General features: G+C 37.5%; 1 pseudogene; it reads left to right on the forward strand.

Moving 5' to 3' along the window:
• The first annotated feature begins 61,338 nt into the window (after positions 1-61,338).
• Positions 61,339-117,620, forward strand: LOC141570791 (PH-interacting protein pseudogene; annotated as a pseudogene).
• Positions 117,621-123,300: the final 5,680 nt, after the last annotated feature.

The raw sequence follows: 123,300 nt of genomic DNA on the forward strand, positions 1-123,300 counted from the left end.
ACAATTTCCTATCCATGAAACAGTATTACCACCTACTGCAATGACAGAGAATGGGAAGAGGGTCATCGTCCTTCGATTACATCTTCTGTAGCCATGTTCTCTTCGTTTTGCCTCCGGATTGTACAAATCCTACTAATTACAAGGCAGGTGCTCAACACATCAGATGGCTGCTTTTACAAAGTATACACTCTATTTTAACTAGCTCTCATAACTTGTATCCTAAATAATTATTTGTATTGTTTTTAACATATTCTAAAAGAAAAGGCATTGACACACTATCATATCTCCTGAGAGCATATTGGGAACAAAAATTTGCTTTTGAGTGTTCCACTCTCTTTTGGTGGAAAATGTGTAATGCTTTAACAAGGAAGATATTGGCACAGATATTATATTAATTTTCTTGAAGTTATCCTACATTAAGTATTCTAATTTCCAAGACACAGAATACTTGCTCTATTAGCAATTGTCCAAAGTCCAATTTGTCACTTCAAGTATATGTTGCATCTAGAAATCTTAATAAAGTTTTACATTAGAGATAAAAATAAAGTTACTTTTCCAGATTTCACTTCAGTACAGAGGCCCAAATATCTCCCTCACTTCTGAGTCTATTAAAACTTATCAAATGTAGGGTATTTATTGCTTTAGGCTTGCCTGATAACTGAAATGGAAACTTTTGTCAACTATTTGTTTTTAGGAAAGTTTACAATATGCACTACCTGTTCGGTTTAGGCTCTTAGTTAAAGAACATTTCTACCCAGAATGTTTTTCTCCTTTATCCCATTCGAAAACAGACATCTTGAAATGTGGTGTCTTTATAATATCACATTCAACTGAATTTAGTAGTTCTTTGGGTAAAACTAAATCCAGTTATGAGAAAACAGAAGTTTTACGAAAATAAACAAACAAACAAACAAAAACACCTATCAGGTTAAAATCTATAGAAGTGTATCATAGTTCTGTCCCAGTTCAAGGGGACTTTGAGGGTGTCTAGATACCTCACCAGGTGAGAAACAATTAGAGAAAAGACCAGCATGTCTAATGATGTTCAGATCTAGCAGGGTAGTACAGTTTCTCCAACTTTTTGGATTATTAAATTTAGTTCATCCAAAAGTGTGGTCACTGAAGAAGTAGTAAGAACCAAAAGAAAGGATGGATTTCAGTACACTGTAGGAAGAACTTACTACCCTTAGAAATGTACAACCTTAAAATTAAATAGTGAATTCCTTTCCATTTGAAGCGATTAAACACTTGAAAACCAACTTAACAATGGTTGGTTAATGATCCTCCAGAGGAGAGCCTCCTCTTTGCACAGCCTGTGGGGTGCCGTTCATATTTTTATCTACGTGAATAACACTTACTGGCCCAGCTCTATAAAATAGTTTAAAAACTCATGTCTTCATTGGGTAAGAAGATAAAAGTAATATAAGTCACAGGAATGCAAATGATGGGGTTAAACAAGATAGTGAGTGTTAAGGAGGAAGAGATACCACATGATGACCTACCAGACGCTTGGTTTAAAAGTAAAGACATTAGCCCGATAGAATTCCAAGATTTCAAAACTATGTAACCACACAAATAGTGGACTTCTTATGGAGAGGGGATTTGGAGCAAGGAATCAGCTTTGGGGGAAAAAAAGTCAAGAATAAATCATGCTATTGGATGATGGCATGAAGTCCCATGGAAATGTTTGTAAGTTGTATCACCATAATAAGACTGCTGCCTTATACTGAACATTCTGACTCTCTCATACCTTTTATTTTATCCCCCACTAGTACTGGCAAGAAGAGTTGTCACAGAGTATAATTCAAAACACAGTTGCTGAATTGAACTCATGATGTTCTATATCATGCGTTGGTTTACATCCACATATATCCAGACAGAATCTCAGTGCGCAAATCGTACCACGGGCATAAGGAAGGAACTGGGAACCTGCATTTTGCCAGCCACTAGGAAACCATTCAAGAACTTACAGCTTCTGTGATTGAAATGAGTTAATACACTGCCAAATAGAAAGGAGTATGTTCTCTCCATGTTGCCAATAGATTAACTTAAATGCTTGTGGCAAAGACTACTAAGCCTATTCAATTAGAATTATATTTAACCAAAGTTGCAATTTCATAAAAGGATATTATAAACAAGACCACAAGCAAGCTTTCTATTAGACATAATTAGAGATGTGCATAGAAATGAAACTTAGATTATGTAAGAGAGAAAAAACTGTTACAGAATATAAACGAGCCGAGTGTGTAATAATAGATGCCTCAGTTTTAACCATAGAACTGTCTTCATTGTAGCTATATTGACAGATAAGCAGATACTATCACATTAATTACTGAAGTCAAGTTTGAGTTTCAATATGTACCATAGTATTTAAGAAGTGTTTATTGAAAGGACATGATGAATTCATTCATTCCACAAATACATACTGCAAATCATGAAGCTTACTGCTTAGTGAGAGAGATAAAAACCAATTCCATAAATGCATAAACATGTATATTTACAAATTGTGAAAGGGTTAATAGGGATAGAAAGAGTTCGTACTGGGAGCTAAGTGAGTTTGTATCAGGTTTCCATTCTAGACTAAAAGGTAATAGAGTCTTGTCTTTTCAGATCACATTATATTTTAGTGCCAGACACACAGTATATTGAACTTTGGACTAAAATTTGAGGAGTAAGGAGGAATTAACCAGGTAAAAATCTAGAGCTGGGAGTGGGTGCAATGGAAGAAACTTCCTGGCCAAAGGAACATATGAAATATTCCTAGGTGGGAAGGAAAATGGCATTTGAGAAACTTTCAGAACACTGGAGTAGTGGAAAAAAAGAGAGCAAGGGGGAAAGCAGTAAGACAGAAGAAGATCACAGTCAGCTTTATAGTTCATGTTAAAATTTTTGATCATTATCTTTAGAATAATGAGAAACTCTTGAAATGTTTTTAAGGAGTAAAGCCTTATTCTGATTTGCTTTTACAAAAAATGCCACCATAGTTGCAAGGTGGAAAACATGCAAATTAAAGGTAACTAAATGGATGTATAGCTAGAAAACCATTGCAGGCAAGAGATGCTGGAAGCTCAGACTAAGGGAGCAGCAATGGAGATAAAGAGAAAGGAATGAATTTGGGGACTAATTAGTAAAATTGAATCGCAGTATGTAGCGGACACTGTTTTTGACAGTTATAAACAACACAAAAAGGCAACTTCCCTTGAGGAGCTTAGACTCTAGTTTGGGGAAAATGTAATAAATATATATTTAAAATAATGCTAATAGATATTTATATAATTACAATAGATATTTATAAGCATAAACAAACAAACAAACAAACAAACAAAAAACCCAGCAATATGTAGAGAATAGTAGGGATGGGTGAGCCACTCCTTTAGATGTAGAGCTCAAGGGAAAGGTTCTTGCAGGAGGTAATGTTTGAGATAAGAAGTGAATAGAGAATAAGATACAGCCATGGAAAAATATAGAGGCAAAAGGGAAAATATAGAGACAAGTGAGAGGTCTTCTGATAGAAATTATTTTGGTTTATTCAAAGAATAGCAGGCAGGCCAGCGTAACTTGCACACAGCACAGAAGAAGGCTGAATGAGAGTTATAGCCTTCACTGTGATAGGAAACAAAGGAGGATAATTGAGTTCGGGTCAGAAGGCCACGGGTGCAGTTTCAGACATGTTGAATTTAAGACACCTTTAAAACACTTTTTTAAAAAGTTTTAAGAAGGAACAATATGTATATGCAAAATTGAAACTAAAAGAAGTCTGAGATCAACATATAAATTTCAAAGTCCTGATCATACAGATGGTAAGTTAAACTATGGATGTGAAGAAGATACCCTAGGGAAAAATACACATAAAACAGAAGAGAGCAAAGGATGAAGTCTTGAGGAATTTCCACACTTAACAGCCAGGTAGAGGGAAGTGAACCTGTAAAGGAAGGGTGAAACCTACATAACTGAAGTCAAAGAAAGTGAGTGTTTCAAGGAGAGTGGCTAAGAGTGTCAGCTGCTGCTGAGAAGCAAAGCACACAGAAGCAGATTTAGACATAAGGATTTCACTGATGGTCTTAAAAAGAACCATTTTGGTGAGGGGAAGAGAGAAAAGTCTAGACTATCGTGGACTGAGGGGTGAATGGAAAGTGACGAAATGTTGCAACTTGGGTAGACAAGTCTTTTGAGAATTTTGGATCTGAGGATAAAATTGAGTAAGTTAGAAGCTAGATGAAAAACTGATTCTGAGACAGGTATTTTGGTTTGGTTTGGTTTTGTGTTTTACTTTATCTTTGAAGAGGAAGAGATTTAAGCATGTTTAGATGCTGAGAAGAACATCAGAATATACGACTAGACAAATTAAGGCAAATGTCTTACTCATGTTGAGTACAGATATATTTTCTCAGTTCTTCTCATTAATTAATAGTTTTACTGATTGCTTATACTGAGTATATACAAAATCTCGGTGAAACTAATACACATATCACAAATTTCTATTGTTTTCTTAATTGTCATGAATTATTTATTTTTTCATTTTTTCAAATATTCTAACAAAAATAAGTGGAAAATATTCACATTAATATGTACTATAATTACACATGCATACATACATGATAATTTTATATATATTTCACATATATTTCTTAAATTTGGCTATACTAATTAATTTCATCATAACATTTCACATTGTGTATTCATTTTATATGATATTTTATTTAAAGTTGCATTCATTTTGACTTCTTCTTTTGTTTTAAACAATTAAAGATTTATAGAAGAAGAATTTAAAAAAAAACACAGGGAAAAAATTCTAAATGCATTTCAGCCAAATTTTCACCAAAGAAATTTGAACTAAAAAAAATCAATTCATAGATATATTCACTAAATCTTCATAATGGTTTCTGGTTAATATGACTAAAAATGAATGAATAGGAAAATCAATGAGAAAGAAAATCCTATCCAGATGGTTCTCAACATTAATGTTGCAGTCTGAAGAAAGATAATATTCAAATACCTAAACCATCATTTAAAATAAAACAAAGAATGTACTATATATATGCTATTCTTATATGCAATTATATGACTTAGTATTAGCATTAATGATTTTTTAAATTTCATCTCTTAAAAGGACATAATGCAAGATCAAGTTGAAAATATATATGATGCAAATTATTTTGAAACTTGACTGACAAAAGAAGGAGTTTGAATTTCAGACCCTATCATAGGGAAAAACCTCTGAAATGTTTGACCAGCAAATGGAAGGTGCATGATAAGGTTTAAGGTTGGTTGGCACCATTTCAGATTAATTCAATGTTCAATCATTCATTTAAGAAATATTTATTGAGTGTCTTCTACATACCAGACAAGGCTCAAAAAGGTGAATCATTGGCCAAAAGCTATTGCAAATCTTGACGATCAAGTCAACCCTTTGAATCCTGATTTCTCTATCCAAAAAGGAATGCTGTAGGTATGTCCTGTACATGTTGTATGAGACTTTGGAATTTAACACAGGCGGAACTAGCAAGAAGTAAATATGTGTACTGGCAAAGTCACACACACGGCTATTGCTTGCATATGACAGCCAGATCTGTCCAACATGGAATTTCGTTCAGGTATTCTCCATTGCTTGGCTAATGCCAAATGCTAGAGATGCAACTGAATAATTGACCAGAGACATAATAGGGATTGTCAGGAGCCGTGGCTTATGGGCCTCATATTCTAAGAAGTAAAGAATTTATCCTTGAAAAGATAATCAAGTAATGATAAATTCATAGAAAGGGACAAACCTCAGATTCACCAAATCATAAGGTGACTGAGCAACTAACTGCCTGCTGAGACTACTATAGGGGTGGCATCTGGCATCAAGGCCAGAGCAAACCCCAGAAAATCTAGTGTCTAGTGCCAGAAAGTATAGAAAGAACTCACCTTTTTCAGGTTTGAGAAAAATCCTTGAAACACAACTGAGATCAATCTGAATTTGAGAGAATACAGTTGGCCTTAGAGATGGAATCTAAATAATTTGAAAACTGTGGAAATAATCAGGGAGAAACTTAACTAGGACCCTGAAATAAGCCACACATAAAATATTCTTCACTTGGTGTGGTGTACTCTTCCAACTCTGAACCTAAGCATATACACACACAGAGCAATAGAGAGAGATTATCATTATATGCCACCGTGAACATTTTTCATGGCTTCAAAGTATTTTGTGGCTATTTCTGAAGGACTGAACTGCCTGTCACCGTGTTGACATGAAGTCATTCAAATGTTCTGTAATAATGAATACTGGCAAAAGTTAAGCACAAAACAATGAACTGACAGCACCGATATTTCTCCACACACTTTCTGTTAATCATTATCCACCAGTTATATATATATATATATATAACTCACCAGTCCAAAAAAAAATGCAAGCAGACCCACAGACACCGATGATTAATGATAAGTTCCGATATATGTAAGGCTAAAGAACAAATGATTAACTACTTCATCATTGCCCCACTGATTTTAAGAACCAAGTCAGTGTGTAGGACTTGCGAAAACAAACAGACTTACGTACGGTATTAGGCAAGCTGTGGTCCTGATTATTGATTTTTTAAAAGGTATCAACTTTAACAAGTAACCTCAGAGGTCTCAGTTACTGTGAGCTACAGCCTAATTCCCAGAGTGACCAGAATCAGGGAATTGTCTAAACTTTGAGTAATCTCCAGTAATGAGAGTTGATTCTAAAGTCTATACAAAGTGCCTGACCTCGGGCAATGATTCTTGTTTATATCTAAGTGATGCAGACATGACAGCCTTTGATGTAGGTATGTAAGCAGAAGAGAAAATGGAGCTCATCTTAAATGTATTGAGGTCTAAGAAAAAAAGTACGTTTTATGTTTATGGGATTTTAATAGTTCAATTGCGTTCTATAGGAAGTTCATCATTTTTCCATATCCAATGTGCATCTGTCTTTGAAATAATCCCATATGTTCACGATATCTTCTCACACACAACACTTTTGTGCTATATGCTGTATATTTTGTTTTCAACTGATTTCCTATTCTTGCATTTTGCATTGAAGATTAATACAAATTTAAAAAATAATTGCTACAGACACAAATCCCAGCCATTTTCATCACAGTTATTCAAACTTCATCAAAAAAATTATAGTTAATCATATTCCTTGGCTAAGATTCTAATCTAGACTTTAAAAACACTTTACATTTTAAAGTGACTCCTTACTTAGTTAGACCAAATTAGTAATCTTCTTGGTTAAGACATGGCTGGATATTTATTAAAAAGTTCCCCCAAAATATATAACATTTACATAATAATTTTTCCCAATCTTCCAAGGTTCTTTGTGTCCAAAAAGTCAGAGTTCATACATCTCTTAGTCGTTTTTAAACTTTAAAGCTTCCCACCTTACAAATACTTCACCCTGATAGCTGCTGTCCTCCAAGGTTGAAGGATCTTATAGAACTTTACTCAAAATACTTGTGAAAGTCTTAGGATTGACCACGATTGCTTCAGACAATGGGCAGAGTGAAGAGGCATAAGAAATACTTTCATTTATGTTTTTAATTTCTGTATGTACTGCCACCCGGGAGCTCTAGCAGAACAAAGGTGTTACAGAAATATGATTTATTAATAATCATTTGTTTCATCACTGTTTATAGAAAAAGAGAAGTGGAAAGGACCTGCGAAAAGCCATAAAACTCCGTGAGAAGGTGTCTCATTGATAGTGTTAAGTATTCACAACAAGAATAAAAGAATGGCTCTTATCATTGTTCTTACCACCAAAGAACGGCACTGGTAACACAGCCAGGGCTGACAACTCCTTCAGAGCAAACTACATAATTTTCCACAGCACAAATGTACTACACCACGTTTCTGCCTCACCCAACAAACTATTGCAGATTACCACAGCCCCTTATCTCCTAAATGCCTTACTAGCCTTCCCACCCCTTACTCACATAATTCCTTTGGGGGAAAAAAGGCAATCTGATACTAGGACGACATAGAAATAGTAACTTGAACTTCAGCAACTCATTTATTTGAATAAGCCACGCAAGGACTAGGACGTATTTATTTTTACCAATTCAGAAATAAATCAGACATTTGTTAATATAGGGTATCCAGACTAAAAGGGATGTGAGGAAACTCTCATTGGTCCATAGATGAATAGCGAAAATGTGGGGGAAAAAAGATTTCTTGTGAGAAAAATTTAAGGGAAGTGTGGTTGTTTAGCTGAGAAAAGGAAATGTTAAGACATGTAAATATAGAAATCATTTTAATTTCTGGGAGAGGAAAGGGGCATTGTTGATTAATTGTGCTAAATTTGTCATATTGGAGACACGATCCTCAACCACAGCTGTACATCAGATTACCTAGGGAGATTTAGAAAACACTAACGCCTAAAGCCCGTTCCCACAGATTTACAGTAAGTCTACAGCAGTCATGGGTGCCCAGGCATCTACAGTTTGTAAAAGCTCTCTAGATGTTTCCAATGTGTACCTAGGGTTGAGAACCAATGTAGAGAACATTTACATACTTGAAACCAGCTGAGATTTTCAAGGAATTAAGGAAGATATTTTAGGCGCGTTTTTCTGAATTCAGGGCATCTCTCAGCATCAAGCTTATTTGAAGAGCTGTTCTGAAAGACAAAAGACAGTCCTACTTTTCCCACACCTCTCATCCAAATCCAAAACAACATTCTGAGGAACACTCTCTGCTTGTCCAAAAGTTAGTCAGGCTCCTCAGAGCTCTCTTCATGACTTGGCCTTGACCTCAACCCTTGCTAGGCCTGCATAGCCCCCTTTTAGCAAGAATCCTATTAAGCCAGTTTAAAGAGAATCTTCCCATCCTGGATATCTGGTCACCCTTGATACCTGATCAAATTGCTCACCCCCTACTGTCTCACCCATGTTCTCTGATCACCCTGGCCTGCCTTCAGCAAGAATTCTGTCAGTTTAGCAAGAATTCTCACCCCCACCCCCCACACCTTTGATTTCTCCTCTTGGTAAATTTCCATCCACCAACTGCCCCCCACCATACTCCTTAGCTAAAAGTTTCCACTTGCTCTTGTATTTGGGGTTAAGCTCCCTCTCTCTCTCCCCTATTGCAATTGTTTTGACTCACAGTAACAGTAGAATAGGTGTCAAGCAGTGAACATGGTCAGCATGATTTTTTTCCTTAACTCATGACCTTGTAAGGAGATGATATTGGTAGCCTTCCTCCTTCTCTCCCCAAATTGGGAACCGCTCCCATAGGTCACCCAGGCGACACTACTCCAAAATGCACTACCATGTCAGTATTAGGAACTTTAGCTTTGTCAGAGTCCCAACAGAAAAGTGCAGTAGAAAACAGTATATATAAAGAAAGAAAGAAAAAAAAGAAAAGAAAAAAAAAATATATATATATATATATAAAAATACATATAAAGATATGTGTGTGTGTGTGTGTGTGTGTGTGTGTGTGTGTGATTTTCCCCCCAAAAGATAAGATGAATAAATGTAGCCCAGCAGTAAATATTGTAGGAATGAAATCCCTTTGGGATAACAGAAATGCAAAACTGTAAAAATGTACAATGGGTTTTGATTGATGGTTTTGTTAGTAACAAGGTATGTATTAAAAAGAGAGAGAGAGAGGGAAAAAAAAGAGACAACAAAATAAGAAAAAGAAAGATAAGCCAGCACTTTTAAGAGAATGTGACTTCAGAAAGGAAAAGGAATATTACAGCTCAGTTCCTAATCCACAGTGGGATCAGTAGAGAGCAGGCTAGGTGACAGATCAATGAATCAGGACCTGCAGGTACTAAGAGCTTTAATGAAAGTAGATTACCTTACTTTAAATACGTTAATGATTGACCTGGAAACTTAAGACGCAACCAAGCTGCAGCTGGTAAATATATTCACCTCTGTAGCAGACATTAACTAGAGGTTCACTTCCCAAATGGTACACACTTATATACCGCATGGAAACCACTTTGTAATCTTTTCATGTCATTGTATACAAAATAACATTACAACATATGAATGTTTTAAATTTTTCAAGAATAAAATAGAGAATGTGACTATCTATCCTTATGAAGTTAATGTACCCAAAAGTTGGGGACTTAACCAGATAATTGCAAAGTCTCTTCCATTTCTAAACCATCTTTCTTTAGTTCATCAGCAAGTTAATGCAGAATCTATTTTTACACTTATTTTGCAGATGGGAAAATAGAGGAAGTAATGGTATATGGACTTCCTAAGGTGCTCAAGAGGGTGTCTATCTGAGTTAAAATTATAATTTATGATCCCTTAATTGCCCAACTAATTACCAAGCCTGTTGTTAAAAGCACTAAGTTATACTTTATGAATGTAAAGTTTGATGTACATTTTCTCTGATATCAAGAGAATTGCATCAAGTAGAAAATCAGCTCTACTTTTTATGGGTATTTAAAATTGAATGTTGCATCAATTACATGTGGTTTTGAGAAATACGCTGCCCACAACATGTAAGCTAACTGGTGCAGCGCTAATGGACATAGTTGTCAATTCTTTCATCTTCGACCTTTCTGTGCCTTTCAAATTCTCTTTAGGATGCCTTAAACATACAGAATACACTTGCATCAAGGTAAACCAAGAGCTTGGGACATCAAAACACATGGTTATTATATTCACCGTGTTTCCCCAAAAATAAGACCTAGCTGGACAATCAGCTCTAATGCGACGTTTGGAACAAAAATTAATATAAGATCCAGTCTTATTACTATAAGACTGGGTATAATATAATATAATATAATATAATATAATATAATATAATATAATATAATATAATACCGGGTCTTATTTTACTATAAGACCGGGTCTTATATTAATTTTTGTTCCAAATGACATATTAGAGCTGATTGTCCAGCTAGGTCTTATTTTCTGGGAAACATGGCATTATATGGAAAAAGTGGACAGAGCTGCATTTTATTAACAGGTGTTGCACCAATTTGAAGTTTTAAAAAGCACATTTAAAACACATTCATTCAAGAAATGTGAATTGAGTGCTCCCTCAATGCCAGGAACCAGATGGAAAGGTCCAAAAATGCAACTGGGAGCTGAGAGGTGACCCAATCAGACTTGTGTTCAGCAAGAATCACTCTGGTTGCTTGCTTGTGAATAGATTTTAGGAGGTAATATGAGAAGAACTGTGTCCCCCTGAAATTCGTGTTGAAGTCCCAACCCCTTCAAGGGAAGCAGAATGTACTACCTCAAAATATGTCTCTTTGGCGTATTGATTATTTGGGGCTGATTATTTTTAAGTAGCCACAGGAGAAGCTCTGGAAATTCAGTAGAAGTTACCCTTTTATAAGAGAAATTTGAATTTATCAGGAAATCTCTATTTGTAAGGGTATCTCCCTCTCTGTACGTGAAAGAGAAGGCTGAATAAATCTCTATTCTTATCAATGGAGCAGGCAGTGACTTAAATCTGGATAAAAACCATATTCATGTACTTGTTTTTCATGCTTTTCCTGGTAACCACTCATAAGTGGCCTTACCCCGACCCCACCTCCAGCATCTTTCTTTTGTCTTTAGCTAAAGATGTGTTAAAGAGAAAACCACAGGCCCAAAACGGAGTCCCTTGTGCTAAAGCTCCAGACACCAAACCTAGACGTAGGAACTGACTTAACCGCAGTTTCAACCTTCTCCAGAAATGTAATGTTAATAGGTCAGTCTGGAATTTGCTAGTGAGTATCAACGAGGTTTTCTGTCCTGTGTACCCTCTTCATCCCCGAAAGGCAACTGAGGCAATCTGACTGATAAGACCCTTGACTTCCCCTAAGGGAAGGTAACCTTGCCTGAAACAATCTTTTCTTTTGCTAATAACTTCTTGTCCCACCCGGTGTCTGCCTATGAAAGCCTTCCATATTGTACAGCTTCTCAGAGAGCCTGTTTATTTGTGAGATTCAGGATGCTTCCAAGATTCATGAATCACTCAAAAAATTCAATTATATCTTCAACTTTACTCAGCTGAGTATTTGTTCTTTGACAGATGGTATTTAAGGTGATGATTTGGGCCATTTTGGGGAGTTACTCAGTTTTCCTGGGTATCTCCCATGTGTACAGGAGGTGTACATGTTATTAAACTTCTGTTTGTTTTTCTCCTGTTAACCGGTGGTTTTTTTTTTTTTATTACAGGGAATGGTCTCAGCCAAGAACCTAGAAAAGTAAAGGGAAAATTATTTTTTCTCCCCTACACTCCAGTATCTGAGACTGTGACTGTATTTGGAGACAGAATCATTAAAGAGGTAATTAAGGTAAAATGAAGTCACATGGGTGGTCCTAGTACAATGACTGGTGTCATTACGAAGAGGAAATTAGGACACAGACACGCACAAAGGAAAGACCATGTGAAGATACAGGAAGAAGGCTGGGCACCTGCATGCCAAGGAGAAAGGCCTCAGAAGAAAACAACCCTACTGACAACTTGCTCTTAGATTTCTAACCTCCATAATTGTAAAAAATAAATTTATTTTGTTTAAATCATCCAGTCTATTGTACTTTGTTACGGCAGCCCTAAAGTAATTCAGGGAGAAGCCCAGTGAAGGCCCAGAAAAAAGCAAAACTGTCCAGGTAACCATTTTAATTATTCTAAGACTTAAAGGGTGAATTGGAAATCAGAAGATGGCTTTCTTTCCATCATTTTCTTTAGTTACAATTCTCTAAATGAAACCAGTGATTTTACTACAGAGCTGCTGCATACTGCCCACATATACAAAGGAGTAGCAAAGGACTTTTTCATGATTATTTTCTTGCTTTTGATGTGTTTCGTTCGTTCATGGGAATAAATTTTTCTACATAATAAACACGGCATAAATGTTTTGAGTAAAATTTTAAAACCAGGAGAAAAATGAGCGGAAATAAAAAGTCCTGGGATAGAGGACTGCAAGAAGTTTCAAAGAAAAGTCTGGAAAGGTAATTGCTGAGTAGGCTTTAAAGGACCATGCCCCAAACACTGTCTGTACAGTTCTAGTGGGCAGTGTTAGGTTAGCAATACTCTGATCTTGCTACTTCTGAGTCTAGGGCCATGTAGCTTATTAATTCATGAGGTCAGTGGAATACTACAAAGAATGACTGTCCCAGCAGTGGACACGGCTCACAATTTTCTCTCTCACCTTGATTTTGGCTCAGCTTTTATCCATGATCTTCTAAATTAGGAGTATAAAAATTGGGGTCATGAGGGGCAGGATTGTGATAGTTGGCCCCAGAATGACTCTTCTCTTTGAAGAACCAAAACCTCAAAATGCGTGTCTCCTTTCTCATTACTCACATTCCTCCCAAATCAACTAACTAACAAGGAAGAAAGAGGGATGGGGGAAGATATCTCCCACACAGCTGGTTATATATTGATAAATAAATGCAATTTTTCTCACATGCCAGAATGTGACCACAGGGGATCTTCCCAGTAAAACATTAACCAACTCTGTCCTTATTGAAACAAAGCAATGAATAACAAGGGAGGACTTTAACTCTAATCTGAAGCCATAAAACAAAGTGTATGAGGCATGATAATTCAGCAGGAAGGAGATTACTGACCCTTCCTAGACTGGCAGCTCTTTAAATTAAGATGGTTCCTAAGAGAAAAGGTGAGGTTTTTACAGGTCAGGCAGCAGGCTGTCTCGTTAAAATTGAAGTTGAATATTAGTCCACTGAGTTTCCAAGGAAAATGAAGCAAATATAACTCAGAAAGAACAGAATTCTCAGAGTAGTGTAGTGGAGTATCACAAAATCAGACAGATTTATGCATGAGGCTGAGCTCTCCACTCTTCAATTGTCCAACTGTAGAAAATTAATGTGTTTGAGGCTCTGTTCCCTTTTATATAAATGGGGTAATACTATCTACCTCCCAGAGAAATTGTGAAGACCAAATAATATGACACATTAGAGTTTAGTATAACACCGGGCACCAAGAGGATACAGTCAATATTACACTTTGATTTCTTCCTTTCTACCTTTACTAATAATCTATATCATTGCCTGCTATCGAGTCATATTTAGTAAAGAATATGAAAGCCAGACACACTTTTAAGTTTGTCGAAGTGCTCTCCACACTGTCTTAGCAGGCCAGCGTGGACCGCCAAAGATTTTTAATACCCTTTCGCCTTCCTACTTCATCTTCATCACGTTGCTATCTTTCTATTTGCTATTGCAGTTTTCTAGATAAGCAATCTGGGCCATTCGTGAGAAAGTACAAAAGAAAAAAAAGAAATACTAATGGCAATATTTGAAATATTGATATTAATTTCACAAGAAATATGACTAATAGTCAACTGAACATCACAATGAAATAGAAACTGGATGAAAACAATTTGTAGTGTATATATTTCCCTTCTATTTCAAATAGAAGCCACCCTCCTGAAAATTCTAAGGAGTTTTATGTGCAAGTTTCTAGCCCCTAGTACTGGGCTTTATAGACTATAGGTACGCAGAAATTATTTCAATAAAACCGAAATGAAGATCAGCAGTAATAAAGGTAATGAAAAGCATAGATGTACTCCCAAATTTCAGGGGACCGATATTTTGATTTAGACAAAGCATCCAGTATAAGCTCAAAGAACAAATAATGACATGTTGAAAAAAGCCATTTCCGAAATGAAAAATGGCTTGGGAAAAGATAAATACTAGCAAGAATGTAAAGCCTACCTATTTTTAGGTCGTGCAGGAGATACTTTAAATCTTACCACTGGATTAGGAACAAGGAAGAAAAGACCATGCAAGTATAAAGAATAGAGTAATGGAACTGGGAGACAGAAAAGTACAAATGAGGGCACCCAACAGCAGAAGGCAAAACGCATGGAAATAAAGTGTCAAAAAAGATGAGTTAAGTAGGAACAAATCCACTGCATAATTTGAAATGGGCACTGGCAACAAAGAAAGTGGGAGACTTTTTGAAGCTTGCAGCAGCGTTGGTCACTATTCCAAGAGAAGAAAATATTACTGAGAATGAAGAGGCATTCATCTCAGGAAGGGGCTGTGGTTGTGCCAGGGATACAGATGTGAAGATCAACAAAAGTCCCTGACCTACATCATCTCCTGGCAATAGGGAGACAAAATGCTGATCCTAATCGAAACAGCAGGATAGTACCCAACGATGTCTTGGCCCTCGTTTTACATGCAGTTGATTCCTGGAGATGTTTACATAATTTGCAGGGCTTACTGCAAAACGAAAATTCGTGGTCCTGGCTGGGAGCAGTGATGTCCATCTTTCCTTCCCACAGCCAGCGTGCCAACCCTACAGCAGATACGTATACTCCATGTCTATGTTCAATGAGCTTTGTACCTGGATGGGGAATGGGAAAGGCTCTTTCTTAGTTCAGGCTTCTATAACAAATACCACAGACTTATAAACAACAGACATTTATTTCTCACAGTTCTGGAGGCTGGGAGTCTGAGATCAGGGTGCTGTGTGGTCAAGTTCTCGGTGAGAGCCTTCTTCCTGGTCTGCAGAAGGATGCCTTCTTGCTGCATGCTCCAATGGTAGAAAAAGAACTAGCTTTCTGGTTTCTTCTTATAAAGGCACTAATCCCATTCATGAAGGCTCTATCCTCATGACCTAATTACCTCCCAAAAGCCCCACCTCCAAATATCATCCCATTCAGGTTTCAGTGCATGAATACTGAGAGACACAAACAGTAAGTCTGTTGCAGGGCCCCTGCCGAGTTGCCTGCACAATGCACCATAGAACTGACAGACTGAGGTGAAGATGGTCCCAGCTTTCTCCCACTCTGAGACACCACGAGGCATTTGACTCATCCCTAACTTCTCTGTGCTGATGCCCAATTCCTTGCAAAAGCAGAGGACAGTGGCAGAATGCAGACAACTCCCACCAACCTGACCTGAAGGGTAGCAGCCATGGGGAGAAGGGGATGGAGAAGCCAAGCAGAGTCCAGAGCACCCACGGGCAGCCAGCACGAGACTGAGAACGGATTTCAGGGAGGTGGGGAGTTAGAGAAGCAGGACCAGGCCTGAGTCAAGACTCTAAGGCTCCATGGCTCAGTGCCCCCAGCTCACGCTCTAGCATGGCATTGGACTTCACTTACAAAATACAACTTCAAAGATAAAATAATTAAGAATTTTAAGATTGCAGCCGTAGATAGAGCGTTAAACCCCAAGCAAGGGATAGATGCTCCTGAGCATGGAGCCCTGCGCAACTGCACTGGTCACATGCCATCAAGCCCACCCTGCCTGTTGTGTTTTCCTGGGTGCAGGAGCTGAATGCCTGATCATAATCCATCTGTTTCTAATTTCTGCTAACCTACAGTGATCGTTTCAATCTCCAGCCTTCCTTGCATTCATCCATTTCCATTCTCTAGTAATGCCTCTTCTTACCATTTGCCTTGATCCCTTTCAATTGTTTAAGAATCTGAAATATCTATACAATTTTAAGAAGAGCGAACTCTTAAAATTGTTTTATGTGCTTTCTTTGACCCTTTGTCAAAGAACACAAGACTTATCCCTTTCTAAATGAGTTACTTGTATCATTATTATCAAATCATATATTTATAGTAAAATACATTTCAAGAAATACAGACAGATAGAAAAGTGAAAATCTCTCAAAATTCCCATCCCTAGAATCACTTCCAAGGGTAAGATTACTTCTTTTTAGTTCCACTGGTGTGGTTTTTGATGCGACTTCAAATAAAATGCTCATCCCTTTAATTTCTGCTTTGTCTACAATAACAAGAGTCCCAACTCCCATTAAACAATCTTCCAGTCACGTTGCACTGTCACTCTATCTTAGGTGTCAATTCATCCTCTTTCCTTTTTCTTTTATCCTGAGGAAACTGCTGGGTAATTTTTTCATATAAAGTGCTATATATAATGTTCTGGGTTTCTGCATGTTAAAAATGTAAACGTTAGGTATTTTACAGACAGTTTGCATTACTATTAAGAATTACAAGTTGACTGTCATCTTCGCTATAATTTTAAGGCCACTACATCATTACTTTCTAGTATCCAGATTGCCAATATTATTGCTTTCTTGTTGTAAACAAATTACCTCCGAGAAGCTTTTAAGAAATTTTCTTTTCTCTTAGAATTTTGAAATTGAAACAAGATATTGCTAAACTCTCTTTACTTTTTTTTATTAATTCCTCTTAGTATCAGTTCACCCTCAAGGTCTCCTGAGACCTGAACTTTCTACTATTTGGGGAAATCTTCTCTTATTAATGTTTGTAATTATTTCCTCTTCTTATAAAAATTATATTAAGACTTGTTCAACTTATTTTTATATTTTTCATCTCTAAATTTTATCCTACATTCTGGAGGTTTTGTCAACTTTATCTTCCATATAACAAACATTGCTTTCAGCTATGCTTTTTCCACTCTTCATCCTGCACAAAAAATTTTGGGTTTTGGCACTCATATTGTTTAATTCCCAAAAGTGTTTCCCGTTCTATGTTTGCTTTTTTGGGGGGTGGGGGGGTGGGGGGAGTAGTATCTTCTGAAATCTCTTTGAGATTAACAACTAGCATTTTTTTCAAAACTTTGTGTTCAGCATTATCTCTGTTTCCACTGAGATCGTATGTTACAGTTTTCATCTTAGTTCTTTTCTTCGTACTATTTATTTTCCTTAAACACCTAGTGCTCTCGATGTTTATGCATTTATCAATGAAGTTCTAATTGATTAAGTTAAATAACTGGCACGAGTTACCTCTGGATTTATGTAAGTTCTCCCCACCTTCACCTCCCCAGAACTTTTTAAAAACAAGTCTTGGTTGCGTGTTCTGTGGAAGTGGGTAGTGTGTATCCAGAAGCAGGCCTGCTGATGGGAAATGAGGGCAATTAACAAGCAACCAGGTGGAGGATTTCCACCACTGTAGGTACAACAGCTAAAAAGTTAGCAATTTTCAGTACACTGGCGTGTGTGTGTGTGTGTGTGTGTGTGTGTGTGTGTGTGTGTAGGAGTGTGGCTGTGTGTGTTCATCTATGTCAGCTGAGGAGGTTCCAAAGTTACCTGGATCTTGACCATGCTTCTCTCTGTTCCCCGCATCAGGAAGTCATGCCAGGCCAGATTGGGAGGTGCCACATCTTTAGAGAAAGCAGCAAAATCATGAATGGGAGTCTCCTTCAACATGCAGGAGGAATAATTATTTCCAAAGCAGTTGCTAACTGATTTCCCTGATAATTGTCCTTAGCCAGGCCTATTTGCACAGGCCACTCTTTTTCTTGGGGATCTCTGTTCTTAAAGATTCTCTAGGCTCCTCTGGGAAAAATGAGACTTGTCCTTGGTCTCTCTGGCTGTGATTCTCTCCTTTCTGATTTTTCCATCACTCCTATCCACTTTATATTTTCATAGAATTCCTCAAAATGAGGTTTTGTTTTCCAATACAGTTTTGATTTCATTTTTTTAATGATGTAATTTCTATCATTGCAATGAGATCTTTGGCAGGAAGGAAGATGGAAGGACATCTCAAATTATAGTCTTGAACCTCCGACTTCTTGATTAATTTTAACGGTAATTGGCATAGCACCTTGCCTTAAATTCATGCCTATTTAACATTTGAGTATTGTAATTGCTACAAAATCCCTATCAAAACATTACCCATTACAGTCAGGAAATGGGATTCAGTTATGGCTGTAATTGAAATAACAGATTTATTATCACGGTGAATAAAGTTTAAAGTGAGTATAGACAAACTCAAAGAACAATTGGGATGTCTCATTTTTAGAAACAGGCAAAGATGAAATGTGGCCAATAGAACTCAATGACATAAGTTAAACTAACTTGGGGGAGAAAGTAAACTATATCTTCCCTAAGGGTAAAAACATAAGAATAAACTAGTTGTTGTAAGGGATAGAAAACTCTTGACTGACTTTAGATCTAGGGAGAACTAAACAGAGAGGGTGGATTAAGAACAAACTATGAGGAGATGGTGGTTAAAACTCAGTATATTACCTCATTATCTCATATAATGTGAGGGTACATTAACATCTGATTACTGTTCAAAATGCCAGACAGTGGTATAAAGCAGCTACAATTAGCCATAGCCTTATTAATTAACAGCTTACATTTTAAAGGTGCCTCATTACTATAATTACTCACAACAGATGAGGGGAAAAAAAAGTTTCTCACATCTTACATTAGAAACAAAGATTTGAATTCTCAAGTCTGTATTTAGTGCCTTGAACCATTGGATTTCATTTTACTTTAACATATTTCCGAATAAGAAAGAAACTCTATATACTTTAGCCACAAAGTTCCTATTAATTTTGAACATGGTTTGTATAGTACAACTTAGCATTATAGTTTATAATGAATGGACTAATACAATATATGTGAAAGAACATCAATTAATAGCTAACAGGTTAAAAATCAGCAAAATTTTTAAGCAGTCTGTCAAATGTTCAGACTGAGGTATTGTAAATTCCCTGAGGTATTGTAAATCAATGAAAAGGCAAATATCAACCTATTAACTTAAGAAACTTAATACCTTCTATTACCATCATGGAAACTGAGTCAGTCAAGGGTCATGTCTGTGGATTCAAAAGATTGGTGGAGTTTTTTGTTTGTTGTTTGTTGTTTTTAATTTACAACGCTTCAGAGTTTTTTTTTAAAGACAGTACTCCTTAATAATGAGTACAGACTCTAGTCAGCATGTGATTTCTGACAAGAGATACCATAACTGGTAGAAAATGAACTAAAGAGTACTTTCCAGTACCTTCTACCCAAGAGAGTTTGATCTTATTATTTTGTTTAAATTGCTAAGGCCATACTTTCATCTTTCTTTGGTCACATTCCCAGAAAATTCTGATGTATTTAAGCAAATAAACAATGTGTATCTGTTGTTCCTGAGGAGTGAGGAAATGACAAAATTAGTCTTTTCTCTGGGTCAACATGTGCTGCATGAAAATGGGATAAACAGATGAGTGCCCTGAATAAAACTGGAGGCTGACCAATGGGGGGGGGGGAGGTGAAAGGGTGGGGGAGTCTTCTCTTTGATATTATTATACCTAAACACCACTAAAGAGAAAACAATGACTAAAAAACAACTCAGTCTACTTCTATAATACCATGTTTCACGAGGAAGAGATGATGAAATTGACGATCCTTCCCATACCAAAACCATGGAATCTCTAAGAGAGTCAAGATGTTCAGAAAACCCATTCTAATTTAATACTAAAATGTTCCTTGCCTCATCCATATGCACACGTTATTTAATTGTGTTCACGTCTCACAAAGACTGACTAAATAAAGGTTGTTATTTTTTGGAGCTTCCTATAGAATAAGTTTATACTTCTATTGGTCTAAACTCCATTATGATAGTATAATTTAAATTTTCTTTGTCTTTTTTTCTAGCTTGTTCCATGCTATATGTATGGTGAAAATGGTAAAAGTTGTTTTACTGGTATTTGCTTATTACCTTTAACATGGTAAAATAGAAATTATGCTTCCAAAAATAGAGGTCAAATTATTGTAAAGTGTTCTTGTCAGTAATTAGAATTATTTACTTTGATCTAGCTACTATAATTTATTTTACAAGAACTTTCATGTGCTAAGGAAGAGGGGAAAATTCAGTAACAGTACATAGTCCAAGTAATCTCTACATACCCACCACTAAGAATAAATCTAGATGATGTACCAGAATTTAATCTTTTTACTTTAGGCATGAAGAAAACTGAGGACCAGAGAATTAAGAAATGCAGCTTAATGTCATGCAGCTATCTTATTTAACTGTATAACAGAAACTAAAACTCAAGCCTCTGACGTTGGTTGTTTAGCCTTTCCTCAGTATCATATTGCATCCCCTTAATTTACAAAGATTAAAAAACATATTAAATGAGATAGGAAAGAAATTCAAAGTAACTAAGACCTTCTAAAGAAGAGGTAGATGAGCTTTGAAATAAAGATTTTTTTCCCACTATATTTCTTATGAAATCATGTTTTAGATTTTAGGTTGGATAATTGTGTTTCTGTTTATAAAGGGTCATGATCAGATTGCTAGTTATGTGAGGTATAGCCCTGAAGGTCAAAATCCTTTGTTCACAGAATGGCTGCTCATAGGCTATTTTTTTGTGGTGTAACCCACTTTCCAAATGGATGTTACTGCCACAAATAGATCAATGAAGTCATCGTAATAAATCATTACCAGGTTTTCGAAAACTAAATCCTAAAAACGCTACAGATAAAATGTGGTTCTTAAAGAACTAGACCTAAGAGCAGCAATGAAAAGACAAGCCCTTCTTTGGAGACACTAAAGAGGCACTGGAACAGGCAGAGCTTCTAGTTGATAAGTGACAACACATCTTTAAGATACAGAAAGATTCTGATGGAAAAAAAATATATTATCAGAATCCAAATAAGTCTGTCAGTTACAGTCAGAAGGAGGGAGCTTATTAGGATTCTGGGCAAAGGAAGTTCTTTGGATAAACAGTGCAACTCTGGAAGGCAGGAGAACTCAAAGCAGAAGGAGGCAAGGATTAGGCTATGGCTTGCGACAACTGGTACACCTGCTTTCCTCTCCAGAACCTGTTTTACAGTTCACACTCTAGCATCCTTGTTTCAGTTATTTACCCTACACCATGAGGTTTTTGGAGAATGGAGCTGCAGTAACTAAATAAATAATACAATGACTCTAACAGAGTCAAAGATCAACGTGGAGCATAGGAAGCCACAGATTCATTGGAGGAAATGCTAAGAAGGTTAGAGACCCTTTCCAGCTCAGAAAGTCTATTAATTCAACTGCTGAAGTCAATTGGAGATTTTATGAAATCCAGCAGGATTTAAACCATGAAGAAAAAGAGAATAATGGTAGCAAAGGTACTTTATAGTTTGCCCTTATTGAAATATCTGAAATTAAAGACACATTAGAAATATAATAATGAATTTAATTCAGTAAGTCTGACTAATAAGGCCTATGACAAAAACGAAGATAATATCATAGAGAATTAAGTCCTGAAATAAGAATTTTCTCTCATGTACCTACGAGCTGATGAAAGAAGTGTAATTTATAAACATCTACCAAGTTTTTTTGTTTTGTTTTGTTTCACTTTTAGCCATTGATTCATAGTAGAAATAAGTATTGAAAAGGAATCTCAAACAGTAGCTTTGTTTTCCAGGTTTCATTTGAGTGGAGAACAGTGACTCGAATTCCTACCCCCCCGCCATGTCTTTAATATGCAAGTCAATAAAGCTAAAATCAAAATGGCTTTACATAACTGTCTGAACCATCTAAAGCAGTATTCACATACAAAGTGTTTAGCCACAATGTAAATTAAGTCCATTTAATATTACCGTTATTTGAAATATCTTTCTTTTTTTTTTTTTTAACTTACTAGATTACCAGTTCATTACAAAGGATATTAAAGGATACAAACAGACAGCCAGATGAAGAGCTACACGGAAGTTGGCCCAGACAGCTCCAAAACACAGCAGAGTTCCATCCCAGCAGAGTTTGGGGCACACCACTCTCCCGGTACACAGATACATTCTGGTTCACCAGCCTGTAAGCTCTCTTAACCCCATAGATCAGAGATTTTTATGGAGGCTTCATTATGTAGGTATGATTGATTAAATCTTATGGGTAGTTACCCAAAAAAATCTAAAACACTAATTCAAAAAGATATATGCACCCAATGTGCATTGCAACATTATTTACAATAGCCAAGAAATGAAAGCAACCTAAGTTTCCATCAATAAACAAATGCATCAAGAAGATGTGTTACATATATACAATGGAATATTACTCTGCCATCAAAAAAGAATGAAATCTTGCCATTTGCAACAAGGATAGTCCTAGGGTGTATTTTGCTAAGTGAAATAAATCAGACAATGACAAATACCGTATGATTTCACTTACATGTAAACCTAAAAGAAAAACAAAATAAGTGAACAAATAAAACAAACAAACTCATAGATACAGAGAACAAATTGATGGTCATCAGACTGGAGGGGGTTGAGGGATGGGTAAAAAAAGTGAAAGAGATTAACAAGCCAGTTGTATAATTGCCAGTTATAAAACCAGTCACAGCAATATAAAGTATAGTATAATGGACAAAGTATAATCAATATTGTAATAACTGCATATGGTGTCAGGTGGGTACTAGACATATCAGGGTGATTACTTCACAAGGTATATAAATGTCTAATCACTATGTTGAACACCTGAAACTAACATAACATTGTATGTCAACTGTACTTGAAAAATAATTTTAAAAAAAATTTTTAATAAAAATTTTTAAAAACATCAATGAAATAGTTTTCTTATAAGACACAGTAACAGATAGAAAAGCATTTGAAAAATAAAAATAAACACAGGAAATAAAGAGTTTTTTTAAAAAGATTATTTTCCCTGAAATAAATTTATTTTATAACATTAAAAAAATAGAAAGTAGTAGTTTTCAACACAAAAAATAAATTACATTACATAAGAATATAAATAAAATAGTGTTCAATATTATAAAAATAGACATAAGGAATAGCTTATAAAAACAAAGTAAATATTAAACATCAAAAAAAATATTAAATTAACAGTTCGAGAAAAACAAACCAAGGACTAGTAGGAGAAAACTAAATGGAGTGAAAGAATGAAAAGGGAGCTACCAGGCATGAAGAGAAGAGAACACAGAGATGCAAACTGAAAATAATATACTTTCTTGGAGAAGTTACACGAGTAAATAATTCAGAAGTGATAGTCAAATATACAGGCAGAAACATTCTAGAACAGAACAAAATTTAAAAATCTGAAATTTTGCCTAGGTAAATTTAAAAACTGAAGTCAACAACAAGAAATATCCTAATAAAAAGTGATTTTTCAAAGTCAGCTAAGTAATCCAAGAAATATCCTAGAAGGAAAATAATCAAAGCAATGCCAGCCTCAGCCTACTCCTCTACACAAATAAATACTAGAATGTAATTATAGGTACAAAATTTTTCATTTCAAAACAAATATTTCACTTGGGATTTAGTCTCTTTGATTAATCCTCCAAAAGCAACCAGCTCAGGCAGCTTTATTTGTGAAACAAGGAAATGAAGGCTTACTTAGCTTAATTTTTTTTTCCACTGATTAATTTTATGATAGCTAAACTACTCTTTATGTCAAAAGGCAACAGGGAGATATTCTGAAATCTGAAAGATTTTTAATATGTATCACCCTATTATGTTTCTGAAGCAATCATAATTTTTAGTATATTTGGGACATACTTATCCTAAAATAAAATTCATTGTTTATCTGAAATACAAATTTGACAGGCTGCTCTGTATTTAGACTGGCAACCCAAATTATGCATACGTGAATTGGGCTGGGGAAAAAGGAAGCAAACTGGTAATACTAAAGATTATTTAAAACAGCTATTTATACTACCATGTAGAAACTACCATGTTGAAGCCACCCTCTGGTATCATAGTGACCTCCTCTCAAATAACCCTAAAATGTCTAGATTCCCTCTATGGTTTCATCCTGTCTGGAACTTCTCTACATTTAGGGTGTTTTCAACATGTCCAGGGATTTGTTGAGACATATGGGAGAGCCTTACCCTACGTCATAGTCAGTTATTTAGAGTCATGTTTGTAATTTGGTTTACTATCTAGGGGTCTCTCAGGCTGGGTCATGGTTTCATTTCAGACAAAATTCCTGAAAGAACCTGCTTCTTCATTTAACACACAAGTCATCCTTATTCTAGCAGTCCAAAATAGAAGCCTATATGTCTTCTTTTCAAATCAAATATTCCTGAGGTGTTCATTCCTAGCTTACACCTGAACTCCATCTGCATCACCTGGTTGCTTTATCATTCTCAACTCCTTCCCCAAGGGACTGAAGATTTTGGCATCATTCTGTTTCCTGATAATTCCCTCTCCCTAATCTTAAACTCCCTCTGTTCCCAGAACGTACTGCAACACATTATCCCTGCTTTGTAGAACAAGCGCCAAACTATAGAAATAAATAAAAGTTCCAACCAGCAACTATGACAAAGCTCACTATCGAATCCATTTCGTAACAAAACAGCATCAAGCATAATGAACACTATGAGTGTGTACTAAGCTAAGAAAGTAAACCAAAATATTCCAAGAATATAATTTAATGAATGTAAAATTAGCTTTTACATCCATGTCATGTTGTACCATAGGGGAAATAAGTTCTATGACTTGCTATTTGTTCCAAGATTGTGTTAAAATGATAACTTGTGGCTTTTTGAATGTATAACTCTAATTTAACAAGATTAAAAAACTCAAGAAAATCAAATATTTTCTGTAATATTGTACACTGCTAATTGATTAGATAATGATGATCCAGAAACTCTAAAATTTTGAAGTTTAATTCACACGATATACTATATTGATCACCTGTTTTGTAGATAGGACTATGCTGAACTCTTTGAAGACATCAAATACATGGCAATACAATACAATCTTCCTTTGGATTACAATCTATTGTCAGAAGAGAACTGTATTATGATATGAATAAAAATGTCAAATGGAAAGTATCTTCAATGACAATGCAACATTTTCTATATTTTTCAATTCCAGCTCTTAATGTATCCTACACGTTTTTTTTAAGGTATTATATGAGACAAATTAATTAAGGATGGAATTAAGAATCCAGCAGCAGTTGCACCCTGCCATGCTTTGTGAGATGAGCTCTTTGTAATCCTGCACATGCTTTTCTTCCCCCCCTTTTGCTCACCAGGTTTGCTCAAGCCGTAATTACTACCAAGTTTGCTCCATAGCTACTGTATCTGTATATGTTGTTTTCACAACATCTTTCACCTTTTTACAGCTGAAGAGTGTGTTTTCAAGTGCCTACATTCTCAGTTCTATTCTGTTATTTTCCATTAACTATAGCAGGTGACAATATTGGATCGCATGACCTAGTTGTTTCTCCATCTCTTTAGTGACAGCCAAATGGAACAAATGCACATAATCAGAAAATAAAGACAAAAGAAGCTATTTGAGCAGAAGATAAATTAAGGTAAAATAAATGAATCTACTACCTGACAGAGTAAGGAAAGCATCAGCATGCAGAGAATGCAATAATCCCTGATTAGAACTCCCTTAACCTTTTCTGCAGCTCACATGCCCTCTATGTGCCTATAAGGACCTCTAACATTTTCATGCTTAAAAAGCTGCTTTGGGTCTCTTAAAATTGGGTGATTCCATTGCTTCTATCATATCATCTTCCAGCCTGTGCTATGCACTCAGAGGTCTACATACAAATTTTAAATTGAAAAGCCTTCTAGAGAAAAAGGACTATTGTCAACTGAGTAATTTAATTCTTTGATTCTGGAAAAGTTTTAATTTTAAGGACAAATGGAAATGTGCATATAATGTTTTATGGTGTGATAAGGGACATTTGTATATGCCCTTCAAAAATATACGTCTCACAATGCAAAAAAGGAGAAAAGATTTTAATAGGTAATTTTTGTTGCACTATCTTACTATGCTCGAATTATACATCGGGCTGTCCTTATGTAAGTATTCATAGCCAGAAACCCACCTGTCAAAGTTACTATCCCAAATCAATTCATCTGTGAGGAAAACTAAGGCTAAACCTTACTGTGAAGAAAACATAATAATTAAATGCAATAAAAACTTTGTACTTAGATATAAATTGCACAATTTTAAAATGCTCTAGTTTTTAACATAACTCAGGACCAAACTTCTTCCTTTCACTCAACAGTACGATCTTTATCTAATTGCAGCATGACTGTCTCAGGTCTTCATTTCAAAAGGCTGCCACAGAGCTGGACTTAGAAAGCCAGTTATCATAGTGAGAAAATTTCTAAACTCCATTTCCATTGACCATATTTCAAAGCAAAAAAAGGCAAATCTTTAAGAATAACAACTCCTTTTTTAAATTTCACACCATTCAAATAGGTATAGAATCAATTAATTTACGGATACTCATGATATACCGACTTAAAGAAATCCAGACATTTGGCAAAAGCAAACAGCAAAATAAACCAAATAATTTGCATATTTAAAAATTCTTTTTATCAGGAAATTTTGGGATTATCGACAGAGTCTAATCCTGGTGTCCAAACTGACATAAAACATTATTTCATCAGGACCTGTATAGTGTCAGTAAATACAAAATTTTCTTCATGGGCCTTATATTTATTATAGTGAAACCCAAAGTGGTTTTAAAAGAAGCAAATTCAGAACTCTCAATCAATGAAATATTTCTGTTTGTAAATTTGATCTGTCGTTATTTTAAAAAGATGCAACATCGAAAAGTTCACAAGAAAGAGCAAATGGTATTTGAAACCCTAGACCTCTTTGAAAGTCTCCCCAGGAGTGGGGCAGATAGGCGCCTGCTAGTATCAGTCAGGGATCCCATCCCACTGTGATGTTAATAAGATGAAGGATGCTAGTACAAAAAACCACAGTAATTATAGGGGGAGGTAAATACTTTTTTCATTTCATGGACTGTCTCTCCATGCAGCCTGCACTTTAAGAAAAGAGCTTTGTTATACTAAATGCACATGTTAATTGAACATTTCTTTAGAATTTTGCCCTTCACTGATAGGTCAGAGAAGAGTCATGATAGGGACAAATCACTGTCAATTGTGTAAGATATTAAAAGACACCTGACTTCAAAAGCTCCTGATATTTTTGTTCTGCCTTTCAAGAAAGTTGTTTCGTCACCAATTTTTCAAATCACAAATGTCAATGTCATTTGGTTACCACAAACAGCATGTACATTAAAGGGACTGAAAACTAATTGGACCATTTTATGTGCACCTGAAAGTAAAATAAGGAATAGAGAAATAGACTATAGCCAAAGAATTCCTATAAACCTTATTTGGCTCTTCACTGATTCTCTTCTGCAGGAAATTCATGTCAGAAAAGAGATGGAGACAACCTTGGCAAACAGCCAAGTGTGAAATTCTCTACTTAGCCATTATAAATCATGATTATTTATCTTAATATGGTATCCTGAATACAGAACTGAAAAGGAAAGAACTGGATTCTGATTTGCTGAGTCCAAGAATGCCTGAAATTCTAAAGTGAAGTTCTTTTGCAGAAGCTCGGCATGCAAGAGTATATTTCCCTAAATGTAAATAAGCTTGGGGATTGTCAGAAGTAGGGATTTCTTTTTATTTTTTTATTTTTTTTGTTGTTGTTATTATTATTATTATTATTATTTTTTTTTTTTTTGCAAAAAGAGCAAGCCTGTATTTAGATCCCTAGTTGATTTAACTAATTGGTGTGAAGTGAAGTAAATTAGTGGCCCTAATGCAGACAGTTCAAAGCCTGACAATAAGGGAGCACAGTAGGTTATGATCTGATGCTACGTAATAGTAGCTGTGCCCTCGCCACACATTCTGGAAAGAAGTTAGATAAAACAAGCACGTGTCCCTGACCTTAAGAAAAATCACTTCTAGGGCACTGTTTCAGCCCTCTGCATATATGATTTACTTAACATTTGACTGCTTTCCAGAGCTTAAAAAATTGGATGTTTTTCCTTCAGTGATAGAGAATGGTTGAGCCATAGAGATATAATCTGCTACAGATAATAAGTGAAAAGAAGTGCTCAATATGCCATGGAGTCTTTCCCACAATTCTTCAGGGATGTGTGCTCTCTGATTTATAATTGCTTCATAGAGTGAGACTCATGGAGAAAAAGCGTAGGGGGCACACTCAGTTAGGCACAAAAAGGTCAAAGGGAACACCATTCTTATGGCAAGTTTCTTATTTCACGCTTATCTCAAGGAAAGCACACTCGGACTGTACAGATATAGAAAATGTCCCTAGAATAGAAAATACTAGAATTGCTAAACAAAGCCGTGATCACCTAATCCAATCACTCCCCATGAGCAGATAAACACCCTAAAACAGGCAGGATTTTATAGCACTTAGTCTCCAGTGATGCAGCACTCTCTGTCATTAACAGGACCAAACCATTTTGGGACAATTGTGATGTGAGAAAGTGCTACCTTTTACAGAATCAATATCGGCCTCCCTGTGGCTTCTCTGCGTTGGTGTATCCCCTAGGACTTCATCCAAATTGCTGACGAAAGTATTGAACAGGGCAGGGTTGGAGGCCTCCCTGCAGATGGGCAGTTATCACCTGGTCATCACCTAAGGCTCACCTAATGGTGCTGTCCTCTGGGAGAACACTGCCCCCTGACATTCCTGAGTTATAGTGTAACAACTCTATCTCACGCAAGCGGGCTTTAGCGAGATCATTCTGAGCAATTTCACTTTGGCTGCCAGTTATTAGCACTTTCTTTTTTAAGGGCCATCAGACCATCTTGTCCAGAATTTGGCTTGGGATAAAGGAAGTGTGCCAAACCTGATTCATACACTTCTCCATGTAGTCAAGGTTAACCCTAGGTCTAAAAAACATTAAATAAATAAATTCAAGTCTCAGCATCCTTATAAAGTTATAATTATGCCACGACTTCAACATTTGAAAGGGACAACTGATTTGACCCTCAGCATTTCCACATGGGACAAAATTGCTTACATTTACCATTTACATTTTTAGTGGTGCCTTCAAACATCTAAAAACAGTAACAACAATAAATACATAAAAATACTGGAGAACAAGTTTTTTGGTTTGTTTTTATACAATTTTTTTTTTTAATTTTATTGGGTAACAGTGTGTTTCTCCAGGGCCCATCAGCTCCAAGTCGTTGTCCTTCAATCTAGTTGTGGGGGGTGCAGCTCATTGGTCCATGTGGGAATGGAACCGGCAACCTTCTAATTAAGAGCACGCGCCCTAACCAACTGAGCTAACCGGCCACCCCTGGAGAACCAATGTTTAAGATACTGTTTTAGATCTATTTCCCAGCTTCAGCATCTCTACTCTTGCTTTTCTCCAAACTTCTCTGACTTCTCTTTATTAGTTCCATATATTATCTTCTCTTCCTTCAACTACCCGTTATTATCGGGGGTTTCCTCATTTTCTCTCCATTCTTTCCTTCAGTGATGTCTTCCCATGGCTTCAGCAACCCAGATTCATGAGTCTAAACTCACATGCTCTCTCACCCCTGCCTCCGGATCCATGCTGATCTCTTTATAGGTGGCCCTTTCCTCCCTCTTCTCCCATTGACATCCTTTACTCAGAGTTCATAGTGCGGCATAGATGCCCACCCTCATAGATGTATTAATTCGCTAATACTTGTCTCACATTATTATATCTGCTGTACGGATGGCTTTCCTCATTCCTACACCATGAATATTTCTAGGACTTACCCCAATGAATGCATTATGCCAGGGGTAAATAAAATATTACTTGAATGAAATAAAATAGGAAATGAGTTTCCCATCAGGCGGTGGAGATGCAGATGCTTACAACCCAATCACTGAATATATAAAGCAAGCGCGTTTTCATATGAGTATTTGGTGTGCATGCCTACAAAGCATGCACGGTTTATCCCACCAATGGCCTGTGCTTAATGCTTCCTAGGTCCCCGGAGGCACGATAATCTGTAAAAGCACCAAAGTTGAAATCCGAGCAAGCAGGCACAGATAATGGCATTTCAAACTAGACCTTCACCTTCTTCCTCGAATAACCTTACTACCACAGTCTCACAGTACAACAGAAAATTTGTTAAGTTCATATGATTTCTTAGGGAAATATTCTGCGAGCTATGGAATGTAGCTGCCTCTAAATAAACAAATTGTTGCATAGCATCTCAAAGTAACAGTGAGAGAGAACCCTAGTTTTTAATGGAAATTAACACTGGGAATCTTATATCCCGCAGTACTTCTTGTGTTTTCTAAGTTCTCGAGATTAAACGCTGTGTTTATGTTGTAGATGTTAGTGACAGCGTTACAGTGAGAACCATGATAGCTCACAGACGATTCCAGGTCCTGAAGGGGCCACAAAGAAATGTGTGATGAGAGGTGGCAGGGACAAGCGGTTAAGGGCAGACACTGAAATGATAAATGGAGCTGATTTTCCAGTAAAAAAATGAAAAAGAGATTTGTGGCAAGAGGAAGAGCATTAAAATGAAGGAAACCCATAGGATATCATGAGAGAGAATATCCCTCTGGGGTGTATCATATGTAGCACTGGGAAACACACCAAAGTGAAAAGGACGAAGGCATTAAGGACGTCTCTGCTTCAGCAACGCCCTAGGCATGGGCTGCATGCTCTACACACAGGCTCCACTTTCTGTTTTTTTCTTTTTTTTTAAATTTCTTTTTATTTTATTAAATTTATTGGGGTGACAATTGTTAGTAAAATTACATAGATTTCAGGTGTACAATTCTGTATTACATCATCTATAAATCCCATTGTGTGTTCACCACCCAGAGTCAGTTCTCCTTCCATCACCATATATTCGATCCCCCTTACCCTCATCTCCCACCCCCCACCCCGGGCTCCACTTTCTAAATGAAAACATTTATTTTGAGAATAGCAGCTTCCTCTGTAATCAATTTTGTCATGGACTGAATGTTTGTGTCCCCTCAAAATTCATAGGTTAAACCCTAACTTCCAATGTGATGGCATTTGGAGGTGGGGCCTTTTGGAGGAGATTATGTTTCAATGAGGTCATGAGGATGGAATTCCCAAGATGGGATTTTTGCCCTTATCAGAAGAGGAAGAGCCCAGAGTTCCTTCTCTCTCCATGCGGGGACACAGAGAAAAGGTGACCATCTGCAAAGCAAGAAAAGGATTCTCACCAAGAGCTCAACCCTGCTGGCAACCTGATCTTGGATCTCATAGCCTGTAGACTGTGAGAAGTAAATGTCTGTTGTTTAAGCCACTTAATCTATGAAATTCTATTAGAGCAGCAGAAACTGACTAAGACAAGTCTTATGTATCCTCCTATACAAATACCATTCTGCTATAAATCAAAATAGCCAAGTGTTTCTCTGTACCTCTCACTCCCAACTCAGAGATGCTAGAAAATGATATATCCGAATTATATCATTTCTTGTCTTTTCTTTAAATCATGCACATTTGGATAACATGGAAAATTAATATGCATAACATGGAAGAGGACGAATCAGTTTATACATGAGTATAAAATACATTCATTAAGGAAAAAAGTTTATCATGTAGGAGCAGCAATAGTAGATGGAGCAGTAAGAGGAACATTGTACTTATATATAATTAGAGTGAGTATTTCTTTCATTTTTCCCCACTGCTTTGACACTTAAGTACACAAGACAGATTCTTTGAGGTCAACCAGCACCATCTACCAGATGTGGCGGACATGATCTTGAGAAGAATTGAATTCAAAGGAGTTCCATTTTCTAATGTACAGATGTGTATCTTGAGAATTAACAATGTGCAGCACAATAGGTAAAAATGAACAATGTAATAAAAACAAACTTGAATATGCCATTATATGGCCTTGGGTTTCTCATCATTATGCTCTCTCTCCAAACCTCCTTGGGGATCAGGTACAATTAAAACAGTACTGACTGATAACAGACATGTTTTCCATCATACACATATGAAATAGCAGCAACATAGATGAAGATAAATGTAAGTATTTTTTCAAACTTCACGTGATGCTTCATAGGATACCTTTTTTAAAAAATACATCATAGGGTATACAATGTGTAAGCACATAAAGATAGAACTTTCAGTTGTATGTTCCATATGACATTAGCTGAAATCCAATGGCACTGGATTTTTTTTAACTTTGTTGTGCCTGCTTTTAGTCTTCAGAATGGAAAGAGACGCATACTTGGCCACTCCTAGTTCGACTACAGCTCCCTGGGTACCCAGCTCAGCTTTGGGTATGGGTTATATGTCCGCCCCACTATATTCTCTTCCACCTCATCCATACTTTTTCTACTTCTGAAGAGAAGAGTTATGAACATTCAAGACCAAAGTGAGCATTGGTGGCTGCTTCTAATCAAGGTGTTTCTTTGTTTTCTGAACAACTGACTAACCTTGGTTCTCCCATCAGAGGGACATCTTTCCTAATCGGCCTAACATTGTTGAAGCCACCACTGTCCTTTACTCCCCACATCTTTCCAGCACAGGTTGACACCATTTCACAGACAGCACAGTGCTGAATCCCTTATAGATTGGCAACACACATTAAAGAATTATATTACCATGGCCACAAGCGTGGTGAGGAAGTATAGACGCTAAATCTCCAGTCCATTGCCATTTCCTTTTATAACAACTTGCGGTTTTGCAAATTAGTATAACTCCTGAATGCCTTGAAAGGAGCAGACAGGAGTTTAGTGGGAGTTGTGGCTCATTGACTTCAGTGAGCGCGTACGATTCAAATCTTCTGAGTTTTATAAGGTGATGAGTTAGGTTAGTCTAAAGCAAACCTTGGAGCATAATTTGATTGGTTTTCCCTCCATCAGTGATGGATGCTGGATAATCACTTTCTGCCTATTATATCCATAAATCAACTGCAATTCCATTTTAATCTGTAAATAAAGTTAAATCGGGGCTATGAGGATATTACACGCCTGCATTAGCTACTTAGAAGTGTCATTACTGTCGGTGGTTATTGAGCTGAAGGTAGTCGTTTGAGTTTTTAAGTTCTAGTTTTAAAGAAGCTGAGACAAATTTACTGAATGGTCTTACAAGAAGCACCATACACTCTGAGAAATTTGTACCTGCCTGAAATTGCAAACATAAATTATGTAATATCAGAACAAATAAGGATTTCTAGCTTCAAGCACCAAGTGATATTATCTTCAGATTGTCAGTAGGGCTGCAGGGAACACAATGAAGAATAGAGTTAAATGCTCCTCACAGAGAAGGGGAAAAATGGGCCAATATTCCCATCTCAACCTGAGAAATCAAAACTAGAAAAAATATCCAGTGGATCAACCTGCCATGCTGTACAGTGCTCACAGCTGGATCCCGTCACACAGGCAGTATTACAGCAGCTGGCACATGATGGGTGCTCAATAAATATCACAGAACACTATTAACCAATCCGTACACGTGGCAAGGCAGTGTGGGCTCCAAATCTCTGACATCATGGGATGTGTCTACATGAATGTGAAGCATAGCACGCTGGATGAAAGCAAGCGTCAGCCCTGGAGACTGAAAGAGAGGCTGGCCAAGCCTCTGTGCGGCTGGTGAGAGAAAGGCAGACTGGAAGCACTGGAGACCACTGACTTCAGCTCTGTGTCGACAGATCAATTCCTCAGCTTTCTGTGACCAAAATCAACGTAAAAATACCAGAGCATAATTGTATGGCAGTCATGTTTGACTCACAACACATTCATGTCAAGTTACTGAGAGGTAAACATTCCAGAATGGTATTTTCCATTTCAGCTGGGTTATAGAAATTCATGCACACACATTCTGAATAGGAGTGTATACACACACACACACACACACACACACACACACACAGACTATATCTATATATATGTTATCACATGAATAAAAGAAATTCAAAAGAATCACCAATAACCCCATTTAAAAAGTTGAACTTAGCACATTTATGCTCCAAATTAAACTTGAACAAGACTTCATAGAGATCCCAGGATATTCAGGAGAACTTACAGTGAGAAGAAAAGTAGATCCCATAAGACATCAGACTTTTAAGATAAACATAATCCTCCTATATCCTGTCTAACTTTTGTGTTCTCAAAACCACTTCCATTTGAATTAATTATTTAAATTAAATCACCAGGCCTTAATTTTTTTTTTTTTTTAAGTTTCCTTGGTTATATTATGGGAACAAGTTGAGCAAAATAGAGCTCATCACCAGGACACTGGACACCAATGCCAACACAGCACAAGTCTAATTCTACTGTTAAAGCAGCTAAGAAAACAAGCACTGACTCGTGGGCGGAGTCCACACCACAGGACAGGGGGCCTCAAGGAAACCAAGACTAGACTTAAAAGGGATTCACATCCACATCATTCGTATCTGTCTGTCAGGATTACGTGTTCATGTAGGTTCATGAGTAAATCCTGGGTGCATCTACCGGAGACAAGTGCTTTATATCTCAGGAAGTGAAAAAAAAAAATGGAGGGAAGAAATGAAAAAATTATACCCATGGAGTATGTATATATATATACATATATGGGGATAGAGTTACATGTATACAGAGAGAGAGAGAGAGAACAGAAAGATCTCAGGTATAATGATTAAACAAATTACAAGTTCGAGCGGCCCATTCCACATCATTCACAACAGGGTGTTAGACATTGCTACATCCAACTATTCCACAGAAATTCCCAGAGTTTGTGCCACTAAGTTCATGTTTAAACTCAGTTACAAGCATGACCCTCTTTCAAAATTTAGTCATAGTAGACTGGATTAAGAAACTGTGGTACATTTACACAATGGAGTATTACGCAGCCATAAAGCAGAAAGAAATCTTACCATTTGCAACAATATGGATAGACTTAGAGAACATCATGTTAAGTGAAATAAGTCAGACAGAGAAAGACAAATACCATATGATCTCACTTATATGTGGAATTTAAAGAAAAGAATAAATGAATGAACTAATCAGAAACAGTCTCAGAGACATAGAGGAAAAGCTGAGAGTTGTTAGATGGGAGGGAGGGTGGGGATAAGGGGGAAGGTGAGGGGATTAGACAGCACAGTCAGTAACCACAAGACTGCCACGGGGTTACGAAAGTCAATTTTGGGAATGTAATCAATAATGTTGTAAAGATTTTGTAGGGTATCCGATGGACACTTATCTCATTAGGGAGACCACTTCAGGGATGAGATAGATGCCTGATCACTGCACTGTACACCTGAAGCTGAAGCTGAACAATAATGAATGTCAACTACAAGTTTATATATTTACATATATATGTTTACAAGAAGCGGAGTACAGCATTAGGAATAGAGGCAGTAGAAATGTAATGGCTCTGTGCGATGTCAGAGGGATAGTGGATGGGGGAGGGGAGTTGTCACTGTGTGAGGGATATAAACAATAAATGTCTAACTATTACATTGTTTTGTGCACCTGAAACTAATAAAAATGTTTTAAAAATTAATTAATTACTTAATTTAAATAAATTTAGTCAAAATAGTCAAAGCTCCAAAAACATCATTTTAAAGATCAAATAAAAATAGGAGCATAAGAAGGGTCCTAAAGCTGCACCTCCCAAATTATCAAGGTCACGTTAGGTTATGGTTTAGCACTGTTTCAGTATCAGGTTTATTTAATTTCAGAGACTGGGATACAGTGTTAATACCCAAAGCCTTACTAAGCAATAGCAGAGTATGTCAAACTCCTTAGTTTTCCATTCATCAGTGAGAGGAAGGTGGAGCCCACAGACAGAAGAACCACTCCCCTGGCTCCACCCACTTGATCAACATTCAACAAACGTGTGTGTGTGTGTGTGTGTGTGTGTGTGTGTGTGTGTGAGAGAGAGAGAGAGAGAGAGAGAGAGAGAGAGAGAGAGAGAATTTCCATGCATCAGACTCACTGCCCAGCACTGTAAACACCTCCTCCACTCACCTGGAGTCCTAGCTGTCTAGCCCATCCCCTATTTCCCCACCTCTCCACAGTGATTCCAAGTCTTGCGAAAGTGTACAATTCTTCAAAATAAGATGGGGCCCCTTTTCATATATTCATTTTGATTTTGCCAGAAAACTCCATAGCTTCAACTAATTTTGGAAAACTGGTACTTAACAAATTCATTCCTATTTTGCTTATCTGGCATTCCTGATGCTCATGAACAACCACAGCTTATATTCCATTCTCCTTCCTGGGAAAAGTGCCACATAAAAAGAATCAATATACAATTTCCTTTCAGAGAAAATAATATGATAATGCCCTCTGTTTCATGACACTAGCTACCAATCTTTGTCAAGTGTGGAACATTAACGAAAGTGGAAATGTCATAGTCCATCTACATGATAGAACAAACTGAGAAAGGGTTCTAATTTCTCTTTACCATTAGACAAGTGGTCTCTATCCTGATATAAGGAAGTTAATGAGTAAAGGATATTGAAATCTTTCCATTGGAGACTTTTCTGTTCTCCAGATGTTTCAGCACCACTAGAAATAATGACTGCTTGCTTAGAGCTAAGTTGGTATGTATCGCACTCTTATTAATTTTTTCTTAAAATAACAATGGAAGTAATTCATAAACTGAATGATGGCATAAAACCTTAAATGTGCCAGAGTTGTGGAATTTAAGTGTTGGAAGGGGTGTAAATGGCATCTTGTCTACTATAATACCCTTGACAAGTCGTGGCTCAGCTTGTGTGGTAGGAAAACACTTCCCAGAAAAATCGATTATATCATTGGACTGCTTTAATCATTAGTTCTTTCCTTTAATCAAAATGTTAACAGTAGCTAACCACTGGGGAGGTGGGATGGGAGAGAGCTTTCAATTCTATATTAATTGAATTTTTCAGAATGACAATGTATTAGTTTCTAACTCAAAAATAAGTGATTTAAAATCCACTTGCAGTTACTTTCCTCTCATTTATCCTTATTTTACCTAATAAGAGCTTCAAGGAGCATAGATGAAACTCTTTGCATTTGGTTGCATGAAGACAGAGATCAGGTTCTCCTCAGGCTTTGCTTCTTTATAAAGAACAGTCTCAGTTCCTCCAAAGACATTTTGTTGGGTGCTGTTGGGAGACAATTCTCTGAGGGTTTCTCACATTTCTGCACATCTTATGAGCAGAGGCACATACTGCCATTGTTCCAGGTAATTGTTTTCAACAATGTAAAATAAAGAGTCTTAGAAGATGGAAACAATGTTTCCCCCAGAACAAAAAGGAGGCATCTTTACTACCCATTACAAAAGATCCAGGTTCCCAAAACGTAGAGTTCCTCTCCTGCAGAGCAACCCACTGTAAGTGTAAGTATCACCTGGCCCTCTTTGCATTGCCCTGTGGCAACTGGGGCTGGGGAAAGGTACCAGAAAAATCTGATATTCTGGGATCTAATATTGCTTTTAGTAATAAAGTCCTTTATCTCTGGCCCAGGAGCCGCCTGACTCCTGCCCGCACCCATGAAGCTGTCAGGGTAATGGATAAGATTGCAAGAATGGTAAACTCTCATCCCTTTCCCAGTTTCTGACAGGTACTGTACACAGTTGAATTGAAAATATGTTCTTGTTCTCTAGGAGATTATATTGCAAAAAGGTCGAACTTGTAAATTTTTGAATGAGATTGAAGAAGCTTAAAACTGTACTTGAGCACTTAAAAAGATAAACAAAGTATAAAAAAGTAGCAGAGTTATAGTGGTCAGAAAGTCTATTCAGCAAAAAGTAAAACAGAATCATCAGCTATGTGAAGGAAAGATGGTGTGTCCTATGATTGTGAAAGGGGCATTGTTATTTCAATTATATAAGACAAACCTGAAGGGCTTTAGAAATGGCAATGATGTTTGATCCCTATAACCTGTAACTCTAAAGCACCTAAACATCTTGCCTTTTGTGGCTTATCTATAGGACATTCATGAATCATATTGTGAACAGCTCTTTCTCACCTGCTCTCCTGCTCCACAATCCAATTACTACACAATGAACCTCTGCGACGTTCTGAGGTTTGCTTATGTAGCTCCCTCCAGAGGTCATTCCTGAGGGTCAATGTGGTGAGGTGAACATATGGCAATAGCTAACTCCAATGACTTGAAAACTGAAATTTTAATCACACCTTGCCACTGCTGAGTCATTTCCCTTCTTCAGAGAGCAATTGGGGAGCTCAAATTTCTTAAACTAATTGAGCACTTAATATACAGCTATAAATTAATCACATTGAAATGGTGCTAATTATTTCATTAACTCCAAACCAATCTGATCTAAAGTGTCACTTCAACTGCTAAATTTCTTCTTTATTTAAACTATTGATTTAAAATGTGCTATGAATTACATATGCAGATAAATAAAGATTAAGTTTCTATCTAACTTTTTGGAAATTCAGGTATAAGGAGTATTATGAAGGATGTATGGGTGTATGTGTCTGATCAACTTTCTTACACTCCCCCCCCCCCCCCCCGCAGCATATACGGCAGTAAGTATAATTTGTAGCCATGTGAATAAAGTGAGATCAGAGCACATTTTCATCCCACTGGTCCAATGGCAGACTGATGACAAAAAAGCTCTTCACTCTCCTTTCTTTCCCTTTCCCCTGAACATCTTGACTGGCAGGCTGGTAGATAATCCTGTTCAGAGTTAATGTGTAGTAACAGGATTGTGGAAAACTGACTTAAGAGGCTTTTATCTGGGTCAGGACATATCGATGCCATATTTAAAGATGTTCTCTCTGTTCACCTCTGTGAAGATAAATGTCTGAACATTGAGCTTAAAAGCAAAAGGGAGAGAGGCACTCCGAGATGGGTGATGAATTGTCAAACTATGGGAAAGAGTTTACACCGAAAAGGCACGTTTGCTTTATAAAGAGTCTCAGTGTAAAGGGGAAATGGAGAAAATAATTAACATGTGCTTCCTTCACTGGGCTGTGTTAGCTGGAAACCGAATTCTTCACAGTTTAGAGAAAGCTCAGTTACTCTACTTCATGAAGAGGAGCCCTCTTGAGCAACAAAGATGATGGAATTCATCCTCTTGTGGCCCAAAAAAGTGGGCCAAAGGCCTGGCTGGACAATTCATCTGGCAATTCAGCAGCTACCATCCTATGAAAAAACATTTAGAACCATAAAGTGCTACTTCATTTTTTTTTTTAATCAGCAGTTAACCTGATAGTCACTCTTATCACAAGAGGCAAAATAAATATGGGAATCTCAAGAGTAAGGGACTGTCTAATGCATGTTTGTTTTCTTTCCTCACAATGAGTCAGCTCCATATCTTTTCATCAGTACAGTCTCAACCAGTATGTGGTCATGTGATCTACTAATGGCATTTGAGAGTCTGCATGGTGGTTTAATGGTGAGATGTAAGCATTTAAGCAGGAGAATTTATAGGTGAGGATAAACCCTTACCTTAAATGCCTGAAAGCCACCAATTACCCATTTGGTTTGCCCAAGGATCCTGATGAGACAGACAAGTAATAGGGTGGTCTGGGGATTGTGGAAGTGAAAGTGGAGGGGCACCAACCTCAACACCCTCTAGGTTCCTTGAGGTCTGGATTCCCCATTATTCTGACAGTCGTTCCATTCTACTGAATTGGAATGAAATGTGGTTTGTTATCAGTAAATAAATACACTGACAGCAATCTTAAAGTATTTCTTCATGCAATAATCTGACCTAATGCCCAGTCAGGGTATGTGTGAACTTCTTGAATTCTCTGAATAAATCTGCATTATCATTTTGCAGTTCTCTTCCTACCAGTACTTGCTCTTAACTTTAGTGACTTTTTATCAACAACATGCCACTCTCCATCTTAGGAGGTGCATTTTAACAGTGCTAATAAGCATCAAAGTGCAACATGCTAAAGCGTTGCCAATGCCAGGAGATAACATATAATCACCATCTTCTCCCACAGGATATAAACATATTATACCATAAGCTTCATGAAAGAAAGCACGGTGTCTTGTTCCATCTTAAGAAACAAGCACCTACGATTGTACTTGATTCATATAAGTCACAGCAAAGATATACATGAATGAATAAATGAATGAATCAGTGAGTTAAACCTATACAATTGTATTTGTGATTTTTAAAACCCTCAATTACTCTATTTTACTGGATAGACTTTTACTATACCTAAATCATCTTGGGAGCATTTGTATAAGGCATTTCCCTCCTGGAATTCCTCCAAAACTTGAGCTCTCTGATTCTGACAACTTCAAATATCTTTAATGATTTCTTTAAAGAGCAATAAAACGGCAGGCTACTAAAAAGGAGATAACTGTACCATCCCTGCTCGTGAATTGACTTAGCAAGCATTTAAGAGGCCTTCACATCAATCTTCCACAGCTAGATTTATAACGCATCCATTTTATGAATCGCTTTGACTTGGATCCTAAAGCCCGTAGGCACAATTTTGCAGGGAGTTCCTATGACACATACATTAAACTGAGAAGCAGGAAATATGATTCTACTAGAGGCTGGTATTCACCTACTTTGATCATTCTGCATAGTAAGTCGGGTTAGGTTGGCAGGTCATTATCTGATGGATGTTACCAACTACAGGAGAAAAACAAGGCAAAGGGCCCTTACATTCAAGCCATGAGAAATATTTCATTAAACTAAAGGAAAAATTAGGGTTAGTGCCTTCAGCATGTATTTGAGCCTCTGCAATGAATATTCACTTGTGCCTTTTAAGGACATTTAATGAATCTGTTTTTTTATGAAGAAAATAACACAGTAAAATTAGGTAATAGACTTTTCATTTTGCCTTTGAAATTTCAGATTGATTTGTTGAGGTCCTCAGGTCTCCCCAAATAGGGAACAATTTCTAAAAGACCTAGATGCATTGGCTACATGTGACCTTAAATGAGGTACCTGTCACAGTTCATCTCTTAATAGTACACAAATCAAATATCTTTACCATATCTGTACAATTTTTAAAACACTGTTTTTATATGTACTCTTTGATATGCATATTTGGCAAACCCATCACCATTCCCTCCAAAAACACTTTGCAGTTAAATGTAATTGTAAATGAAATAGAAGGGTCATAGAGGTTTACAGTTGGTAGATACTATGTAATCATCTTGCCAATCATCCCTTCCACTGTATCTGTCATTATATAATGTCTGACAATTTCTGTTTTAATTTACCCATATGTAGGGAGCTCAGTAGCTAGCAAGACAGCCTACTCCATTATTAAGCAGCAGGAGCTATGAAAAATAATTTCTTATAAAAATAACTTCCACTTCTACCACACGTTATGTAGTTTACAAAGTGTTTTTACATCTGTCATCCCATTCTATCCTTATAACACTAATGCCAAGTAAAAATTAAAATTCAACTTTCCAGATAAGAAAACTGAAGCTCAAAAAAATATAAATATAAAATAATAGTCTAACATCAAATTTCAATCTATGTAATAAAACAGTTTACAGATCTGATAAATATATGCTTTTAGGATCTGCCATCATTCCCTCCAAAACAGACCCTGGCTGGAGGCAAATATTGCATATTTTGATCTGGATGAGGTTCCAGAATTAGCATATCCTTCTACCTGCAGAGGTCAGGGAATATATTGCTACCACTAGAACAAACATGGTGCCAGAAGAGCTGTTTCTGCAGGGACCAATATGGACTTGGCATGTGTATTTAAGATCCATAAAGACGTATTAATGACTCATGTCTTCACAACCAAGCATGCTAAATGCAAAACAGTAAGCTGAGTAAAAGAAAATGCCCCTATGGGAAGCACTTCCTAATAACATTTAAAGCGACAGGCAATAAAGTGTATCTCAAGTGCAATCACCAACTTAAAGTAATCTTCAAAGAGTAGAGTACATATTTTATTGTATTTTCTGTCGTAGGTATTCTTGAATGTATAAGTACTGTTCTTCCATTCAGCCAGGAGCTACATATATGGAATCCAGTCACAAGCTTACTGATTTTCCATCTTAGGATACAAAAGAAGTCATTTCTTCAATTAGAGTACAATGACACTAATGAATGCTCTATGGTTGTTCTTTTTCTTACAAGACTTTCTTATCTGGCAGTTCCAGTGATATGATGAGAATGTGATTTGCAAGTCTGATTTGGAAGTTTTTGAACACAAGAGACTAGGGAGTATAAAGTTTCTGCTTATAGTCTTAGGGACATTACAGAAAATTAGCTCTGATAATGTATTGAAATTATTCAAATAGAAATAGACTCTTAACTTTGTGATCCTTCCTTTTTAATGTGCACAGGGGCTGTGATGTAAATGAAAACTGTTATGGATACTCTCTAGAGACTTCTGTTTAGTAACTGGATCTCTTCAAATTTTGCATTATTCAGCTATCTGGTCAGTGGGCAGGAATAAAAATAGAGATATTTTCAGAGTTCCAAATACTCTATTCCCCATCTTGATGAATTTGAATCAACAGGTCTAAATAAGTTTTAATAAAGTGCAAGAATTTTTTATGCAGAAAAATAAGTTAACTCAATTTACTTTATTGTTTTGTGCACACACATAGTGGTATCCATCATATCACTCTCTCATATTATCTTGATATTAAAACATTGAACATCTTGGAAGTAAAATAAACATTCACGTCATTAAAAGAAGTGTTATTTCTGGTCTACATATACTAGCAGATAAAAAATCCTACTTAAATGGTGTATTAGCAAGCTATAGCACTAAAGGTTTATTCATGAGACTAGACATAATGATAAAAGCAATCTACTGATAATACTATGGGTAAATAAATGTGGAAACAGTCAGGAAAATATTTCTTTGCTTTATGGTGCAAAACAAGAAAATATGCAGCCTATTGGTCCCTGAAAGACAGATGCATAGAATGGAGACTGTTCCACTATAGAGCACATTCTATTAGACCAGTGGTGAGGCTGAACCTCATCAGTTTTTGGAGGGACCACCTAAACTCCCTTTCCATCTGGGTGATTGAGAGTCCTGCCAGATGGAGATTGGCCAGGTGCACTGAAGGAGAATAAGATGTCAGAAAGGCAAAAGGTAATTTGTTTTCTCCTCTGGAGTAACCTGGATATATTCTTTTTTTCTCCAAACTGTTAAGTTTCAAGGAAATACGTCTACACCAAGTTTTGAATTATTAACAAGTTTAACATCCATGGGCCACTTAATGTAGATGGAGGTGGGTGAAGATCAATTTTCTGTTCCTAACTTTTAATTGTATCTAATGACCAGAAATGACCTAGAAGGCCTTCAGCAGCGGGCAGGAAAGCATTAAGCAGATCTGGGGAATGAAATCCTTCTACTTGCATGAATATTTTTTATTTCAGACTCTGTCCTTGAATCTGCCAACATGACAATGCTCTTCAATAATAAAAAAGACATGTTCCAGGTTTTTGCAAAGATGACACTTGTTTGACTGACAGCCTATTCCTGCACGCCAGTTCTTTGGCTCTAGTTACACAACCATCTGTCAGCCACTTAGATGACATGAACTCTTTAAACCATTAAAGAGTTAACACATATTATTTAAATCTCTCCATAATTCTTGGGGTGGCAAAATTGTTCTCCAAAATAAAAAATGGCAAGAAAAAGAACACTATTTAAAGGTCAATTAGTTGATTAATGTATGTCTTCCTATGACTCATACTCTTGTTTACACAGACAGAAGAATCTCCCACTGTATCTTGTTTTAACTCTCTTTATTCACTTCCTTTGTTTTGTCTAAAAGATCATTTGTATGGGTTCTTGACATAGAAATCAAAACATTATCCTTCTTTTCTGTTATTATTTTGTGTAAAAGATCTGTTTTTATTACTGACATGCAAAAAACTTCATGTCTAAAAGTGGATGAACCTTTTTTTTCACTCCCCTCCAGGTGGGTAGAGCTGGGAATTATTTCTCATCATTAAGTAAAAAACATTTTACTTTCGGTTGGTATGACAATGACATACGTGCTCTCCTTGGCTCTTTCTGAGGTAACTGGCAAGTGAAAACTTTTCAGCTCAAGACAGTCAATCTTTTAAGCTCTCATTACCACTAAAGGAGGTCCTATGGGCAAACACATATATGTAAAAATATGCTTCATTCAGAATCAAATTAATAACCAAATTGCTTTTCCAGAGTAAAAAAAATTAATAATCAAATTGCTTTTCCAGAGTAAAAATAAAAGTGTAAACTAATGCCACAAACTCAGGTTGTATGTTTGGAGAGCACTTTGGGCAGTAAGGTATCATCTATTTATTCCATCTGAATATTTTCAGAAGGTCCCTGTTAATGCTATAGAAAGACTCAAGACTAGCTGCTATATTTTAATCAGCAGAGTCCTTAGGCAAAAGTGGTCTTCCTTTGCCTTCCTCCATCTCCAAGGTTCTGAAACTTCCTGAAGAGGACAACATATTTGCTGGTATGAGCAATCAGGAGAACTTTCACTTTGTACACTATTTCTGTAAGAAAATATCCTCTATATCACCTGTGTAGGAGGCATCTGCAAACTACCTCTGGGTGATGAAATGGAATATGGTGTACTGTGGACAAAAAGAACAAATGTAAAGAACAAAACATAAGGGGAGGCGGAGAATAAAGTGAGCGGGAGGTTACAGGATATATTTCCAAAGGAATCAACACAATGTGGTCACTCATCTACAAAGCTCTGTCTTTCAATCTAATAAATCTAGTGAGGACACATATTTGCCTAAAAATATATTTGATTTCCTTTTTTTAATTCCTTAAAAAAAATAACACATATATGTCTAAATGAATAGTAACAAATGGGGGGGGGGTAGGAGAGGGGGAGACCTACAAGACAACTGAGAAAGAGAAGACACTCAGAAATATCTTTTATAGAGAAAATTAGGATAGAAAATTAACATTAACAGGTATTTTGGAAAGATAGAATCTGGAAAACTTGTAATTCAACACACTAACATAATTTGCATTCATTCATCCTGAATCACTTTATAGAAAGAAAAAAGACAGAAATAAAACCAAAAGAATAAGCTCACTGATCCTGTTTTATTAGTGTATAATTGCTGTGTAACAAATTAACACAAACTCAGTGGCTTAAAACAACACATGTATCATCTCATAGATTCTGTGTCAGTAGTCTGAAACCGACTCAACTGATTCTGGGTCTCACAAGGCTGCAACCAAGGTGTCCACCAGGCTACTTATCATCCAGAACTTAAGGTCTCTTCCAAGCTCATATGGTTATTGTCAGTTCCTTGTAGCTGTAGGACTGAAGCCTTCAGCTTTTAGAGATCATCCAAAGTCCAAGATCAAGGCACCAGCATATTCGATATCTGTTGCGAGTTTGCTTTCTGGTGCATAGATGGCCACTATCTTTTCCCTATGTTCTCACATGGTGAAAGGGCAAGGAATCTCTCTGGGGTCTTTTTTATAAAGGCGCTAATCCCATCTAATCACCTCCCAAAGACCCCACCTTTTAATATAATCACCTTGAGGGTTAGGATTTCAACATAGGGTTTTGGGGGACACAGTCAGTCTACAGCAGACCCTCTCCATTGGCAGTTCCTAGCACATCAGTTTGTTTCTTCAGGATCATCAGAAGAGTCTCTCTAGTGCATGCTAATGAGCTATCTGAGTAGGTGGATGATAGATAGATAATAGATAGAGAGAGAGAGAGAGAGAGAGAGAGAGAGAGAGAGAGAGAGAGAGAGAGAGAGAGAGATAACCTAATTATAGGAATAACATCCCATCATCTTTGCCATATTCTGTTGGTTAGAAGTAAGTCAAGGTCCTGCCCACGCTCAAGGAGAGGGGATAATATAGAGAATGTCCACTAAGATCTATCTGAGCTACCCTGAGATCTATCTGTCATACCCGTGAAAAGAATTTTCCACAAGCTCATACTACAGAGGGCAGCCCTATATATCCAAGGAGTCTTTTCATGGCAAGCAACCCTCTATTTAAAAGCCAAATCAATTCTAAAAAAATACTTTCTGGTTCTGACCACTTCTCAAACACAAGATGAGACATAGTCTAGTGTTCAATGGAAGGGAGCTGTTCACCAATGCATAGCATTACCAATGACATGAACCTAGGTGATGATTGTGTTTCCAAATCACTGCTGCTGGCTGATATTCTGAGTTATCCTCAACACGTCTCCCTAATGTTTCCTTCCTCTGATAAGAATGGTTTATTACGTGTAGAAAGCTGTAACCATGAAATGAAATAACCTTATGAGAAAGTGAATGTCTCCATCCAGGGCCAGGACGGTAAAGACTAGACCTGGTGGCGTGCTTGGACAGTTAGTAAGGGAGGTCCATGCCTCTGTTAAAGTGCTGACCCAGACTTCCTTAATATATGCTGCTCTCACAAAAAAAAAAACAGCAGACTCTCTTCTCCAGCTCATTGAAACTAGCAGTTGATGAACTGTTCAAAAATAAAATTGGTTAAAGCAAGGATTTTGTAAATGATGCATATTTCCCATAGACATTTTACTTAATCTAAGAATGAACAAATGTACATTTTTTTGCTATTATTTTGATGTAAGGCCAAGAGACCATTTTAACTGTGTATAGTCCTACTCACTGGAATTCTCTACTGTCTTTCATCAATATGTTCACCCATAATGAATCATATCAATCTACGGTTTCTAGTTCAGTTTTCTTTAAAGTGGAGCAAAAACATAAAAACACTAACAAAGTACAGATTTTAAAATAAATCCTCCAGATTTCACTATTTATTTTATAATATGTTTTATTCACCTCTACTTGGGTAGCAATTCTGAGTAACTCACAACTACTGAGTCTTTCAAAAGTATTTGACATGGTTTTCAAAGAAATCACCTCCCTTGCATCGTACATTCATATTTCAGGGTATAATTTAATTAATTTTCAAAACCACCATAACAGTTCACCACAACCAGTTCAAATGATGTTAACAGGTTTAGGACCAAGCCTGACTAGCTTTTGGTAAGGGCTCTATGTGACCAAGTGGGCTACAGAGTAGTCCACTAGGTACAGCACTGAGTGCTTTGGGCAACAGTCAGCATGCTTTAAGAATGATACGAAAGTCAATTTGGGGAATGTAATCAATAATGTTGTAAAGATTTTGTAGGGTATCCAATGGACACTTGTCTCATTAGGGAGACCACCTCAGGGATGATATAGATGCCTGATCACTGCACTGTACACCTGAAGCTGAAGCTGAACAATAATGAATGTCAACTATAACTTTATATATATATATATATATATATATATATATATATATATATATATATATATAAGTATATTTATATAAATATATATATACATATATATATTTACAAGAAGTGGAGTACAGCATTAGGAAAAGAGACAGTGGAAATGTAATGGCTATATGCGATGTCAGAGGGTTAGTTTATGGTGGGAGGGGGGTTATCACTGTGTGAGGGATATAAATGATAAATGTCTAACTATTACATCATTTTTGTACACATGAAACTAATAAAAAACGAATGAAGACTTTTTCTGTCTGACTTATTCCACTTAGCGTAATAGTCTCAAGATCCATCCATGTTGTCACAAATGGCACTATTTCATATTTTCTTATGGCAGAAAATACTTGAAACCTATGTAACTTTATTAACCATTGTCACCCCAATAAACTTTAAGAAAAAAATGAAAAAAGAATGAATGAAGAGCGTCATTAATCCAGTAGACTGGTGAAGAGAAGCTATTCCCACAGTGTGTTGAAGCATACAAAGTACAGTAAACAGTCCACCATTTGTTATTACATCACATAGCAAATAATTAGATTGAGATGGGTTTCAATGAATTGACTATTTCCTTTTTTAGCCAGTGGTTTTATGAGTCACATTTCTAAATCTTCTATTCTAGTTGGGGTAGAACATAGATTAGTTCCATCTCCAAATACAATTTCTTTACTTTAATGCTATGTATCATTTTTACAATATTTAGTACACTGATGGCATAATTGACATGTGGTCAGAATTTGTCTGTTCATTTTCCCTTTTAGTCAATTGAAGTTTACATCAAAGCTTTCAAAGATAATTGAAGATCATAACTTTGTTTATTCAATTTCTTGAAAAGCTCATTTACCTTATTAACTGGTAAACCTTTAACAATAGGCGTTAATTTAATTGTATGTCTTAATACCTTGCCATAAATGTAGCCAGCAGTTTTGAGACAGTCCTTTATCTTTCAAAAGAGTAGAGATGAGAAGTGTTAAAGAGCCAGTTTTCCTAAATTAATCCTTTATAAAAATGAATTTTCTGCTACTTTTGAATATTTTGGCCAAAACTGCAATGAAACACTAGCTATGAACACTAACATGTTTATTGACTTGGAAACATATAGTTCCCAAAACCAATTCTGCTAAAAATGTGCAATTCTTCAGAATGCATTGCATACATAACAATATGTTATGTGTTTGGTTATTCGATTAAATCCCTGAAGATATTGGAACATTTTGATCACAAGAGCTTGTTATGACTATTAATTTTTTGGCACTACTTTCAAACATTGGAATCAGTGTCACGTGGACACTGAAAAGCAGCATTATAAGACCTAGGATTTTGTTGTGGGCAATATAAGTAATTTGGGAACCCACATAGTATATCATAATAGCTTTTTGGCAACAAGAGACAGGATGATCTTTCTAAAAACTAATTGTATCCTGACATGAATAGTCTAGTTGTCTAGAAACTGAAATGTGTAAAATTATCCTTGTTGAAAATCAAGAACTGATGTGTTGATGGCACTAATTGGAAGGAACAGGAATGGTAGAAAAACAAACCCTGGATTATCCTGTGGTGCAGGAGCATGGAAGAACGTGTACACAGGAGGAAAGGACTGAGAGAAGTTGACAGTTCCCACTGATAGCTTAGTTGCAATCACCATCTATCCTGATCTACCCCCGGTAGACATGCAAATATCTGTAGTACAGTCTTTTTAATGACTAAATGAAAGGCAGAAAATTGACTTTAAAAAAAAAAAAAACTGCTTTAAAATATTGACATTCTTTGCACTGTCCTAGCTTAGAATCTTTACACAGTAAACTAGTGACAAGTTTCCAGAGGGGGTGTGCTAGGTGATTATCTAAATTGGACCATACCTGAGATTTCTTTTCAAAACCTTTTCATCAGAAACATCCACACTTGATCCCCTCGATCTCTAACCCTGCCTTCTGCATATAGAGAGACAGAGAAGAAGGAAAAGAGAAGAGGCAGACACTGAGGTTGGAATGCTGCTATACATCATGAAGATACTGGAGAAGAGAATGGAGCTAAATAAAATCTCACTGATTCTCATCATGTAAGTTTGTTGGCAGTCGTGGGGTGTAATGTTTGAGTAACAAAACTAAAATATTTTACTGTGTTCATATTTAGTAACTTGACCTAGGTGACTAATGTTACTGGGCTGAAGCTTGGGGGAAATGCACAAATAACGCTTCCTATATAACAGCACTGTCTGAAGCATTGTTGACCACCTCGTAACTGTCAATTGAATTCCTTGTATGTAAATTTATGCTTCCAAAGTACTTAAAAACGTACTCGTTTTGGTTATTAAGTACACCAGGCATTGGTCAGGACTTTGGTTGCAGCTAACTGAAAGCCAGTATGAATGAACTGAAGCAAAGAGGAATTGCCGGAAGAACGCTGAGATAGCTTTCTGAATCAAAGGAAGAGGAAGACCAATGGCGGGGGGGCAGCTGTCACTGACAGGCACTCCAAACAGCAGTAGCATATCCACAGCCAGGTGCACCTCCCTATGGTCCTGAGAAGGGTCATTCAAACTGCTGTGACGTGGAAAGCCACCCAGGACGTGCCCATTACACTCTTCTTGACATCTTAGTCTAACGATTTCCTAATGACATTTTCCTTTGTTACCTCAATTTTTTTTTTTTTTTGGGGGGGAACAGAAAGTAAAAACATAACATAAATTTAGGAGATACAGAAATAACCCTTCCTCCTCTGCACTCCCCTCCCCAACCCCACTACATATTGTGTAAAAGTGAATATTAGATGAAATTTTGTCAGATTTAACACAAATTACTGAGGAAATGAAAAGCAATTTAATAAGACAATTAAATATGCTATTTATGCTCCATAAGTTTACTCGTTTCATAATTTCAATCCCGCTAAATATTTTCTCTTCCATGTGTCTTAATTTCTTTCTTCAAACAATACATGTACTTATAACTATATAACAATGTACACATTACATACATTTGTATATAGCACCTTTCCCTTATTCTCTAATTATAAAATAATTTTAGAGAACCTATTCTCCCTAACTTCTGCTTCATGTGGCAGCCTTGAACTATACTCAGATGTTCAAATAAAACGTAGCTTCTTTCTTAATATTTGATTCATCTTCATAGCTACGGGATAGTTGGGTCAAATTTTAAGGTGCTAGTTTATGGTACCACAAAGCAATCCCTTTAGGATAAATGCTTAGGCTTTTAAGTTTCTCTTCCTCCCCTTCTCTTTGCCCTGTTCGTGTTCAACATAGCTCCAAAGCATATATGGAGTGGGCACAGAAGAAAGGGTAGTAAGTAGATTTTTGCTGGTCCCTACTGGATGACAACTAGCCAAGTCTGCTTACAGCACTGGTGGCTAGCAAGGTGGCTGGTCCCATATTGACAGGGAACATGTGTACCCACAGCCATTGTTAGTCCACGGTCCTGGCTGTTTGCCCCATGCAAGTTGCCCACACTCTGTGGAATCTTAAGCCCTACCCCACATCTTGTCAGGTCCCTGGCTCTTCACCATCTCAGGCTCATTTATCTCACTGCCCCCTGTCAAAATACCAGCCGCCTGAATTCCTGAGATGCTGGAGGACCGTGGATCTGCTGTTGAGGAAGCATGCCATTGGTCTCTCCAACCCCCGAGAGGCTCAGCTGCTCTCAAACTTTTTTGAAGTAATTTAAGCACCCCTATAAGTGAAGGAAAGTAGGGCTCTGTGAACCAGAGCTCCCCTTATTTCTAGAGACTTTTTTCCTCACGATTCTCAGAATTGCCAAACTCTGACATAGGCCAAAGGCGAGCTGCTGCTTCTTCTTAGGTGTCATTAGTCCTTTCTACACTACAGAAGAAACTCTGTGATATAAGCATCCTGCTCAAGGGGAACATGTTTGGGGTTAGTAGATTCTTCTAAATTATCCTCACTATAATCATTATCTTCTAGTCCCCACCGCATGTCCTCAGTTCCAGCCGCCTTATACTTTGTCTTTCTGCTCATTGCTCCTCCTGCTTGGAACATACCTGCCCCATGTCCCAACCTGAGTAACTCTTTCTTGTCCTCTGAAAAACATCTGGACCTTCCCCCATATGACTACTTTTGCTTATTCAGACTGGAGAGCAGCTCCTGTCCAAGCATCTTGTACTTTGCTCTGAGTGCTGGGGAGCTGTGTATATCAATGCTGTACAGCAGAAATATAACACAACTCACAAAACCAAGCTGAATATGTAGTTTTATATTTCCTTGTAGCCCCATTTAAAAAAAATGGTGAAATTAATTTAATACGTAACATATTGTATTTAACCCACTATATCAAAAATATCATTTCAACAAGGAATCAATATGAAAGTTATTTGTGAGATTTTTCTTTGCTTGAAATCTTCAAAATCCAGTGTGTATTTACATTTATAGCACATCTCAATTCAGGCTAGACATGTTTTAAATGTTAACACGTGACATATTGGACAACTCATGTCTATATAGCAGAGTCTGTGTAAGCTTGCCTACTACCTCAAGGCACTCAGGCATGTCTGTAGAATGAAGTGTTAAGAAAAGTTCCTTTTAACAAAGAGTATAAACCTAGGTGACTATTAAATACTTCTGGGAGTCTAGTTCCAGGAAAGAAAGCTGATTCACTGTTAATTGAGTCATCCAAGGGAAAAAAACAAAATAAGCGAGGAAAAACCCAAAAGAAAAATAGCAAAGGACAAAATAAGGCTAATATAGTATCTTTGTCATTCAAGAGATTTTTTGTTTTAAACATTCAAAACACTGAGAGGGTTGGTCTGCTCAAAAGAGATAGAAGGCTGTATTGTTTCTCTTCATCATTCTTTTCTGAGTTGGAAGAGGAAGAAAATTTAGTGATGTGGCTGCCAAAAATATGTAGCAAATTAGAAATCTTGCTGGAACTAGCAGCAAACAGGTCTCCAGAAAGGTGGGAGCTCATATGTGGGGTAAACTCCTACCGTAATTACGGATGCGCTGCCAGAGGGAACAGACAGGAGCTGGCATGAGAGCTTTTGAGCACATGGGACTTTTCAAGAGATGCATCAAGTTTCTCAAATTTGAAGTTGTTTGAGGCTACCTTCTGCCCAAGTCACATGAGTGAAACTCTTTGTACCTCTGGATTCAGGAATGAAAGGGATTCTGACTCTGAAATAGATCCGTTTAGTTAAAAATTAAGTAAGAATGGAAAAAAATGGCAGATGTGATATTAGGAGAGGAGGCCCACCATTTGCGTCTTGGCTTACATTTTTACTGTTTTTGTTTATTAAATTTAATGGGGTGACATTAGTTAGTAAAACTACAAAGATTTCATGTGTACATTTCTATAATACATCACCTATACTATACATTGTGTTGTGTGTTCATCACCCAGAGTCAGTTCTCCTTCCATCACCATATGTTTGATCCCCTTTTCCCTCTTCTACCATGGATGGATCTTGAGATTATTATGCTAACCAAAGTAAGTCAGACGGAAAAAGTCAAGAACTATATGACATCACTCATAGGTGGGTGAAAGCAACAAAGGAACAAGACAAAGAAACAAATACTCAAAGACACAAACAACAGTTTAGTGGTTACCAGAGTATAAGGGGGGAGGCTGTGGTAAAAGAAGGAAAAGGGGGTCAAATATATTGTTCTTATTTTAAGTAGTTAATTTCTACATTTTCCTAGTATTATTTTAAAATATTTATGCTGTCCAATAAAGTCATACATTTGTGTATGAACAGCAAAAATTAGCAGCATGGTGTAGTTTTATCTAGATGATGTTGTCTTTTATTTGAAATTCTTGACACAAATAGGAAAAGAGTCAACTACTGGTGAATACCCTACCACCTGCAGCTATAATTTTTTATAAGAGTTTGAGGGAAGTCTTAACAAATTCAACCCATTTTATTTCTGGATAACATCACAGAATTTTCTCTAGTAAATGCCCTGCTAATTTTAGTAAAAATGTTTGATTTGCTTTGTTCGCCAAATGCCAACATTTATTTAATTCAGCAGAAGAGGAAAACAGGCCATTGTTTGGGTCGTACGTATTCACAGACAGTTTGATTAACGTATCTTTATTTTCAAAATCCAACAAGGCCCTTATCTGTTTAAGTATCCAACTTTTAGTTGTTGAGAAAAAATGGGAATTGGATTAGCATAGTAATTGAAATCTACAAAAAAATCTAAAATTTCACTCTAGCAAAATGTTTGCCATCACTACTAAAGAGCAGTAAAAAGAACTGATTGAAATTCCACCATGGATTTCTTATGGACTCCGTTGCCCTTGTAATCATTGTCCCCATTAGCACAGATAATTGAGAAGTATGTGTGTCTCACCACTAAATGATGAAATCTCATTCTTTACCTCCCATTGCTGCTCATCCTTAGTAAATAGCTATTTACAAAAATGATTTACATGCTTATGCACAAAGCTCCATGCTCTATATTACAGTGACATTCTTTTAAAAATGGTTTTTAAAACTAGTGATATGGAAACTGGAGGGATATGAGTCCTCCTGGATTAGAAGGTTAATGGTTTAAGAGAAGCACTCCCTCAGAAACATGTCAAAGATTTTTATTCCATAGATGCAGCTGCATCTGGGATGCAAGGTAATAAGGGATGCAGGGCAACAGAGCAACATTTGTGTTCAAATAGAGTCCAAGGCAGAAGAGGGAAAGAAAAGGAAGTGGTTAATTAGAAAGGGCTCATCTTGCTCTTTTATTATATTGTTCATATTTTTGCCCTAAAACTGGCCATCTTAAGCAGTCTTGTCACTCTGCACTAGATATTAGACAAGAGCTAGGAATGATATTTTGTTGGAAGGTCAGGCAGAACCCGAAAAAGCTATGCTAAAAGGCAACCTTTGAGGAGGACAGGTGCTACGCGAAAGTGTGGCAGGTCATTGGTGGCCTATAACACTCACTTATGAGGTGTTTCAGAAAATCAGTAATAGATGGGGAATTGATCACTTCGGTTCAGGTCTTTGGGGTAATAAAGAGATCTAGAATATTATGACAAAACATAGGGCTGAAGCAGAGGAAGTAACAGAAGGAACGTTACCCTACACGTGAGCTAATAACTTTCTGGAGACCTGTCTACTGCTAGTTCCAGCAAGATTTCTAAGGGTCTTCTGTAGAAATGGTTTAATTAATTCTTATTCTGGTTTAAATAATTCTTAGGGTCTGGCTATCATAAAAATGCTTAGGTTTCTTTCAATAATTTATCTATCCATATTCTCTCTCCAAAAAACATCTTTGAACTATACAATTCTCATGCTTGCCTTTCCCTGAAAAGTTAGGTTGGTATGGTCAAATAAGGTGAGGCTTTGGAATTAAATGACCTAGAATCCCCTCCTAGCTTTGCTACTTATCTGCTCTGTCGAGACTCAGGGCTTCAGTACCGTCCTGTGTAAAGTGTGGATACTAATATCAATCTCCCAGGATTGTTAGTGAGATGAAATGAGGTCACGCTTATGAGCGCTCAGTCCTATACCACAGTAAAGGACCCGGAAAATTTTTCTTCCTCCATTACCTGGCTCCTCTCTTTGGTGTCTGGCTCCTCTCTTTGGTGCCCCCTCCCTTGTTTTGAGTTGGTATTTTCTACCATTTTAACACCCTTCCAAGACTTGCCCTCCCATCTTTAAAACAATCCCCCACATTGCACTCATTTCAGGCCATGAGGCTTTGCTCAATTAAGTAGATCAGAACCCAGAACCACAGACATTCCCTCCCCAGCAAAACCAGCCAGTCTCTGGGAACTAGAATTCTACCTTTGAATCAAATGGGGTGGTGGTTCTTTTTCTCTGACTCCTCCCAGGCCAATTACGCCCTTTAAACAAGTGAATCTAGGAAGACGGTGGTAAAGGCAGCAGGCAGAGTCTGGGTAAAGGCCAAGACTTTTTATTTTCTCTCCCTCCATCTGCTTCCAGTTGCTGCCAGGAAACACCTAGGGGAAGGAGTTTCTGTAGGACTTAATGGTGAAAATGCAGCTTCCCTCTAATAGAATTTAAAATTTTTTTCAGGGAGGGTAGATAATTTAGCATGTTAATCCTTTTTGGAAGATCTCTCTACTATAAGGTTTCTTGTCCAGAAGTACAGATTTCTTAGTGGAATTTCCTATGAATTAGTTCATTGAGTTTTTAGAAAAATGCCTGTGCAGGTTTTAAGAGTCACAATTCCTCATTCAGATGTTGTGCTAGTTCTAACCTGTCAGGTTATAAATATCCAAGTGAGCTCTTCTCTATTTTTAAATGAAAAAAATTTTTTTTCAATCAGTTGCCCTAAAAATATAGTGAAGATACAAAACCAGCAAATCTAGTAAATTCTTTCAGTTGCAGTTTTTCAGATATCATTTCTGTATAGCTTATATATTCTTTGTGAGTCTCAAATAATCATAAATCCACAGAAATGCTAATACCAATGGAGGAAAATTAGTTAGATTCACTGACTCACTCATTCAGTACCATCTGAAGCACCTTTCTAATTACTGCTAATTGCCTTCAGAAGTATGCTAAGGGCAAATGGCATAGGTATTGATGAAAGTCACTAACATACAAATCCTAATCCTTTCCTCCATGATTTTGCCCCCCAGACGTACAGCATCAATCACCTGGGAACCTGTCAGAAAAGCAGTTTCTGAGGACCCAGCCCAGACCTGCTGAATCAGAAAAACTCCAGTAGTGGGGTCTAGCAATGTGTTTTAACAAGGCCTGCCGGTGATTCTGAAGCACACTAGAATTTCTAAGCACACTTAGAATGCGCTAAGATTCTTTTCCTTATTAAAAGCATTTTGCTCCTTTTTCTCAATAGCTCTGTATCTAGATGAGAAATACACCTATACACTTATCAGAATTGAATACATAACAGTTATGTATTTCTCTGGCCTCCAGGCATAACCAACATAATACCTACCTCACGAAGCCCACTCGCCAAGGACAGCCTTTCCACATACCTAAACCTGTCCACCTTTCTGGGCACTTCCAAGGAGGTTTCCTTACCCCCATGGACTCTCTGGAGTCTACTCTCCCCACATTCTCTCATCACTCCTGTATTAACCCCATCGTGGCATTTACTGCACTTTCTGGGAAATTCTCTGGTGTCTACTGTAGTGCGATGTTGTAAGTGATCAATATGCATTTAATGAATGACTAAATAAATGATGCAATATACTAGGAGCAAGCCGAGGTAGTCATGAGACGTACAATTCAGGGACAATATATATTATATAAACTGTTTTCAGAAATTCTAGAATAAGAAGAAGTAAAGACTTCGTTTGAGGTAGAATTTTAATCTGTATTATTTTCCCTTTATCAGTTACCTGTTTGGATACACTTTTTAATGTGGGCAGCATTCAAAGATGTATTTATTTGAGTGTAATATTTGATCCTGAAGAATTCAGTTTTCTTTGTGGATCTTCAATATTAATTTGAACCAGAACGTGGTTTGATTTTGTCGATATCAAAAAGGTAATGAAAGCAGTAGGTATATGAGACAGGAAAAAAAGAGAAAAAATCAAAAACAAAAAAACACTGGGCTTGGATCCCAAAATACAGATTTCAGTCCTGTTACTTTGGGAAAGTCAATACACCTCAACTATTTCATCTGTAAAGTGGCATTTAATAAATCTGCCCAATTCACAACAAGAGAATAGTAAAACTCAAAGTAAATGGTGAATCTAAAATTACAAATTTGGAAGCACCATACAAGTATGAGACATTATTATTTATGACCATTTGGAATATGGTCTAGTTGGGCTAACCAAAACTTAATTAGCTTAAACAATGCAAGTGGAGAGTGAAGACACCATGAGGAAACAGACATATTTTCTTTAGGTGCAAGATTACATCTAGTAAAATGTTCCTTTGAACTGTTTATGTAGATCCAGTACTTTCCATGACTAACATAACTAGTCTTCCACAAAATGAGATTTATTTTTCCTTCTAGACATTGGTGTTGCCTAAATTGTTCTAACAGTCTTTGATTAGTAACCATCAAACCCCTGCTGAATTTTTAATGAGAATTCTAAACTAAATAAATAAGTTTTCATTGTACTTTAAATATTTTTAAAAAATCAAACAGCATAAGTAAAATTATGAATCTGAAAGTTACATAGAAACTAAAAATCATCTGGATAGTAAGCCAGAGTTTAATTATATTTTAGGGCAAGAAACGACTGGAATCTCTTCTTTCTTTCACTATCTGAATTCTTACCTTATTTCAAGTTTACTTTAAGCCCTATTTCTGCCATAACACTTACCCCAGCTCTGCCACCCCATAATGACATTTTCCTTTCACTAAGTTCTTTAATGTTTTGTGGCTGAGATTGTTAATGTTCTCCAAATATCGACATTCAGCTTTATATTTCCAAACCTTCCTCAGGGATACTCAATGAACTCTGAGAAGTAACATGTGGGATATCATGCTTCCTCCACTTCTGTCCTCCCCTGTTAACCTACTTTGGAAGCCACAGATGGAGTTTCCTCAAAATAGAGAAGCAGACTGGATCCTGGAAATTGGCATAGAGGAGACAGGCCCTGGAAAACTGCCCACACGTGTGCTGACTCACGTGCGTTGGAATACACTTTATCATGTAAAGCCACTAAATTTAGGGATGTGTTTATTATCACAGCATAACCTTGCCTATCCTTACTAATAGATGTGTATAGTAGGTAGTGTACAAATGTGCAGTTAGTTATTCTGCAATGTGCTCCATTTCAAAAATTTAACAGAAATGGATAGCTCTACATTTTTCCTCAAGGATCTATAGTCTCAGAAAGAAAACAGATTTATAAATAAATGGATTGATCATGCAATATTATATGTGACCACAGGTGTATACATATGATAATGAAATGAACACTATGAGAGAGCGTTTAACTCTCTCTATAATGGAGAAGGGAAGAGACTCCAGAAAAGCTTACTAAAAGAAGTAATGCCAAATAAACGTTCATTCAATTCAATGATAAAATTTGATGTTCACTTGCTTTGTGCCAAATACTGAGCTAATTGTTAAATTTTGAAGAATAGAGTTGAAAGGAAGGAAGGAAGGAAGGAAGGAAGGAAGGAAGGAAGGAAGGAAGGAAGGAAGGAAGGAAGGAAGGAAGGACTTGTGACCATTTTTAAGCTCCAAAGTGATGTCACTGAACAGTTAGAGATGCTCACAGATATATAAGCCAGCTTCAGTACACAACAAACATTGAGATAGCACCACTGTACCACCTGCAAGGGTCTAACACACATTAAGTACATAATAAACAAACATCTGTTGAATAAATGAAGAAACAAATGCTTATGGGAATAGAAATAGAAAGGGAAAAGCAGATAACAGAAATATTTATAAGTACAATAGGCAGGATATGGTGACTAGAGACAGAAAAATGATTACTATAACAATAATAATAATAATAATAAAAGGAAAGATACTGAAGCTCACTAAGCCTCAGTCTTATCTATAAAATGGGTATAATAATATTTTCCTTTAGCACAGTGCATGAAATATTCCCACATAGAGGGAACAACATGTGCAAAGAATATGATAAATAAAACAGCTTGATTGTTGAGGTAACCATGCATAGCTTGTTATAGCTGGAATGTCAGACATGAAGAATGACTGGAGATAGAAGGGGTTGCACGGAAGTAAGGATCCAGATCTTTGAGGGATTGTAGACCACATATAGCACTTACAGACTACAGATTGCAGGTAATAGAGGACCTTTAACAAATAGCAAAGTGCTGGGTAACATAACCAAATGTGCATGTTTGAATCATTCCGGGTACCATGTGAAAAGTAAGATATAATAGAAAAGCCTTGTGAAATAAAGCAACTGCAGTAGCTCCATCAAGGTATAAACAGTTAAACCAAGGGATGTGTAAAGGGTTTTGAGAAAAGCAGACAGATCAGAAACGCTCAGAAAATAGGATCGACAGGACGTGGTGATCTGTTAGATACAGAGACTAAGAAGAGAAAGTAATGAAAGCTATTCTGCATACTTCTCCTTTGGACATCACCCAACAAGAATGGTGGTGAAAGAAGAAGAGGAGGTTGGATAGTGATGTCCAAAAGCTTATCTTTGAATTTGTTCTCACAGACATTCTGGTAGCAACTCCAGAAAGTCCAGAATTCTGAGAAGAGGTTACGGTTGAAATTCCCTTCAATAACAAGCATCTCCTCCAAGCACTCCTATTTTGGTGAGCTTCTTACAATCATTCTATAAAAATATGTCAATTGATTATCAAGAACTACTAGAAACGTACCTTGGTCATCCTAAAATTCCAAGATGCTAAAAAGAGAAAAAAAAATCATCATAAATACGTATATATTTCCTACCATTAAAGAAAATAAGGTTATCTCAATACTCAGAGTCAAGTTACAACGATGAAATTGGATGAAAAGCCCTAAAATGTCTCTTCATTCTTGTATTCTTCAATTCTAATCCTACCTTTGGGGAAGACAAGGGAGCCTTCCCACATTTGCCTTCTTCACATAAGACCAGAAACAGTTATAGAGATAATAGTTTCCTGGGTAGCTGTTCAAAACCAGAAAGTGGGGCAGTAGAGATCCAAGCGGGATTTTTTTTTTAAGTATGCTTATTATAACCCACCAGGGATGTTATTGGAATGGTAGCAAAAGTCTTTAGAAAGCAGAGAAATGTTCATTGCTTACTTTATAAATCTCCCCAAAAGTTCCTGAAGGCTAATTCTATTCTCACCCAGAGTTCAAAGTCTGACCACCAAACAGTGTGGTTTGAAATAGGAAAGTAGGATGGAACAATTTCTATACTTTGAAGTCCAGAGAAAGGAGGATCATTTCAGGGGCTTGAAGCACACACACCACTCTTTCTTTCCATCACCGCTGCTATCAAAGAGTGAGGTTGAATGGAACCTAAAAAATTTAAAATTATCTTGCTGCTTTCATAGCTAGATTTGCTTCCTCTCAAATTTTAATTCTTTCCCAATATGTAAGGCCCATTTTCATTGCCCTAAAACATATTTAAGTCATAAAATGTAGTAAGTACAAAACACTGTTATTTCACATTGTATATGGAGAAGTGGAAATATTTTGTGTTATTTCATTTCCAAAAGAAAAATTAATATGTGTATCTTATGCCCAAGAGATCTGGAAAGTTACAAGTTATAGGTGATGTTACAAAAGACCACAATACTCATATCACCCTGTAGTTATCCTTTCCACCAGCACACAGGCCACTGGGTTGTGTGTTTCCGGCCCATTGTATTGTGGCAGGTTATTAACCGATTAACTTATTTCTCCTTTTACTTTCCCACCCATCTTTTTAAAGGTAGCTAGAATTATTTACGTTGCACATCTTTATAATTATTGGTTTTAACTGACTATCAAGCAATTAATGGCTTTCTAGAAACTATGCAACCATCGTAGGGTTTCAAAAGAATAACCTACAATTTGATTAACAGTCCTGGTTTTTATGTATGTCGTTTGATAGCAGGAATATGATAGTTTCTAGGATCCATGTCATGAAGCCAAGTGTCTTGTACATAATTGACACTTAGTCTGTCTTTCACACTCCAAACATGACTCTGCATTCTTAATTAGTCATTCCACACCTTCAAGTGGTCTCTGCTTATTATTTCAAAGAAGAAGAAAAAAGGAAAACGAGGAAAATTACTTCTGGCATTGGCATTAACAGCTCCAAACTAGAAAACGAAGACCTGCATTAACTGAGTTGATAGCTGAACTAAGATAAAGGTGACACTAACAGAATTGTGAGATCAAGTGGACATTAGCACGAAACTTTAAAAGGAAAATGTAACTCTTAAGCAGCATGCAAGTGAGTTGTAAGTCTCTTGCGATGCATGTTTCCAGAAACCCTACTGATCTCAGCATGATTGACATTGATGAGAATGACCTTAAGGTAGGTGTGAGGCTGGTGGTTTTTTGTTGCTTGCTGTTTCCATGACTTAAAGGAAAGAAAGCAGTTTGAGGTGTCAATTGATACACTGCTAGTCTCCAGGCCAGCAGGAACGGAGCATTAAGTCTGAATTCCTACCTGTCTTTGACAGATGACTGAAGTAGTCGGCTGACCTCAGATTGCTGGTGCTTTCGGGTGTAACTCACTCATTTGCTGTCCTCCACTTCCCTCCCAGACCTGCCACTTTTCTCCTCACGGCTACTGCCAGAATGTTCGCATCAGATCTGCTAATGTCACCCTCCTGTAAATGGGCCACAGTAAACATATTGGGCAGTCTACAAGAAACACTGGAGATGAACAATTTGGACTTGCTCTCTGTCAGTGAGAGCAGGGACCATCTGGGCAGGCAGCTCATGATCAGCATTGGAACTGCATGCACTGCTACGCTGAAATGCAATCTCTGGGCCTCGGTTTAACAAAGTAGGGGGACGGAGAGGGGATTTGAGTAACGTAGCAAAAGATCCCCTGAGGTCCTAAAAGAATGAGATGAGACTGAGTCTCACCTGGCAGTAACTAACATATCCACACACTATTACTCTCAAACAACAACCGCAGACTAGTTTTTAGGGCAGACATAGAAAAGAAAGGAGGTAACTGCTCTGAAAGTGTAAGTCATACTCCTCTCCTTCCCCAATCTCCACCGAAAAGAACGAGAGCTTTTGCCTGAGTAACTCAGATGCATGAAATATGCTCCTGACCATAGAGAATCCATAAACTCTTCTAGGGTCCCTGTGGAGTAGATTGGCAAAAAGAATCCTCAGTGATGTATTAGCCTCAGCCTTCGGCTTAAGTCTAGGAAGGAGAGTGCAGGAAGAGTTGGACGTTTTCATTCTCACAGAGAGGAAAGGTTGAGATTCACAGAAAATATTCCTACAGGTCAAAGGGAAGTGGTCCCAAATTACGAAAATTCATTTCTAAAAAGTGTATTTTATACCTCAAAAAATTAATATAACAATGGTCTTTACTGGTAGGTCTGTTATTTGTTATGTTGCAATTGAGTTTTAAAAGCAGCAGCTATTTAGATTTTTCTGACAAGGAACTGAAGAAGTAGAGAAAGTGCGGCTATGTGTATTTTTAAAAACCAGAGTTCATCCTCTCATGAGTAATGACAACCCAATGTGGGTTTAGTATTTCAGTGGTTTTGTTTGTTTTCTTCAAAATTTTTGCGATCAGAATCTTTCATCTAAACAACAACAAAAATGTAATATTATATGCACATTCAAAACCCCATGATTTCAAACTTAGACAAGTCACCTTGGACTTGAGATTAGACCATAAATGCTTATGTATGTATTTAATCGAGTGCTGCCTCTGGACCTTTCCAAAAACGTTTGTTTGAACTGAATAGCCACATGTCATCTACGTGCCTCCAGGATGGAAACACATTGCTTGCCTGCTGCCACGTCCCCATGGCACTTCCATGACAGACGTTAGTAAGACCTCTTTCCCAGTAAGCTCAAGCAGAGCTTCACAATCCTTAATACAGTCACTTCTAACCATCGTCTTAGGGAGTGAGTTAAATCTATTTGACATCCTATATTGGATTTTTGTCAGCGATATCAGGGAAAATATGTTAGGTGAGAGGAAAGAAGGAAGGAAGGAAGGAAAGAAGGAAGGAACGAAGGAATGAAGGAAGGAAAGAAGAAAAGGAAAGGAAAAAGGGTAACAGGGAGGATGGACGGGAGGGAGGGAGGGAAGGAGGAAGGAAGGAAGGAATTATTAACTGATTGTTATGTATAAATTGTATATTTGCATATGTTGACAAAGCTTCTTTGCGAGGCAAAATTTTAATCAGGCTCCTAATCCTTCTCTTAGACCCATCTGTGTACTTACTTGTAAAATTCAACTTTATCAAGAAACCTGCTAAGTCAGTTTAACCAGGACTCGTCAATACCAGTAGCTGATCAGATTCCTCACCCCCCACCATCCTCCTGGTGATGTCTGATGACCCTGGCCTGTCTTCAGCAAGAATCCTCTTAGGTCAGTTTAGCCTGAGTTACTGTCCCCTTACCCGTGATGTTTTCTCTTAGTAACTCTCCATCCACCAACCCCCACACTGCTCCTTGGCTATAAATTCCCACCTGCCCATGCTGCGCTCAGAACTGAGCCCTCTCTCATTGCCTCACTGCAAAATCCCATTGCTATAGGAACATTGGTGACAACTTGGATGGATCTTGAGTGTAATGCTGAGCGAAATAAGTCAGACAGAAAAAAAAAAATCCCATTGCACGGTCCCTATACTTATTACAGTAGTCCCCCACTTGACTAGTCTTCCTTACCAGGCTTTAAATACCATTGAATAATGTTTTCTTTAACAACGCTATCTTATTTAACTCTCACAGCCTTTTTATTCTCGATTTACCAACATGTCAAATGCCAAGAACCAACAGTAACTCACAGCCGTATTTTCCCACTCCCCTTTCCTATATATGCATGAACCTACACCTCCCTCCACCATTGAGTCATATGATTACAATATAAATTAGTTTTATTATTACATAAAGAGTAGAAGAGATGCTTTAAAACGTAATTTTTAAAACCACACCAGTCCCTTAGCAGTTATCTCAGATATCAAAAAGCTGGCAAAACAAGGGCAGGCTTCAGACAAGAAGTATGCAGCCCTTATTCGACAAAGATAGAACAAATGCCATCACTGTGGAGCTTATGAGGACGTGGCCATCCTTAGTCCATGTGCCAAGTGCAGCACTAAAGATGGCGAGGGAGTAAGAAAACAGTATAACTAAGGTGTCTGCCTCATGAGTCTCCCAACCCTGAAAACTCCCCGAACACTACCACTCACAGACCCCAGGTACCTTATCGGAAGCACCACACTTTATTAGCACTGCACGATTCCTGAGCCCAGCTTCAGTGATGAATATATTGTGGACTGAAATTGCTCCCAAGTAAGAAAACCCAGTTCTAGGATTGGACTACCAGCTGAAAACACGTCTTCGGGGACCACTGAAACTGAGTTTCTCCTTCATTTTTTACAGAAATTAACATCCTTTCCTTTTAAGTTTCCTATAGTTGCGCCATTTGAAAAGAGTGAGGCTTCAAGTGTTGGTGCCTTTCGTAACGGGTTCATGTAAATCTTCACCAGTGAATCTTTTTTTACAGGCGAGGAATGGAATATTACAGAGGCAAGATTACTTAAGTATTGGTTCAGCATTTACACCCACATTTGCCCATCTCCAAAAACCATACATGTTGACTTACACAATGGTGGCAAGTAGGCCCCTATGAACGTAGAGGTAGACATTATCAATTCAAAGATTCAAGATGGAACTGCTCTCTGCCAATTGTGCTTAAATCTCTTCCTGATCAATTAAACCAAAAGTTATGATTTCAAAGTTCTTGTCCCATCGAACCTTCAGGCATCGCCTTAGAATCATAACAGATCACATTTGTAGCACATCATAATTAAATAAGGACCCCTACATACCTTATCCCTTAAAAGTGAGGAATAGCATCCATTTCATACTGAGCAAGAAGGAATTAAATACGCTGCCCAAGATCACAGATAAGGAGAAACTCAGAGCTGAAACTAAACTTGTTATGACAATTCCAAACTTTCTCCTGTTCAAGATGCCACAAGATAGAATGTGATACATTCCAGAAGAGAGAAGGAGATAAAGGGTAACGGAGTGGAAAGGGAAAGATCAGAAATAAGTTATTGGTGTGGTGGCATTTGAACTGTCTTAATGGACAGACAGAATGTTACCATGTGTGGAAAGGAATGCCAAGTAAAAATGAGGACAAACAAAAAGGTTTACCAGAGAACAATGTATTGGAGAAGGGAATGACAATAATTTTAGCTGGAAAATTAATAAAGTGGTTTGGGGCCAGATTATGAAAGGAACACATGATCCATGCCAAGAGAGCTGGATATTTTTCCTTGGGTAAAGGATTCTGAAAGAACAGTATGAAGAACAGATTTGTGTTTGGGGAAGTGTTTTATTTAAGGCAGTGCAAAGAATATATTGAAGATAGCACAAAGCATGAGGTGTCTGTGGTGTTAATTGGGTAAGAAATTAGAGTCTGAAATGAACCCGAGTCCCTGTGGAAAGACAGACGCTGGGAGGGATGAAAGACAGGGAAGAAGAGGGGAATCACGAACGAACGTAAGGGTCATACTTTGAGCATCAAAATGAATGGTGGTGTAATTAGCTGAAGTCGAAGAGGTAAGCAATCGGGGGATAAAATTAATCAGTTTGGCTTTGAACTTATTGAATCAGGGGCCTTCAGCCCAACCTGTTGTTGGAAATACTGAAAGTGGAACCTGCTGGAGCAAATGAGAATAGATACACTCTGGAATCATCCAGAGGGATGTCATTATGCACAGACAACAAGGAGTAATATACTTGGCTCTAAAAATGGTACACAGAAGGAGAGCTTTGGAAAATCTTGTTGAAAACCTGTTTAAATGTGTAGGGCTCTTTGTTGTCTTCAAGAGCTTGTGTTTTTGTTCCAGGGAACCATTGAACACATCCACTGTGATGGCTGGAGGACAAGCCCACACTAATTGCTGGAAGGTGGGCCTGGGAGTGTTCTGTGAGTGTGCACATTCAAACAGGTACAGAAGGTGGCGTGGTTGCTGGCTTCTCTCAGCCCGCGGCTTCTGCTTCTCGGTTATAATAAGAGCACCCGGCCGTGTGGTGCGTTGTCATTCTTGGAAAGCAGTTTATTTCCAAAATTAGGTTTTGCATCTGAAAAGCTTTTTTTTTTTTTTTTTTTGAGTCCTACAGGATAATTAGGAAGCCATGTCTCAAAACAGAAACTGACATAACCCACTTTGTTTTCGCTTTCAAAAGGTGGTTTTTCAGAGTTTGTCATATTTTCCAACTGTGAGGGCAAAAAAACAATTTTTCAAATTTCAAGCTAGGGACCACGAATGGTAGGGCATTTTATTTCTCATGGCACCTAGCTCCGAGCCATTTATGAATAAATTAAAGACCGAGAAGACCAAGTTTAGAGAATGTCAAAATCACACCTTATTATGGATTATAATGAGTGATGGAGAACTTAAGATACCACTGGGCCTTAACAGGGAAACCACACAGTACAGGACTAACTCTAACACAGGTTTTGTTGATACTGCAAAATTTCCAATTACTGGAACGCGTGGTTTTTTTTTTCATCTATTTGAAGCAAATGCTAAGTGAAAAGTGACAGGATGCTACGCCTTCTAAGAGAAGTCTGTGCCTGCTGGAGAAGAGTCTGCTATTACAGTGAAGACAGAAGTTCAGCAGCTGAGACTGGCATGAAAGAGGAAAAGCTGTGCCCCACCTGGAAGTGAGTGTGTTTCTCTTAGAATCCCAGAGAAAAGAAAAATACTGCAGAGACCCGCCCTCCAATTATATTCTAAATGCACGTTTTCAGCAGCACAAATCAGGACTCCTCTCAATCTTTGGGACATGATGTGCTCATAATTGATGTCTCTTGGCATCTTGAACTCTCTCGTCTCTTCTTTCTCCTCTTCACAATCTTAAATCCTCCCCTGTGCCTCAGACTCTAACTCAACCCCATCTCATCCGGCAAGATATGTTTCAACCTCTCCATCCAGCCCATTCTCTCCTCTCGCTCCTTTAACTTTTCATCATTCACCAGGTGTGGGACCACACGTTTGTGCTTTATGAACTAGCCTTTCCACAGCATTTCTATGTTGCCTCCCAAGGAAGGTCTGAACTTGTCTTAGGGAAATGGTAGCACCTGTCTTACTGCGTACAGTACCAACCGCCCAGTGAGCACTAAGTACTCAACGTCTTCATCTCTTTCCTGAGAAGGCATCCATTTATAAAGAGTCATCTATAGTTTTTAAATTCAGCACCCTAATGTAAAAATAAACTATTTTTCCCTTGAACAATAAATCATATAACCACTTTCCAAAACAAATGTTTTCTAAAACCAGGTAGGAAAGGGGAAACAAATGAACCCCCAATGGGCAGCAGGAGGGAGAACCACAATTTTAAAAAAAGCATTTATTGGATGGAATCTACATTTTTAAACTTTGCAACCTTCAGTATTTTAGGAAAGGTATTCCTTCTGGGCTTAATAAAAACTGAAATCAGCTATAAGTAATGGGTACGATAAAACCACAGGAATTGCAGGCTGATTCCTCCAAGAGCACTGACTGTCTGTGGCAACAGGGTGTGGGGTCTGTCAGTCACACCAGCAAGTGACTGAGCATTTTTCCAGGTTTATTCTTAATTAAAAGTTCTAGAAAATTCTAGGACTACTGTGTCTTTAAAAGTCCTTCGCAGCTTGTCCCTGGCCAAGTCTAAAAAAATGCTTGATTATAGAGTTTAATTCTCCCTTTAACAACTACAGCTCACAAGCCACTTGAGTAAGAGAAGGGATGGAGAAGCTTCTTTTATTTCCTGTCCTCTCTTCCAATTAATTTGTAACAGGAGATTTTTGTTTCCCTTGTTGTGCTTTGGCCCCTGGCCCCACCTCAGGCCATGCAGGTGAAATGGCCCTGGGGAAAATGGGACACTTTCTGTGCCTAATTGGAAACGAAGCCACACATACACTCCTTCCCCAAGCTCTGGTGACACTATCTAGCACAGGCCAGCTGCCCACTTCCCCAGTGGTGTTTCTTCAATTTCATAGAAAGCAAGAAGAAAATACAGTATCACCAGAGCAAATCACAGAGTAATTGTCACCATGGGAAGACCAGCCTAATATCAATAGCATTTCTGAGAACTCACAATTATCCCAAAAGAAAAAAAAAAGGGGGGGGGGGGGATAAAATGATGAAAAATCTAAAACAAATTTATATTTTACTAAAACATATATTCTAGTAACAGAGAAGCAAAAGCTGGTTATTTCTCTTGCAGGTGCTCACTGCAAAATTCAAATTTGCTTACATTCTTTGATAATCCAGAAAGGAAACTGTAGTAGTCTCCTACTGCCACTGTAACAAATTAGAGTGACTTAAAACAAAACAAATATATGCTCTTATAGTTCTGGAGATCAGAAGACTGAAATAAAAAAATAAAATAAAATCAAGGCATTGGCAGGGCTGCGTTCCATCTGGCGGCTTTAGGGAAGAATTGGTTTCCTTATTTTTTCTGGCTTCTAAAGGCTGCCTGTGTTCCTTGGCTCATGGTCTCTTCTTCCTTCTTGAAAGCACTTCACTCCAACCTCTGGTCCCATCATCACATCTTTTTCTCTCTGACTCTGACTCGACTATCTCCCTCTTATGAGAACCCTGGTGATCACATTGTATTCACTTGGGCAGTCCAATATATTCTCATCTCAAGAGCTTTAAATTAATCACATCTACAAAATACTCGCTGCCATGTATGTAATATAACATAGTCACAGAGATCCAGGGATTAGGATGTGGCTGTCTTTGAGGGTAATTATTCAGATTACCACAGCAACTGAATTCAATCTGTGATCAAGCATATGCACAGAGAAGCCACCTAGCGAACAAGTAATCAAGATTTGGCTTAATGGTCTAAGTTTTGGATTAACAATCTAGGTCTTCAAAAAAGCAAATTAAATGACACTTTAAATTGCAAGATAACATGAAGCTGGAATGCAGTCTTCTAAACTATAATCTTCTTTCCAGCCCCCCCATTTTTTTCTTCTCATACGTTAGGTAGGTACAGAGAAATAGAGTGTGAAATATAAGGGAAAATAGTCATTGAAGCTGATGCTTTTTATGTGGAAAAATTCTCCAGAACAGAACCAAAAAAAAAAAAAAACGAGGAAGGGAGTGGGGAAGAAAGAGAAAGAGGGAAAAAAAGAAAACTTTTTAAAAGACTTCGATGAAAGTTTCAAACTGTACAAGTGAAATCCATTCTTTTTTACAGAATTGAATTTTCATATCTTTATGTCCTGGGTATTTCTTTTTCTACACACTCTGTTGTAGTGGAGATATAAGCTCAGGAAACATTAAGCAAATTCCAGCAGATTAGCAAAGGTGATTTAGATATATTATGTTGATTTAGATATCAGTGTGCTATGAGAGATTACCTCCACTGATCACAGCAGCTAAGAAGACTGAGTATTAATCAGCTAATGTTTGCCGCTCTTGGGGGGAAAAGAGGTAGCAGATAGAAACGAAGAATTATAAAGAGAACAAAAGGAGCATTAGTCAGATAGGTAGAAATAAGTAAACATCATAAATTAGGTTAATAGCAGGACTCTATATCTTCCTTTTCCTCCTACCGTGAAAACACCTTAAACTGAAGGTTAATACACTCTGTATAGACTCACATATACTCATTTAAAACCTCCTCTATGCATTATTAACTGAAATCAGTTTCTAGAGTCTTTAAATAAAGTCAGAAACCCTGTTTAAATGTTTTGGCCTTATCCTTCTGAACCTGTTCTAGTCGTTTGGAAGTCAGTGTATAATAACGAAAATGAAATGAGAATAGGTGGTGCCAGCAAGACCAGGGCTGTAGACGCTGCTCTTCTGCAAACTGCTTTCATGACTTCAAGCCAATCTGTTGTCTCACTGTGCTTCAACAGCCTTATCTGTTAAAATATTTAAACTTGTCAAAACTCATATTATTCAGTATATCAGGAGTTGAATATCTTCTCACTGTATAGGAAATATCATTTCTGCCTGGATGCCAATTATACCACTTACACTACAAAAAAAAAAAAGAAAAAAAGAATAGGAATGTGGTTTAAAAAAAAAGGGAATTCACGTTTAAGAAAAGATGCTTGCTTGGATCATATAGGAAAATAAAAGCAATGCCAATATAAGCATATTAGGTCTCATAAATATCTAATAACAGAGGTTGGCAAACTATAGCCACTAGGCCAAATCAGGCCCACCACCCAGTTTTGTAAATAAAGTTTTATAGGAACACAGCCATGGCCATTTATTTACATATTGCCTATGGCTAATTTTAGGCTATAGTGACACAGTTGAGTAGTTGTAACAGAGAGCACAGTGCCTGCAAACCCTAGCCTATGTACTATCAGTCCATGTACAGAAAATATTTCCTGACCCGTCTATAAAATAAAATGACACAGGATCAGTCATACATTCTATATCACACATTAAAATCGAATAAAATTTCATGAAACACACTTTAACTGATTAACTTTCTCACTGTATATATATTTTCACATTATCGAAAAAGTGATGTCTCATTAACAAATAGTGATACATTTGTTGTTGTTGGTTTTCTTTTCTAGGATAGTAGCTAACTTGCTGTTACTTTTATTATTGTTAAATTGAGTAAGGATAGGTACATTATGTTACAGTAATAAATAATCCCCCAAATCTTAAAGACTTATAACAACAAGGTCTTATTTCTCATATCCACTGGATCAACGGGGCACTCCTTGTGCCTTCCCCTAGGAACCAAGATATAGAGACTTGTCCATGCAGAAAAGTGCCCCCAAAAAGTCTGACAAAGGGAAAGAGAATATAGCAAATGGGACCCTATCTTTTAAAATTTCCACCCAGAAATGATACATCCCCTGGAATCACATTTTAGTCTTCAAAGCAAGTCACATGATCATGTCTAATTTTAAGGGGAGTGAGGCAGTGCAATTCTACCACAGGCCCAGAAGCAGGAAAGCTAGAATATCTGAGATAGGCTCTTATGACAGTCATTGTAACTGCCAGAAACAATCTGAAAGGGAGATGGAGCTAAATGCCTCTTGCCTGTGGAGACTGCATCCAATAGGCATCACAACAGAAAGAACACTATAATTCTACTGTAATTTACTAAAGTCTAGATTCTCTGTCTATAAGCCATAGAGCAATGGTAAAAAGTGCTTAACTAGTTTTGCAAATCCTATGACAGATTTCTTCAACAATGTGAGGAAATATTTCTTTAACTAAAATGTTAGTTTTCTGAAGTCTTGGGTATTTCCGAATTCCATTTATTTATATTCAAAATAATTCTTTGGTCCTTTCCGACATTTAAAAATAGCAGTTGAAGTTTAGCCGTGAGTTTTCTTAATGTCTATAGAAATTTACTTGCCACACTGAGTAAAATGTACTTTTTTAAAAATCATTTTCCACTATTAAAAAGAGCATTTAAAATATGGTCTATTTCAGTTTCTAAAATTACTTTCCTGTATTTTTTCAAGGAAGCAAAACAATCAAAACAGAACTCACAAATGACGTGCTACATTATTTTCATTTAAAAATCTATTAACCGGGAATGAACTTGGCTTTATTCAACATAGTGCATTTACATATTAGCTACTTAACATAATTTCACTTTATTGAAACAGTCAGACATAATCAAGGAATTTGTGCTAAGACGTCCTTTTGAAAGTTACATATTGAAATCCTATTGACGAACAAAACTCTCAATGCTACACATAAAAAAGATACAAAATTATAACCCATTTTTAATTGGGAAAAAAAAAAAGTTTTTTTGTTTAATGTTAGCCAGATATGGGACTCAGAATCCATAACAAACCCCGTATATTTAATGAACATTCAAATTCTTGTTATAATACAATTAATGTTTAGCATGTAAGTATGGTGATATTTTATATCACCAGTGTACAGTATTTTTTACAATAATGGCTTAAGGAAAAGTGTATCTATAAAATATACACTGCTTTCTTGGTCAAATATAAGTTCATTCTACTTAATGCAAGATTATTTTCAGTCTGGGTGTCTTCACTATTGATAAAATACACTGTGGATGGGCTCCTCTAGCTGGAGGGACCATATGCATAAGAAAGTGCTTGCAGTGAAGATGACATATGTCATACCATGTGCCAAATACCATTCTAGATCTGGAAGTGACAATTTTCTCATATATGCTAGCACTTGGAGCTCTCTAGCTTGATTTAATTCTTCTCTATAAGAGCTCAAGTGACATTATATGTGTTTCTGAAAAGCTTGTTAGGAGGTTTTCTGGCAATTAGCTATAGTACATTTTATATTTGTTATCTGATATCCTTTAATTAATATTCTTTGTGAACTATTTTTGTTGTGCCTTTCAAATGTCAGACATGAGCTGGAATCATCTATTCTATAGTCTTCAGGTTCCTAAGGAACAAGTAATCATACAGACAAAACAGATATGAACTTTATTCTTTTATCTATGAAACTAACTTTCTCTGGAAAATGGAAGTAATTCTACTATGCTATACCCTTACCATTCTAATCAATTCACAAAAAAATCAATATGCTAAATGGCCAATTGCCATATTTACCAATGCATGTATTTATCAGAATACTTGTTTTTAAAAAGCAACTACTTATAAAACAGTAATTTATATAGGACGAGATGACTTCTGACATTTTGAGGATTTCTGCAAAGTTTTAGTTGACTGATTTTTATTTCTGAATTTCATATGAAAACTTTTCAGTTTATGCTGATTTCTTCTCTTCTGTGTCATTTCTGCATTTCAAAAATTTTAAGTTTCTTTTATCAATTTTTCAAGTAGTGTATCATTATTAGTACGTGATCTCTAGCAACTAGTAGCCAAAATTTAACAAGTAACATGTTTTTTCTTGTCTCTCCCTTATTCAAATTTGCCCATCTTTTAGCATTTTAAGATTATAAGATTTAACCAAATGTATACTTTTTTATTGCTTTTTCTCACTTACACTTACTGTCTCATCACTGTTACCACAATCGGTACTGATACCTTTCATGCATTTTCATTTCTTTTCCATTACTTTGAATGGTTTGCAGTTTTCATGTTAAATATCTGTTCAAATCGTTACCAGATCAACATATTCCACTTGTTAAAAACCAGGAATTTTTGTGTGAATTGATTTTTTGTCCACTTATTTCTATCACATGTGTTTGTTATTTACTTTCTTTTTTTTTTAATTCTAGGTATGTTTAATATTCCTGTGTCAATTCCTTAAATTAGGACATAAGCCTTAATTTGTATTTCCAGCAATAAATTTTTAAATTTCAATGTAGTGTGATTATTTTTAACCACTTTTGAATACCCGAGCTTCCGGTAAAGATGTAAAATTAGAAAAATTGGCAAACTGCCTATTGAATTGATTTGGCCGTTCAGTTAAATGATCATTTATTGGACTGGTTTGGAGTGAGTCGGCCTGCTTCCTTAGATCACAGGCATTGGTAGTGATGAGTAAAAGAGGATATGAACATTCTATACACACACACACACACACACACACACACACTGATTATATTTTATTGCCTTTGTAATTCAAGCATTCACTCTAAGTTTTAAGTATCCTCTTTCTGTGGTACATCCTAGGAAAGCAAATTTCCATCTCATTTCCTGACTAGTTGTCCACTTGCAAGTGGCTCTTATCAACAAGTACACTTCCCCACCACACCCAGCTTCCCTGGGATCTTGGCTCACTTCAGAGTTGATCACCAGTGCAAATCCCTAGACCCATGTATTCCAGCATGAGGCATATTTTTCTCTGAGAACAACAGAGATGCGGGGCGGGGCAGACACCCTTTCTCTCTCCAAGCCTGGTCCTTCAGTAGTTAAAAAGAATTGCCAAGTACGAAGTAGAAATGTAATGCTGGGCAACAAAGGTGACTATTCCTAGGTTCTGGGGGTAAAAAACAGAGAAGTTACACCCTTCAGAGGGAGGGATTATCCTCCGGCATCCCTCAGCCCCCATCTGGCGCCTCGTCTTCTAACCTCAATCAGGTCACAACCCCACCCCCACCTTCTTCCCAGAAATTTCCTTTCCCACCTTCTACCTCCAATATCCACTCCGCTAGTCTGAATTTCAGAGCAGTGGTCCCCCGGCCCTACATGCACATTCAAATCACCTGGGGACCATTTTCAAAATGTCAATGCCCAGGCCTTACCCAGAAATTCTCATTTAATTGTCTGTGGGGCTTAGAAGTGGGTTTTTAAATTTCAAGTTCCCCAGGTGATCCTAAAGTACAGATAGGCCCAAGGACCTTATCTAACGAGAGCTTCCCAAACATTTCCACATGACTTTACATGTGATAGTAATATTTGTGAAGCACACAGGGCTAGACCTGAAAGGCTACTGGAGGTTGGAGATGGTGTGGTGGGTTGCTGGGGAGAGGGGACAGGGAGCAGGGGGAAACGCCTGCCTGACCACACCCCGTCCAGTCATCGAGCCAGCAAGGATGTAAGGGATCGTGATCTTTGTATATAGAAACCTTCCATTTTTGGCTTTTCCATTTATTAGCAGAAAAAGGGGGTGCTGCGCTCTAAGGCAATAATCAAGGAAGCCTCCACAGGTGGAATAGGGATGGCTGCTGCGTCGCAGTGCAGCCCAGTAACATGACAGGCAGTGGCTCCCCCAGTATTTCCTGTGGAGCTCACCCACCGGTGAGAATTACCCACACACACTTTCCAATTGTCCATGGACTTACTATCAAAGTAAGAACCATCTATGTTACTTACCATCAAAGACAAGCACTATCTAAGTGCTCTAATTAGCTAGGCTAAAGCTAGACCCACAGTATATTACTAACAAATACTAGCTGACTGATTAATGGGTATATATCTTCATCAGCTACCATCAGTAAAAGCCAAGAATCAAACTCTTCAAGCCGTACAATTTGAATAATGGGCAAAAGACTAGAAGCTCACAAGCGACAAACGATTCATTTTTGGAGCTGCGTTCTCACTTGGTGAGGCAGCCAACGCTCAGTCACTCCCCCCCCCTCAGATGAGAACTAGGCTGGAGGAATGGAAGACCAAACATTGGGAGCCCAGACACCACCATGCCACCCCAGAGGAGACTGAACTGACAGTTCAGTTTAGGAAGAATCTGTAGCAGATTGTCCCGAATTTAAATAAATTGGCTTCAGGAAGAGTGGGAGTAGCACACGCTCACACATGGCCATGCCAGCACAATAAGCTGCAGAGCTTAAGGCAAGAAATAAAGTAATGATGGTGAACAGACCCAGTCCTATCCCTTTCCCTTAGCCAAGGTGGGAGGGCCGCTTTGTTTTCATATACCAGGTCCTTTTGTATTGTTTAAATAGTCACACAAGCCAACTGCGCAAACCAACTCAAAGCCTCATGGGTAAGACTGGCCCTGAGTTTATCTTGCTTTTTATTCTTGTCTTACCCATTTTATTTTTCACCTATGAGAATTAGAGTGCTCAAAGATTCCCATATGATCTCACTTATACGTGGAATCTAAAGAACAAAATATACAAACAAACAAAACAGAAACAGACTCGTAGACACAGAAAATGAAACTGATGGTTGCCAGATGGGAGAGGGGTTGGGGAGCTGGGTGAAAAAGGTGAAGGGATTAAGAAATACAAATTGCTAGTTACAAAATAGTCACAGGGATGCAAAGTACAGCATAGAGAACACTGTCAATAACATTGCAACAATTATGTAGAGTGCCAGGGGTGTACGAGACTAACTGGGGGGATCACTGCATAAAACACAAATGCCTAACCACTATGCTGTATACCTGAAACAAATACAATATTGAATGTCAACTGTCACTGAAAAAACAAAGAAACAATTTTAAAAAAAAAGATCTCCTATTTTCCTGGAGATTCATGGTGATTTTTTTTTTCTCTAATAGAGATGACACCTGCCTATACATCCCAGCAAGAAACAAAAGATTGGGAATTCATAGGGTAGCCCTTCCTGTAAGGGAAATTTTACAATGGAAAGCACGTTCATCCTTCCTCCTCTGATGAATTCAGTCTTTGATGTCCAGCTGGCTTCCTCATGCCTGCCATCCTAACTCCTAAGCAATGGGATAATCAGAGCTGGGTGCTGTTGACGAAAGCTCAAATGAAGAACGTAGGCAACAGCCTTAGTTGGCATAGGCAACACCACTTATGATTTTCCTGATTTCAAATGTTATATAGTTTATTGAAAGTGGAAGGGCCATGAGTCTTGTTTAATCAGGATATTGACCCGAGGAATTGATCCTCTCTATTAATATTGGCCCTTGCCCTGTTTTCTCTAATAGAACTAATGTGGCGCAGGTTGAAATTATTGGTGGACAATATAATAGAAGTAGAAAAACTCTGATTACTCAGCTGCAAAATATGGGAGCCTCATGGGGGACAGAAGCTGACAGCTCTCTAGAATATCACAAGGGTCAAACAAGAGACTGTCTCAAACCAAAAAAAAAAATCAGTGAAGGGGTGGTGGTCTAGGTAACCTGGCTTGGTCTACTCTTCTTGATTTCATCAGAGTGCAAGAAGAGCAGCATAAGGCAAACTGGCGTTCTTTCCCAACCTGAAGCAGCTCAGGTTGCAGGAAGAAGCAGAATTGGACCTGCATGTACCCAGGTGTGGGAGGTCACCTGGGAAGACGGACATAATCGCATGGAGCAGAAGCTGCCATGACTGACTCAAAAGCTCACTGGTACTGCTTGAAAATGCAGTATTACAAGACCTAGATTTTATGGTTACTCAATTGCTAAAATTATTTGATAAGGTTTTGCAGGAAATGCTTCCCTATTGTTATATAAAGAAATGAGCCCAAGGCAGAAATGGGATAAAGTGCAGTCCAGTTCTGAGTGCAGTTATCAGCCATGGGTGGTTGTGACTCCAGTTTCGTTAGGAGGAAGAGCCCATCTCACGGAAAGTTGGAATAGTGACCTTAAACATTAAATCTCTGATTGATCTAGGAGGCTCAAAATGCAAGTATCTGAAAGGTCGCACAGAAAAGCCTCTCGTCCTAAAGGGCTGTATGGAACAATTGCCTCTGAGTTCCAAGGGGAAGGTAAATTAGAGGTAACACTGGGAAAGTGGCAAATCAGAAATCACTTACTGCAAGAGCAGTGCAAATTTACAGTTAAAGGAGCTCAGGAATCACAAAGACTTCACACCACAGGCTGTTTTGATTCTAATTAGGTAGCTCAACCTCTTTTAATTGTCCTGGTCAGAACCTTACTATGGAAGCTCCTAGAGGGTACTGAAATGAAATGGAAGCCTGAACATTTGCCTTGCAGCCCCCTGGCATTACGTGGCAAGAAAGTTTAATTTTGCAGGAGTTGTTACACTACTAATAATGCATTAGGGACACAGAAGAGACCAGGCACAGAAATGTTAATCGAAACACTGTCTATAATAATTGAAGAGTGCAAAATGTCCATCAGCTGACCAAACACATTGTATGTATTCAATAGAACATGATATAGGAGTTAAAACACATACATTTGAGCCATGTGTTTCAAAATCTTAACATTGAGCCAAAAAAAAAAAAAAGGAGTTACAGAATACTTCTATTTATGAAGTAGTACTTCATAAAATGCCACTTGAGCAAAATGCTGTTTTATTTATGGATAGATGCATTTAAGAATGATAAAATCCACGCATGGGGACGACAATAAATGTAAGCTAGTGCTTATCTTGGAAGAACCCAGGAGGTGAATGAAAAAAGAGAAAAGGGGGTACATAGGTGACTTTAATTGCTCTGCAATGTTTTATTCCCTCAAAAATAACTAAAGCAGGTTGGTGAAAAGGTCAAGAATTGACTGAATGTGCTCATGAGCAGGTATTTACTTCTATTTCTATACTGTTCTGAATGTTTGAAATATGTTGTTAAAAAGTACCGGAAAACAGTCATGTGTTAGGGAGAGGAAAGATTGCAGTGGAAGATAGCAACGTATTTTTTTTAAATGGGGCAAGAAGCAGAATAAAGCTATTGATGATGGTCAAAAGATAATGCTTCTGGGCTTAGCCATTGAACCTGGTAAAGAAGATGTCACTTTCAGAAGAACAGACTAGAAGAACTGCACTATCACAATAAAAATTCATACTGTTCTTTTTAGTATTACATTGTGAAATGCATTACAAAATAACAAATGAAAACAAAGCCCAACCAAAAAATGTCATAAATGGTATCTTTTGTATAAAGCAATCAGATCAGGAAGACACGTCAAAGTTAGGAGATGTTGTACAGGTAGATTGATCAGAGAGGAAATTCAGATCAGAGAGAAATGTATCAGAATTACTAGAATGTGAATGTGTGAAGTTAGGGATTTAGAGAAAACCATACAGGCCACCAAGGTCTTTTATGAAAACAAACACACAGAGAAAGCAATCAAAAGCATAGAAGTTTTGCATTTTTACGAACGCCATCGTGAGAAGAGACACGAAAGTAGGACAGGATTGGAGGAACTTCACCAAAGCAGATTCCGTTTCCCCTAAAGGCTGGACTGTGCCTGCAGTCCTGCTTGCCTTGGCTTCTCCCCCTTTCTACGGTATTTTACTAAGAAACCCCCTGAAAGGCAATCACTAGATACTCAAGGCACGGGGGCACTCGTGCTGGTTGGTGTCACGTCAGAGGGCCACGTCAGAGGAAGGTTAGAGAAACCCTTAGAAGGGATTTGTGATGAAACACAGGGTCATAGGGGACGGACAGAAGAGGATTCAGGGCTCTGGCTGTGGGTGCAGGTCACAGGTTCTGCCATCAGCTTTACTGCTGGGAAGACCCTTGGCCTGACAAGTGTCTGTACAGAACCCAGGCCCAAACAGGAACTTGACATCAGTCTTTCCATAAGAACCCCCACTGGTGTCCACATGTGCACTCCTCAGACACACACGATTAGGAGGGGAGGCCTGTGGAGAAATATAGAAATCACACTCATCTCTAAGGAAGGGCCCCACGTCAGTTCACCTTGTCACCTTCTCTAGCCACTTGGTCCTGAGTGTTCTTATCCCAAATAGCAGAGCACACAGGGTGAGAAAGAGTCACAGATGTTCATCCCAGGTCCTTCACTCAACTATGTGACCTTGACGCCCCGGCTGAATGACTTTTATGACAAAACTCCACAGACAATTAATGGTGGGCCTCTTGTTAGCATTCCTGTGTGTGTGTGTGTGTGTGTGTGTGTGTGTGTGTGTGTTTGTGTGTGTGTGTGACAGACAGCGGTCACTGAGTGTGTGTTAGGGAGAGGAAAGATTGTAGTGGAAGATAGCAACAAATTATCTCAGTGATAATATAGAATAACACTGATTTTATTTTCTGCCACAAATTGATGAATAAGTAACTGTCGCCTTCTTCTTCTTGTTGTTGTTTTTTTTTTTTTTTTTTTTTTTGAGGGGGGGCAATTAAATTAACTGAGCAGGACAGGTTTATGATTTTTGTTTGTTTGCTTACTGGACTGACAGACAGTCCTTTGCATTTTTGGCTCTGATGGACAAATTCCAAGATGCTGCAAAAACTAAGACTTTTCTAGAGCATAAATTTTGTATTGAGTATATTTTGAAAATTACAAAAGCATTGCTAAAAACGGTCAAATGTTTTAACTGCTTTCAGCATTCAGCACATCTCATCATATGCTATCACATGGCAAAGGCCAGAGTAACTGGGGTTGAATGAAACAAGATGCTTGCTTTACTCTTTTAACAAGAGTATCTTGAGACTCTTGAAAAGAATAGGATGTTGGAGTCACACCTTCTGGTAACAAGAAGCTATTCTGTTTTAGCATTTATTTACTACTGATCCTCAACACTAACTGTACAGGCAAAAAACCAAGAGAGCTTTTAAGATACTCTGATCCAAGGACACCACCCTCAACCAATTAAAACATTCTCTCTAGGGGTGGGGACGAGGCATCTACACATTTTCAAAGCTCCCTAGAGAATTCTAGTATGCAGTCAGGTTTGAAAACCACTGTTTTAGACAGTGCTATCCCAATTAATATTTAAACAGTCACAACCCGTGGGCTCCACTAATCCAGTTGCATTACCACCAGCATATAAAAGATTATTTTTTAAATACCATATGAAAAGGAAGATCACTGGGCTCCTGAGGTACAAGTTACTGTGTAATCCTTCTGAGGCACTGTCCATTGTGGTAGTTCTCCTGTGTTTTAATTCATCGCCTGTGCTTTTGTAGAACTGAAAGTGTTAATCCTTTTTCACAGACTCTAGTGCAAACCTTGATATTGAATAATCCACTGAGTTGTGTGTTTAAGATCTTTGCTTCATTAAGTCACCAGATATTCCTGGCAGCAGAAGAGTGGCAAGATGTCAACCTGAGCTTTGCTGAGCCAAAAGAATTAGCTTTTACCGTATTTCTAAAGATGAATGTGCTCTTAGAGCCTGTCCATTAGCCCCAATATTCTAATGAATGTATGGCTTGACAGACACAATAATTGGCATAGTTCAGAGTGTAAGAGAATCAATTTGATGAATCAGAATAAGGTCAAGTGAAAGAAGAAACAAGGATTTAGTTTGCACATATTTCTAACCATGGCAACAAGAAAGATTAAATAGTAAAAAAAAACAAGATTAGTTAGACTTTGATAATCCATCAAGGTGGGGCCCCCCCTCATCTCATCAACACTAATCAATAGAAAGGTGGTTTTGCCATAAAACCATGGCACTCAAGTTCCACAGAAGTCACTGCGTATCCTAGTGACGGCTATTCTTTTTCTTTTTTCTTCTGAAGCCTGGGCATCTTATCTGTTTTAGCTAATCACTGGAATGTCTGGCCTTATCACCTGATTACTATCCAATGAGATAGCTCACTTAGGACCGTCCAGGATTTTATTTCCCATGGGTTTGCCATCGACATTTTTCTCTTAAAACATTAGCCCTGACCTTAAATGTATCACGGCTCTCTCTGTTCACTCTGGAAACATTTACAGCACTCAGGTATAATTCTTCTGATTGAAATATGTTTTGCTTCTCCTCTTCAGTCAAACAATAAAAGCAGATTACAGAGGAAGCCCTTTTATTCCTCCTAAAAGGACCTGCTGTGAACTACAAAAGTGAAATATAAAAGTAAATTGCTGCAAACTAACATGAGACCTGTTCACTCATGCTGGGTCACACGCAAAGAGACTTCCTATGTCCCGGCCATAATGAGGGGGAGTCTAATTCTTAACCAAACTTGACGTGTGCCTGAGACAAGATGTTAGTCACACTTGGCTTCAGCTTCTCAGGAATCTCGTTTAATTTAACGCAGTGACTTTGGATAATGAAGGAGGAGCTGGTCTTAAACCAGAGTTAGACAAAGGAATCTAAATAGGGACCTGAAGCCATTTCCACCTCTTCTGGGTTCTGACCTCACCATAATGAAGAAAAACAAATCATAGTAGGAGGGTGTGATACCTTTCCTTGATAGAATCACAGATGTGAAGGTTTAAAAACCCTTGAATGGATTATGACAAGCTATTTGGAATTATTGAAAAACATTTTTGATATATAGGAACTACTGCATGGCCTATATAAATTCAAACAGATTTGGCTTAAAAACATGCACAGACAGAAAACTGATATGTATGCTATGGACCGATTAGCATGGTGAGCAAAGCTACTGGGTGATAATGCCTGGCCAGCTAAAATGATGCAGATTATATTTGATTTTTAGTTACTCGTATTTTTATTTTTCAATTAATGTTTTATATGACTAATGTGTTCTCAGCATTACAAAGACGCACAACAATTATATGACCACTTTACTTCAAGGAGCTTAACGTGGTTGGGAAATTCAAAACACCATTAAACAAATTTTGAACCATCAGTGGGCAAAACACACGAGTCTACATTTGAGGGAATTATGAATTATGGAGTCTAACAAATTCTCTTCTGTGTTTCAGCAGTTTTCTATTTAATGGGGATCAGTGACAAATTGACTTTGCCTTTATTTGGAGCCTGGTCTTCCTACCCTTGGGAAAATTCTCTGTGTAAATTATTCTTCATTTTATGTCAGATGAACTCAATCCAACCCAATCCAATATCCTCTAGTGGCTTCCACAGATTTTTGACCCCATTCACAATGAGAAATGTATTTTACATCATGATGCCAAACATATGAGTACAAGTCATAAAACTGATACATAATTTCTATGAAACTGTTATGAATTTTATAACGTATGATGCCCTCTGATACTTTCTATTTGATTCAATTCTATTACATTTCCTTTTTTAAAAAAATGCTGATCATCACCCATTGAATTGATTTTATAACCTACTAATGGTCATCCACTACAATTTAAATATCACTTGAGTCTAGATCTTTACTTTAAATGGGTCGTGGATTTAAGGATCATACTCTTCTCAAATAAATGATAACTGGTTTTCCAATGGGGTCTTTACAACATGAATTGGTTTCATGAGCACCTGGAAGCACAGATCATAGATACGTGCTTGAATCAGCCCTAAGTCAGCTTGAGTGGGTCAGAAATTTGTTTTCCCAACCTCACCACCTTCTGGGCACTATGTCTACCATCTAATATTAAAACTGAAGCTTCATTAGACAAAATATATTTTGATATCTTGCTTTCACCACAGCCCTAGTGTTGTTACTTAGGGTCAAAAAAAAAAAAAAAAAACAAAACGAAAGAAAGAAAGAAAGAAAAGAAAAGGAAAAGAAGTGCCCATGGGCATGAACAATCCCTGCTGGCTTTCTTGCCGGGCACCACAAAGTCAAGGGCAGACCTCTTCACTACATTTCTCTACAGTAGGAAGATCTTTAAAATATTTGGCCTTAGGCTCCTAAAATTATAGGTATCCCTGATTGAAACTAAAATTAAAGAGAGAGAAGGGAAAGATAAAATAATCTGTTTTGATGCTGAAAATTGAATACAGACTCAAATTAAATGCCTAAAATTCATAATGAAAAAGATACAAAGCTACTTTCAGTTCAAGGGCAGTAGAAATTCATTCTTTAAAAAAAGGCAGAAGACATTATAGACATTCTGTGTTATTACAGGAAAGATACAAGATGTGATCACAATATACAGTGAATGTTTAAATAAAAAAGAATTTATTACAGTAAAATACTCATTGTCATTAATCCCCCTCAAAAAACCCTCCCTTGCTTCAAACACACTTAACTCATCATTCTTGCCACTTTCTGAAGCAGTTCTGGAAGTCCTCTTTCATGAGAGTCTTTACTTCATCCTCCATCATAACAACACTCTGTGTCACATATCCTTTCTGGTATGGCAATTTCTGTCAAATGAAAACATTATGGTGTGTCCTCATCCACCTTATTCGCTGGATCTGGAACTGTGTGACTTCTGGCTTTTTCCCAAAGTCAAAATGATTCAGGACTTCAAGGCAGCCATGAGAGCGCAACTAAAGACACTCACAAAAGAGGACTTCCAGAACTGCTTCAGAAAGTGGCAAGAATAATGAGATAAGTGTGTTCGAAGTGAGGGGGAGTATTTTGAGGGGGATTGATGGCAATGTGTCTTTTACTGTAATATTTTTTTTTAATTTATACATTTGCCATATTTTGTGATCACACCTCATACATCGAATCACTATTTACATAGGAGACACAATCAATTGAATTAGTGATAGACCTAGGTTTGTTATAATGTGTTTATAGTCTTACATCATAGGTGGAAAACTGTAAAGAAGGTTAGTATTCAATCAATATTTACTGAGCACTCACTACATAGCAAACATTATCCTAGGTTCTGAGGATACAAATGAATAAGTCAAGCATGGTCCTTGGTCGTAAAGACTTGTATTTTTATTGGGTGAAGGTAGCCAAAACGTAACAATAAATAAAGGAGATGACTGTTAAATAGTGTAAGTGTATGCAGAGAATAGTGTAAGTGTATGCAGAGAGATGGTATGACAGTACTTGGTGGCTACTTCCAATAAATGGGTTGGGGAAAACAAACCGGACAATGTGACCAATAGTTGATTGAATGTAAGGGGCGGTCCTAGAATAAACAGAGGAAAGAGCATGGCCCAGCAAGGAACTAGCCTGCTGGGGGACCTGAAAGGAAGCTAGTGTTCCTGAGCTGTGGTAGGCAAGAGGAGGACCCTGCCAGATGAGAACAAGGAGGAGACAGGGACCAAATCATGTCTGGGTTTTATTCTAAATATTAGGGAAAGCCTTTGTTGTGTTTCAGGCAAATCTGACTCATGCTTTTAAAAGACCACTCTGATTGTTGCGTGGATAGTGAACCTCAGGCAAACAAGAGTGGAAGCAGGGAGACCAATGAGAAAACTACTTTGGTAGCCAAGACAGAGACGGCATTAGCTTAAACTAAGGTGACACTTGCATTAGCTTTTTGACTTGGTGATAATGGATGATATAGCTGGTCTGAGGATAAAGGTAAAATGATGCTACATAAAACATGATGTGTGCCACATGTCCTTGTATAAATGCATCAAGAATAAAGAAGAAAATGCACACAGCAATAGAGATTTCACCTCTCATTCCCATGTACATTTTCAGGATGCAAATGTTTGAAAGTCAGGTATCACCTTTACACTGAAAGTCTCAGAAACCACCACTGTTCTCAGGATCCTTGCTAAACTAGGGCACCATATATGATATAACCCAGGATAAGAATCTTTCATGAAAGAGGTTTGGTTCCATAAAGAACCCACTCACCACAACAGAATAAGAGATTAAAATGCTATAAAAAAAAAAAAAAAACTAGAAAAACTAAAAGAGAAAAATAGTAGTAGTAGTAGTAGTAGTAGTAGTAGTAACAACCAAGAAACGTTTCTAGAAAGTCAAAAATGGGGGAGGGAGATGGTGACAAATCAAAAAGTGTATCCAAACGCCATGGTCAAACCTCCTCACAACTTGCATGCAGCACATCAATCTATGACCCCCGCAGCTCGGATGGTTCTACATGCAAAAGGCCCCACAGATCATCTTGCCCTCAAAAATATTTGAGAAATTGAATAGAATTGGACAGAATTTTACATAAGAGAAAATGTTTGCCTTTGTCATCACTAAGAGCTTTATTGGCTATTTGAATTCCATGCTAATCACAAAATTTCAAGCATTCAAATCATCTAATTTCAAAAGTGCCTTATAATATGTATCTGCCATCCACTTCTCTCTACGGATTTATGCTCTGGAAATTCCTGGTTGTGAACTTCTTTTGTTAGTCAATATGTTGAGCTATACCTTGTTGTTGTAAATTAAAATACACTCTGAATTAAATGTTCACAGTTGGAGGGTTTAAAGTAACCTTAAGTTAAAAAAGTAAACAAAGTAACCTTAGGTTATTTTAGAAACCATTCCTTAGATTACGTTTAAGTTTCATTACTGAGTTAAATAAATCATCTCAATTCTCTCCCCCTTCTAGACTCTCAATTTTATAGTCTGAAACTTCTCTTCCTCAAGGCATATACTTCATTTTGCCCTTACTTTGGCTGGCTGCCTTTTACCTTCATAGTAGCAGGAATTAATTTTAATCAGAATTTCTCCTCTACAGGTTTCCATAACATCAACATTGTAGCAATGTAGCTTTTGATTCCAAAAAGGAATGTAGTTAAGGTTCCTGAGGCCATGATGTACATAATTTCCTTAAAATAGGCTTTTATAAAAGGCAAAATATTCTGCCTTTTTTTTTTTTTTTCAGAATTCACTTGATCGAACTGCATAAATACTTTCCAGTCTAATATCATTCATAGAACCACATATTTCTTTTCAACGTCAGCCTGATTCATGGTTCTTGGCTTGTTCTTAGAACTAATATCAAAACTGTTGAAGAAAGGCTTCCAGAAACACCAAGGACAACCTTCGGTTCTCCTCAGCTCTGCCGTGATTATCTCAATCAGTGACTCAGTGAGACCTCTCTAATCCTTCACAGAGCATCATCCCGGAGATTGAGTAACCCAGTCTTTTCTAATTGGTCCCACTTTTTACAAGGATTATTGAGGCAGATATTATCATTACGATTTTTAAATTGATTTTCCATATGCTATTAACTTCTATTTCTTTCCACAAATTCACTGGTTTCATAAACAACAATCTGTTCTTCCCATTTACATTTTCTCACTTTTCAGTAAATACTGCGAGTTTTAAAAGTAGGTTAAATGCAACGTCAAACTCTTCATCAAGCCTGTTGTTGTAATAACAGAGTTGAAATGACAAAAAGTAAAATTCAGAAATCCTATTGCAGGATGATTTTAATTTTCTGAGCCTGGACAGGGTGATCTGTGTAAACATATAAAAGAAATGTACCATGTTTATCATTTGTTTGTTCTATATTAGAACAACATATGGGGTTGGGGGGGAGCAATAACTTCACATAATTTGGTATGCATGGATGTAGTTTTGTGTTTTCCTATAGCAGAGAGGTTGGTAAACTGCAGCCCTTTGGACCAAAAAAATAATAATAATTTTATTGAAATACAGCCAACTCATTCATTCAGTTGCTCTACAAGAGCAGAGTTTAGTAGTTGCAACAGAGACCATATGGCCCACAGAGGCTAAAATATTTGATATCGGGCCCTTTACAGAAGAAGTTTGCCCAAACCTGCTGCTGCACTGTTAATTTAATTAAACAAGGAGGCCATTCGACTGAGGTGGCTCTAATGCCCTGGTGGCCAGTGTAAGCAAACCAAAATCTAAGCCTGTTAATGCCTCACAGGTACAAAATCAAAACACTAAAGACAACCAATCACAAACAGCCAACCAGACTTAAAGCTATAGGCAATCAAATAACTTCCTTCCTTCGCGTCCACACTTCTCCTATGGAAGTCTTTCCCCTGGCTCCTGTTGGCAGAGCACTCCTCACCACTTCCAGACTGACAGGGCCCCATTCGAATGGATAAATGCTTAAATAAACTCTTAAATTTTTGATATGCCTCAATTTATCTCTTAATAGCACATTATTACTGGTAGTTATTGTCATGGTCTGTGTGGGTGCGCAAAACCATTTAATGAAGCATCTTAATTATATAACGTTTTATTAAGGTGAAAGCCACCTGGAACGTTTCCCCCTGCATCTCCTGATTTGCTCTCCACCCTTACCCAACTCTGAGCCCTAGGAGCTGACCTCTGTGGATACAATAGCCGCAGGCTCCTTTGCCCCATCATTTTCCTGTTGGATCTTGGAGTCATCAATGGGAGACCAAAGGGTGGGGCATAGCATGTGAAGTCACCTATTTCCTCCCCAAGGTGCGCTCCTGCCTAGCAGCTGTTGAGTTGGCTGTACCTCTCTGTGCTCCTATCTGGCAGCCCTCCCTAAAGTTACAGACACTCTTTCTGGTAACTGCTCCATCCTCTGGTAGCCTCTCACCTGGCATGAGGTCTGGCAGCTCTAGTTTGCACAGCAGAGCGTCATCCTTCCTTGTCAGGCCGCACTCTCATGTGTAAATATGGCCTCTGCTGAAGTCTCATTGGTTACGCCATTGGAGCAGGCCTTTTCCTACAAGGACTCTGATTCATAAAGTAACCTTCCAAAGCATGTCCCCAAGTAGATGTGGGTTTAAATGCTATACGTTTCAATTACTAACTGTGACTTCAAGCAATTGCTTTACCGCTCAAGCCTTCTTTGAAAACTGAGAATAATAATATCAACTGCAAAGAGGTGCTAAGACAATTCAATGGAGTGTTGATAAATTGCTTAACACAATGTCTGACCCTCAGGAAGTCCTCAATAATGGCAACTATTATTGTTTTTAGTTTTAAGCATCGATCATATTCTCACAGCAAGAAACAAATATGTCAAGCGTTAAGTAAAAAACGCATAGGAACATTAGTATTATTTTCATAACTTTATGGCCAATTCTACCAACATTATTTTCTCCAAGTTCTTTCAAATTAGTACAGTGTGTTTCATTAGAGCTTTGATTCTCAACCTGAGGCCATTTTGTCTCCCCTCCTCTGGCAATGTCTGAAGACATTTTTCATTGTAACAACCTGGGAGGGAGGGAGGTGGGCTGTATCTACCAGGCTGTATATCTAGCCGGTAAAGGTCAGGGAAACTGCTAACCATAGTACAATGAACAAAACAGTTTCCCCAAAGAAAGAATTTTCCAGTCTAAAGTGTCAACAGTGCCAAGGATGAGAAACCTTGCATTAGAGGATGATGTGGGGCTAACTTTTTGGAAGGCTCAGGAGAGGGAGGAGTCCAGCCACATTTATATTCCACACACCCTCCAGTTTAGAATGTATATTCATGCCATTCATGTGTTCTCATAACGTTTAAATACTAACAAGAAAGATTTTTCATAAATAGGCAAATCCCTGAAAGAAAAAACAAATTAAGCAAATAAAAGTCTTTTAAATTTCACCTCCACTAATATGAAAATAAACAAATGGCAACAACACCCATTTTAATAATGTAAAAATGGAGGAGAGCAAGTAAGCACATTGTTCATCATCACAAAATTGAATCACAATGCAAGTAGCTCCAATGATCCATTTTACCTTCTTCCCATCCCCCACCGCACGCCCAGTGGCCTCTTCCCCTAAATCCTAAACACAGTGATGCATGTTTGCTGAGCTACATCACTGCCCACTTAGCCCCACAATTTCACACACTACAGATCTACAAATGAACAGGCCTTTTAACAATCAGTCAAAACAGCAGCATGTTTTGTTTGGGTGTTTTTTTTGTTTTGTTTTCTGTTTAGGTTTGGTTTAGGTTTGCGGGAATGCTGAGGGATACTCCCCTTCCTACTTTTTGTGTTACATCTGTTAGTTCCAAAACAGTGTCTGAGAGAGTTCCTCGTCAGTCAGCTCTGTCAGCTTTTATTCAAAATCCTCTGTCCTCACATGCCCACCCAGGTTCCTACCTACAGACACACACACACACACACACACACACACACACACACACACACACTTCATAGAACTCAGAACCTACATGAAGGAGACCACAGGGGTCTAAACCAGAAAACAAATCTGCTGGAAACAGCAAAACTCCATGCTGACCTCAAAATCCCTATTTCCTTCTGAAGATTCAGTCTTTGTTATTGGGTCAAGCTTGACTGCTGCCCTTCTTTCCTCGGAAGGCATTTTCTCCCTCTGTCCTTCATGCAGTGAGTGGGCAGTGCCCTGCCGGGTTTCAGATATGCCCACACATGGCAGCACTCACGGTGTTCAGCTCAGGCAAGCCCTCAGCTATCTCACCGGACAGGTAATCAAAACCACTAGCGCCAACTCTTCCTGACGTACAGTAATTGGGTAACAGACCAACTCTTTGCTCACCTAACTCTTTACTAACTCCAGTTCTTTTCAAATAATCAGTATTTAAATATTTAATTCTACAAAAATTAACACTAGACTACAAATCTCCCAAGTGAACATATTCAATGGAAACTATGGAACATACTCAGGGAAATACTACCCAGATGATTTTGCAGGTAAGTGCCTTTATGGAAGCTGATACTTATTATGCTACTTTAGGGGAAAATACAATAAAACCCTAATATGAGATACCTTCCAAGATTACTAATCCAATTATATTGTGGGACAAAATTGTATTTCTGTGTTAAAATGAAATATACTTTACTTCTCTTCCTATGATATAGGAAGTATATCGAGTTATTTTCCTTGGTAAAAGTGACTTAATTGTGATGAATCACAGATGGCGACCTTAAAATTAATTCCTGATATATTGCATTACTTTTAAATATGTAAAATACGAGCAAAAACCTATTTTTTGTATTGAAAAACTCCTCTTTTCTATTACTGTGTTAATGTGCAGAGCAAGAGCAGTTCGTGTATTATAATTACATCTTTTTCTCTCTCGATTCAGCAGAGGAGATGCTACATTTTAGAAGCTCAAACAGAAAACCCTTTGAATAGGTTTAGAACTGCAAAGATGAAATGCAGAAGTGAATATACAAAGAGGCAATACTCAGGGTCGTTCTTGGGCTTTGTCTCCTGGGAGTCACTCGCAGTGGCACCAGGGAGATTTGTATAAAGCCGTACATCGCACACAACAGCAGGGCTCACAGCAGTCTGTGATCGTGGAATCTTGGAGATAGTGTGCTGCCAAGGTTCAAAGAATGCAGGAAGAGGATTGCACCACGGCTTATGTTCTAAGCAAGAATGCCCTGCTATATATAAATGTGGATTGAGGGGAAAAGTGGCATTTTAGCAATTTTATGAAACTGGAAAGTGTTTAGTAAACTGAGCCCGTGTTCTTGTCAGGGTCAGCTAATGTTGGCTCCAAAACCCATTCTGCTCAGTTAAACACGCATGTGAATAAGTTACATTTTGGGTAAATGTACTTCACAGCATGATTAGAGTTCTTTCAAGGAGATACCTTACTGAATAGGTTTTTCAACTTCACATGTTCACATTCTTGAAAGACTAATGGATCCTTCATTAAAGAGATCACAGCTTTTCAGGTGTCATGCTTGAAGACACACAGTGAATTGGTCATTAAGGAAATTCAGCCACGCAGAAAGGACAGGAGAACAACTGGTGGACCCTTCTAATGACTCACACAATGTTGGCAGAACTTCTTTCACTCCCAGGCTGGTTTATAGTTGCAGAACCAGCATTAATTTTTCAGACATAACAACGAGGTGAAAGAATCAACCACCTCAGGAGCAAGTGTCCACCTTCTGGAAACACAGTTTGTATGCTGGTATTTTTCGTCAAAACAGATCTATTCATACGTTACTGCTGTTCCCCTTCTATTTGTTCTGGCCCTGAAATATTATGCGTCATAGACATAAGTCAAAGTAATCATACCTAGGTAACTAATCACTTTTGCACCAGGTTATATGCCTTCAAAGGGGCACAGCTTTAAGATTGTTACAATATTTTGAAATAAAAATGCATGTTGCACTTTCTTAATGGCTTCGCGTGGGTTTGTTTACCTTAGGCTGAGTCAGTTTTGATTTTCTTACTGGTAATGAAAGACACTTGACTTGCCCATTGTGTCCAGTTAGTCAGGCCTTACCCTGAAACTATTAATAAAATGAGTAGAACTGTATTCCTTCGTCTGAGATTGTATAAATATTTGAATTTAAGATTATTCTGTGCCTGCTAGACAAGAATTAGGGAGGAAGCCCAGTCTCTGGCAGCAATTTCACAATCCCCTTCTCTGCCCTTTTGCTACTGTCAGAGGGGAAAAGATTCTGGAAGAAGCTGTTCTTTCAAGGATAAGCTGACAATTTGCTAAGCCTGTGTAAAAGCACTCTGGTAACTATTAATTTTGAGATTTTTTTTGTTTTCACCTTGTGGTGCTTCAAGGCCAAATGAGCCTTCAAGGAGGTCACAGGAACATAAGAACATAAGAAATGCCATAATAGGTCAAATTAATGAGCCAGTTAGTCTGAAATGCTTTCTCTGAGAGTGGCAACAAGGTACATTTTGTCCATGTTGTCATTTCAAAATACGTGAGGCTATAAGCAGGAATATTTCTTAGACCAGGTACCTATTTCAAATGTCCATGGTTCCCTTTCTTAATGTGTTGTGTATCTTCACCCATAAATTCATTTAAACCCATCTGAAGATATTTCAATCATGTACTACTTTTTGTGTAACAAGCTCTATAAATATGATACATTTAATTTGACCCAACCTACCCGCTTCACATTTCCAAGGATTTCCTGACTGAAGTATGACAGGAGTTGGGAGATTAGTAACTGTGATTGTGTGCATTCTAATTGAAGTCTCCATATGGAGTTGTTTAAATCCTTCCAAACAGGTGGTTACCAATTATCCATCTACAACTTCTAGGACTATTTTGCCCACATTTTATTGCCCAGGGTCAGTAAGTTCCTACTTACAGTCCACTTAAATATTTTCTGTTAGCTACCCTCTTTCCTTCTTTTTACCAGGAGGAGCAAATGATCAGGATTCTCCTCACAAAAAGTAAATAAGTGAATAAGCATTGTATCTCAGGGCTTAATAACAGGAGCATGACCGCCAAGAATGAAGGGCATGCAGCCGACATGGGTCCATGAGCAGCTGGGCTTGTGGAGATGTATCTTTAATTGACAACAAAAATATTAGCAATCCAAAAGCTCCTTGACAAGGCAAGACTAAGGAACCAAACTTTGTATTGTATTCTTTTCTCCACAAGCGTAACATACTTTGGTACAAGATCTGTTACATGTTTCTCATAAAAGAAAACACAATAAAACAAAACTACATTTTATGAGCTTGAAAGGAAGCAAGTGAAAGGAAAGGAGGGGCTATCCGTGTCTTGAGTTGCAGAAACACCCACATTATGGTGTCTCAGCTCTTGCTAAACTGCCATGTATCTTGCCTCGCTCCTATAATAATTTTTGGTTGGTCTAGAAAAGAATGGCTCAACCTTAGAGCCCGAAGGGACCTAACAGATCTTTTTTTTTCTTGTTTTATAGTTAAAGAAATGAGCCCGGATAGTTTAAATGGCTCTCTTGCAGCCAAACAGCTGTTACATACAAATGTGACAGCCACCACCCAACCATGGAGAGCAGGGCTGCTTCTGCTACATGGCTGTGGATGGGATCTGTTCTTTCTTGGAACCACCTAGGGTCATGACCAAGATAATGTTTTCTTTTGAAAAAGGCTTTCTTTTCTTCTAATCTCGCACAACACATGCACTTCTTTAGTGAGTAGTTAAAAAGAAAAAGGCAAATCAAATACACCCAAATCCTACCTTCATTTCTCAACCTACCAAGTAATCCAATAAATTATTTACTTTGGGATTACTTAGGTTAAACAGCATTCCCTGCATCCTGTATGAGATGTCTTTGATTTCAAGCTTGTTTTAAATAAATAGTTCTATCAAAATAAAATGGCCTTCACTTTCAGCCCTGGGAATAAACAAACAGTCTCAATCAGTGATGCTGAGACAACCATTTAACATTTTTCAAGAGGCTAAGAAAAGAAATATTTTCATGCCTACAACATTAAGTCAGAAATAGCCTTTGGCACATATTTAGCTTGGTCTTTTCAAAGGTTGTGGGAAAATATGGAGGAAAATATAAGCAAAATTAGCAAGGCTACCATGACAACAGCAAATACTCAGAGGCAGAGTATAAACTCTAGAAATCTCAGAAGGAAAGAGAGGAGGGTCCCTAAGACAGTTCATTAGGGAAGAGGCATCAACCATAAAGAGAATTATTGCTAAATGGACAGATACTGGAACAGATATTTATTGTAATGGATTCCCTATGGTGTGAAATTTTATCAAAAGGGCCCTGTTACTGAGGCGAGACCATTTGTTTGAAATTATGTGTTTTTTGCTATATTGAACTCAATGCGGAAATATATGTCCTACATTTTTTATTTCGGCAGGCTGTCATTTGATTATGCTTAATGGACACAAGAAGTTGCATATTTGGGAGTAAGAAAAAAAATATGTGGAGAAGTTGTTTTAATTCAGTTTGCCAGAGCAGCTGAGTCAGGGCCCAGGAGTGGACATCAAGATTCTCAGTGCTTTCTATCTAGCATGATTTTCTTTCTATTTAAATTCTAAGCCTTAAATACTTATATTCTTTTATCCAATCAATAAACATTTACAGCCAATTATTATGTACTGATCTTCTATAGCGATTGGAAATACAGGATTGAACAGGAAAGAGAGCATACGTTACAGACTAGTTGAAGAAGCAAGAGAAATAAACAAGTAAACCAATATATAAACAATAAAATGTCTAGACAGGAGGACCAACAAGTGCAAAAGCTGACTCAGGAAAGAGTTTGGACTGTGTAAAGAACAGAGGAGGCAAGTCCACCCAGGACACAGTCAGCCAAAAAAGTGTACTTGGTGATCATATCACTGTGGGAGAGCAGTGAGAAGTTTCCATTCTTGTCCGCAACCACCTAGTTTTCATACGTGTTTCAGGATGATCTAAAACATAATCTCTTACCTGGATTATTGTAGTAGAGATAATAGATTCTCTATTCACAATGAGTAATGAAGACAAAACAGATCAAGACATAATCATGGCGTGAATGTGGAATATAAAGGAAAGGGAGCAGTAACAATTCCTAGATTTTGGGCCCAAGACAGTGAGTGAATGGTGGTGCCATTTACTGAGATGGGCAAGAGAGAGAGAAGAGATCCAAGGGAAAACTGCCTATAGACATATGAACTTTGGGGCATCCAGACAATAACAACTGTCAAGTAGACAGCTAAATGCACAGTCCATACCATAGCTCAGGGAAAAGGTCAGAGCTGGTATAGAAACTTGGATGTCGTAAGCCTATAGATGACTCAGAGCAATGGGCCCCAATGCAGTCACCTGACGTGCAGAGAAGAAACAGAACCTATAGCCTAGCCCGGGGCCACTTCAATGTAGAAATGGAGAGTGGAGGTGTCAGCAAGGAGCCTGAAAAGAAGATGTCACAAGGAGAAAATGAAAAGAAGGCTAATGTGTGTCACAGAAACCAACAAAGGAAAGTATTTTCAAAAAGATAGAGTGATCAGCGGGGTCAGATATTGCTGAGAGGTTCACTAAGAAGAAAACAGAGAAGTGTATGTTGGATTTGGCAACTAGAAGGTGACTGGTGATATTTAAAATGAGGTGCCCTGAAGGGACAGGGATGATAACAATTTTAAGGGGACTGGATTATGAATGAGACGTGTAGGAGAAAAACAGGGAGTCTAGGTAAACATTTGTTCAACAAAGAAGCAGAGTTTTGCTCTACAGGGAAATAGAAAAAAAAAATAGGCACCTACTTAAAGGAAACAGAAAACAAAACAAAACTGGGCACCTACTGGAATCAAATAGAGTCAAATGATGAAATATGAAACCACTAAATTGACAAAAAAAAAAAAAAAAAAAAGATTCAGAGGAAGTAATCATGATCAAATTTATTTTCACCTCCCAGTCTTCTTTTAAACTCTATTTCAGGGATTACTTTCTTCTCCTTCCTGGATGAAAATTTAGGCAGTCCCATGACTTCTCTAATAACTCCTAGTAATTCCATGCTGCTACCTTAAGTCACTAAGCATGATCTCAGCTTCGTAATTAGAATGTCCATGTAAGAGTCAAAGCCTCCAATTTCTTTCAAAGAAAAGACAACTAAATTGTGGTTTTTATGGAAAATTTATAAATAGAGGTCTAACCTTAAATCCAATAGTATCCATAGAATTAACACCCTGTGAATTTCCTGGATGACGTAAGAAATGTGTGGGACATCAGAAACATGGCAGTGTAAGGGATGCCCCTTGATCTCTGCCCTTGAATTTAGAACAAGTTGAACAGCTATAATTCAACAAAGAATTCCCGACGCAACACACAAACATGTCTGAGAGATTCGTGCATCAAAACATCTGAAGGTGTGTGAATCGGCACAAACAGATGAGGAAGGAAGGGAGAAGTGCAGAGACAGGGCCGAGGACACAACCCAGAGCTCACTGTGGTCCCAGGAGAGGGGAGGATTCAGACTGTTGTAGGTGCACTCCCTGTGGCCCTGAATAATCCTGCCTGTGAGACAAGCATAAAATATGTCTGAACCCAGCGATTGGGGCAGAGACCTCAGGGCAAAGACCGAATATAGGCGTGCAGGAGCTGCGGTCTAACATTCCTCACTGCCAGGCAGAAAACAAAACCATGGAGCCTGGTTTCCTCCAGACACCCTCCCTGTAGGAGCTCACCTACCCTGTACACTCCCAGTGCTACCGACAGGCCCCAGAAGAAATGGTCACAGTTTCCGGTTAAAGAGCAGAATATCTAAACGCTGAGAACTAGAGAGACAGTTTCCGAGCAGAAGAACTCACTGCTGCTAATTCCAGTGACAAGGGAGGAGATATAGGTGCAAGGCAACTGTACTCTGACAGTTGCCATTACTCAGAGGAGAACAAAGCCACAAACACAGCAGGCACCTCTCCCAGCCCACCTCACCTCCACCTTTTGCTACTGATCCCAGTGGGGTCACCCAGGACTGCTCAGGTGCACAGCTCTGCATCTGGCTGCAGGGGCAATGCTGAGATTTCAGGGGCTCAGAACCCCATTGCCCACCACATACTCCCACGGGGGCGGTGCACTGAGGCCAAGGCAACCTACTCACCTCCCAGGAAATCTTCCACCACAAGAAATCAGAACAGGGCAAGAGAAAATAAAACTTCAGTGCTACCTACTGGAAAACAAAAGAAAGACCCATTCGTTATCAACCTGCTGCAAAATTCATTTCTGTAGATGCTCAGGAAGAGAAATAAGCCATCAATTACCATGAGTAACCAAGATAACAAGGCAGCTCAGAAAGAAAATGGAAAATATCCACAAAATAAACTTAAAGACGTGGAAATATGTGATTTAAATGACAGAGAATTCAGGATTGCAGTTCTGAAAAAACTCAACGAGATACAAGTAAACAGATAGACAATTTAATGAACTCAGAAACGAAATCAATGAACAAAATGAATATTTTACCAAAAGAAATTGAAATTTTAAAAAAGAACCAAACAGAAATTCTGGAGCTGAATAACTCAGTGAAAGAGATGACAAGTGAAATAGCCAGCCTAGGGAATAGAGCTAACTAGATGGAGGAAAGAATTAGTGATATCAAAGATAGAAATATGGAAATAATGCTGATGGAAGAAGAGAGAGATTTGAGAGTTAAAAGAAATGGAAGAACTATACAAGAACTCTCTGACTCCACCAGAAAGAGCAATATAATAATAATGGGTATACCAGAAGAAGAGAGAGAGAAGGGCACAGAGCTTATTCAAACAAATAGCTGACAAGAACTTCTTAAATCTATGGAAAGAACTGGATCCTTGAATCCAAGAAGAGAGCAGAACACCTAATTATCTCAATCCTAAAAGGCCTTCTCCAAGGCACATTATATTGAAACTGTCAAAAATTAATGACAAAGAATTCTCAAGGCCACCAGGGAAAAGAAGACAGTAACCTACAAAGGAAAACCCATTAGATTATCACTGGATTTTTCAGCAGAAACTACAAGCTAAGAGGGAGTGGAATCAAATATTCAAAATATTGAAAGAGAAAAATTACTAGCCAAGAATAATGTATCCAGCCAAGTTGTCCTATAGATATAAAGGAGTAATAAAGACCTTTCCAGATAGACAGAAACTGAGGGAATTTTGCATAACAAGGCCTGCATTACAGGAAATACCAAAGGAGGAGGCTATTCTACCTGAAACAAACAGATAAAAAACAAACAACAACAACCCAAAAGGATACAAAACTATGAGTAAGATTACTAATAGACAGCAGCAGGAAATGGCAACCCCTATGCTGAATAGGGCAGTATACCCCGAGCATAACCCAAAGGGTAAAGGAGATAAAAACATTAAAAAGAAGAAGAAAAAGAAAAGAAGACAATTTGCTACTGCAACTCATAAATGAACTCACAATACAAATACAGGTAATTTGTTATAATAAAACATAAAAGGAGAGGGGGTAAAGGTGTGAATTTACAAAGGGGAATAAAGATAAGATGCATGCAGGGGAAAAAGGACTACTGTATATATGAAACTTCCTTTTACATAAACTTAATGGTAACTACTCAAAATAAATAAATAAATAAATAAAATTCCAGAACCGAGACACATAACATAAGAGGAAAACAATCATAGAATACCACCAAACTAAAATAACAGACAGAAACACAAAGACAAAGAAACAATGGAAACACCAAGCTATCAGAAAACAAAAGATAAAATGGCTGTAGGAAATGCTCTTACATCACTAATCACCATAAATGTAAATAGACTAAACTCACCAATAAAAAGACAAAGAGTAACAGAGTGAATAAAAAAACAAATTCCAATCATATGCTGCCTACAAGAGACACATCTCAGCTGTAAGGACAAATATAGACTCAAAGTGAAAGGGTGGAAAACAATTCACCAAGTAAATGGCATCCAGAGAAAAGCAGGTGTAATCATACTTATACCTAATGAAACAGACTTCAGAATACAAAATATATATATAACAAGAGACAAAGATGGACATTTCATAATGATAAAGGGGACAATACAACAAGAAGACATAACACTTATCAATATATATGTTCCCATTCAGAGAGCATCAAAATATACAAAGCAACTGTTAACAAAACTAACGGGAGAAACTGACAAAAACACAATTAGAGTAGGGGACCTAAATACCCAATTAACAGCTATGGATAGATCATTTAAACAGAAAATCAATAAGGAAATATCAGCCTTAAATGACACATTAGGCCAAATAGACATAATTGACATTTACAGAACCTTTCATGCTAGAACACAAAACTATACATTCTTTTCTAGTGCACATGGAACATTCTCAAGGATAGACCATATGTTGAGACAGAAAACTAGTCTCAGCAAATTTAAGAAGATTGAAATCATACCAAGCATATTCTCCGAGCACATGCTTTGAAATTGGAGATCAACTCCAAAAAGAAAGTGGGGAAAACTATAAATACATGAAGATTAAGCAACATGCTACCAAAGAATGACTGCGTGAAAGAAGAAATAAAAGGAGAAATCAAAAGATACATGGCAACAAATGAGAATGAAAAAACATTGAATCAAAATTATTGAGATGCTGGGAAAGCAGTATTAAGGGAAACTATATCATTACAGGCCTATCTCAAGAAGAAAGAAAAATCCCAAATAAAAAAAGCCTAACATTATATCTTATAGAACTAGAAAAAGATAAACAAATAAAACTCAAAGTCAGCAGAAGGAGGGAAATAATAAAAATTAGAACAGAATTAAATGAAGTAGAGAACAAAAAGAGAGTAGAAAAAATTAATGCAACAAAGAGTTTGTTCTTTGAAAAGATTAATAAAATCGACAAACCCCTAGCTAGATTCACTACAGAAAAAAGAGAAAAGATACAAATAAACAAAATCAGAAATGAAAAGGGAGAAGTCATGAAAGATACTACAGAAATACACAGGATTATACAAGAATACCATGAAGGACTATATACCACCAAATTCAATAACCTAGAAGAAATGGACAAGTTCTTAGAAATATATAACCTTCCCAGATTGAATCACAAAGAAGTAGAAAATCTTTTTAGGCCAATCAACAGTAAGGAAATTGAAACAATCCTCCCAAAACTCCCCAAAAGCAAAAGTCCAGGACCAGGTGGCTTTGCTAGTGAATCCTACCAGACATTCAAAGATGACTTAATACCTGTCTTCTTCAAACTCTTCCAAAAAAAACTGAAAAAGAGGCAATATTTCCTAACTTATTTTATGAGGCCAACATTACCCTGATACAAAAACCAGGTAAGAATAACACACACACGAGAAGAAAACTATAGACCAATATTTCTGATGAATACAGATGCAAAAGTCCTAAACAAAATACAAGCAAATCAAATACAACAATACATTAAAAATATTACACATCACGATCAAATGGGGTTCATTCCAGGGGCACAAGGATGGTTCAACATATGCAAATCGATTGATGTAATACAGCACCTAAACAAAATAAAGGATAAAATTCATATGATCATATCAATAGATACAGAAAAAACATTCAACAAGATAAAACATCCATTTGTATTAAAACACTTAATAAAGTGGGTAGACAAAGAAAGTACCTCAACATAATAAAGGACATATACGACAAATCCTCAGCTACTTAAAGGTGAAAAATTGAAAGCTTTTCCTCTAAGACCAGAAACAAGACAGGCATGTCCCCTATCACCACTGTTATTCAACATAATATTGAAAGTCCTAGCCAGAGCAATCAGGCAAGAGAAAGAAATAAAAGGCATCCAAATTGAGAATGAAGTTAAATTCTCACTTTTTTCTGATGATATAATTCTTTACATAGAAAACCCCAACACTCCATCAAAAAAACTATTAGAAACAATAAACAAATACAAAAATCAATATACAAACATCCACTGTGTTGCTATATACTAACAATGAAATTTCAGAAAAAGAAATGAAAAACGAATTCCTTTTGCAATTGTAACAAAAAGAATTAAATGCCTAGGAATAAACTTAACAAAGCATGTGAAGGACCTATACACTGAAAACTATAAGACATTATTAAAAGAAATTGAAGAAGACACAGAAAGAAATGGAAAGATATTTTATGTTCATGGATTAGAAGAATCAATGTAGTTTAAATGGCCATATTACTCAAAGCAATTATACAAATTTAATGTAATCCCCATTAAAATCACAGTGTGAGGGATATAAATGATAAACGTCTAAGTTTTGCTTTGTCTTGTGCACCTGAAACTAATTAAAAAACAAATAAATAAATTTGGAAAAAAAATAAAAAATAAAAAAATAAAAAATAATAAAAAAATCCCAATGGCATCTTTAAAAAAATAGAACAAAAATTCATCAGATTTGTACGGAATCACAAAAGACTCCAAACAGCCAGAGTTATCTGACAAAAAAAGAATGAGGCTGGAGGTATACGCCCTGACTTCAATTTATACTACAAAGTGACAATAATCAAAACAGCATGGTATTGGCAGAAAAACAGACACACAAAACAATGGACTAGAATTGAGAGCCCAGAAATAAACCCACATATATATGGGCAGATAATTTTAAACAAAGGAACCAAAAGCATACAATGGAGAAAAGAAAGACTCTTCAATAAATGGTGTTGGGAAAATTGAAAAGCCACATGCAAAAGAATGAAACTTGACTGCCCTAAACATAAGACCTGAAACTAAAAACTGCATGGAAGAAAACATAGGTACCATACTTATGGACCTTGGTTCAGAGAGGATTTTATGAATTTGACCTCAAAGCCAAGGGAAGTAAAAGCAAAAAATAATGAATGGGACTATATCAAATGTAAAAGCTTCTGCACAGCAAACAAAACCATCAATAAAACAAAGAGGCAACCAACTGAATGGGAGAAGATATTCATGAACAACACCTCCAATAAAGGGTTTATATCCAAAATATATAAAGAACTCGTACAACTCAACAACAAAAAACAAACAATCCAATTAAAAAATGGGCAGAGATCTGAACAGATACTTCTTTCAACAAGACGGACAGTGATACCTCAGTTTTTGAGTGTTATCCGTTCCGAAAGACTGTTTGAGTTCGGAAACGTTCGAAAACCGAGGCACGGTTTCCCCATAGAAAGTAATGCAAAATGGATTAATCCATTCCAGACCTTTAAAATCAACCCCTACAACTACAAAGTTAGCATGAATTTTACTATCTAATGATACCATAGATCCATAAAATTTACAGCATTCGTAAACCAAAATGTTCGTCAATAGAGACATTTGAAAACCAAGATACCACTGTACAAGCAACCAACAGATATATGAAAAAATGCTGAACTTCCCTAGCTATTACGGAAATGCAAATCTAAACCACAATGAAATACCACCTCACATCTGTTAGAATAGCTATCATCAACAAGACAAGTAATAACAAGTGTTGGAGAGGTTGTGGAGAAAAAGGGACCCTCATACACTGCAGGTAGGAATGTAAATTAGTACAGCCACTAGGGAAAACAGTATGTAGTTTCCTCAAAAATTAAGAATAGAATTACCATACAACCCAGAAATCCTTCTTCTGGGTGTCTACACAAAAAATCTAAACACATTTACCTGTAAAGATATATGCACCCCTATGTTCACTGCAGCATTATTCATGGTGGCCAAGACATAGAAACAATCAAAGTGTCCTTCAATAGGTGACTGGATAAAGAAGATGTGGTATATATACACAGTGGCATATTACTTAGCCATAAGATGAAACAGTGCCATTTGCAACAATATGGATGTATCTTGAGATTATCATGCTAAGTGAAATATATCAGAGAGAATTATATCCCACATATGAGTGAAGTCACATGGTTCTCGGTTTTGAGAACCATGTGACTTCACTCATATGTGGGATATAAAACTGAAAGCAACAAAGGAACACGACAAACAAACAAACAAAACCTCATAGACACAGACAACAGTTTAGTGGTTACCAGAAGGTAAGGAAGGGGGTGGTGGTAGATGAGGGTAAAGGGGGTCAAATATATGGTGATGGAAGGAGAATTGACTCTGGTGGTGATCACACAAAGCAATATATAGATAAATTGTACACTTGAAAACTATATAATTTTACTAACCAATGTCACCCCAATAAATTTAATTAAAAAAAGAAATATTGGAAATAAAGTGAGTTCATTCTCTCTTTCTCACTCACCTCCCCTCCCATGGCGGGTTGCTCTTACTCATTCTTTCTGGGTTGAGAGGGAATCAGAGAGAACACAGAAACAGAGATAAGGAACACAGGAAAGGGCTTATCGGCGGCCTGATGGCTCAGGTGGTTGGAGCGCTGTGCTCCTAACACCGAGGTCACCAGTACGATTCCTACATGGGCCAGTGATCTGTAGATTGTGAACAACAGCTCTCCCTGGAGCTGGGCTGCCGTGAGCAGCCAGAGGTTGGTGTAAGCTGCAGTGGGTTGCTGAGTGCTGCCACAGACTACCATGTGCTGCCATGAGTGGCCGGCAGCCAGCGTGAGTGGCTGGCAGCCGGCAAGAGCTGCCGTGAGCTGCTCTGAGCAGCCAACTGATGACTGGCGACCTCGACCGACTGCCTCAGCAGGGGGGTGGGGGGGGCAGGCAGCACAAGGCTCATAATACCAGCATGGGCCAGGGAGCTGTGTCCTACACAACTAGACTGAGAAACAAGGGCTTGAACCAGAGTGGGGCGGGGAGGGAGAGGTGGAAGAAGAGGGGAAAAAAACAAAGAAAGGGCTTATATGACTAGTGCTGTTGTAAGCTGGCTTTATGCTCTTTGGCTCGGTGGAAGTTTAAAAAACTTGTCTCCTCTGTGGGACTTTTCCATGGGTTTCTTGGTGACCCCACAACACTTGTGGCCTCTCACCTGCATTTCCCTGACTAGATGAATGTGCTCTATTCTAACAGTTCCTGAATCTCTCCTCAGTCCATCTCCAGCTTCTTTGCTGAAGCCTTTTCAATCTTCCAAAGATGCTCATAGTAGGTCAAATCAACAGTGATCTCAGAGCAGGCTTTCTCACTTAAGACCCTCAACAAACTCACAGAAAACACTCCTGCATTCTTCACCCAAACAGAATCTAGTGAGACCTTCAGCAGCTGCTACTTTTCTTCACTTTGGTTTTCTGAACCATCACCTGTCTGCCTGTTAAGTTTTTCAGTATGGGGTTGCACATCACATCAGGGTTCATTAAGACATTATGCTCCCCAAAAGGTCTCTTTAAGGGCTTCTCATACATCTGAGATAAGAGGCAGTGGAGGGAGGAAGAAGACTCATCTCACATAGTCTGCTGTCTTCAAAGAAATCTCCAAATTTGCTTTGTAACCTTTTTATACGCACAGTGTGAGTGTAGAATTTAAGGGTCATGTAATCACTTTTCCAAAACCCCTTTGGAAATTCTGCACATTGTTTAGTACCTACTCTGCTATGCAGCATTTATTTTATTGCACAACTCAGCTAAAATTGCAAGTTTAAATCTTACTGCAGATTTTTTTAAAACACAGAATAATCTAAAGCAAGCTCATTGGTTGATGATAATGATCAAGAGAGAAAATGATCCAAAATGATCCAAGAAAGAAAAGAGTAACTATAAAAGAAAAATTCCTGGACTAGGAGAGGCCGTTGGATCAAGAGTGCTGGAAGAGGAATGTAATTATGTGAATCTTAAGTATAACAATAAGCAATGTTTTCAACAAAACTTTTTCGAAATTTAGATATGTAGCTTGATCTCATCTTTATAACTAGGAAGCAAATAATGATGCTTGTGTCTGTATAAACTTATCAGTCATATTTTACTGTTTTTATGTTAACAACATTAGAATAACAAAAGTTTCCAAATATTTTAAAGATAACATAAGCATTTAATTTAATGTTTTAAAATGATTTTATAATGTTTCTTTTTACTGATAGATATTTAAAAGCTTCACAAAAATCTACCAAGTTATATCAGAAAAACAAAATTGGCACAAGCCAATCCCTTATCTAAAATTTAAAATCAAAAAAAAACTCTGAAAAATGTCAGGGTCTTTCATATTTTTGGTGGGAAAGATATGATCTCAACTGAAACTAGGTCATTTATGGTCTCTGCTTCGCTTACATATTATGTACATTCATATATTTGCTGGGAAAATAATCTGTTTGATCAGGGGGTTTGTCTCAGTCCTTGCTGAAAGTACTACAGAATGTTTGTGTACAATATTACCTTTCTAAAATTGAGGGATGAATGGAATTTTTAAGTATTTTTGGCCCCAAGAGTTTCAGATGGGAGATTGTCAACCTTTAGTATCCACTATAAGACTACGTAAGCATTTAAGGAAATCCAAATTTATGGACTTCAGTATAAAGTGGAAGAAGTAGTACAAAGATGCTTCTCATAACCTTGTGTTACCTATGTCACCGATAGCAGGCAAAGACCCCAAGGAGCAAATTAAAGCAAGATATAGTGCACTCTCTCCAAAAAAGCTAGGCTTTTCTGCTAGCTTCCTTATTTCGTCTGGCTTACAACATTAAGTGTGTTAATAACCAGGGAACTTTGGGAAGTCATTTGGCCAAGCCAGGCTTCGGGTCCCTGGAGTCCAAGCAAAACTGCACAGTAAATCTATTGTAGTAATTTGGAACATGCATTACAAATACAAAGGGAATCTACATTTCATCTATCTCTAAAAATCCTATCTTAGAATCATTGAAAAGGAGGATAAAGTTTATGGTGCATAACCCTATTCTCATGAAATTTTGGCTGACCATCAAAATATCTTTTGATACCACAAATGTTTTATCTAAACTTTAAAAAGTTCTGCACTTGACCAACAAGGTTTCCAAGAGTGATGATGATGCTGAAACTTGTTGTGCGGTCAACCATTGTATTTGGAGTCCTGCACCCCTTGCTAGGTTATCACCTAAGGAAAGTAATACATTCTGCAGCCTGAGAATCATCACCACACAAACGTCTGATATCTTGTGAGTTAAATCTGACTCACAATTAAAGAGAGTAAACACAGACATGTGTAAATACTAGATAGTATTTTTCAACCCTAAATGTTCAAACAAAAATCTTTTAAAACCTTTTAAGGGAAAATAACCTATTAAAGTTGCTGGAAAATGTACACTTTGCAACTCAGCACTGCTTTATTCATTCCTTTGGAAGCTTGACTGCGGTGGAAACTGGATTTTTTTTTTTTTTTTTTTTAATGTTCAATAATGAAAATGTGCTAATTTTGCTTAGAAACTGATAAAATTTCTAAATTTTATTAGAAGTCATGTCAAAAGCATCAAGCTTAATAGAGGGCTATGACACAAGTGCTAAATATATTCCCCAAAGAACAGGGTCACAGAGAGAGCTCTTCATGAGAATATTCTCTTGATTCCTGTATCTCTACCATGTCCAAAAATATTATTATAAGGTGATTGATGTTCATTTAGGTTTTGTTTGTCAACTTTCTTTTCTGCCTTAATTTCTAGAATTATCATCATAGAGAATAAGGAGGAGAGGGAAGAGAAGGAGAAGAGATCATTATGAAGAAAGTAAATGGCTCATAAAACTCTCCCACTCCTATACCCTAATCAACTGATGTAAACACAAATGACTGCTTTCTCCTGAGACAGTGGGTTGTTTTTTTTGTTTTTGTTTTCTGTTTGTTTCCCTCATCTCACATTCTGTCTTTTTTCTTGGTTATGTTGTTGTTTAGTCTACATTTTAGACTAAACAACTTTACAGACTTTATACCTTCCTGAGAGTAAGCATTTCATCCTGTGTTTTGAACTTCTGGCATTCAAAAATCAATAAAAGTAAATATCAAAAGAGACTTAGGAAGTGATTTCCTAAATATCCTTACCAACTCTGGTTAAAAATAAACAAAAACTAAGGGTTCATCAAATGAGAGGAAGCGTAGTTGGCACTGAGTTTTAAACTTTCAAATTCTAATTCACTTAAAAAGGGAGGGAGGGGCATAAAATGAGCAAATGTACTGGAGTAACATGAAGACCAGAAGAGGCTATTGTTCAGAGATTAAATTTCTAGAAGATAAAATGTGCTTTTCTAGCTTCCCTTCCATTGTCTTGACAAAATCATGATATGATTTAAGAACATAACGCTTGCACCTTAATTGCAGCAATTTCTGTTGTTAGATGGAGCAGCCCAAGTTTACACTGGATACTATACAGGACAGTGACTTGGAGGTCAGAGCTACTGTTAGTTTTATTTCCCAAATTTTTAAGCAAGAAATGCTGTTTCAGTCCAGCTCACTAATTTTTGCGTCCAGTATACTGCCCGTCTCTCATTACTAAATGTATTTTAAAAATCAAAAGAGCAGAACCAATGGAAATAATGAAATGTCTATTTAATGGTCGTGCCCTTTTCTAGTTAGCATAACTGAAAAGAAATGTGGAGCTGTCAAGAGGTACTATACAGCCATAAACGTTTTCTAGTTTCCAGGTGGGAATGGCAAGCAACCTTTCTCAGACCCTTTCTCCTTTCTCTCTGACTATAATGCTTTCTGACTCTATTTAGGAGTGTGTCTAATTCATTTTTCCAGCTTAGCAAGACTCACCCTGAGTCATTTCCTATTTCCTCTCTTGCTGTGAGCAGAGACACATCTCTGTAGAAGCCCGTTAGTCCCAGTGATTATCTCCTTGCACAGGTCCAGCTCTGTGCAGCCAGGAGGATGTCTGCTCCTGCAAGGAACAAGCCTTTATGGAGTGGGAATAAACAAACAGAGGAGGGAACTCGCTAACAAAAGAGAGCACCTCCCAAGCTTCAAAGTCCCTGAATAGCAAATGCAGCGTTTATGAGATAGTCCAATTAGAAATATATTTAAGACTTTTCGATGACATTTTATAAAATAGAAGCCTAGCTTGGTGCCCTTTGTCTACTGTTTAAAAATCTTTATTGTTGAAATTAAAAGAAATCAGAGAAAAAGGTCTGTTCTCGATTAATAAAATAATTTAGAGTACATCCATTTCTTGACCTGACTACTCATTATACTTCCATTAAGGGCATTATTTTCCACTTGGAATATTGGTCACATTAATGCTAAAGTTTTGCTCAAAAAAAAGCATACACCCACGTTTCATTTTTTTGTATTCATACTAAAAATAAATATTTTAGTTTGGCTTATATTTCCCTAAGCCAATTTTGAAAATAGTCTTTTTTAATGTGTACTCAGGCCAAATTTGAGGTCATTCTAATCCCTTCCCGAAAAGCCACTCTCTTGAGTTGCAGCCATCGACAGTTTGTGAGTTCTGATTTTGTTTCTTTTTTTGTTTTTAATTTTTGAAATCTGTCAGTGAATTGACACCAATGGCAAAATGTGAATATACCAAGTGATTATTAAATACACTTAAAATGATATGATTTTTGTTCTGTTGTGATTTTTTTAAATATACAGTCAGTTCAGAAGTGAAAAATTATATATATTTTCAAAAGAAATCAAGAGAGAAGATATGGGAAGGATCTGTCTTTCATTTACTATAATCAGATTAAGGATTTTATAGGATCATTGCATCACAGACAATCAGAGCAATAGATACTGATATAAAAAAAATCACCATTTGATAATCTTAAACTTCACACATATAAATAAAGCAAACCATTAACCCAATATGCACAGATATCTCTCTGTCTTGCATAGAGTAATGCACGTATTGCCCTGAAACAGAGGTTAGCACTATACATACTTTCTGAAGAAACATACAGGTAGGACAAAGAGGTAGCTAGTAAGAGCTATAGCTTCTCTCTTAGTATCTGCTCTTCCACTGCCCCAGTTAACAGCAACAACAACAACAAAAACAGCCCACAGAACATAAAATAAAAGTTGTTTGTGTGTTTTGCAATGGTCCCTAACTCCCCTTTCCAATTGCATTTTCTGTTATGACTCACAGTGGTGACTGGCTTTAGGGCCACTCACAGAGATCTCAATTCTCCTTCCAGCCCTATGGAGGATGCACTTTCTGCCCACATGGCTGAAGTTTGTCATGTCACATGACTTGCTTTGGCCAATGAAAGGTGAGCACAAAGGAAATGTGTCACTGCTCAGGAGAAGTTTTAAGATTTGCATTTTCTTTTCCCAGGAAAGTTCATATCCAGATGGAGCCACAATCTTTTCCCTGGAAAGTTCACTGAGAGTGACACAATGCACAGTGCCTCCTCCCCTTTGTCAATCCCCACTGAACATGCAGCCTGAGGGGGAAATAAACTTGTGTGGTGTTAACCACTGAGATCTTGGGATTTTTTTTTTTTTTAATGCAACCTAACTTAGTGTACCCTAACATGCCATTTCACAGAGAAACGTGAGTGCCCTAAGGAGACAGCAAAGTTAGCCAACATAATAACAGGTCCATTCAAAATAACATAAATCAAGTACCCCTACACATCTATAAAAGTCCACTTGTTCTTTCATTTTAAAATCCAAGCCTTGTGTATTTTAAAAGATACATTGCTTCCATTTAAAAAAAGCAAAAAGGCTATTTTTTAATTATAGTGAGGTTTTCAGCAGTCATAGGGGTTCAAAATAGTAGTTAACAGTAATAGTAATAACATTTCATTGACATAGCACCCTAAAACAGTTTAAATTCATGTTTTATGTTGATTTCATTATGACTGAGGGAAGTCTGATTAGAAGTTTCTCAGTTTTATCATGCATGTTGTATAGGAAATAATATGGTAATTCCTGTGTCAATACTAATCAAAATGCACTTTGAAAAATAATAGCAAAGTGAAAATATTAAACTTAAATGTTTAAAAGGAAATTAAATATTATCTCTATTGAAGAGAAATGGTTTTATTCTAGATGCTGAAAGGCATTATCTATAAGAGAAAAAAAGCTGCTTGTTAAACTACTTGTCAGAATCCTAGAAATGTCTCAAAGAAATCATTTGGAAGCTAAAGAGCATTAGCTCAAGGTCTCGCATACATTCACGAGAGATGACAGCATTGCAAATCCCTCTGAATGGTGTGGCTTCAGTATGCCTCTCAGGAAAGTAAAATCACAAAAAGTCACCAAATGCTATCTCCTATGAACCACTAGATATGACAGTGTCATGAAGTAACACTGAGCATTCTATAAAGCTAGACAAACAACACTTCTCAGATGGTTCCAGGCAACGTAATTAAGGGAGAAATGTGTGAGCTCGAGGTAATACGAGGATGCCGAGTCATCCAACACCATTTAAAAACTCAATAAAGGAAAGAATTACATATTATTTTGGCAAATATTAGTGCTATATAAATGTGTGTGTGCACGCACGCAGTCGCATACATGTGCTCTACAAAACAAGACCATTATTTGACAAGTATTTATTGCGACTTACTATGTAAAAGTTTTTAGACTTCTCAGCATGGACAATACAAAGATGCTTTGTAAAAAACCCATGTCTCCAAACTTTACAACCTATGCCAAGTGTCCTAAGTCTCAGAGGCATAATGCATCTCCTCTAGAGCACTTTGCAACGCAGCCCATGCTTTGATTATTGTAAAGAGTTAAAAAACATTTAGTTGAATGAATAAACAATGGCTAAGAATGAAACCCCTATTTTTATTTTAGTTTTGTACATAAACTTCAATTTCTGAAAACTTCCCCTTCTACATTTGGAATATTCACAAAGCCCCTGCAATACAGATTCTCTCTCCCCCACAGCATGATGTATTTGTCAGAGAAATATTGTGATAATATCCGAATAATCATGATACTGCAACCTAAAGCATTAAACAATACCCTATATAATAGAAGAGTAAACAGTTGAGTTAGAAATGGTCAAGAGGGAAAAAGGGATCACAATTCTAAGCAAGAACATTGAAATAAAATATCCTATAAGGTTTTGAGTTAGCTCATTTTATTGTTAACATGAAAGAGTGATGACAAATATTTGGTAGTTCAGTCTTGAACTTGTAGTCTTTCTATACCTAAAAGTACAATAAGGAAAGTAACATTTATCAAGGCTCAACTATATAACAGATGGCATGTGTATGTACATATGCCTGTATATATATATATATATTCTCATTGCTAACACCAGCCTTATGAAAATAAAGTATACTGTCAGGATGTTTTAGGTTGTAAATAACAAACTAACAAGCAAAACCTACTCAAACTGGCATAAAGGTTTATTATCTCACACATCGAGGAGGTTTCATTGGTTGATTGGTGGATTCAGTTGATTCAGTCCTCCAAAACCTAGATTCTGTTAAAATTTTCTTTGAGCCATACTTAGTATATCAATTTTGTCTTCACGGTTTCAGAGGCCATTCCTGTTATCAGTTGTTACAGGCAGGCACAAAAACTTTCAACAGAAAAGAAGGATGGATGTCCCTTCTTGTGCATCTTTCATCAACAGGAAAATCTCTCCCAGAAACCATGCAGCTCATTTTCCCCTCCTTCCAGAAATCATTATCTACCCTGGGTCACATGCCCACCCCTACATCTTTCACTGGCAAAACAGTGGTTTAGAATGCTATAAATTAGCAGGGGTCCAAGGCCTCCTCTCTGAATACATGGCCACCTAGGAAACAGTGAACACAACTCCTTCACTATTAGAAATTAACCGACAAAGCACAAGGTGGACATGAGCATTGAAAACCAAGAGCATCTGCCATACACATAGTCCTTTCCATGCACAGGAATCCTATTATTCACAGATTCCTTATCTGCAAATTTTCATACTCACTAAAACTTTTTTGCAATCCCAAAATCAATACTCACAGCACTTTTGTGGTCATTCACAGACATGCATGGAGTAGAGAAAATGTTGAGTCACTAATATAAGCAGGTCCCTCGCTGAGGTCAAACAAGGTGAAGTTCTGCCTTCTCCTTTTAGCTGTCACATGGCAAACAAGTGCTCTTTTCCCAGGCTATATAGTGTCGTGTGTTTTGCATTTTGTGCTTTTTGTTGATGATTTTACTATTTAAAATGGCCCCCAAGAATAGTGCTGAAATGCTGTCTAGTGTCTAATATAGGAAGGTTGAGATATACATTATGGAGAAAATATTTGTATGTGATAAGCTTCATTTAGGCATGAGTTACAGTGCCATTGGCCATGATTTCAATGTTATAATACATACCATCTGTATATATAATATATATTAAGGTATCACTAAACAGAAATACACATAAAACAAGGTTATAAATTGATCTGTTGATGAAAATATTGTGACCAGAGGCTTACAGGAACCTAATCCTATTTCCCCGAACAGCAGTATTCACTGATTCAGTGTTCACAGCAACTTTGTAGAACATAACGACCACAAATAATAAGAACTTACTATGTAATGAAACTAAGAGGTAATTAGGCCAAGCCACATAGTCATAAGTAGCAGGCCAGACCTCAAGTCCAATGTTATCAACAGTGTTAAGGACTTTGAATTTTATCTTGAGAGCAATGGAAAGACAATGAAAATTTCTGGGGGTTTTTTGTTTTGTTTTTTTATTGGGGAAGGGAAACAGGACTTTGTATTGGGGAACAGTGTGTACTTCCAGGCCTTTTTTTCCAAGTCAAGTTGTTGTCCTTTTGATCTTAGTTGTGGAGGGTGCCATTCAGCTTCAAGTTGTTGTCCTTTCAGTCTTAGTTGTGGAGGGCACAGATCAGCTCCAGGTCCAGTTGCCATTTTCTAGTTGCAGGGGGCGCAGCCCACCATCCCTTGCGGGAGTCGAACCAGCAACCTTGTGGTTGAGAGGGTGTATTCCAACCAACTGAGCCATCCGGGAGCTCAGCAGCAGCTCAGCTCAAGGTGCCGTGTTCAATTTTAGTTGCAGGAAGCGCTGCCCACCATCCCTTGTGGGACTCAAGGAATTGAACTGGCAACCTTGTGGTTGAGAGCCTGTGCTCCAACCAACTGAGCCATCTGGGAGGCAGCTCAGCTCAAGGTGCCGTCTTCAATCTTAGTTGCAGGGGGCACTGCCCACCATCCCTTGCAGGACTCGAGGAATTGAACTGGCAACCTTGTGTTTGAGAGCCCACTGGCCCATGTGGGAATCGATCCGGCAGCCTTCGGAGTTAGGAGCATGGAGCTCTAACCGTCTGAGCCACCGGGCCGGCCCCAACAATGAAAGTTTTAAGTAGGGAAGAATATGAACAGATGAGCATTTCTGGAACATCATTCTGGATACAACCTGAAAAACAGACTAGAAAGAAGGAAGATTGTATTTAGGGAGAGCAGGTATGAGAACTATTGCAGTGATCCAGGTAAGAAGTGATGACAGGGAGATGAGAGTGCAGTGGGAAGCCAGGGGCTAGAGTATAAATTGTCTTCCTTTGAACTAACAGAGAACAGAACCCCACAACAATGTCAATTCTAGTCATCAAGAGAGGATTTAAGAGGAATACAGTAAAAAAGAAATAGTGAGGTTTGAGAGGGAAAGGGTGCAGGATAGAGATAAAAAATGATCCAACTTCAAAATGTTGTTTGGTACCAGCTATGCCTGGCCCAATTTCAATATCTCTTCTGAAAATCTTAGCAAGAACCTAGTTCACAGCTTCTATTAATATTAGAACATTAAATTTTGTAATTGGAAAGATGAAATTCATAAGTATTCTCAGTTGCATCCAATAGAGAGTTGACCAGTGATTTGTGATTTTACGCATCTCTAGGTTGAAACAGAGTTATAAATATAGAGCTGAGCTTTGGGATACATCATATAAATGTGTGGCTCTCTATGGAGGACATTCTGTCCCCAAAGTAATGACTGAACATATTTATAAAAATTGAGTTCTAAATATGATAGTCCCATCTGTGATCAATATCAAAATTGATCACAGATGGGACTATCATATTTAGAACTCAATTGTAGTAATTAAAGTAAAAATACATCCCAAATCCCCAAAACTCTTCAGAACTATTGCACATTTGAATGCAGGTAAGTAAAATAAAAATTATGATTCTTAATTTTTACTATCATGTTCCATTTCAGTTGAGACATTTTGGAATTTGAATTCTTTATCAAAGTTCCATGGAATTATATGAAAGAAGTAAGAAGAAAGGAAAGAGAAATGTCCATGCTAGAGAATAATGAACTTCAGAATGTTGGAGCATGTTAAATCCTTCTTTCTATCAATGTTTAGTGCATTGTCATTCCTAGTTCTTATCACATGTGAACAATCTTAATTATTGCTGGATATGAATATTACAACATACTGTGTTGTACAATATCCAAAACATTAATGCTAATATATGGTCACAGGCAAATCTTTACATGCTGTGCATCTGAACCATGTGCTAGATACATTACATAAATGATAAGCCCTATTTGGAAAATCCACCTTACTTAAAAATCCACCTTATCTTAAAGTAAACCGTCCTTCGAAACTCTTAGCCTTTCAGCAGATTCATTAAAACCTTTCAGATAATACTATCAGTTAGGAAGATGATTAATGAAATTAAAAAATAGAAATCATTTTAGAATATTTTCCAAGTGTTGAAATTAAAGAGATACTCAGTAAGCATGTACTCAACTTGGTTCTTCCAACTGTTGACTATTCTGTACATGGTTTGTGCTCAGTGTCTCATAAGTAGAATATAATATTTTTTATGTTATGTTTATCAAGGTAAATGCTAGCTGTTATAATAGATAAGTCTCAACTTCTCTGTGGCTTAACACAGTAAAAGTTTATTTTTTCACAGCAGAATCAGCCAGGGTACTCTTGGTTGGGCAGCTTTCCACATGGTCACTCAGGGCCCATGCTTCTTCAATCTTCATTAAAGCTCTGCCTTCTTGTAGGTCTTGGGAGCCCTCATCATTCAGCTGATGGACGGTGAAAGAGACTATGACTAAGGCCCACCTCTTTCTTAATCACACTGGTCTGTAAGTCACTTTTCGTCATATTGCATTGGAGAGAACTAGTCACATTACCTTGCCTACAAATGGAAAGGAGCTGGGAAATGCAACAACGGCCCAGCAGCATCTCTACACTGGATGGGGCCCATTGATTGTTCAGCTAGGTGTCTCTGCTACACATGTCGTTTGCATTTTTTGTCAACATATCTTGCCTTTAAACACCTAAAACTGGTTACAGAGGGAGTCAAATCATTGCACACATTCCATATGCCATGAATCCTTTTTGTTATAGAACAGAAATATTGGTTATGCCTCTTCATTAATACTACAGTAGACTTCAATTGAATCTGAATGTTTATATCAAACAGTGATAATAATAATAATAAAGTAAATAATTAAAATTGGGATGAGAAAAATTTCAGCATAAACAAAGAATATTCATTCTTTCCCATTCCAGTCTTTACTTTTCCTGAAATTTTAAGTTTATGATGAGAAGTAGTTCCCTATTTTCTAAACAGAAATTATAGAAATGTTAGGTAGTGCTTGGAGAGTCTTTAATCTATCAGTGCCTCAGCATCGTGTAGGCTGAGGTCCAGTATGATAATGACCTTGATTTACATTTTTTCAAATCTTACCAAATTGCTAACTGAGATTCACAATGACACACCCATGATCCACTGATCAAAACATTATCAGTTGCTCTGAATATAAAGTTGCATTCCTTTTTTCCCCACTCCTAGAGAAATTATTCATGAGTCAAGGAAAGTAAGTGCTTATAATTTGATTTCAAATAAATGGGGCAGTAAATATAAGAATGTTTGTGTGAACTATAAATATAAAAATTACTTTGAAATCATCCCAAAGATATTTTAAGTAAAGAAAAAAAAAGGGATCTCATTTAAGATAAGGCAGAGAATTCATAGAGGCATGGCAGAAAGGAAATAATATGGCATTGGGCTTAAAAAAAATCATGCTGAACTTCAGCAATGAGATCAGAAAAGAAGAAATGATGCACCCACATTGATGACCAAACTGCCATTATTAATAAAGGATGCTCTTGCTCCTAAAGGCTAATTAATTGCCACAGTAATCAGTCTTTTAAAAGTATGGTTATGATGCAATGAAGTAAGGTAATATATCTTATGAGTATTTTCAGTAGACAGCTGTTATATGACATCAGCTAAGGATTCTAGGGCAAGTTTAGGGATACTAATGGGCAGACAACATAAAGTGGAAGGAATATGAAACAAAATGTTTTCTATCCCAGCATGAAGGTTTATTTGTAGTTCAGATAGAACTCAGATTTATCAGAAAACAGGGGTCAGTATTAAACTGTAATTCTCCCTCCTTCACATTGTCCTAAAACTATTTCAAGCCTTAATTTGAAAATCTGGAAAAAGAAGTTTCTACAGAATAATGAAATTCTTCCTCTCTGGTCTGCTCCTTTCAGTGGCGCCACCCCAAGTATAAGTCTCATAGAATTCCTGGCTAGTGTACAAAATACATTGAATAGAATACTTTTGGATTTAAAATGGCACTTATTGGATGTCAAGATAACCTTTCTTTAACAGCACAGTTTGGCATGCATTTTGTTTTAATTTAAAATGAGTTAAAATTAATTTTGTCTTAAAATTTTCATGCCACTTTCTGGGATGATTGCAGTTACCCTGGAGGGTGATGGAACTGGAGTTGGGAATCACAGCTTTAGCCTTTAGAGAGAAAGAAGCAATTTCCATAATTTCAAAATCATTTCATTAGTGGGTAGATATGGTCTGAATTTTCAAATCTAGGGAGCTGACCATATGCTCCCTCTCCTCTGAAAGTAATAGTGGCAAATTGCCACCATCTGACACAGAAAGAATTGAAGATGTATAGTAACAAGAAATTATAAATATGAATATAAGGGGATTTTGTTATGCATATTACTTAATATAAATGTATAGTCTCTATGTTAATTGCAAAGCTTTTTTCCCCTAAAGTTATAGTGATGTATCCTATCTTGGAGTTACCAACACGCGTAGGTCAGCCAGAAGCTGAATGTAATCAGAAGGAAATGACTGAGAAAAAAAAATGCATTGCAAAATAGGCACTAGAATCTACTGGAAAGAGCTGCTCCACAATATAGCAACATTACTTGTGATTTTTGTTTTGTGGATTGTTAATAGAACATCAGGTTCCAGTGGTGGCAATATTCACTGAGGACCAGATTCACTCCCTAGGTTCAAATTAACAGCACGGTCTCACAGATTTCTAGGGAAAGATATATAATGCTGTCAAAATCACAGCATATTGTTAAATCATGTATTAAAATAAGATCCAGAAGTCAGATACATTTTTTTAAAACTAATCATGCAATGGAAATTTATTTCTAAAAAACACATTGTTTTCCAAAACAAAATATGCTCTCTATTTAGCATTTTTCTATGAAGCCATGTTAAAAGCATTCTTGCATGGAATTCAAAGCACCTTTCACAATTGATCTGAAAGTTCACGGCATCCTCAGGAGTTCAGAAAGGTAAAATTATATTCCCTTTACTCTTTTCTAAGGAAGGAGGCAGGGAGCAGACAGATTGTGTGGATTATCCAAAGTCACAGGAAGAAAAGTGGCAGACCCAGGAATCTAATGACCAATTCTGTCATTGAAAGGGGCTGTCAAGCATACATGTGGGCTAATACACAATTTCACCTTCCAATATGTCTAAACCAGGCTTAGCCCAGGCAAACAGAACCCTAGATCATTCTTACATTTGCAGGGTAATAAGCCTAAAATGAATTAAAAGGCCTATCATGCCCTAGTCTTGGGCAATGACGTCCTCCCCATTATCATTACAGAGAGAGACGAAATCATATCAAAGTAAGCTGTACAGTTAAAAGGGAATATGAAATAAAAAGGAAGTGGCCACTCTACACCTACACGATCAATACCACCAAGCACAATGTGCTCAGATAAATGGTGAAACAGAATCTAGTTCTGTAGTTCGAACCAGAAGCAGCAGAGTGGTTGTAGATCCAGTTACCACTGAGCAACCATCTAGTCCTTCAGCGGCAAAGACTTTTATTTCAAAAGCTACTATATCTGCAATGCCAGGGAAAACAATTCTAGAGAATTCTGTGAAACATTCCAAAACCTTGAATACTCTTTCAAGTCCTGGTCAATCCAATTTTAGTCATGGCTCTAGGAATAAGTCTGCAAAAGAAAACTTGGAAAAGGAAAAGCCCGTCAAACGTAAAACGAAATCATTTGTACTCTCAAAGACAGCCATTCTGTCAATTATCAGCTGTCATTGAGCAAGATTGTAAGAATAATGCTCTGGTACCAGAAAGCACTTGACTAAGTGGCCATGGAGGGCAGCCATCTAAACTCGTGAAGAGGGGACCTGGAAGGAAACCTAAGGTAAAGCTCAATACCCCTAGCAGTGAAGTTATACACAAGAAGAGGGGTAGAAAGCCCAAAAAGCTACCATATGCAAAGCCAGAAAATTCAGAGCAAAATAATGTACATCCTCTCAGAGATGAAGTAGTTCATTCTTCAACATGCAATTTTCGTTCTGAAACTAATATTGTAAAGGAGGATGTGTTACAGAAAAAGAGTTGTCGAGGCAGAAACCCCAAAGGAAGATGAAGACACAAAAACTAGACTAGATCTCATAGTTCCTACAAGTGTTAAAATGCTAAGGAGAAGTAACCGAAAAAAGACAGATGATCCTATGGAGGAGGAAGAAGAGTCTGAGGAACTTAAAGTCTCTGAACCCTATATGAGAACTAGAAACCAAGGTCAAGGACAGCTTTCTGTAACGAGGATGACTCTGAGAGGAGCAAAGGCAGCTGCTGTTTGAAGACCCCTCTTTGACTTTTGGAACTTCTAGCAGAGGACAAGTCCAAACATTGACTGAAAAAGCAAAAGCTAATTTCATGGAAACCTGGAGTATCGTGTTATAAATGGCAGTCTCACACCAGAATAGCAGTGCCCTTTCTTTTTTGTCCATATTGACTGGACCTTTCTTGACTGTTACGTGGACACTTTCTGTTGTTAGTTTTGATGCATAATTCTTTGCATCCTTTTATATGAACTAGAATACATGTGTAATAATTTCTGTCCCTGCAATGCAGTAACTACAAACTTATTTTTAAATAAATAGAAAATGTATTATTAAAAAAAAAACAGGAAGTGGCCAAGTGGTAGCAGCTGTCTGAAAAGGGAACATCAGCAGGATCAAATAACAGAATTTTCTTAGTTGACTCCTGAAAGCACAAACTGCAAAAAAACCCAAAAAAAAAAAACCATCATGCACACACTATCCACTATCACACCGTTACGCTAAATCTTAAATACACATCATACACACTCAGTTTAGTTTTAGAAGATATAATGGTGAGCCTCTCACAGGCAGACCAGCTTAAGAACCAAGCCCAAATGTCTTTCAGGTCAGGGTAGACATTGACTTACATGGCCTAGTTTGAGATGAGCTGAAAGCTCACGTCTTCATGCCTGGCATGGGGCCTGAAATCTCCTCCAGGAAAGCCATTTCTAAGGATTCAGGCTCAAATGCAAATATGTAACAATGGAGGGATCTTTTCAATCAAGACGTACTCATTAATACAATACTTTGTTGGGATAGCTGGGAAAGAATCGGCATTATAAAAAGCACAGAAGGGAAAAAGGTAAGGAGAAGTCCAAAGAAATTGACTGCACCTAGAAAGGGTGAGCCCTGCCACTGGGAATCTCAGCAAATTGCTCTATCTGGTTGAAAGTGTCAATTTATGAAGCCAGGAGAGCAGCCTGTGAGGTGATATAATAATGAATTCAAAACATCTCAAAGGACCCCAAGGCAAGTAGTTGGTCTAACTATAGGCAATTGGTTACATGTGCAAAATCTTTCAGCGAGTTCCCCCTTCCCCTCCACACGCCCTTGGCAAAGTCGTTATACATCTGGAGCCCACCAGACTTACCTCCTACCTTTCTCCTCTGCACAGTTCCCCTTCCCTACACAGATATACCCTACATTCCAGCAGCACTACATTTTATAGATATACCATATTTTCTTATGTCCGGAACCTTTCACTGATAGTTCCTTCTGCCTGGCATTCAGGAACCCAAAACCATATGCATTTGGCAGCTCATAGCTGATTGTTCAAGACACAACTCAAAGCATTCCTCCAGAAAGCCATCACCCAAGCTCAGTATCACGCCCCTTTTATATGTTCCAACTGCACTGTATATAAACAAATCCCACTTAGAACTTTATCGTACAAAGTACTTCAGAAAATTGGACAAAAACAATTGCAGACCAGTTACACTCTTATTACTGCACCAATTGACTTACATAGCGCAAAATGCACAAAAAAGAACCCAAGAAGGGTTCTGGAAAAAACAATGTCACAGCCCGTAATTCAGATAATTGAAGTAGAAGAGTTCACCCTTGAAAACAGAATCCAAATGCTTGCAAAGGATCCATGTACAAGTGAGAGCCTTCTTTTGTTCTTAGTCTATTTCCAGAATGCTGTCTTGAGTTGTTAAAGTAATGAAGTACAGATAAAGGAAAGGGGCTTTTTAATCCTTCACATACTGGCCCTAGTGACAACAGAAAGCAAAATGCAACATGTAGCTTAATGTTGGAAAAAATATAAGGTTTTACACCCATTGTGCAAATTATTTCTTCCAGAGATGAGTATACTCAGCCCACTAGTTCCGCAAAAAAGGGAGGAGGACATTATTTTGACCTTTGAATTGAAAACATCGGCTTGAAGTTAGGCCTCTAACTTGAAAATAAATAAACCAAGAGTCAAGAGCAAATAGCAATTCACTTTGAAAATAATTAGCTGGAACAGCTAGACTATCAAAGTGACCCTTTCTTCAGAAACAAATCTGAGAAAAATATAAAATATTGTAAATTGCTTAATTAGGCTTTTGGTTCTCTTGTTAAGTGTGTTTTTTACTTCAATTTATTATGATTCTATGCAGTTTGCCTATTTTTTCTATACTTTGTAGAGCAACCTATGTACCTAGGAAAAGACTGTGTAGATTGATGAACAGATAATGAATTCATTATAATTGATTCTGATTATAGAGAATAATGCAGAAAAGGAAAGTAGAGATACAATGACCTGACTTTTATTTCTGACTCTGAATATGACCGTGCATAATCATTTAACTAGAATTCTTGCTAGCCTGTTTTCAAAGTATAGAATAAGAGATCATGAACTATAACCAACCATTGAAATAAAACTGCCAGGTGAGGGTGTAAAAAGACTCATTACTGATGGTTGCAACATTTGAAATACACATGTAAAGTATTAATAGATTCTTCTATGAAATAAAATATTTTTCTCCTCTTGACTGATAGTAAATGGAACTACCAATATGTATAGGAATCCAAAGCTTCCTAAAATTATGTTATAAAGGCCAGTGAGGAGAGTTAGCTATTGGATGACCTTCACCCATTGGAGACTGAACATCTCTACTTTTCAAATAGTTTTCTGTATCTACAGAACCATCCGAGTTGGAATTAATAGCCTGAACATAGCCTTGATTTAATCAAAATGTCCTTGGTGCCTAGTCCAGCATTTCAATTTAAAAATTGAAATCCAGTGTCTGCATTTTAAAAATCAAATCCATTCTCTACGGAAATTTTTCACAAAACATCCTGGCACCTGCAATGCTGAAAATAGATCCAGCTCTATTTAAGAGAAAGTAACAGCAAATCGGGGATTTCTGCGATGGCAGTAAAATGTAGTTAAGTGTGGTCGTGCCAGGTTTTAGTCTAGAGACAGGGTTTTTATAGCACATTATAAACTCCTGAAACTGGAGGTTATTAGAGGATCAGTCCCCTAACTCTGTGGTTCTAGCGGGCTCAGCTCTGCTGCCCTCTTTACTCTCCTGCTGGGAGAGCTGTCTTCTCAGGTGCCGAGTACATCCATCAGCCTTTTCAGCTGTTAAGTCCCTCACTTATTCCGGTGCTCCCTTCATCTTATTCGCTTGCCTCTGCCCCCATGGACCTTGGAGATCTACAATTCTCTTTGGCCTCTTAACAGGCACAATGGATCACCAGCTGAACCATCATGACATAGCCCTTCTCGCTTGAAAATAATTTCTCTTCTGCTTCAAATGTTCTTTCCTTTCACTTGGCAAATCCCTTTGCTGCTGTTCTTGCTGTATAGTTGCCCATATGCAAAGTGATAAAAGTTGGTCCAAAATGCTGACTTGCCTTTTGAACTTGTCTCTTGAGTACTGGCCCTTTGATCTTTTTCTAACAGAGAATGTGTTGGAACACAACACACACACACACGCATAAAATCTCCAACCTGAGAATATTTGCTCAAGAAAAATAAGTGTTATTACATCAGGTCTATTATTTGTGCCCCTAATAGGCTATCATTCACCTATTTGGAAAATGATCTTTGTTTGTAGTATTAAGAGGTGTCGCGTGTTGAAAAGGACTTTCCTAAATACAATTGTTCAATTTTAGAAAACAAGAAAGCTACTCAATTTTATGAACAACTAGAGAAAATAATAGGCAGCAACAATCTCAAAAAGAGGTAATCTCAAACACTTGAAAATATTCGTAATCGTGCCGTGGAAATTCCATATCTGTTCCACGCTAGTTTCATTAATTCATGATGATCTGGCTGATCTACTACCTCCTAAAAAAAACCTGAAATATGTGTTAGTGGAAACATCACTGGGTTGGTGGTTGGAAGACCTGAATCCCAGTCTCTGATCTATGTTGATTCATTGAAGGGCTTTGGGCAAGTCACCTAAATTCTTCAAATCTGTTTCCTCGTGTGTATTAATTGTAGGTTGGAGTAGGTCACTACGATCCATTCTAAGTCTAATACTCTGGGAGGAATTTAAACTAGCTCTTCCTATTTTCATTAACCAACTCTGTTCTTTCTTTTCCTTATGTACTCTACTTTCTGTGTCTCTCTACACCTGTTCTTTCCTTTCCCTTTTGCTCCTCTTTTATGCCTTCCTTTTATCCCACTGTCTTCCTTCTCTCTATTTACAGCCCATCCACAATAACATCCCCATTGATTCAGTGACAGGACAGCCCTAAGTAGAAAAGTCTCTTCGTTTTCAGATTTGAGGGCCTGTTGACTCCTTACTAGGTCCCATAGTAAGGTTCATTTGGTATCAGAATTAACCTAGCCTACAGTGTGGCCCCTGGCAATTAAGAAAACTTCATGATAGCAAAAAGATCCCAAGAATACCCTGACCCTCCCCCGGTATTGTCCCAATCCAGTAATGTACAACGGGGAGAATATAAAAGGAATAGTTAACCAATTTTTATTGCAAAGATGGGAGCAACATAATTAATCTCCAGGGGAAAATGGCTCTTTCATTTAGGGAAACATCTTTGGATATGAAATGTTAGCTCTTCTCAACCCCACACTGAAAAAGCAATTTTAAGTTTCTGCCCCTGAAATAGAAGTGGTAGGGCCCCAAAAATTAAGGAAGAGGGGATATATAAGGAAGCTTAAGGAAAAGAAAGATTTCTAAACACCAATCAATTTTCAGAAATATTTAGACCTCATGTTGAATGTGCCCTATTGATTTACTTCTTCACCACCCCGTCTTCTCCTGCCATGTTCTAAAGCTACAGTAGAAGCCTGCTTGCATAGGTGATACTTTAGGCAGAAAAGAGAGATGATGCAGGTCTGGGGTGAAATAGTAGGAAAGCAGAGCCTCCGGAGATGAACAGTGACGGTGAGTGGGAGTCAGGCTGCGCCATTCCCCAATGAAGGAGAGTGTCACCTCTTACACCTCGGGCACTGCCATCCTGACCACGTCTAAACATTCTGGGGAGCTTCAGGGCCCCTATCAGTGCACAGCATGGAAGCTGTAATCACTTTACTTAGATATTAAAGGCAGAATGGGCCCTGCAGCATGAGGATCAGAGATCTTCGAGGTGAGAGTCACTGACCCATCTCGAACCCTTTCCCTTAACCCTGCCAACCATGTTTCCCCAATGCCTCATTTTCTTCTTTTTCTACCAAATACTATTCTCCTGATCTCCTCCAAAGTCAACATATCGCCTGAGTAAGGCAGTGCAACACCCAGTGGTCAAAAAAAGGTTATCTAGCCTCTGGCTTGCTTGTGCCCCTCTGCCTACTTTGCGAGTCTCTGGTCATCTCTGTTGCACTTCAGCTGGGAGGAAGGCAAGTGGGAGCCATAGTCTTCTACACCAGCTGACCAGAAAGCTGTACAGAGGATCAGGTCCAGCTCTCGGTAAAAAGAAGGATTCGGGTGCAGGTTACTGTCATAAATTCTCTCCCTCCATATCCTCTGAAGATTACAAATTAGGACAAATCACTTTCTCTCTTCTCCATCTTTCTCTCTTCCTTGCCTTTTTCTAGCTTTTTATGACTCTGTTCACACACACACACACACACACACACACACACACACACACAACACTTATATTAGAAAAATCATGTAAAATGAGAATATGAAAATTAGTTTTTATATGTTACTTAATGAAGCTATATATATATTATTTCACTTTTTCAAAATAGGGAAAGCTTTTAATTTTTTATTATGCTAATCAATGCTTACTGTAAGATTATTAGAAAATGTAAAAATGGATAAAAAAAAATAAAGGTCATTCAAGATGCAACTAGT

This window comes from Rhinolophus sinicus, chromosome 3 (assembly GCF_057876585.1).
Source record: "Rhinolophus sinicus isolate RSI-liver-muscle chromosome 3, RSI-T2T, whole genome shotgun sequence".
Classification (NCBI taxonomy): Eukaryota; Metazoa; Chordata; class Mammalia; order Chiroptera; family Rhinolophidae; genus Rhinolophus; species Rhinolophus sinicus.